The 144,179-nt window shown below is 46.3% G+C and overlaps 2 protein-coding genes and 2 non-coding genes across 4 annotated transcripts; 1 reads left to right on the top strand and 3 right to left on the bottom strand.

Annotated features, from left to right (window-relative positions):
- Positions 1-26,731: 26,731 nt before the first annotated feature.
- Positions 26,732-73,755, top strand: LOC146197683 (scoloptoxin SSD14-like). Its single transcript, XM_084597225.1, has 13 exons — positions 26,732-26,904; positions 27,704-27,826; positions 34,102-34,199; positions 34,629-34,826; positions 36,068-36,205; positions 37,167-37,335; positions 42,010-42,173; positions 44,796-45,000; positions 45,670-45,745; positions 48,574-48,767; positions 59,695-59,932; positions 72,166-72,279; positions 73,609-73,755. Exons 1-13 carry the CDS (start codon positions 26,732-26,734, stop codon positions 73,753-73,755), a joined length of 2,037 nt encoding a protein of 678 aa, XP_084453351.1.
- Positions 73,756-75,809: 2,054 nt separating this feature from the next.
- Positions 75,810-102,726, bottom strand: LOC146197682 (scoloptoxin SSD14-like). Its single transcript, XM_084597224.1, has 12 exons — positions 102,692-102,726; positions 100,829-101,056; positions 100,013-100,135; positions 96,967-97,064; positions 96,196-96,394; positions 92,913-93,076; positions 90,704-90,908; positions 84,115-84,190; positions 83,755-83,948; positions 81,475-81,712; positions 80,957-81,070; positions 75,810-78,727 (listed from the first exon to the last, which is right to left on the bottom strand). Exons 1-12 carry the CDS (start codon positions 102,724-102,726, stop codon positions 78,581-78,583), a joined length of 1,821 nt encoding a protein of 606 aa, XP_084453350.1. The 3' UTR covers positions 75,810-78,580.
- Positions 102,727-122,770: 20,044 nt separating this feature from the next.
- TRNAK-CUU (transfer RNA lysine (anticodon CUU)) lies at positions 122,771-122,843 on the bottom strand. The gene has a single exon. It is a non-coding gene; the product is annotated as a tRNA-Lys (tRNA).
- Positions 122,844-129,275: 6,432 nt separating this feature from the next.
- Positions 129,276-129,347, bottom strand: TRNAH-GUG (transfer RNA histidin (anticodon GUG)). Its single transcript has one exon. It is a non-coding gene; the product is annotated as a tRNA-His (tRNA).
- Between the last annotated feature and the right edge of the window lie 14,832 nt (positions 129,348-144,179).

Here is a 144,179-nt window from a genome sequence, read left to right as displayed (position 1 = left end):
ATGCCTGCAAAACTATCTGAGCAACGATAGGAATATGGCAAGCACTGGAGCGTTTTATGACGGCTGATATGGCTTAACGTTTGGTTAGTGTCTGATTACTTGGCCTAAATCTGTGTGGAGCAATAGAGCTTGGCATGCACGTGAGACGTCTGTTTTATTGAAAGGCCCCTCACTATGATACCTCAGTGGTTAGGGCTCTCGACTACTGAGCCGGGAAACTCGGATTCCACCTTGGCCACGGCTGCTTTTCGGTGGAAGCGAAAACAAGGCGCTTGTGCACTGTGCGATGTCAGGGCTCGTTAAACATTACATGTGGTGAAAGTTAACCGGAGCCCTCCACGGCGTCCTCACGACCTGAATCTAATTGGGGCGCTAAACCTCATAAGCCAAATTATTAATGAAAAGCGCGCTGAATCGTTCCACGCGATTCTATGGGAGAGACATAAATAAAGACAAGCAATGCGGATGTTGATAGTGTATGCGTAGTGTTTCATCTTCGATTTTCTTTTTTTTTTTTCTTGTGCTTACGCTACTGTAGCACATGCTATGACATACTGTCGCCATACGCCTTTATGAGATAGCACAAAGACCACTTTGAAATGAGAACTCATCTTTATCTGGTGGCGTACGTTTACCACAATTTTGACCTTTTGGAGAAGAGCATAACGTCAAATGCCGTGTTACGTGTCGACGACTACACATCTAGCCGCTTTAGGACATGCGGAGGTCCTTGGCAGGGCGGCGTCTGATGTGACGTCAGAAACGAAGTTATATGTGCGGACATACCAAAGTCTCTGCTAGTATATGAAGCAAAGAGCGGGCCGTAGTGTGCGTTGAGAACCGTTCAACCAGAAACGACCACACAGAGGAGATGTGCTGTTCTATCGTCACATATATTGATAATAAGGTGTCTTCCAATGCTTTGATACTCTGATTAGCGTGCGCAGTCCCTTATTCATATGTGCGTAGTGCAAGCGTTCGCCTTTTTGCATCTTGTCAAAGCGGCTGTACCTTCGCTGTGGCAAATACCTTACTCGATTCCAGCCACCCTGTTTTTTTACGATCAAATGGCCAAAGTGAGGGAGGTGGGTGCTTAGATTCGACAAAAATAAATATCCCCCTTTCCTCTCCCTCCCTCCCTCCCTCCCTCCCTCCCTCCCTCCCTCCCTCCCTCCCTCCCTCCCTCCCTCCCTCCCTCTTTTTTTTTGGGCCGATATCTTGACGAGATTGGAGCGAGAAATAACTTATTTAGCAAACAAACTTGGGCAAACATCTAACGCAAACATATATTTTGAAGTGGTGCGCTTGAGACAGCCATGCACCTTCAAAATAATTCCAACTTCCGTTACGGACGCCAAACAGCTTAGACCAAGCAAAGCAACGTGGGCCCGCGATGCCTGTGAAACATGTCGAGAACCGTCCATTAACTGCCGATTCTTGATCCATGTAACAAACCACTGATAAAGTAATCGGGGTCTATCTAGACCGGCTTTTGCCGTCCTGCACGGCCAACTGTCGTGTGATGCAGGAGGGCAGCAGTTTTGGTTTAGTTTGGTGGTTTAGCGGGTCAAAGCGGCTCAGGCTTAGAGAGACGCCGTAGTGGAGTTCTCCGGACATTTAGACCACCTTGGTTTGTTTAACGTGACTGACATCGCACAGCAAACGGCGCCTAGCTTTCGCCTCCACCGAAAAGCAGCCGCCGTGGCCGGGATTCGATCCCGCATCCTTGGGCACAGTAGCCGAGTGCCCTAACCACTGCCCCACCAGCAGAAAAGCAACAACGCAAGAACCTGACGACCGTGCCTCACCTAGAGTGTACAATGGCTTCGGATCGATCGAGTGAGCATTGCAAGCGCACCGGCGGCCTTGTCGACGACTTTTTCTTCGCAAAAATAGGGGTGCTTACATTTCGCATGCAAACGTTTTCCAAAAAGGTTTTGCAAAGTTGAGGGGGAGGGGGGGGGGGGGTGCTTAGAATCACGAATATACGGTAAACCGGCCGTTCCTGAAGCATCTCCATTCCCCTAATAACTTTTTTATTATGTGACTTGAGAATGTTGTGGTCATGAGTCTTTTTCCTATTTGCTAAATCTACATGTCCTACTCTGTTTTGTGGCTTAAATCGTATGTACAAGCTGTTCCACAACTTGCGAAGAAATATACTGAGCCGAGTAAAATAGCTTCAGTTTATAGCTTCAGTACTCAGTATTCTAGTTTGTCAATTTTGGACAGAAAAGAACACATTAGAAATATGGCTGGTGAAGCCAAATAGTACATTAGACTGCATGAGATGCCGAAACTCGCCTCACTTGCAGAAGACACGTTGTCTATTAGACGTCAGACCACATTTGGATTGCAAACGCAAGGTTTGGCATCGGCATTGGAAAGCAGAGTTGCTTTCGAGAGTTACCTAGTGTGAGTGCAAAGCACCCTAGAATATTCCAATACACAGCCCGAATTTCTTACTGACTTTTCATTCCCTAAAATAATATACGCTTGCTCTGCGGCAAAATGTGAAGGAGACGAGCAGCAATATCGATAGATGATTCAACCAAAAGTATTGGTACTTTTTCAGAGTAAACGCACAATAATAAGTGTGCCATGTCTCCTGAGATATAATAATGTATGGCGGATGAGAGAGAAGTTCAATCAGACAAAGCGGCAAGAATTGACCGACAGTATACCAGCGCCGCACTCTCGGTGACCTTGTCGAGCACCGAGTGCCGCAGTGGCGTCATCTTTTTCTGCAATACTGCTTTTACGTTTTGATCTGAAGTGAGTTTTTGTCTTCGTGACATAACAAAAGGGACCAGCAACGCCTAATAAAAAACTGTTTTTGAGCCGCCTTTCTTGTCCATGTGTCTACAAAGGATACATTTGTTGCGCGGTAAAGGTTATACGCTGTTGGAGAGGTTATACGCGTATAAGGTTGCGAATGTAACAACACCGGTTGATTCTGACACATGGACACAGCGGGTTGAGGGAGTGCACCCAAAGCTAAGGAGATATAAGAGCTAAATGAAAAGGCGGTTTGCAGTGAACTGGACGTCTGGGACTACAAAGCTTGCGAGACACATGTAGTTAAGTTTTCAGGTATGCGTTCCATGCCATTTGTCACTGCTTTCTCCGCCACCTCTGCTGTCTCTTGCGACAAGATGGAATCTGTAACAGTTGTCTGCCGTGCAGGCGCACTTGAATGTCGAGATAACATGTTTCACAGCAGCTGGCTCCTGACGTCTTCAGCAACGTCGCTCATCAATAATCTCCAGCACCTTTACTTTGTCAGCCCACAGTGGACAATTGACAGAATTGTAGTACGACCACCGCCACGCAAGCAACAACTCTCTAGCCCATCCGAACAATCTGTGGGTTGGTGGCTCTCTCCACACGCATAGCAACGAGATATAGTTTTGCAGGCAACAACACTAAGGCCAAACTTCCAACATTTACATCACTGGCGCGACCTGGATTCAAGTTGATCACCTCGACAAATGAACTGTCCACACTGATAGACTTCAAATGGGCTGGTCCCCTCTAAGGACACCACTATGACTGTCTCTGCAGGAACCATCCTCTTGCCAACTACGTGGCTACAGGTATATAGGAGTGTCGATCGCACCTACTCAAGAGAGTTTCCGAAGTGTCTCCGACGTGCTGGGTTTGATCCCTGGTGCCGCCGGGTACAATGGGTACAAGCTTTCCCCCGGTCTGATGCTCAGCTCTTCTGGGGTGAAATGCTTGGGAAAAGGTGTCACGGCCCAAATAGGTGCGCCGATGTGGAAGAAAAAAATGGCCACATAATGGGCTTTTGACGCACAAGGCGGACTTATTGTCCGATGGCGGAACTGATCACTGCCACACCGGGAGCAACTATTTGGAGAATCCGCACATCAGCCCAAATCGTTTGAACACTAGGTGAGGACGTATAAATGCGCACAGCTAGTGGTTAGCGAAGGGCGTTTCTTGATAGCGAAGGCATTTCTCGCAATCTACTGTTCCAGTAGATTGCGAGAAATGCCTGACCTGGCATTCTGTACGACACACGTTCTAAATACGTCGTCTTATAGACGAGATTTTTTTTTTTAATCTAAAGAAAACTTTTCACCAGACTTAAACTAAGCTGTCAGGAAGCCAACCAATTTGCCCTTAAAAACACCCACCAAGACACAAATAGGCCGACTATTTTATATGCTGCGAACTGCACCGTCCTTTTGTATTTATTCATCGTACATTGTAATAGCACAAGCATATAAGTGCAATGTTTACAATTAGGTGCACGTAAATTCTCTGATAAATGAGCGGACAGCTGGATAGCTTGCATTTAGTGGCTAATCACTAGCAGTGCGCGCAAGCGCAATGCGACGAAACGTGACTCGCTCTCAGATTTGTTTGAGGTCAAGAGAAGTGCCTCCACAATTCCGACAACAAATAATGATCAGGAATGCATGTAACTGGTGCATCATTAACCTGGACCACTCCAGTGAAGGGCACTTTGATCTTCGTTTAGTTTGAGCAATGGGCGACTTAGATGCTAGCTTCACACGAACAACCTTTTCAACGTTGCAAATCATTTCTAACGGGTTCTGTGCGGTCCGCATTTCCATCGCGAGAGCCGTTAGGAAGTAATAATAATAATAATAATAATAATAATAATAATAATAATAATAATAATAATAATAATAATAATAATAATAATAATAATAATAATAATAATAATAATAATAATAATAATAATAATAATAATAATAATAATAATAACAAACAGTAGGTGACATCATTACAGAACGTCTGTTTCCTTAATTGGCTAAGGCCTGACTAATGATTTCTTTCTCTCAGAACATCGTGGTTGCCACTTTTGCCGTATTTCGGTTATTTAACTTCGCGAGTATTCCGACCTTGACTATGTGCCGGCATATATTTAGCTTAAAAAAAGCACGTTTATGGTGGATAAATGTTACCGACGCAGGCAACATGCTTTTCTTTATAGTTTGCTTTCTTTTTAGGGAAACCACTTGTACCTCTAATAGCCCGAGCCGTACGAAACGTTTCCTAGGAGAAAATCGACTCTCTCACTGCCTTGTGTGCTGAAAGTATATGCAGAAGGAATATACGGCGTTAATTCTTTAACATAGTCACCTACATAGTGAATGTAGACGGTCGCTTCCAAACGACGTTCCTGTCACGCACTCTACGTTTCCTGTGCGGGGTAAAAAAGAAGGTTATGATACCATCTGTAAACAAGCCGCACAATAAGTGGTTTCATTGATGCTTTAGCATGCATGCTCCATCTGCAGCAAATGAACCTATTTGTTTTTCCAAGTTCTCTTCAGCTATGCTGCATGGGGCGCTCACCTGCTCAGTCTACACGTGTCGTTGGATAAAAAAAAGTCCGTAAAATAAATTGCAAAAGGTATGCGCACCTCCCAAAGGGAAAGGATAGGTAGTCACACGCTGCCTTGTGGGCCTCCAAACAGCTCGTACGTTCACCCGATGACCCCTACGAAAGAGCTGCATATGCATGATTCATCGCACGTCGGAGTCCCGTCAACGAGGAACTGTGCTGCGTTCCTGGCCGTAATTGCGTTTTTCTTGCAAGGCTACGCGGCGCAACAAGGTCGCGCTGAAGTCTGCGACCTTCAGTACAGTACCCCTACCGTCCCGGGTAACTTCACTCACTGGGACATGTCTTCAGCGGCCGGGCGATGTGCCGCAGTGCCCAGGTTGGTGACAATAAAGTCGAATCTACGAGTTTTTTCGGTATCTAATTTTTAGAGCTTCCGATTGCGAACTATACATGACCAGCGCGAAAGCTGTATCTATCACCAAAAACAATTTCTAGTGTTTCGACGTCTTATGTTAGGGTTACGCTTAAAGCGACCAGGAAATCGCTGCAAAATTTATTCGTAATTTTGTTCTGTCTGTAGAACGAATGCTTTTGAGCCTTCAGCCTAAATATTGCTCTTCATAATTATGCCTACGGTATATAATTATTTTTTTTTAAATAGTGTATTTTTTTCAGGCCCATAGATTTTGCTTGTAATGGTGGTTTTTGGAATAATTCTTCACCAGGGTTCACGGCACTACTTCGGTGATATCATGGAGAGTGATAGACTACTGGAGGCTGCCATTATCTCCGGCTATGGCGTTAAGGAGGCACTTCCGGTAGCTGCTGAACTCGTTTGCTATTGAGATACATGAATCTGTGTGAACTCTTCAAGCGTATGCAATCGAGGTAAATGCCTTCGGACACATAGTTCCGATCTGCCTCCGCATTTTTATGTAGGTGGCACCGGATTCGTTCGCTGTGTCTTTCGCGTCCACTCAGGATAAATACGTCTTGCTGTGTAGACGGCTGCAATGCAAGAGACCGACGAAGTATTGAACTCGGGGATGATTTTCCTAGTTACGGCTGACAGCGAACTTGTATAAAGCCTATCGACTGGAAGCGTCGGATACCTGCCGAAGGCTCCGAGCTTGCGGTCGATACTTTGCACCTGACTATTACTGCTACAACCTCCACTTGCGCAGCAGACGTGTCAACATGAGACACCACAGGCTTCTACCCAAGTTCCTGCCGATATTCCCACCAAGATCAGTTTTGAGCGGCAAGCAGTCGGTAAACGCGATGTGCCTCTATGATGAATCATAACTTTCTCCCCGTGCGTGAGTGAAATATGGTGCATTTAATATGGGCTCAGATAGAAATGCGTAACGCTTCCCACGGGGGGCCGTGTGGTGGTTTCGCGGCCACCTATGGCTGTGGTTTAAGATACAGGGGTTTGACGTTAACCTCGGTTAATATACACTTCAAAACAGGCGCCAAAGGACCCGTGTTCTGTGCTATGATTTAGTCAGTGCGGTCGTTATAACCGCTGCTCTGCATTATACTACAACATACCAAACCAAAGTTGGTTTACAAAACGGGAATTACATATTGTCACGGACTTCTTCTCAAGCAGAACACGGAAAAGGGAAGAAGAAAGAGGAATAAGTGTGCGCGCCCGTTCGACCTTTGTCTTGTGGCACCTGTGTTGCTCCCCGCTGGCCGTGTGTAGCTGGAGTTCTGAACCGGCTAGAACGTCTCGGTCGCGACTCGTGTAACATTGTGGTGGAGGTGCTGGATAACGATCCCTGGCGCTATACACAGCACCGATACAGCTGGAGCCTCGCCGGAATCGTCGCCTTGCGGGCCTCGAACCGCAAACCAGCGTCATGCAATCGGCCAGTGACCCGCAAGCAGCCCGTGGTGACGCGGTGATTCAGGCTGAAGACCGGCCTGCGGGCGCACGAACAGTTCCTCGCATCACTATCGTGAGCCTCGGACTTTCGCGGGAGCGGCAGGTGAGGACGTCGAGAGGGGTTGACCCAATACCAAAGGGTGAGCCGCTATAATCAATGGGACGCCACCGCTCAGCTTGCAAACGTGATTTTCTTCCTAACACATACCGCTCTTGTTTGGCTCGAAAACCACGAAGACTCACTTACCACCTGGGACCGTTTCGTTAGCCAATTGCGCCGGTGCTTTAGCGACTACCTTGCACGAAGGAAGCGGGCTGAACACACGCTTGCGCACAGAGCTCAGCTACATAAGGAAACATGCACAACTTACATATAGGAGGTCCTGAAGCTATGCAGAACAGCAAGCGCTAATATGACCGAGGAATATAAAGTAGGTCATCTTCTGAGGGCATCGCAGATGGTGTTTATGATTTTCTAATTGCCAAAGTGATCTGAAAGCAGTCTGTGATGTAATTCGGCACGTTCGCACATTCGAGTCATTGAAGATTCGTCGCATAACGCCAAAATTTGGGCGGCTCGCCAACGTTCCATCTGTGGCGAGCATTGAAGAGAGCTTCATGGACTTGTCGTCGATTATCCGGCAAATAGTTCGCGAGGAACTGCAGTGGTTCGAGCCCCCTGCACGGTGTCCATCATCCTTGAACTCTGACGTTGTCGGCTCTCGAGGGCCACCTTCCTTGCGCCCATCGATGCCCGTTCTGAATTCTATCAATACGGCACACGCGGAAGCTTGCTCCAACAGCCCGACGCCAAGGTTCGATATCCCTGGTCAATCGCCCCGCTACGACTCACGCCCGGCTAACTTCTTGTCGAACTACGATCCGTACTATGAGTACCATCCTCAACCATCACCTGCTTGCTATTTCCACCGTCTGGCCCAAATGCCTGAAGATGAATTTCGCTACCCAATGCGTCCTGTCTCCTCGGAACCCTCCAGCGAACAAGGTTTTCGTCGCACAACCCCCGTGTGCCACCGCTGCGGCATTGAGGAGCACATAGTTCGACACTGCCGCAGACTCGCCCACTCACCCGTTACGATCGGCCCGTTCAAAATGCTCCGCCACGTAACTGTTTCTACGACTCTCCTTAGCAATGACCCACATCTTCGTATGAATATCTCCAGACCGATGGACCGTGCAACCGCTCTCCTGCTTCCGACCGAAGTTTCTCACCACCACCTGCCTCATGTGCGCGCCGCTCTCCGTCACCACGGCAGCGGTCGCCATCGCCTTTGCCGGAAAACTAGTCAGCGTGACCGCTGGAGGTCAGGCCGCTGGAGACTGTGCGCTGTCAGTAGAAATTATTCCATATGTTGTTATGTTAAAGAACACGGTCTATGTGCTTGTGGATGGTGTGGCGACAATGGCTTTAGTGGATACCGGGCAACCATTTCAATAATGAGTTTATCGTTTAAGAAGGGCTTAGGACGCAAAGTTATGTTTGTTTGGGACATAAATGGGAATTTTCATGGCGCGGGTGGTGAAGTGTTGTGTCCCCTGGGAATGTGTAGTGTTTCGGTGTCCCTGGGTGGAACGGTATTCGCAGCGGAGTTTGCAGTGTTTCCACGATGCACGCATGACATAATTCTAGGTAATGACGTTTTGAGAATGTGTGGCGCTACGGTCGACTGCCGCTCTGAGGAACTCTGCGTTGATGGTTCTCTTCCTTCTGGACTTTTAGAGGAGCCACACGTGCGTTAGGATGTGTTCTGCGTAACAGAGGATACCAATGTGCCAGCACTGCCTATGGTGTGCGTCCCAGTTTTGTGCCCCAGCTGTGCCTCTGACACCTTCGTCGCTACGGTGGCACCGCTTCATTCTAACTGTGCAAAGAAATGCATTCTGGTTCCTCATTGCCTACTGTCGGTGGTCAAGGGCTGCTCACGGCTGTGGGCCATCAATTGTTCCTCGCAACCTGTAGTTTTGCCTGTGAATATGAAGATTGCGACGTGCAGCCAAGATGAGGCTCTGTCGGTGGCTTTGGTTACTGATGCACCTGACGAAAGTGCGGCCGCTCCAGCCCCTGACTCACAACTGCATCAGGTGATCAGCCGCTCTCTAACCAGTGAATAGCGTGACGCTTTGGAGACCTTACTGGTCAAGTATTCTACCATCTTTGATTTTTTGAAGCCGGGCGGTTCACGGCACATTCCCGTGACACGTACCCGGCATCGCATTGGCACAGGCTACTCACACCCAATTCGACAGAAGCCGTACTAAGTGTCGCCAACGGAACGCCAGGTCATCAGTGAGCAGGTTCGGTATATGCTGGGAAAGGGTGTTATTCAAGAGCAATGCAGTTCCTGGGCTGCCCCTGTAATTCTGGTGTAATATTATAATATTTTATAATATAATATAATATATTATAATAATATAATATAATAATAATATAACCGACCATATATAGGTTCCGATGATGCCCGGGGCTCGCTAAGCCTTGCCACGGATCTCGATTGTGTTACCATGGCAACGGCACCGCCGCCGCCACGTGCCGTCGATGAATTTCCTGGAGAAACACGTGCCCACGCTGCCGAAGCACGCGCCAATGCCTCAGACGCCAGAGAAGAACGCGCTCATACCTCTGAAGATTTCGATGCGTCTGACTGGATTACCCCAAAAAGGAAAGGCAAACAAAAGATTCCGGCGACACATTTCTCAACGCTGAAAACTGTCGTAATCAGGGCACCAAGTACACTCAATATCTCCCAGGTTAAACCCTACGAAATTCTTCAAGAAATTTCCTCAGCAACAGACTTGGCGCCACATGAGCGACAGGCTCTGACTCTACAAATCAAATACCACCAGAATGTCATCCTTCTGAAGACCACCAACGAATTGACCGCCCGAAAGGTAGCAGCACTTTCCTCGTTATCCATCCGAGCCAAAACTCATAACATCCAATCTTACATGACGGCCCCGGTGGCATCGTGCCGGGATGTAATTCATGGAATCGAGAAAAGTCTCTCAGAAGCCGAACTTTTAGAAAGCCTTGAATCGTGGCATGCGACTATCCTGTCCGCTCGTATGATGGGACAGACCGAGTCTGTATTAATCACTTTTGAAGGCACCCATGTACCTCGACAAATTCTGTTCCGCCGCGTCTTGTACAGATGCAAGCCTGAAAGACCAAATGCTTTGAAGTGCAGCAGGTGCCGTGAATATGGTCATCGGCTGCTGCGTCTTGTACAGATGCAAGCCTGAAAGACCAAATGCTTTGAAGTGCAGCAGGTGCCGTGAATATGGTCATCGGCTGCTGAACTGCCCTCACACTCCGACATATCAACGCTGCCCCACCTGTTCAGCCCAGCTCAGCCAACAAGATGAACCACATCGTTGCTCCGCCTATTGCTTCCACTGCGGTGGAACCCACCCAACTTTTGACCTCACCTGCCCTGTACAGAAACAACAAGACCAAAAGAACCACAAGGCTGCATATGACCGAAGAAAGAGTCTCAGGGAACAGCTGGAACCTTCTGTCCAAGAACAGAAAAAGCCATCTAATTCCCAGCGTCCCACTACAAAGCGACTATTGACTACGCGACAAAAAATGTCTGGTCACCCTGGCAAGAAGAATATGCCACCCCATCATCCTCCGACTCGCGAGGACTTCCCCCCTTTGTCACATGCAAATCAAGAGACGGCACCACTCCCTAGGACCAATGTCTGGCATCAAGAAGTTCAAGAACTGCCAGCTGCCCCACGTCCGCTTCTCAAGCCAGCTACGCTCCCACAACCGGGTAAGCCGAGCCCGCCACTTCCCATTTCCCCACCCAAACCTTTCTCTTATACATCTTCTGATTCCACACCAGTTAACACATCTGAGAATTATATGCGCCACATAAAAGATCGAAATGACCCTATTATCTGGTACCTTGCAGAAGAAATTTCCGCCATTCGCCAAGCATTCGAACTCATGCATACCCTCCTTAGCAATCTCCTGCAGGATGACGAACGCATGGATTTCCTAAATCATTCTCTTAAACGGCCCCGTCCAACTACATCCCCTGAGGCAACTGCTGCATCCTCTTCTGTCCCTCCCGAGAAGCGCGCTAACGTAGCTTAAGAATGGCAGGGAACAATCACATACACATTGTACAGTGGAATAGCAGAAACCTGCGTACCAATCGAACACTCTTTATCCAATGGCTCCTGACTTCACCCTCGCAGCCCCACGTCATTCTCATTCAAGAATCGCGTGCTCTTAAAGGTATTCCGGGCTACCGTGCCCTGCATGCAGCGCATGACAGCGACTGTGCACCATTAGTGAGCACTTATATTCGTCGAAACATCCGATTTGAGGCCATTGAAGTCCCGAGTCGTCTTGAACGTCACCTTATTGCATTTACACTGTATTCTGATCACTTATCTCGCCCTTTATCCATTCTAAGTTTTTATAACCCTGCTACAGAGTACACGCTTTTCAAACCGCTAATGCACTTTATTTCAAGATTGTTTCGAGACTCCGACTTCTTGATAGGTGGGGATTTTAATGCCCCGCACGTTATCTGGGGTTACCCACACACCTTCCGACCTGGCCGTATACTCAACGACGCATTAAACGGAGCTCAATTAACTGTTTATAACACCCCAAACTCCATTACCCGGGAAGGTTACAGGAACCAACAATCCACCATGCCAGACCTCACAGTGGGCCGCGGACTGCGAGAGGTCACCTGGCAAGTTACAGATGAAAAATTGCTCAGCGACCATTACATTATTAACATCACTGTCCCTAGCCATACCCGTCCGCGTAAACGTAAAATTTCCCACACAAACTGGAATACCTTTCGCACTATACGCGACACCTCTCATACTACTGGCCACTTCAGCCCCGTCAGATAATCCGGACCCTTACCTTGTACGCATCTGGAAGAGGCGGAAACGACTCTTGCGCACTCTTCGCACTCAGCCCAACAATGCTCGCCTCTCCGACCGAGTCACCGAATTGACGCGACAGGTTAAAGAACACTGCATTACACTTGACACCAATCAATGGAACAAAACTTGTAACACCATTAACGGCACACTAAATCAAAAAAGAACCTGGCATTTACTCAGAGAACTACTCGGGCCTCAACCGGCACCTGTTCCCACTCTCGAGAAGCACTATTCTCAACTAGGCGCGGATGCCTTAACAGCCCAACTCCGCGATCTCTACATTCCTCCTCCCCTACCCAGCCTTTATACTCCGTACACTGGTGCTTCCAATGTAGAACTCGATCAGCCGTTTACCCTCTGGGATCTCGACTGGGCGCTAGAACAGCTAAAGCGGAAGTCAGTCCCAGGTGAAGACCAGATTACATACTCACTCATTCGAAATCTCTCTGACAAGGACAAAGAACATTTTCTGAGCATTATAAACTTACATTGGGAAGAAAGCACACTCCCAGCATCTTGGAAACAATCACTTATAACCCTACTTCCAAAGCCAGGCAAAAAACCTGCGCTTCAAAACCTCCGCCCAGTTTCTTTAACATCATGCCTGGGAAAAACCATGGAGCGGATGGTGCTCAATCGGCTCGAGACTCATCTTGAATCCATAGATTTCTTTCCCCCTCAACAAATTGGCTTCCGAAAAGGTGTGTCTACTCAGGACCTATTTTTTCTCCTCATGCACGAATTTGACCCTCCGCCCACTTCCCAGATCCAAGCCATAGTGGCCCTTGATGTGCGAAAAGCTTTTGATAACCTTGCCCACGATCCTCTATTAAACATCCTTGCCTCTACTGGCTGTGGTCCAAAGATGTATGGCTACCTCACAGCATTTCTCCGCGACCGTACGGCCAAGTTCCGTCTCCCCGATTCGATATCTGATCCTTTCCCCCTCACAAGTGGTACTCCTCAGGGCGCTGTTCTGTCACCCAACCTTTTTAACCTTGCAATGGCTCCTCTATCTCGTACTTTAGCGTCTATCCCAAACCTAAAACACACATTCTATGCAGACGACCTTACTCTTTGGTGCACTTCTGGGTCTCCTGGAGCAGTAGAGGAGACCTTACAGCAAGGTATCGATGCAGTCGTTAGTTACCTTGATAAAGTAGGGCTATCTCCCGCACCTGAAAAATCCGAATTGCTGCTGATTGCAAAAACTCGCTATCAGCGCCAACATAACCAGCTGATCAATCTCACAATGGCAGGTCACCCCATCCCTCGTGTATCATCCTGCCGGATCCTCGGACTTCATATCCATGAGTCAACCAATCAGGCCAATGTATCTACAACCGTTAAAGTTTGCAATCAGCTTACGCATCTAGTTCGCCGCATAGTCAATAAGCACGCCGGGCTGCGAGAGGGTCAAGTCAGGCAGCTTGTCCACGCATTAGCACTTAGCAAAATTTTATATACGATTCCTTACCTTACACTAACTTGTCGCCAAAGACATCAGATTGAGGTTGCGCTTCACATATTGTACAAGGCCGCCCTTAACGTCCCGGTACATACGTCCACGGAGCGCCTATACTCTACGGGGCTGTTCTTGCCCCTGGGAGACCTCATACAACAACATCGCGATAGGCAAATGGCACGTCTTTCTAGCACCAAACAAGGACATTGGATACTACAGCAGGTTGCACTCAAACCTATAGACCTCCCTATAATTACCCTTCCTTCTTCGCTCCCGGATAACCTCAGAATAATCCCCATTCCAAAAAACGTTGCACCCGACACTAACACAGGCAGATGTTCCGCTCGCGTTTCCAACCATGTTCACCCGACAGATTCCACGATCATCTACACAGATGCATCACGAACTAACGTCGGAGCGGCTGCTTACTCAATTCACAGCTGTAGCGATGTAGTGACGCATACCCTCAGTCCTTACATAGATCCTCCTCATACAGCGACTCTCGAGACCCTACCAATAGTTGCCAGTATTCAAGACCTCGCACAAGCACCCCATAACCCTTCAGGATATACCATATACACTGATTCAATACAAGCTATACGCGCCATTCACACGGGTCGCATTCCTTAAGAACTACACGATGATCTACACAGAGCCCTTACCAAACTACGTCCTCACACTGTAACACTGAGGTGGATTCCTGGTCACGCTGGAATCCCAGGCAATGAGGTAGTGCATCGCCTCGCCCGCGAACTTCAACACCGGGCGCCTGGGTTTCCCTGGCCTTATCCACCAACGTGGGACACTACTCTTCACTACAAAAAAGAAATCAACGTTCACTACGACAACATTAGAGAAACACTCCGTACACTTCCTCTTCCTGATAAATCTCTCACTACCACGCAAATCCGCATTCTTAGACGCATACGACTAAATACACTGCTTACTCCTGCCCGATCTTTTCTATACAGAATCATACATTCCCCTGCATGCCCAAATTGCCCAGAACACTATGCAAACTTGGAGCATTGCATCTTTTCATGCCCTGTCGCCCTCCAATCTCCTCACTTTCCCCACCCTCCTCCCCCAACGTGGCGGACTTGGTTAGCCTCTGACCAGCTGCAAGATCAGTTGGCCTTGGTGACCCTGGCCCAGGACATTCTTAACGCTTAATGCAATGCGTTTAATAAAGTTGTTTCCTCCTCCTCCTCCCCTCCTTATATATCTGTAATATTATATATATTTGGTACACCATATAACTGGTTTCTTTATGACGAAATCGGCATCTTAATAATTCTACGCCTGTATATAAACTGCGCATTAGAACTGAGAGCTCTATATATGCCACATCACTTTTAATTAAGCGAAGGTATGTCTGAAATGTAGCACGCCAAGACTTCTTTTGTTTTGGTAAGGCATCTCTCCAACAATGCATCTAATGCATCGTTCTGGGTATGATTCAACGTTCATTTATCAATGATTAGTTTTGTAGTGGTTTGTTCACTGATTCGTGCATTTCATTTAGCATATATTTTGTTAGCATATATGCTAAAAGGCGTGTGGTCGTAAATAATAAGACAGTGTTAGCATGCGCAGAAGCAGACCAGCTATTTCGCGAGTACGTCCGAGTTTTCATGGTTATTTGAAATTCTTCTTCGCAGTATCACCAATTCCAACTTCTCCGCTTCTGACTTATTGTACGACATCATACAATCCCTTGCGTTCATACATCCACTGCTTTGAACAGCTCTGTTTAATATTGGGTATGTCTGCGTACGTCAGCGGCGCATTGTTTGTGCTGAGTAGATAACGTCCACACTTGGAAGGTGGTCCAGAAAAATTAATATTGTCATAGGTTTGTTGCAGAATCAGGTGCTATACTTGAGCGAGGTGTCGGAAGAAGTTGGCAAAACAAGCGTCAACGTACGACATATTCACGTGCAGGGACCACTACTCGAGCAGTTCTCAAATTTTTGTGGTGTCTCGAAGTATTGAGTTGAGAGGGAGCGGAGTGTCATTTTTAATTGTAAATATATTGGGCAGTAACAAAACCAACTAGAAATTAATTGAGCAAGAGTGACGAATGATGGAATACCTATTGCTCGTTCGCCTGACACAACCTCAGTTTTGGGAATTTCCTACACCTTTTCATGCAACGTTGTCCGTACAAACAACCCGCCTCCCAGCAGTTCTGCGGCAGCTAGTGCGGCGTTCACATCAGCATATTTATACCTTAAAGCCAAGAACCACACACAAGTGCGCGTTCAATGGGCACGGGTATACAAAGGGAAATACCTCGGATGATTCTTCACGAATGTATGTAGAAGAGCCTGTGAGAATAAGAAGAATTTCAAGATACGGTAGATAATAAAGAATACTTTGTCGCTGAAGAATGCAGGGCCTTTAGTAAGTAATCGCTGAGAATGCCACCAAATAAACCATAAATTGAGATCTTTTTTGATAGATTTCAATCAATCAATTAATTATTCAATCAGTCAATCAATCAATGTTACGAAACGAACAAGAGTGCTCTTAAACACTTCTCGGTGGTTCGCAGACGCATTGTATTAGCGCAACGTCTCAGAGCATAAAAAGCGGAATCCGAATATCCACTTCATCCGCGGCCCTAGTTGCCCCTTGCCATTGACAATATTGCCGCGAAACCTTCAAAACAGTATTTGTTGTTTTTTAACAGCCGCCGGCATACAGGTTTATCACTCTGATTCTGGACCGCGTATCAGTTCCGTAATCATTGTTTGTTAATGCGCGATGTCGCGAGTCACACCTTTATCATTTTTGTTGTAGCGCAAGATGCACCGAGATCTGTCTCGAAGGTTCCGGCCACTCAAGTGTTTTTCCACAATGTTCCAGCCCGTGCTGGTAGCTGTTTGCGACGTTATCTAGATTGTTCTGTGCAGCCTTTAAATTGAGCGTTGCCGAGTGTGACGGGCATTCTTTGTTCGACGATCGACGAGCACGTTTGTTTCTATCGCCACCGCCGAGTTGCTTAGTTCTTTTGCGGGCACAAGTCAGCCCAAATAAAGTTTCTTTAGTGCAATCATCGACCCTTCATTTGTGTCGTCGACCTCGTCACCACTACGTGACATCTGGTGGAGGTGCTGCCTTTGATCCTTCAAGCGAAGACCCAAGCCGTGTTCCTGTCGCCCTGGAAGACCAGCCTACAGGTCACCGAGCCAACGGCCGACTTCAAGGCCTACAACCCGAACACGGTCTGCTGCCTGACCCCATTCGATCTCGGAAGGTATCGACGCTGACAATGGCCCAGCCTACAGCACCGGTTGTTTTCGTCCAACCCCGTGACCATGGACGACCGGATGAAGATGCTGGAGACTGGATGGACCTTTTCGACCGTGTGGCAGAATTCAACGGCTGGAACGACGCTGCGAAACTTAGGCAGGTCTACTTCGTTCTTCAAGGACATGCCCGAGTTTGGTTCGAAAATCATGAGGCAGCTATGAAGGATTGGGAGACTTTCAAGAAAGCGTTTTTGACTGCATTTTCAAGCGTCGTCCGAAAGGAAAGAGCCCAGGCCCTCCTTCAGTCAAGACTTCAACTTCCTGACGAGCCTGTCCAGGCGTACGTTGAAGAGATGAAATGCCCCTTTCGCCGCGCCGACCCTACCATGACCGAAGGTGAGAGAGTCAAATTTTTAATGCGAGGCGTTAAAGAATCGCTTTTTGCAAGTCTTGTCCGAAATCCGCCAAAAACCGTGGCGGAATTTGAAACGGAGGCGGCTACTATCGAGAAGACGTTGGCCACCCGGATGCGCCACTACGAGCGACCATTTCAGCCGGACTGCTCAACCCACAACCTCAGCACATCTTCAAACGGAGAGAACGTTCGGGACCTCTTCCGGGAGATCGTGCGAGAGGAGCTCCGCCGATTGATGCCATCATCGCAACAACTCCGGGTGGCGACGCTCGCGGACGTCGTCCGTGAAGAAGTCCAGCAGGCGCTGGGCGTTCCTCAAGCGACGGCTGCGACTGTTCTAGCACAAGAGGCAACAGCAATGAACTACGCTGGTGCATTACGTCGCCCTGCGCCCCGACGTGATGACTTTCCGAGCCCTCGCCGCTACCGTCATGTTCCTGAAAACCGCCCCTTGGCCCCGCCCGCCAAGCCTACCAACGACCCCCAAACCCCAGAAAGTGCTACGCCTGGAGGACAGCAAACAACCGACCGCTCTGCTTCCATTGTGGTGAGGCAGGACACATCCTCCCTCACTGCCCGTACAGGCGGATCGGCCTCCGTGGTTTCGCTGTCGACGCCCCACGACCCCGTCCTGGCGAGCGACCACAGGAAATCAATGACTTCCTGCGCAGCGGAGAGCACTCATCGCCAAGGCGTCTTTCACGCTCCCCATCACCGTACAATGCCCGATTTGCGTCGCCGGGCCGCGGTTACGTGCAAGGACGGTCTCCTAGCCCCCGTAGGGGAAACTAAAGGCAGCAACCTTTGGAGGTGAGGTTGCTCAACGGCGAAAAGACGAAGATCCTTCGCCGCCGACGACCACTAACGACGACGCAACCATTTCATCGCCGCTCCACACGACGACATCGACGACAACACGACCAGAGTGCAAGCCAAGCAAACACCGCCGCCCAGCGAAGTAACAACGGTATGCCCCGGCCATGACCTGAAGAAACGACGGAGCCGAGATCGGACACTAAGGCCCACGTGCAATGCGAGGACGCGAACAAGTGACCTTGAAGTTGATATCGACGGTCGCAGAGTCACTGCCCTTGTAGACACCGGAGCTGACTATTCAGTCATCAGTGGACCGTTAGCCTCCCATCTCAGGAAAGTTACAACCGCTGGGGATGGCCCGCTGATTCGCACCTGATTACTTCATCGGGACGGTGTACTGCAAGAATAACCGTAAATGTTGTACTTACCCCACCAGCTTTGTGGTCTTGCAGCCGTGTTCCCGCGACGTGATTTTAGACATGGACTTCCTAAATAAAAATAGGGCTATCATCGACCTCCGATCCAAGCTCATCAAGCTCTATGCAGACAAAGCCATACCTGCTACGACGACTTCGACGCAACACGTCGCTCTAAACGTCCTCGACGGAGAATTGACCATGCTACCCCGATCAAGCGTCGCCGTCAGCGTAGGTAGCACAGACATCGAAACCGCTGAAGGCATCGTCGAAGGAAATATCCAATTGCTCTTGGAACGAGGTATCGGCATCGCAAGAGGCATCGCGAAATTCCGGAGAGGACAAGCTCAGGTGCTGGTAACACACTTCACTGAAGAATACCGGCATCTCAACAAGGGCACGACCATCGCTTTTCTCGACGAATTAGCGGACCTCAAAGACGTATTCGCCCTCCACGACCAACCACTGGAAGACGCACCGGACCCATTCCGTCAGCCCATATTTGACATCAACCCAGTTTTGACCCACAGCAGGAAAAAGCAGATTCGCAGTCTTCTTCGAAACTACAGGGAGTGCTTCTCGTCATCATTGAAGGTACGACAAACACCACTGGCCAAGCATCGCATTATAACGGACAAACACGACCGACCTCAGCGCGAAAGCCCTTATCGTGTATCGCCGCGAGAACGGCAGGCCATTCGCGATCAAGTTGAGGAAATGCTGCGTGATGACGTAATCCAGCCATCGAACAGCCCCTGGGCGGCACCAGTCGTTTTGGTCAAGAAGAAAGACAGCACACTTCGCTTCTGCGTTGATTACCGCCGCTTGAATAGCATAACGAAGAAGGATGTCTACCCGCTTCCCCGCATCGACGACACTCTCGACCGGCTCTGCAATGCAAGGTACTTCTCATCGATGGACCTGAAGAGCGGATATTGGCAAATAGAACTCGACGAAAGAGATCGCGAGAAGACCGCATTCATCACACCGGACGGCCTTTATGAGTTCAAGGTGATGCCAATTGGCCTCTGCTCCGCACCAGCCACATTTCAACGAGTAATGGACACAGTCCTGGCAGGCTTGAAGTGGCAAATTTGTTTGGTATATTTGGATGACGTTGTTGTCTTCTCGTCAAACTTTGAAGACCACCTAAAACGACTACAGACAGTGCTGGAAGCCATCAAGTCATCGGGACTAACGCTAAAAGCAGAGAAGTGTCATTTCGCCTACGAAGAACTCCGATTCCTAGGTCATATCGTTAGCAAGGACGATATTCGCCCAGACCCGGAGAAAACAGCTGCAATCGCACAATTCCCACCGCCTACCGACAAGAAAGCTGTGCGCCGATTCCTTGGGCTGTGCGCTTATTATCGACGATTTGTCAAAAACTTTTCGCGGATCGCCGAACCGTTGACGCAGCTTACAAAGGCTGACGTACCTTTTAAATGGGAAGCGCCGCAAGGAGAAGCCTTCGACGAACTGAAGCGCCGCCTGCAGTTCCCGCCTATACTTGGCCACTTTGATGAAAACGCCGAGACCGAAATTCACACCGACACGAGCAGTGTGGGCCTAGGAGCCGTTCTCGTCCAGAAGAGTGCCGGACAGGAGAAAGTAATCGCCTACGCTAGCAGGTCCCTTACAAAAGCCGAAGTCAATTACTCGACGACCGACAAGGAGTGCCTTGCGATCATCTGGGTTACTTCTAAGTTTCGTCCATACCTATACGGCCGACCATTCAAGGTTGTAAGCGACCATCACGCGCTCTGCTGGCTGGCTAATTTGAAAGATCCCTCCGGCCGCCTTGCCAGATGGAGCCTAAGACTTCAAGAATTTGACTTGACTGTAGTCTATAAGTCGGGCCGCAAGCATTCCGACGCAGACTGCTTATCACGCGCTCCCGTCGACGCTCCCCCGAAGGACGATGACGACGACGCCTTTTTGGGACCGGTAAGCGCCAGCAGTTTCGCAGAACAACAGCGATCAGACCCTGAGCTGAAAGCGCTAGCCGATTACTTGGAAGCAAAGACCGCTTCCCCTCCTGGTGTGTTCAGGCGACATTTATCATCCTTCACGTTAAGCAACGGCCTCCTCGTGAAGAAGAACTTCGCACCCAACAAGACCGCGCAGCTTCTCGTAGTGCCTAAAACCCTTCGGCAAGAAATTCTGCAGGCGTTGCACGATGAGCCCACAGCAGGTCACCTCGGATTTGCGCGCACGTTGCGTCGAATCCAGGAGAAGTATTACTGGCCGCGACTGCCTGCCGAAGTTGCCCACTACGTGAAGATGTGTCGTGAGTGCCAACGACGCAGGACGCCGCCGATCAGACCAGCAGGACTACTAAACCCAATTCCTCCCCCAATCCTGCCCTTTCAACAAATTGGGATGGATCTCCTCGGCCCTTTCCATCTTCGTCTATGGGTAACAAGTGGATCATCGTGGCCACTGACTACCTTACCCGTTACGCCGAAGCAAGAGCACTACCAAATGGTACCGCGGCAGATGTGAAATTTTTTGTCGAACAAATTCTGTTGCGACACGGCGCCCCAGAAGTGCTCATCACGGACAGGGGAACGGCGTTTACAGCAGAGTTGACGCAAGCCATCCTGGAATACAGTCACACAAGCCATCGACGAACAACTGCGTACCATCCCCAGACCAATGGCCTTACGGAGCGCCTGAACAAAACGATCGCGGACATGATCGCTATGTACGTCGACGCTGAACACAAGATCTGGGACGCCATCTTGCCGTACGTGATCTTCGCGTATAACACGGCAGTCCAGGAGACGACCAGAGCGACCCCGTTTAAGCTTGTGTACGGCAGGGAGCCCACGACGACGCTCAACGCAATGCTGCCGCACGTAACCAGCGAAGACAACCTTGACGTCGCCGCCTACCTGCAGCGTGCAGAGGAAGCCCGACGACCCGCACGTCTGCGTATTAAAGACCAACAGCGCACCGACAGCCGACAATACAATTTACGACGACGCCACGCAGAGTACAATCCAGGAGACCAAGTGTGGGTTTGGACACCAATTCGCCGTCGCGGATTAAGTGAAAAGTTGTTCCGTCGATACTTTGGGCCATACAAAATCCTTCGCCGCGTCGGACCACTGGACTATGAAGTCATTCCTGACGGAACGTCAGCATCACACGGCGACGCGCACGCCCAGAAATTGTACATGTTGTACGACTGAAGCCATATTACGCGCGTTAAAGAATCTGTGGTGTTTAAACTTTGCAGTGTTTATGTTTAAGTTTCTTTGTTTTGGAACATCGAGGCGATGTTTTTTTAAGGGGGGAGTAATGCTGCGAAACCTTCAAAACAGTATTTGTTGTTTTTTTAACAGCCGTCGGCATACAGGCTTATCACTCTGATTCTGGACCGCGTATCAGTTCCGTAATCTTTGTTTGTTAATGCTCGATGTCGCGAGTCACACCTTTATCATTTTTGTTGTAGCGCAAGATGCACCGAGATCTGTATCGAAGGTTCTGGCCACTCGGGTGTCTTTCCACAATGTTCCAGCCCGTGCTGGTAGCTGTTTGCGACGTTATCTAGATTGTTCTGTGCAGCCTTTAAATTGAGCGTTGCCGAGTGTGACGGGCATTCTTTGTTCGACGATCGACGAGCACGTTTGTTTCTATCGCCGCCGCCGGGTTGCTTAGTTCTTTTGCGGACACAAGTCAGCCCAAATAAAGAGTTTCTTTAGTGCAATCATCGACCCTTCATTTGTGTCGTCGACCTCGTCACCACTACGTGACAATATCGTGGCTATGCGAGACACCCTATTCTGGGGTAGCGTTAAGGCGCCCTCAGTATCCCATCACTGCTATATTCTGAAGAATTTGTTTCTGAGGACCTAGTTGGTGGAACATGATTGTAAGAACACATATCCAACGAAAAACACCACCCAGAAAGGAACGCACGTACACATGGTTGACTAATAACTGAGTTTTACTGATGGAAAAACAGGCATATATATAGTGAAATGAGGGCGTGGAGGGAAACAAACAAAGGGGGGGGGGGGGAGGGGAGGCTTGTGTGCTGTGTAATGCAGGCCGATACAAATATTCCCCTCACAGGGTAAAAAGTACAACAGAGAGAGAAAACCACTACAATACGGGGGAGTTGAAGAGCCACTCTGAAAAGCTAAACAATTAATTAAATAAAGCAAGTGAAAAGCAAGCAACAGGCGATGGAACCGAAAAGAGGCTGATAGTAAGCGTGAAGGCGGCCACAAGCCGGGTAAAGCAAGGCCTAGGCCAAAAATTATAAAGCTAACCGAGATATTTAAACTCTCTATCTGTCAGTACTACGGACGGGGTTCTGATGCACGTCTCCTTGTGATTAGCCATCGCCAAAGCCTCCAAAACTTGACGTGTTAGCGCATCATTACCTCTAGCTATGAAAACAGAATCCTGCAAAAGGGGACTGCATCTGCTTGGCAGACAATGCTTGCAGTGCAGACTCAGTTTGCTTCCGAAACCTACCTAACCGACCTCATGTGTTCCATCGCGCGCTCATTGAGACACCTACCAGTCTAGCCAATATACACCATACCACGGGACACAGAAAACCTGTAGACAACGCCTACCTCACATTACGTGTGTGGCTTTTGATGTCGCGTATCACATTTGGGCTCCGTTACCCCGTTGTTCACCTTCGCGCACATAGAAATGGCCTTCTTAGGTGCGGAAAAGAGAACAAACATATCACACTTCGAGGCGACCTTCTTGAGATTGTGCGCGAGCCCATGCGTCTATGAAATAACGACTTTTGGTTTTCGGACACTTCCTTCCATGGAACACGTCCTTCCCTGGACAGCCAGACGTTCGGTTGACGTTAATGCATTTTACCACCGCAGCAACGTTTCGTACATAGCCGATAAAATATCTGCAGGATAACCAGCTTGTATCAATATGACTGTCTGTGTGGTGGAGCTAGAGCCAATCTAATGCTCACAAGACTGCTCCAGCGCAGATGAAAGTGCCGAAGACGCCACTGCTCGCTTGACGATCCTTGAGGGACTGGATTCGTAATATATATATAATTGGTTCACAGGAAGGGGAAGGCGCGGTAACTGTCGCACTTGTTTTATGTGGACACCTCAAACGCGCCGTAAGGGAAGGGAGGAAGGTGAGAGTGAAAGTGGAAAGAAAGAAATAGGAGCCGTAGTGAGGGGCCACCTGGGGATCTTTAACGTGAGCTGAAATCGCACAGCACACGGACGCCTCTACGTTTAGGAACTGTTTTTTGGCGCAGGGCTCGTACTTCCAACAAACGTGGCTAGGGCAGAAACTCAGGACTAGGTTCAAGAGCCGGATGCTGTGTTCGTGAAGAAGTTCAGATGTGAAGGCCAGATCAGGACAACAGGCATGGAAGGTCTGCAGAACGTTGTCCTTGCAGATATAGGCTTCTACAGCACACAGAACGAGAAAATCATCGACGTAGCATGAAACCGCCAGCACCCTACTGTCGCAATCTGCATCTTGCGCCCTCCTCCCAAAGGTAGCTAAAAACACTTATCTTCTGTTTTGTTTTTTAGCTTCGCTGCGAGTGATATTTCTGTCCCACAGCAGCAATACCCCTGACATGCGAAAAAGTTAATCACATTCCCACCCGATAGCGTTTGTTCAATCTAACGTGTTTTTTTTTCTACGCGCTGCTACACGACACAATGACAATTGCGATGGATAATAATTGCAGCAAACACAAATTTGCACCTTCAATATTTTGCGAAAATGACTGCTCGTAAAATGAAAGCAGATTTCAGATCTAGATCCATATCTTGCATGCCTTGTAAGCAACCTGATGACCACGACTATCAATTACGAAGCTCAGCGGTGGTGGCATTAATTGTTTACGGAAGGTGCGCCTCCGAGCTCGGGTGCAAAATTTTAAATTACACTTTCTGGGCAGCTTCCACTATGTACACATTACACACTAAAGCAAGTTTCAAGAGCAACACGTAATATGCATTGTCTAATGTGGCATCCAACGGACACAACCTTCGAGTACGCGCCCGACGGCATAGCATCCTGTCCCGTGCTCTTAGGATCGTTTGCTCGGCGAAATATCTGTTAAGCGGACATCGCCTACCCCAGCCGCATCAAGAAAGTAGACGACAAATTAGCAACGCCTGCCGCACCGGATGTTGCGAGCTTATCACAACGATGCTGTCAGTGAGAGTAGAGGCCCTCTAGGCCTCTACTTTCACGTCGAAGCCGCAGCGGACGGAGCTTTGGAATTCATCAGCATGTGCTATAGTAAATGGTCCATTTGTGGAACAGCCTTACTCTCATCCCAATCATAATAAAATGAAGGAGTAATTTCGGTGACGCCAGAAGCGGAGCTAGAGTACAAGTTCGGATGAGCTGCTCGAGCCACACCGGCAACTGCGAGCAGAAATTTGGTTGAATTGAAGTTGTCACCAGAATCTCATTGCAGATCAGCGATATTTAGTAACGGTTATTCTTGACATTTCTTTATCCAAGCAAATATTATTTAAGAGATCAACAAATTTTAGCATGCTTTTTTTCTGACGGAGGCTCGCGATTGCATCAAACCCACGTGCCGGCACAGGCGGGTGCGGTAGCTTGTGTCGTGTGTGGAAACATCGTCGACAAGCATCCGATTTCAACCATTGACAGAAAATCGCGAGCCCAAACTTCATCACATGTATGCTGTGTTGGTAGCTGTGCCGCGTGAAATGTTCTGAGCACACATATGCGTTATCAGATTAGAAGGGGCACCTGATTACAGGATTCAATTTTTCGTGAAGCTTTTTGTCCTTGGGAAATCGGTGGTAAATCACTGTGTTATTTTTCGTTGAATAATTCGTGCATCCAATAACACAACGCTACCTACAACCTATTGCTGCTAGAAATGTATTAAGTGTGAGCCGAAAGTACTAGACGATGATCCCATTGCCGATGCTGTTTGCAAGCACCCTGTCGGCCAGGCTGTTTCCGACTAGCGCTGCCGATTCCCTGCCCCGTACCAAGCGGCTAACAAAAGGCTATAAAGGCGACTACACGCCAGTAGGGAAAGGCTGTGAGTAGGGCCGCTGCATTGTCACCGTCCCCTGCTCGACGCCCCTTCTCGACTATGACGCCATATAGCACAATATTGGCCGCAAAAAAAAAAAAAAATGCTGTTTCGCAGCGCGTGTTGTGATTCCTTTGGCGCTATCTTGAGAATTACTTTGCGGGAAATCTAAAGCGTCCTTATGTGCTTTTTGGTAGACTAAATCTTATCTTAACGTTGAGAACAATATGTGGTTAAAATTTCATTGATGTCTGTGAGAATCGAATAACAGCCGGTGTCGCCCTTTAATAACATGTTTACGGTGAAGTGGTGTAACAGTGGTAAATAAATACTCGCAGTCCAAAATTTTAATTCTGGTAGCATCATTTCCTTTACATTTTTGATAAACAAACCAGTAACTTTACCATTAGGCCAAGATATACGAAAAGTTCGTTTGATTTGGTTCGCAGGGTTTAACGTCCCAAAGCAACTCAGGCTATAGCTCTGCTAACAGTACACGACCATCGTGCTTTTCGGCTCAATAGAAAAGCTGCCGCTACAGCCGGGGTTCGATCCCACGTCCTTGGCTACAGGAGTCGAGAGCTCTAACGATTGCACCACCGCGGTGGGGCCATGAGAAACGCTTGCTCATGCAATGTTTTGTGTGCGCAGCGGGCGATTCATCCAGCTTTCGCTGCCGAAGCCTTCCGGCGGGGTTCATTGCTTTTAGTATAGCTGCGCAATGTACGAAGGTTTTAAACACGGTGCTTGACATATCGTCGCTTCTAATTAAACAATGCACCTGTCATGCACGCTGCGTTTCCCGTGTGGCGTAAAAAAAAAATTTAGAATCCCACCTAAAAAAAAAAAAAAAAGCCGGAAACTAAGTGCACTCTGTGAAGTTGTAGTCAAATTTTCCGTCTGCAGCAGCTGCGCTCATCTACTTTTTAATTCCTCTGAGCTAGGCCGCATGGTGCGCTCACCTGCTCAATCTACACGTGGTGGCGGATGAAAACAAATTCCTTAAAAGCTGCGAGAGATGGGCCCGCCTCAACACTGGAAAGGGGAGGACGTCACAACCTTTCTTGCGCGCCTCCAACTTTCACCCATTGAGCTCTGCGACAGACACATGATACTTTCGGTTCCGGACTTCCCTACAATGAGAAACCATGCTGCACTTCTGGCCGTAACTGCCTTTGTCATACAAGGCTCCGCGGCGCAACAAGATCGCGCTGAAGCCTGTGACCTTCATTACAGTACTACCACCGTCCCGGGTAACTTCTCCCACTGGGCCGTATCTTCAGAGGCATCGCAATGCGACGCAGTGCCCAGGTTGGTAGGTTGGTAATAATAGCTAGCTTTAAAACATAGGGGGATCTGTTGGTGAGGAGATAGGGTAATAGCAAGGCGCGAGTGCGCACAATGTTGACCTGAAAGGGCGAGGGGTGCGGTTTTTATTCATAGCATGCGCACTCATGTCCCGCAATTACCCTACTTGCCTAACAGACGGTCCACCTATATGTTTAAGCTCGCGAATAAAGGCGTGCCTATCGGTTGTTCAGTATATTGGTGCTGCCTTTTTCTTCAGCCTACAATCTAGCGCTGTTATAATAGCAAACTAAAAAACCCTGTCAAACTTTTAAACGCATAAATGAATTTTAGGGCTTGGTCGCCACCTTTTAGTGAAGACACTTAAGCCAATTTTACTGAAACAATGTTAACGTTTACAAGAGTAATTCAGCGCATCCATATCTTAAAAGCGAGCAACACAAGCATGTTCACATATGCTTGAGCAAGGCGTAAGAAATAGGCATCAGAATACATAGCTAAATTCCTACAGGTATTGCTCGGTCAGGTTGTATAGGGCAACCAGTTAGAATAAGAGGAGGAAGAGCAAAATATGGAATAAAATCAAGAATGCATAGCAATAGAGGATTTTGTGAGTAATCACAGGAGGAATGTATACCACATAAACCATGAAATAGAAGGCCGATTTGATGTTAAATGAATCAGTCAATCAATCATCATTTTAGTGGCAGTACACATCATATGACCAGAAACCTACGTTCAGGAAATTCCTTGTCTCCTTGAAAGTAAATCCTTTTCTTGTTTGCTTCTGTGGTTTTTCAAGGAACATACAGCAGAAGGGAGGCAACATTGCCGATGCAGCCGTGGCCACTCTGCTCTGCATGGGTGTGGTGCTGCCGCATTTCATGGGCATCGGCGGTGGATTCATGGCCACCTACTACTCGAGGTGGGATTCGAATGCGGGAATACCGTACGGACTTCCTTGTTGTCTTGAACGTTATGGGGCTTGATGTGCAATTAGCACCGAAGAAAGTCATCTTTGTTAACCTTTTTCTTGTTGAGTGTGGTAGAAAAGAATGTGAGGTTAATAACCGAAAACAGTCAAGCATTAACAACTCAAAAATTCAATATCAGGGAATGATATTTTAACTGCGACCACTCAATTCTATATGTGTGTGTGCCTGCAATAGGCGATAAGGAAGAGCCCAGAAATGCGGATGAACAGAACAAAAATACAGTGCGAAACTGATGAAACGGCCAACATATCGCCTGCCCACTTACATCGCGAAAGTAAGTAAAATAAAGCATCTCTAGAAAAAAAGCTGATATGGCTAGCCAATTGAGGTAGCGAATGGCTAGACAGAGAGGGAGAGAGAGAGAGAATCTGTGTGTGTGTGTGTGTGTGTGTGTGCGCGTGTGCGTGTGTGTGTGTGTGCGTGTGTGTGTGTGTGTGTGTGTGTGTGTGTGTGTGTGTGTGTGTGTGTGTGTGTGTGTGTGTGTGTGTGCGCGTGCGTGCGTGCGTGTGTGTGTGTTAGCAGCACTTCTGCGCTTTCTAGACCTAACGATGATATACCAGCCATGAGCCATACCCCCAGATGTTAGTCTTTTGACAAGACGGCCGCGCCACTAAAAGGCGGACTGATATTCCTGCCTTCGATTTTCGATGAAAGCGAATTGTATTCGCGTTTCTGTACTGTGCAATGTCAGCGCACGTAAAAGACACACAGATAATTGAAATTCACCTGGAGCCGTCAACTACAACGAATATCCTTCTTTTCGGCAGATTCCTCCTTTATCTTTTGTTTTAGAGTAAAATTAAAGATACACAGTGTAAAAAAACAAAAAACCTCACTTGCGCCTTTTTCACCCACAGCCATCCTGAGCTGCCGCTAATAATAGGATGTATGCGCCGAAATTGTGAAGCGTAGACTGTGGTAGCTGCAATCTGGTAATTTGCTGAACTTCATTTCTTTTTCATTGTGTTAATTTAACGTTTAATATGTATTACAAAGAATGCTTCTAAAGCGCTTTGTGGAGTCTCATGTTCATATGTGCCGTCAAACGAAAAGAAAAAGAAAAGTGTTGGCCGTATGTCAAGATAAGCATTATTTTTTTTATGGCTCTTAGCTGAATGATGTATGCCAGCGCAGTATGGTAATAGACACGACCGAAAAAGATGGAATCCTAGCTTAAGCAATAGATTCAATAATTCTCAATCGTAGGTTACCAGTTAACGACAGAAAATGCGCTCCTAGTTCTGAAATTCATAAAATATTCTTGGAAATGCCCTAATTTGCGACCAGTCTTAGGGTTTTTCTTATTGACTGCATCGTGTTGCTAACTAGAGGTTGTAGGCGTATTTCATCTTGTTTCGAACCGCCCTCAATCCGCTAAGTTATGACTGCAGGGGTTGGAGTTTTCGATTTTTATTTTCTGTGAAATGGGCTGAATTTTTTTGGCGTTTATTTGCAAGCACAACTTGCAGTGCTTTTCGGTTAATATTATTTTCTTTTGAAGAATCATCGTTTTTTTTTTTTTTTTTTTCGTTGAGAAAAGTGGCATTCGTGTACAGTTTAAAAGGACGTAGAGTTCATTTGGCATTTTTTTCATGCATGTCTGCTTTACGCATTTTTATTTAATGCATAGTTGGTCATATATACAGCTAAATTTATGGAAGAAAAAGTTATCGCCATGATGAAAATTATCGTTATGAGAAAACGCATATATAAAGCATAAATTCACACGCTAGGCAAAGGGGTAACTGAAATATTATTTATTTCCATCAATTCTTTGCATAAACCAAATCACGTAAAGAACAAACGCGTGGACGGAACAGATGCGAGAGGCATATATGCTAGACAAGCTTATTGGAAATTGAACTATAACTTATCGCCTTCATGCCCGAATCCCTTCATCTTGTTGTGTAAATGCACATGTACTTTTCTAGGTTGCCTTCATTAGGTCGCGACCGTTGGTGTCTGTCTGTTCACGAGTCGGAGTTTCGAAGAAGCTCTTTCAATATTCCCACCAGACACCTGCAGGCTCAGCAGATGAGATGCTGCAGGAGCTAAGGCAGGCCACTTACCCGAGTGTGAGCGTCAAGTGGCGCCAATTCTCGGGAAATACATAGTTTTTGTATTCACAGAAATGAGAACTCAGCCACCTCCTTGATATGCTTTTGGTAAAAAGGGGGAAGATTGGCTCATTGTTTGAGAAGTCATTTGACATTTCTGGCTTTACATTTGGATCCACTATACGAACATTAAACCAGAATGTTGTAGTGGGATTGCTTTGTCCCAATGTTTTCGCAATGGCTTCGAAATGAGACTGAAATGCTTTCTCTCTCTCTCTCTTCGGTTGCGCAGCTGACGTAATTTGAAAACTGATTCTTTTCTCAGTGTATAGCCACAATGTAGTGGGTTGTTTATCTAATATTTTTCTCCGAACGACTACAGGACAGGTCCACGTGCTTTCTCGAAATGTACGCAAGTGCAGATAAGATATATCTATGGTTCTGTAGTTTGTGCAGTGAATGAGCTCAGCTCATACTTCCTCCATACAAGGTCTAGCAGGCTGTCAACATCAATGTTGTTGATTTCATTATCGCCAACACACCTAGAAAGACACATTCGATATGTAAAATGAGCAACGAATACACATCGCACACAAGCATGTCCTCTGACTCTAGCTTACGCTATATGGCCAACATTGTATTTGCGTTCGGTTACTCGAATTTTATTTTAATTCAAATGCTGTGGGTTGCCTCACTACTGGCAATTAAACTTTTAGGGTTCTTGTACCTTTCACTCTTTGCATCTGAGCTTCTCAAGAAGGCGAGAATAGGCCTCCAGCAATCCAGAACGTCGCATTTGAACTCACAATACGAATACCACCTAGTAAGGCAAATAGCTGTTAGAAATTATTGCTTTAATGTTGATTGATTTCCACAAAACACGGAACTTTCGCGCATTTTCCTTGAGCTTTTCACCATGGCCGTGGAGGCAATGCAAAGCCACGAACGCATGTAAAATGTTCTATGCGCAGGTCTTTATCGAGGTAGTTGTTTAGAAGGTGGCAGGCATCGCTGAATTGAAGGCCTGTAAACTCGAGATAAGATTCACAGAGATATGGATAGAGATTTCTCCTATACGACGCCGAGTCTGAAACAAGCATACTCTCCTGGCTAAAGCTCTTTCCAAATTTAGACAGAATTCCTTAGAGAAGCATGGCCGTAGTTAGAGCCTTACATTGAGACGGGACTTTCAAATCGTGCATGCTCGTGGCTCTGGTGTGTGAACTGCGGCCATAAAACGTGGCGAGCACAGCAACAGCAGGGCGTCCTCGTAGATCAGGAGATTCGTCAACAGTTACTGTAATTGGGCAGTCACGGATGACCTTTCATATTGCTTCCATGTCACTGTCGTATACCTCTGGGAGGTATTGTACATCTGGGCTGGTTCTGACAGTGCTGATGAAATAGTTTCCCAAGAGACCCGTCTGCTTGACAGAGGGCCATCGCAGCCTAGCATAGCACTCTGCTGAATCTCTGAGCGACATCCTGAGCGCTCTTCCGTTTTTACGCGGCATGAATCGACGACGACTAAAGGGACAGCTGAACTGAAGAGGGCCCCGTAGAAACAACGTAATGTTAAAGTCCCGATCAACGCTTTTATTAATAGAATGAAGAACTTCACAACTTTCTTCCCGCTCCATAACAACGCCAATGGCCGGGCAAGCCCGTCCCCTGTACTCACACATTCACACGGGCGATGAGGTGTCGACGAAAGCGAGATCGCAGTTTCCAGCCGCACGCAGCTTGAATGGCGAAATACACATGACAGGCGTTTACAACCGTCAATTTTTTTATCACCCAGGGAAATAATGAAAAGAGCATTTTAAACTAAAAAGTAAGCGCACAAAACAAAACGACAGCGCCCTTCGTCGGACGCTTGACATCTTTATAAGGTTCGGGAAGCGCGGCTGCCATTCTTTCCCCATTCGTAAGGCCATGAACAATACTTCAAAACACTTAACCGCTGTACTTAAGCCTCCCATTGCCACATCATGCCCCTGACTTGAAAAATTTATTGTAATTTTCTCCCGTCGCAGAGAGTTCGCGGTGTACAAGTCAAGATACTGGCCTTTTTTGGTTTAAACCGAACTTGTAAAAACGCATTCGGTGTACTTTTATTCGTGTTTTTCGGTTAGAACCGAGACGTCCAACCCCTAGAACTTATGAGCCTATGTTTGTAACAGTTGTTGTCCCGAAGCATAGCCCACGGGGATGTATGCTTCTCGTAAATTGAGCTATAGGGGACCATACTGCTCGGTCTCAGTGTCCACATCATGTACCTGTTGCGAGTAAAGACGACAACGCGCTCTACAAAGATTGTTATTGCTTTCTGATCTCCTTTCTCGACTCTTTCTGAAATTGTTTTAGCCAGCACATCATACTGTTATCCATTTGCTTCCAATACTCAAGTTCCCTAAATAGTATATGTGACGTTTTTTACCGCGGCTACTGTGTCTGTCAGCATGATACAGACCAAATCAGTAACTATTGGATCAAATACCCATTAGGGAAGACAGGACGCTTGCTGCCCTTCTTGCAGCACGCCTGGTTTGGTTCATGGTATGAGATTAAACGCCCTCAGCTATTCACGCTATGAGGGGCGCTGCAGTGGAAGATACCTGATATTTTCCAATGCCTGTGGTTCTTAAACACGCGCCGAAATCACGCAGCCCATGGACGCCGCGCGACTTCCGCGGTCGGTATCGAACCCTGGTACCTGGCGTAGTCGTTCAGCTTTTTAAGCACTGAGCCTCAAAAGCGGAGCAAAATGTATTCTTCAGTTTTGCTGTATTAAGGGGGCAACCTTTTGCCAGATATATTGTCACATGTTTTGTGTCTCCTCTAAAGGGCCGAAGGAGAAGCGGAAGAGCAAGGGAACAAGCGCCATTTTATTAAGAGCAGCCACAACAACAAGCAGAAGTTGGTGGGCCTTGGGGGAGCGTTTCACAAGCCCATTTGTCTACGGATGGTACGCGTTGAATGCTGAAAATTGCAGGCACAGAGACGAGCAAGTTCTTTAATGGCGTCAGCTGTAAATTGGCGTCCAGAATACCTGGGGAAGGGGCCAACAAATACGGCTATCCACCGGTTACAGTTTGAACACTATGAAGAAGGGTCCAAGATGTCAATGCTCACTTGCAGAAATGATGCTGTCGAAGGTGCTAGAGTGCAGTGGTCCTGGTGGACGACATTTAGGTAGCTTGCAGCGCTGGCACTGTACACAATTGGCTTCATAACGAATCGTTGAAACGTGGCAGGGGCATTGCATAAGCTCGCAAAGGCCGTCAGGGGCTGCAAAATGCCGTCATTTCTTCGCCAGTTAGGGGCATCGGTATCTGCCAGCGACCGGATAACAATTCAACTGAGAAGAAATATGACGTTGAGTGAATGGAGTTAATGGCTTTACCCAGCACTTCCACCACAACTGTTACGTGCTGAGTACTTAACGGGGTGTTCATTTGCAAGGTAGGGACACGAACGCTTCCCCAAAGCCCACCAACTTTCGCTTCTTCCCCTGATCTCCGGCTTCTTCTTCGGCCCCTTCGAGAATACAGAAAGCCTTTGATTTGGTTTTATGGAGTTTAACGTCCAAAAATGGCTCAGGGTATGAGAGTCAGCGTAGTGGAGGGCTCTGAAACTTTCGACCACTTGGGGTCTGCAACGCGCGCTGACATCGTATATCACACGAGCGCCTAGCTTTTCGCCTCCATCGAAATGCGACCGCCGCGGCCAAGATTAGATCCCGTATCCTTTGCCACAGTAGTCGAGCGCCCTAACCACTGCACCACCATGGCGGGCTGACCCAAAGCACGTGACACTATTATTATCCAGTCGTACAATTTCTCAGTGTATATGCCCTTCCTTCTTAAGGGCGGGTATTATAACGTAGGCAGCGAACACAAAGCCAAATTGAAAGAATCTGATTCGTGTGGTACAGCAGCGTAGCGCTGATTATATGTTCTGTTCTTTAGCCCCGGTTGCCGAGAAAAAAACGTGGTACTGTTGGTCGGCCTGCAGCCCTGAGTATAGTTAATGTGAAGAACATGCTATTTTGTAGTCAGTACCGTACATCAAATATTTGTCTCAGACGTAGCTCAATGCGCAGATCAGTGCAACAACTTGTTGCATGCCACCTCGCTTGTCTGCAGGAAAGAAAAGCGTGCCTTTTCACTCATCGCCCGTGAGGTGGCGCCTGCTGCTGCAACCAGAGATATGTTCGTGGAAAACAGCACGCTCAGCACTATGGGTAATGCAATTCAAATAAATATTTTTGTAGTGAAACAAAAACGCCAAAAAAGAGGGCTAAAGTGCACTGCGAAATATATGTCCAATTTTCATCCATGGACCGAAAATTTTGATTTCATGTATTTTCCGTGGTTACTAATATCAAGAGTGTTTGCTTGACGGGAACTTTGAGAGCATATACTAAGTAGCATAATTCAGTCTGGAGGTAAAAAAAAAAATGCTCACAAATTTCAGTTAATAATGGGCTTTGGTATTTGGTTAAAGCGATGGAAAAAAAAAACGTACGTAGCTTCGAAGATTCGCCTTCGACGTACGTATCGCACTCCCAATTGCAGAGTCCTTCTGAAGCCTTTTGGGCGAATACAACTTGCATATACTCCTGGTACAAGTCTATAACATTGTTTATGATTATTTTGGAATGTATCCTTAGGCGGCCTCTCCATCGCCGTGCCTGGGGAGCTGCGTGGATATGCAGAACTGCACAAGCGCCTAGAGGGAAAGCTTCCTTGGAAGGAACTTTTCGAGGATGCCGTCCACTTGGCACGTCAAGGATTTCCAGTGGGGCATTTTATTCCGTACTCGCTCTGCTACGAAGCTCCCTACCTGTTCAGCTGCCCGGATGGACCATGTGACCCCCGATGGTAAAAGAAGTTCTGCTGCATCAGGAATACCCTGCCCCTAAAGGAAGTCTGAAAAAATTTGATGCCAATATTTTAATGCAACAGATCTGTAAATGGGGGTCTTTGGGTTACACGTATTAAGTTGAAAATTTTTTTCGTGTAGCCTATAATTTACAAATAGTTCCTAAATGGTGCCCTTTGCAGCTTCTTACGGCTGAGTATATTAGATAGAAATATGTGCCCACCACTAGATCCAGACTTTTAGTAAAGAACTGGTAGCCGACATTATAAACTGGAAGGCGATGAAGCAGAGATCCTCCGGCGAAACTAGTCGATGATGGCGGCAGCTTCACCTCACTTTATTTGCCTTAGAATTTCAAATGTTTCGTTTTCCCTTCGAGTCGTCTCATTGTCGTTAACATCCGCAGCAAGAGGAAAGGTTCGATTAGTCCCCAGCGTCAATTTAAATATTTTCCATCAAATTAAGAAGACCGAATAAGCCTTCTTCAGAAAGACTAGGAAACATATTTTCGGATACAAGGTCATTTGTATGAAGAGAATATTATAGTAAATGCATCCCCCTTCTAACATTCTGCGGCTCTCCATCAAACTACGTTTGCTAATTACATCTGCACACTTCTGTTCAGTTGCCTATTATAGACTTCTCGCAGGTTCCAAAGGACACTAATCCCCCCCCCCCCCCCCCACACACACACAGACATATATATATATATATATATATATATATATATATATATATATATATATATATATATATATATATATATATATATATATATTCTGACAAACAGAGAGCTCACACCGATCCATCACATAGCTCACACCGGTCCATCAGCGCCGAAGCCGCTGCCTCCGCGGCCAGTCACCACAATTCGGACCTCTTGCCACCCTGACGAGGACTACGCAGCCTCGACCGATGGTCCCACCGCAAATGGCCACAGATATACAGAAAGTAGGTCCCCGGCGCCCATTCTCTACCACACACCGTAAACACCGCCATCTTTCCACGACGACGTAAACGAAGATGCGGAGGACGGGCTGGACACCTTTGAGCAAATCGCCCGCTACAACGGCTGCACCGACGGCCATAAGCTCCATAACGCGTTTTATTTATTTTTTTTTTTTGAGCTCGAAGGCTCCGTTAGAACATGGTTCGAGAACCACGAAACCAATTTGTCCACCTGGGAGACATTTCGCCGAAATATCCTATATACATTCCCCAACGCAGACCGCCGGGAAGCTGCGCTTCCCTCCCGCAACCAGCGGACTAACGAAACCGTCCGCATGTATGTGGAGGACATGACGCGCCTCTTCAAGCATGCCGACACTTCCATGGCAGAGGAGAAGAAGCTTCGCCACCTTATGCGTAGGGGCAAGCAGGAGCTTTTTGACGGTCTTATGCGCAGTCCACCGCGTACTACTGCCGAATTCCTCATTAAGGCGACCACCATGGAAACAACGCTCCTGCAACGATCCCGGCAATACAATCTTGAGAGCACGCTTGGTCCCGCTGTTTCTTCGATGTCGCTAGGGAGCGATGTGGCCGTTTTACGTGACCTAATGAGGTCGATCGTCAGGGAGGAACTACAAGCCCTCCAGCTGCCTTCCAACGCGCCTTCTATTACATCGCTTTCGGAAGTCGTCCGTGATGAGGGGCGCCTAGCAGTGCAGCAACGACTCCCTGAGGGTCCTAGCTAGACTGATGTAAGACCTACCTATGCATCTGTTCTCAGCCGAGCGCCAGCACCTGGCTACAACGTCAATACCACGACTCAAGCAGTGTAGCTGTCTAGGTTTGCCCGTGTGGCTGCTCGACCAGCATATCAGCAGCCACGGAAATGTGAAGTGTGGCGTGCACCAGACCGGCTTCCCCTCTGCTACCACTGTGGTGAGGCGGGTGACCTTTACAGGGCCTGCCCATACCGCCGAGTGGGCCTACGTGGTTTCGCACCCGACGACACTTGCCCACGAAACGGCGAACTACCATTCGAAATCGAAGCTCACCTAATGGCCCGTCAGAGGCCTGGGACATACGGCCGATATGACTCTAGATCGTCGTCTCCTCGGCGTTACCGTTCCCCCAGCCCTCGCCGAGACGCCGGCTATCCTGAGCAGCGTTCTCCCAGTCCATGTTGGGAACTAATTCCAGCGGTCTCCGGAGGCAAGGCCGCTGCTGTCAGGAAAACTGAGTATCCTCCGCCGCCGATACTCCGAAACACTGATTTCTCCCAGGCGGCAAGGTAGCGACCGCATCCGGCGCGCTACCTCTGATTTGTGTGTGACAATTGATGGTACCGACGCTATCGCTTTACTTGACACATGTGCAGATTATTCGGTGATGAGCCACGCCCTCGCCCAGGACTTGAGAAAAGTTTTCCCGCTATGGTTGGGCCCCAGCATTCGCATGGCTGGAGGTCACCTCTTTAACCCGGCCGGAAGGAGCACAGCCCGAATCGACATCCGCGGTTTCGTGTACGTCGGTGAATTCGTCGTCTTGTACGACTTTTCGATAGATTTGATTCTGGGCGTCGACTTTCTGCAGGCAAACGGTGCTGTGATTGACCTACACGAGGCACGAGTCACATTCTCGACAAAGCGAGCCATGGCGCACAGTAACACAGAAGACCCAGGAGTCAACGCTCTGCGTATTGTTGAAGCCGAGGTAATGCTGCCACCATGGTCCAGTGTGCTGGTGTTAGTGAGGAACGACTGGTTTCACGACTACGAAGATATTGCAGACAGTAACCCTTCGCTGTTGCTCGAGAAGGGAGTGGCTATCGCGCGCGGTCTTGTCGAACTGAATAACGGCTGTGTGACAGTTTTCCCACCTCGCTAAGAGAACGGCTGTCGCCTTCCTCTACGATGTGGATGGGTTGCCGAATCTAGGCCCGTGAAGATGAACCTTCGCGACGATGCTGCACCACGTAGCGCCCTTCATAAGGTCAAAATCATCCCGATGTTGTCACCTCATCAGAAAAATCTTCGGTCGTCCCTTCTACTTATTTTTTAAAAATACTTTGCGACGAGCTCCAAGGTCGGACGGATGCCGGCAGCCAAGCATCGCATCGTCACCGATTCGGCCACGCCACCAGTTTGTCAGCGTCCATACCATTTTTCTCCTAAATAGCGGGAGGCTCTTAGAACGCAAGTCGATGAAATGCTTGCAGACGAAGTTGTACAGCCGTCAAGTCCGTGGGCGTCGCTGGCGGTTCCGGTGGAAAAGAAAGACAACACGTTACGATTTTGCGTTGATCACAAGAAACTGAATAATGTTACTAAAAAAGACGTGTACCCACTCCCCAGGATCGATGATGCACTTGACCGACACCGAAACAGCTGAACCAGGGAACGAGGGCACCAGGAACGGGCCTACACTTCAACGTAGTCTACTTCTTCCGATAGTGCTCCTTGTTCTTTTACCTCTAATGCACGTGTCAGTATTATGCATCGTTTTTTCCCGAAGAAAAACAGCCTTCTTGTCTGTCATAAGTTTTAAAGAAAAGCAATTCTTTTACCTTCACGCAAACGAAATCTCCGGCTAGAAATGGATAATATTTATTGCATCGACATCCAATGTAACATTTTTCTTATTCTATATTCAAGTTCCAGTACAGGTAGATTCATATATCTATGGCACTAAAGATTAAAGAAAAAAAACTGCAATACAATTAAGCATTGTCACTACTAGCAATCGTTAGAAATAGAATCCAAGCTATAGTGCTGGGAGGAGACCTCACCACCAATCAGTTTCCAAAGAACAGATGTACAGTTTTATTCTGTAACCACTGTCTGCGTTCAGGTTGTGTTGGTAATGAGTTATTACTATTTAATAGTTATGAATCCAACTGAGCATTAAATGGGTAAATCATGGTGTAAAATATGAGTACAACTGCCCATCACCGGCTACCTCGACACCTAATGGTTCAGTACCCCGCCGGGGTTGCGCAGTGGTTACGGCGCTCGACTACCGTTCCCAAGGATACGGGATTGAAACCCGGCCTCGGCGGCCGCTTTTCGAAGGAGGCGAAAAGCAAGGCGCCCATGTGCTGTGCGATGTCAGCGCACGTTAAACAATCCCAGGTGGTCGAAATTTCTGGAGTCCTTCACTACGGCGTCTCTGATAGCCTCAGTCGCTTGGGACGTTAAACCCCACAAACCAACGAACCTAATGGTTCAGCAGCTGCACTAAAATTTTGCATATGCCTCTGCACAACTGTCAGTAGCAAGACAAAATTGAGAAGAAAACTTCGGTGTGTCAAGGTCGCTTGTTTTCCTGTGCATATGCTGTTGACGAGAAACTGGCGAAACGACTTCAGCTGGGAGTGTAACAGTGACCCTGACCTGCTCTCCCGATGTTGCTACGCAGCTGTTCAAGATCCGCGATACAAAACAGGGTGCACTTAGCGCGGCAGGTGAATGTACTACACGTTTGTCGAAGCAAAAAAATTAATGCAGCCTGTCTGATGTCCTGATAGCCGTAGTTATATATGACTTTGGTGACTCAGGCTATACCATTATATCAAGGGTGGGTCTCGGTTTATAATTTTTTTTCTCGGCGTCGCGTGTTGAAAGTCATTTAGCAGCGTAATAGACATGAAACACAAAATAGCCCTCGCAAGAAGATGCTCTACGTAGCAGTAAAATGTTTATATTTTTGTTACTGACCCGCCTAACCCAGGTCCACCATCCACATTACACGCCTTACGGTCTGTCGACTTGGTGCTCCCTCGTAGCCATGGAGGAACAGCAATCACCTGTTTTAGTTTTTCAGCATGAAGCTGCATCGAATATAGTTTAAGCAGACCCCCTAGGACAATCAGTGAAGTACGGAATAAAGCCATAGCAAAAATAGGAAAACAAACCACTTGACGACCGAAACAACGCTGCAGGTGGGAAGTTTATTGCTTCTGCTCCGCCGCGCGCCCCCCTCCTGGGAAGGCAGCCGAGAAAAGCCAGGGGCCTTCTCCCACTCGACGAGAATGCCCCTTCTCCCGAAGCCACAGCCACTATGCGGAGATTGGAGGGAGGAGGGAGATGTTCCTTCCTTCCTTCCTTCCTTCCTTCCTTCCTTCCTTCCTTCCTTCCTTCCTTCCTTCCTTCCTTCCTTCCTTCCTTCCTTCCTTCCTTCCTTCCTTCCTTCCTTCCTTCCTTCCTTCCTTCCTTCCTTCCTTCCTTCCTTCCTTCCTTCCTTCCTTCCTTCCTTCCTTCCTTCCTTCCTTCCTTCCTTCCTTCCTTCCTTCCTTCCTTCCTTCCTTCCTTCCGCCGCCCTCCCCCTCTTCTTACCGACAATCTGATGCCGCTTGCTGGTGTGGTGGTGGTGACAAACATTTATTTACTCTTTGTACAAGGAGGTGTTTGGGCCGAGGCCCTATTGGCCCAGGCCCTCACAAATCTTGGTGAAGCTCCTATTCCGGAGCTCCAATGGCGTCGAACGCCACTCGCGCCATGGCGACCAAGGTCCGCTGGGACTGTGGGTCATGGCAGCTTAGCAGCGCCGCCTCCCAGGCCTCCCTAGAAAGGTGGGTAATGAAGGATTGGGAATGGTGGGGATTGAATGAACAGGCCCAGACCATGTGGAAAACGTCCGAGAAGATCGCTCCACACAGGCTGCAGTCCCCATCAAAGTCTGTATTGAAGTGCTTCAAGACTGCCGGGCACAGCATTGTGTTTGTAAAAATTTTGAGAAGGTGCCTTACGTCCGCTCTCCGGAGACCTTTACAAGGTTCCGGAAAGCGGCGGTGGCTATCCTTATATTATGGCATAATTTCTTTGAATGTAATAGGACATTGAGTGGGCTCGGAGTGGACTTCCCGAGCAAGTTTGAGTGCCCGGGGAGAGAGCGCGCGGGTCGCCTGATTGGCTAACTCATTGCCCAGGAGTCCCTGATGGCCCGGAGCCCAGATGAGATTACAGTTTGGAGGCTCGCTGGACCGACAGCAATTTTGTAGGATGTGCTTGGCTAGAGGAGGTATCCAACCCAGCGCATAATTCCGACAGGCCCCCTTGGAGTCGGTAATGATGTGTTTTCATCGTTTTCCTGTCCTCCGATCAAAACGGGTTATACGAACAATTCTCTCAGCAACCGTGTAGCCACGTTTCAGAGTAAGTCTTCTCGCGCGCCACTTCGACCTGTAGCCGCCGTGGCGCGCAGCAATCGGTCGCGCCGACGGCTGTGAATCCGTCGACTGAATTCGTAACCCGAGCCCTTTGAGGAGCCATGCGCGGCTGCGGGCTTTCACTGCTTTGCGGCGGACGCTACGTCACTGCTATGGGAAAGAGAGGGGGATAGAGACCGCAAAGCAGCCGTGTTCATCCTTCCTGCCTGGATGGTGACAACCACAGGAGTAACGGGCGCAGCCTTCTGTTGATCCAATATTTCGGCGGCAAATACTAATCAGCTTTCTGATGCTCAGAACCGCAAAGTTTACCTTTCTAAATTTTTCTCCTTGCTTCCTTATTTTTAATTAGGCGCCGCCTCCAAACTATTCAGCATAGCATTGGCTCTTTTTCCTCCTAAAAACGATGTTAATTACGACATGCTTTAGAAAATACATCCCAAAAACTTTGCCGGGTGACAACGTGCATCTGGTAGTCATATGAAACCGTCGCGGTGATATACGAAGGTCTCCAGGCAGAACATAATGTACCGGTGGTGGATCGAAGAATGTCTTTCAATGGCCTTCCGCTCATGTATCCGGCGCTCTGAATCTCGTTGGCATTCGTTAGCCAATTCTTTCATGCTCAGCGGAACTCCTGTACACGTTATTCCATCTACGAAACAGGGAATTTGCTTTTGTTAAGCAGTTAATGCTGTCCCTAAAAAGACACATTTTTTCATATGTGATGTCTGGTAATTCGGTAACATGAAACAAGCATGAAATTGGTCAAACCCACAAGTGGTACCCGCCATAAAAGTGGTGCTTCGTTAGGTAGCGAGATATGCTAGATTGCCCGAGTCCTTTTATGAATAAAGGTCGACCCATAAAAGGAAGAATGATGGTAGAGTATAGCCCGTGGCTTGCGCAAGGGAGCAGCTCGGAGCGACAGCAGTGCATTAGGAATATTCAAAAGTTCTTTACACTACTTGGATACTTCAAAATCTATCGAAGTAAGCGGTTACGTAGAAAGTCTCAGTCAGGAGCGCCATGTCATGCCCACTTTGTATCTCAGGAAGCCGTTCTGGAACTACCAGGAGATGAGGCCGCTCAAGGAAGGGGAGTTGCTCGTTCAGAGTGACCTGGCGTCCACGCTGGAGGCAATAGCTGAGAACGGACCGGATTATTTCTACGAAGGCGTGCTGGCCGAAGAAACGGTGCGAGAAATCAGCAAGCAAGGTAGGGATAACAAAGCAAAACGTGTCACAGGCATTTGATCAGGACGTGCAGAAAAACAGCGCAGAGGGCGACATGTAGAAGGGAACAGCACCGTAATAAATTCAGCGCTGTTGTTGTCCTCTTCTCCTCTCAGGCACGTTTTTGTTGCGTGCTTATATTACTGTTCGTCATGGTTCACCAACTCGCCCAATCAGCCGTTCTTCTACAGTGGTAATTTACTCTTCATGCTCGGTATTAGCCGTGTTTTAGGGTCTGTTCATTTCGAACTAGCAACTCTGCAAACGTCCATATTACAGCGAAACCTTATAACTATAATGCAATATGATATAAAGGTGTGCTGCTGAGTTTTGCCTAGGCGCAGTTTACGGCTTTCTCTATAGGACCTTGCATGAAACGAATGCCGTTTATCCAGGGCAAGTACCTTTCGTCTAATATCTTAAACCACAGTCTTTGGCGGGACGCTCTATATGCCTTTTTTCATAATTATGGATTACTTTTAGTGCTTTATGGAGGAAGCATAGAAAACAAAAAGCCAGTGGGGTTTATAAATACAGATCATACAACACCTGTAGATCTGTCCGTGTCAAATTATCGCGCTTCCGCTATGGTGTTTTATCTCGCGTGAATGTACAGCGCATCCTCTCTGCAGAGACACGCGTGTCGACCATGGAAGTTTCGCGAGAAATGGCGTGCTTTTCCAGGCGTCAATGTGAAGTGTGCTCCGTAACGAAGGCGTGTCGCTGCTCCTCTCACTACTACCAAGATGAAACACGCAGCCTATAAGTGGCCCTATAGGACGCCCTGTATTTCCTCTTATTGCAAAGTAAAGCGGGCATGATGCCATCCTCCACCTGTTAACCCCACCATATATAATCAAGGGCTTCATACATGAATGACGTCAGAAAGAGCGAGATTGAAAGGAAAACGAGCAATATGCGAGCAAGATTAATTACAGTCCGCCACAGTCTGGAAATGTTCAACTCATAAATTCAACTGCTTTTTAGTCATATAGCGCATGCTTGGGATCTAATCATAGGGAACTGGGAAGCATTTGCGACTGAATAATTAGAGAGGATGCAGAAAATTTGGCTCGCAATATGGGCCCCTAAAGAACTGTTACCGACATAACACAACGCCTTATCACAGGCACGTCCACGAAAACGCATATTGTCGGTGAGCTTAAAATGGTAAAAAAACAAAAAAACATGACCTGTTACCGAAAAAGCGTTAACTCCAATCGATGAAGGAAGGTGGAATGGGCCAGACATCAGGAAGTCAATCTGTGCAACTCGATGCCACTGTGAGATAAATGCAACAGTAATGGGGCGCACCGAAACCAATGGCTGTAAAATTGAGAAGAGCGGAGCAGAAAATGCAATCGAGAAGACTGCGATGTCCGGCAGTTCATTATCAGAAACCTGGAGACCCAGCAGATCAAAGAAAGGAATCATTTACTGTCACGTAATTTGTAGAAATGGGTTTTTAATTTTCGCAGTGGTCAGGATGAATACCTGCATGTGGAAGTGGAAACTGTCACGAACAAGCAGTCAGTTACATGGAGTTTTATGGCGCATAAGCAACGGCTACTATCATGCGCCAAACATAAACAGTCACAGCACTGTAAAACAGGAAGGGACGTACGAGAATGCAAGACGTGATGGAGTGTTTCTCGAAAGGAAAAGCTGTTCCAAACTTATATTCCCGGTGATCGAATTGCCATTTCGTGCATATAGTGTGCATATCAACATTTTTTTTTCTTACCCCGTTGCCGTATTCGCAACTGCTGCTTGTTGTGTCAGGCTTGGGAATGTCATAAACGATATAGCTAGGTACGACGATTAAGTTGCTAAGAGGAGTTTGGCCAGCAGCAAATTGTTCCGTTATGTATTTACATGGGCCCCACTGCGGTGGCGCAGTAGCGATGACGCTCGGCTCTTCAGCAAGAGGTCACGAGGCCGAATTCTGGCCGCGGCGATTGCGTTTGAAGGCAAGGAGTAATGCAAAAACATCTGCGGGCTCTGCAGTGCGAATTAAAAGGCTCCATGCGGTAAAAATTGGTTTCCCCCCTTCCCCCTCCCGGCCACATCGCCTGTACGTACAATTTTGGAAACTTATACCCTGCGTACCGTACCATACACCTTTGCCGTACCCTGCCATGCTATGCCGTACCGTACCATACCATACCATACCATACCATACCATACCATACCATACCATACCATACCATACCATACCATACCATACCATACCATACCATACCAAACCATACCATACCATACCATACCATACCATACCATACCATACCATACCATACCATACCATACCATGCCATACCACACCATACCATACCATACCATACCATACCATACCATACCATACCATACCATACCATACCATACCATACCATACCATGCCATACCACACCATACCAAACCATACCATACTACACCTATCATTCTGTTTCTAACATACAGTTAGAATGACGGCGTAGTACAAATTTTGATTACGTTTACTCTATTTTCGTCACAATCGATGCTATCCTAATCGAGATATCAACCTTTTCCCGATGAAGAAATAAGCTTTTCGAGTACGCAGCCCGCAGTTATTTTATCTTTACTACAGGAGCCATCCTGACCGTGGACGACCTGCGCTCGTATTGGCCTACCTGGGTTCCGGCCATCAACGTTACTCTTCAAGATGGCCGAGTGCTGCACACGGTGCCACCCCCGGGAGGCGGCGCAGTGTACGCGAATATTATGGCCATCATGGACGCCTTCCGCAACAACGCCAGCGCTTTGCTTGAAGACAACGTGCTCACGCTTCATCGGTACGAAGTAGATTGATTTTCGTGCACCTGAGAAAAAAGCAAGGCTGGAGTTTTGCGATTTTAGGAGCCTGTGCTGGAATGCATAGGGAGGTTAGCTCTGCACTGCAGCGTCATCCATATACATTCCTTTTCTGATTATCGAACATTATTTAGGGTTTAGCACACAAGAAACACTAGATATCAGCACCACGAGGTAATTAAATTAAACGATTATGAAAGCAGGCGAAAAGATGCGCGTAAGGAGTAAATTTTGTAAGCGAAATGCCATGGCTACTTGTGCATGAAAATGTTTCCCGATATGTGGGCGCATGAAAAATGCAGAAAGAAAAACATTGTCACGTATGTATAGCGATCCGAATTTGCCTCCAAAAATAGCCCGTTATGTCGATCTCTCGTTTTCTTCCTACCATCCAATGACTACGATGGAAAGATAAAGATTATACGCATTCCCGGAAGTTGCCATTTTCATTTCCTGATACGTGAAGGCGCGCATACTTTTTTCACTTGTGCTAAATACTTTTATTCCTCTGGACCAGAGAAATCGACAAGGAATACGACATGGTTTGTAACTAGATACTCGATTTCTGCCGTCCTCACTAGAGACAAACACGTTTCCGAAATACAAGGAACGTGTAAAATGGTTTGCATTCTTGTTCTTTCTCACGGCAGCTTCATCGAGGCATGCAAGTTCGCTTACGCCAGTAGGTCTCAGCTTGGTGACCCTCTCTACGTGAACGTTGAAGATGTGAGTATAATTGGCGATTTTTATTACCTTTTAAATGGAGCGAAACTTTTTACTTCTTCCCTCAAACAGCATCCCATTGATTTCTCAAGGGCACTGGATACAATCCCGAACGCGGTGGCCACTTTTCGATAGAGGCGTAAAACAAGCCCGTGTGCTGTGTAATGTCAGCATACGTTAAAGAACCCCGGGTGGTCGACATTTCCGGAGCTTCCACTGCTTCATTCCTTATAACGCGAGTTGCTTTGGAATGTTAAACCTTGCAAAACAAACGAAACTAAACCATTTATTTCTATTCAAAAAGATATCGTTGGTTTCATTAGCTGCGATGAGGAAAATATTGCGGCTTTTGTTTGACTTCAGAAAACATATTCCTGCTGCGAAATGTACCACGGAATGTACCGTGGAAGCGAAAATTTATTTATTTATTTATTTATTTATTTATTTATTTATTTATTTATTTATTTATTTATTTATTTATTTATTTATTTATTTATTTATTTATTTATTAGTGCCTCAAATCCCTCTGGTGAGGGATAATACTTGAGAGATGGGCATAATGTTCATAATGCTCAAGTGAAAAGTCGTTCAATAGCAGTCTTGAAGAGATCTGGGTCGGAGTGGTGCACACCTTTGGCAGGCAGATTCTCCCTGTCCCGAGCGGTCCCTACAAAGAAGAAATGAAGATAGGCAGCAGTCTGTGCTGGGGGTGGATAGATGGCGTTTGGGTGACTGGTGTGGCTTGACTGTCGATGAGCTGGTAAAATTGCTGAAAAATTTAGTGTGTGATAAAGTTTGTGAAAAAAAAAAACAATCTGACCATGCAACGTCTCTTATAGTCTTTCATTAAGATTATAGAGATTCGCTCATGACTAAAGTGCAGTGACACTGGTGTTATAGGAGTAGGCCGAAACAATAAACCTGGCAGCGCTATTAAGAATAGCTTGCAGGGTGTTCCCAAGATTAGATTGATGGGGGTTCCAGAATGAGCATTCGTATGCTATTTTAGGACGGCCGAATGTGAGAAAAGGTAATGTTTTCACGGATGCGGAAGCTAGGCCCAGGTTTCGATGCAGGCAACCAAGAGTGCGATTGGCTTCATTAGTGATGTTCATTATGTGTTCAGATCAAGTTAATGTAGCAGAAAGGGGGACGCAAGACTGAACACATAATATTTACGAGCCGCAAATGTGTAAGCAGATGTTTGATAGTTTCTCCGGTGCAAAAAAGAGAGCAGTGGCGTTTTGTTAGGGCTTAGGCATATTAACCATTTTGCGCTCCAAATTTCAATTCGTTTAATATCATCTTGTAAAATGGTAGAGTCAGTAACGTTATGAATGGGACGATAAATTACGCAGTCGTCTGCAAATAAGCGAATGTTAGAAGATATGTTACTAGGCAGGTGATTAATGTATATTGCAAAGAGGAACGGTCCGATCACTGTACTTTGGGGGATTCCAGAGGTCTAGAATGGAAGACGAGGAGCGTTCGTTAGTATACACAAATTTTTTTCAGTTGGTAATGAAGCTAGACACTCACTCTAATACAAGGGGGATAATCTGTAATCTTGAAAGTTTAAGGATTAATCTTTGATGCCGAACTTTATCCAATGCCTTTTCAAAATCAAGGAAGAGAGCATCTACAGGTGCGTTCAAATCTAGGTTAGAGCTTATGTCACCTATAAATGAAGCTTGCTGAGTATCGAATGAAAGGCCTTTGATAAAACCATGTTGGTTATGATTGAAGAAAGTACCACGTATTAAATATAATACTATGTGAGAGTACAGTACGTGTTCCATTATCTTTGAGCAAGCATTTGTTAGTGAAATAGGATGATAACTAGAACACAAAGATGAAGAGCCCTTTTTCGTGATTGGAATTACCTTGGCCACCTTCCAATATTCCGGACCACTCCTGATGACGACTGCTGGAAAATATGGCGTAGTATCGCACTCGCAGTAGTTTTTGTGTGTTTTAGTACTTTCGTCTTCATGCCATCAACACCACATGAGGACGTCAGTTTTAGTGATTCAGTAATGTTCTTGATATCAGAAGGACTAAAGATGATGTCTTGCATGACCGCCTGTGTGAAATGAGGAAACTCTCATAAATTGTGAACACTTTCTTCGGTGAATACAGAGCAAAATGCACGGTTAAGTTTTTCGGCTGTTTAGCCGTCTGGTCGTACAGGTGTAATGGCTGTGAGCCTTTTGGGTCAATTACACTGCAAAAACTGTACCTACGTTGTTACTATGCGCCCTTTGTTTCATTTTTTTGTGTTGTAGTCTTTTCCCCCCTCAAAGAAGAAAGACACGCACAAGGCGAAAAATGGTCCCAGGTTTAAAGTGCTAAGTTTAGTACCACTTATGTGTTCTGACATGCGTTGCCTTTATTTAGGTTTGATCAGCTTGATTTAGCTTTTCGTAACTTGGTCTCATTTTTATTAATCTCTAAATATTTGTCTCTAATATCTCACACATACAATCATTAGCTTCAATATTACCTGAAAGACAACCGTACATAGGTACATGAATAATAAGTGCGTCTTTAACGAAGCCGTACGAAGTTGCCGGCGTAGCGTATGAAAGAGCGCTGAACGAGGCTACCAGATTTTGACTCCAATCTTATCTGGCATTTTGAAATAGCCGCCTTAGTAAGCAGCTCCGTCTAATTCGGTCACGTCACGTGCTCTTTTGACGTCACAGAATCCGCTGACCAGTCATTGCCCTGTCATGTTACCTGCCAACTATACCCCTGCCCTGTGATTCATCTATAGTGCTGACACACTAAAAAATACATGAGGGCAATCAGTTGTTTTTTATGACTTGCAGGTAGTACGGTATCTCACCTCGTGGGACTGCGCAAACGTGACCCGCTGGCAGATCGACGACGACCGCACATACCACGACCCAGCCCACTATGGCATGGTCACCCAGTCTCCGCCACCCGACCACGGCACAGCGCACCTCTCGCTCTGGGGTGCCAGCGGAGACGTACTAAGCGTAACCACCACCATCAATGGATAGTGAGGAAACAGTCTCAAAATGTTCCATCTTCTATCCTTTTAAATGTTTGCTACTTGGAAGACCAGCTCTTTAATATAAAATTATGGAGTTTCGCTCTCCGATGTCGGACTATCGGTGTAGGTTCGATAGAAGAAACGGCGAGATTGTCCAGTGAGGGGAAAGCTGTGAAGTCAGTAGAGAGGAGAGGGGAGGTTGTCATGAAAACAAACCTGCTGCTCGAAAAGCTAAGGCAAGAGAGGGAAAGCACTGAGCAGCCGGAAATCATAGAACGTTGATCTCAGGGAAGGGGAAGCCAGCCGCGAGTTAGCAGGAGACAATGCTCCTTGGTTGCGCCTTTCAGAGGATGCCTCTTTGTGCAGCGAAAGTTCATCCTCTAAGTGAAACTTGTGCAATTCACTTCTGCCATTTCCTTAAAGTCCGCCCTGAAGCTAGAAACAAGCGTAATTAAAATTAGTAAAATACATATTTTCATTACTTCTTTATCTATTTATCCAAAACTGATTTTAGTCCACTTCGTTTTCTTCTTTTGTTGTTGGGTTGGTTGAGATGCTATAGCCGTATTGAAAAGTAAGTAAATTGACGCTGGAACTATGTTACCCGTTAGAGTAGCCAGGACTTAGTCTTGAGACCGATCTCAGCAACATCTGTTACATGCCAGGTGATTATATTCATGAAATGCTTTTAGCCCTCGTTATAGGCTTTCTGTGCTCAGAAAGAAAGCTGACATCGCTTAGGCTGGTGAACAATGCGAAGAAGACACGGGTGAAAGAGAACTCACCACGTGCCCCTTTTATTTCGCGCTGTTAACCACCCTTGGCAATTTTGAATAATAGCCTAGCTTGTAATTCTTTACGCAGAAGCCGAACACAGACCCGAACCAAAGCGAATTGTAAAGAAACTGAGTTCGTCCCTGCTGCCTACGTGCTGCACTGCTGTCGAAGCAGAGCTATGCGCCACCAATGCCTCGAGAATGTGCTTCGGCGGTTACTGCGCATCTGCGTGCCACCTAGTACTGAACATTTAGACCTATCGCTGCAGCCATGTAGCCCATGCGATTGCTGCAGCAACAGATGCTTCCGATTTCCCAATTACCATGTAACTTGTTTTTAAAACTCTTTAGTCGACAATGTGGTGCGATATATCGAACGTCAAAAATATGCATCTCAAAGTTCGCTGACTTTGCTTTCCCTCATTGATTATGTATAAAACTGCATCGCTAGCTCTTATTATGCATAGCATGCAGATGTTTGAGTATTTTATGACTTAGCAATTGCAGGGATTGTGCTCCCTCGATCACCTTGAGCACGCTGCCGCTTGCTGTTTTGCTCGTAGAGACCGCCTGTGGGGTCACTGCCCATACAAAAATTGTCTATGTACTTCAATGGAAAAGCTGACGGTTAGCTATGTCTATCTATGAACTTTTACAGTCAGCAATAAAGTGCCATTTGAATATCTAAAGGCAGCTCTAAAGCATACAAAATCTCTTTAGCTAACCATAGAGAAACTGATGGTCGCGAAGCTATAGAGTATTAGCCATACAGTTACCTTTAGCTGCCTATAGAGATGGCATTGGTTCTAAAGACTTGAAATCATAGAATCAGTTTTAGCAAGCTATTGAATAGTAGACACACAGTTATCTTTAGTTGTCTATAGATATGTAGCTGCCTTGAAAGCTACTGACTGCAAGTTGCTTTAGCTGGCTTTAGAAAAGTGTATGCTCATTTAGCTATAGACAATAGTTATACTATCATATTTAGCTGTCTATAGAAATGCAAATGGCGCAAAAGCTGCAGACTGCAAGCTATATAAGCTGTTTTAGCTGGCTATAGAACAATGTATGCTCCTGAAGCTATAGACTAATGTCATACAGTTATTTTAGCTTTCTATAGAAATGTCAATGCCTCTAGAGCTACTGAGTGTAAGCCATATAAGCTGTTTTATTTGGCTATAGAATCGTGTATGCTCCTGAAGCTATAGACTAGTAGTCATATAGATATCTTCTGGTGTCTATGGAAATGTGAATGCACCCAAAGCTGCAAACCTCAAGTCATATAAGCAGTTTTAGCTAGCTATAGAAAAATTCCTAGAATGATAGACTAGTATTAAAACAGTTACCTTTAGGTGTCTATAGAGGTGTAAATGCCTCTAAAGCAACAGACTGCAAGCGATATAAACGGGTTTACCTAGATATAGAATAATATATATTCCAAAAGCTATAGACTACCAGTCATACACCTTTATTTAGCACTTTATATAAAGTCGGGATTGCATAGGATATGAAGGTGCATATATCGCCGGTTCGAATCGCTCGTACTTAGCATCCGACTTGACTAAGATTTGCGTGCTATATGCAACGAGAAATCGTATGACACCACACGGAGCGATGCGTGATGAGCGGTTGCTTCACAATTTTGATATGCATTTCAAGAAGACATAACCGAATACATACAAGGAAACACACATTTGAAGGCCCGTATATGATCGGATCGAATCCCTCTCGTTAGCTGCCTTGAGGTTGAGGCAGCTGGCCATATATTATATGGTATGGAAAATCATGTCCTTAGCGCAGTGCAGTGCGACAAACGGATTTTGTGACAGTCTTGGTACAATTGGTATGACCACTGTCGCCCAATGGAAGTCCGCCTGTGGCGAGTACCTCCGTGGTGACCACTGGCCGGTTTTCGGTTATTTAGGCAGTAGTTGAATTAATATTTCGGTAGTGAATATTTCGGTTCGGTGAATAATTTGTCTGTGTCTCTCGTTTCGATGCGAGCGCTTCTCAGGCGCTGAAGGTTCAAGCTTAGCGGGCGTTCCTGCGTGTTTCACGTCAAGGGTGTCTCGTGATTTCGTCACCATGGCGCCCTCAACGCCATGGAGTCCTTCGAAGACTTTGGTCGTCGACATAGTCGCCCCTGCGGGGACCAGTCCCGAGACCACCGTCCACGCGGCGACTTCAATAGTGGGTTTACCTGAAGCTTACTTCGTCCAGCATATGGGCGCCCAGTCCTTTCAAGTGACAGTGAAGAGCATGGCATCCATGTCTCTAATCGTTGACGCCGGCCGCCTCGTAACGGCAGCGAGCGTATACCCATTGCCTCTGTTGGGCCTCAAGTGACTACCGTGCCCTGTCTCCTGGTACACTGGCGGAACGAACGACCAGTAGTGGTGACGTGGCGTTTGACAAGCATATGGCTGGTCCATCGCAGCCTGAGATTGCTTGCGCGACCACGGCGTCAGCCGTGGTGCCCCCCGGATTCTCGTGTGAGCTTTCTGGTATCAAGGCAGCTCCTACCACATCGTCATCGGAACCTCCGGGCATGTCTAAATTTCGCGGCGTCCAGGCCAAGCATGGAGTTTGGCATGGAGTTTTTGGCTCCACCGCAAGCCCGCTGTGCCTTGAGAACGCAGGCTGGTCGTGTCACGAAGCTGGCGGCGACGCCGGCCACTGCTTGAGTTTCTAAGATTCGTGGAGCCTTGGAGAAGCCAACGGGATGCATGAAGAAGCTACCGGAATTGCGAAAGGACTTAAAGGATTCATCTGTAGTTGTGAGCCAAGAAAGGGATGTGGACGATTCCAGCAGCTCTTTCAGCCTTGGTGTCGGACACTCCTCGATTCCTACTACACTCAGTGAATGTGATATGGACATCGAGCTCCAGCGAGAACGGAATAAGCGCTGTGTTTCGTCGCTGACCTCAGGATCGGACATGGCACAAGAACGTCGCCCGGAGGAACACCCTCCTAAGAAGTCCCGTACTTTTTCAGGAAAGCCGGGAAGCTGCGCTTAATGCGAGTGCAAAGCACCTTCGTGGTGCCACCTCAGGGAGCGCATCGGCCTTGATTGCGTTTCGAACGCAATACCCGATATAACATTAGGACTCTAAATTCTTTCTTTAAACGCCCAGGGGTTTAGGAGACGCGAAAACCGACAGAAATAGTAGATTTGGCTTTAAGAACAAACTGTGATATCTATAGTTTTCAAGAAACAAATTTTACTACTCTTTCTGATGTGTTGCCCTTAAAGCGCAAGTTTCATTTGGAGTGCTTCGTTTCGTTCGCCACTTCACGGTCGAGTGGTGCCGGAATTGCGGTGCTCAACAGATCCCTTTTGCGCGATCGCCACATCTCATATGACGTTTCTGGGCGTGTGCTAGCGTTCGATTGCCTATATTTGGCTGTGAGGGTGCGCATCTTGTGCATTTATGCTCCGGGGAACGCGAGCCTTACTAAACCCTTCTTTAATGGGTTGGATGTTTACTTTTTAGACAGCCGCCATGTAAAACAGTGGGTGATTTTAATTGTGTCATAGGCTCATACTTAGGCGTTCAAGACCCTGGTTGAGGGCGACCGACTTGGAACGCACGTGCACTGCAGCGCCTGAATCAGCATTTTGCGCTCCTTGATGCTCCCCAACTCATGCATGGGTGGCGTTTCTGCTGGGCATGACGTCGTGGTTCATTTGCGAGCAGGCTAGACTGCACATATGTGCCGCAGTTCCTTTATACGTATGTTTCGGCTATGGATGTTGTGATCTTACCTGAGACGCCCATCCATATTTCTGACCAGCGTCCAGTTATGTTCAGTCTTTCCTTTCCTAGCGCTGGCTCATTTCGTCCGTCACGTTTACATGCGCGTACTGCCCGATTCGCGTTCGCGTGAGAGCTTGTCGCGAGCTTTACGCGCCTCGCTTACTGACAGTGGCCGAAATGAATGGGACACGCTCAAATCAATGTGACACATTCACAGTTTGGTAGAGGGTCGTGCACTATGTCGTCGCGTGTCTCAGAAGCTGGTGCGAAGATCCGCATAGCGTACATTCCTCTCTGATGCGATCCTGGTGCGACGAGTTACGTAGCCTTATTAGAGCCTCATCCCTTCCGATAGCGGCCTGGCGTGGGAGATGTAGTCCATCTGCACACCTTGAGGTGCTTCGATTTGCGCGGAGGCGGTGGTGAAGACTTTTATTGCCCTGAAGAGATGACACCAGAGTTCCGGTACCACTCGCAGGCGTCCAGGGAGACCGATGTCACCCTGACGGGCACGGGTTAGTAGACGAAGCGGTTTGCCGCTTCAGTTGCCAGACAGACAATGTTGGCCTGTGTCGCCGGGTCTTCACTATGAAACATGGTCTCCCATGCGTCTGCCTCCTGGAATAAATTGTATCCCGGGAAGTGAATGCACTCCCAGAGGATATGTTTGTACCCGTCACACGGACAGTTTCGATCCTCACTGAACTCGATCTGCATTCGACTCAATGCAGATCGAGGTTGTCACACGGAAACTTTCACGGGAGGTTGTTACACGGCAATCGAGCTCGATCCTGCTTGACTTCAAGCTGCTTCCTCAAGCACCCTTGAGATTTCAAGCGCACTCGAAAGCGGTCGTCGACACCCTCGTCATCAGTACGCTCTAAAACGCACACGAGGAATATTTCTCAATGCTCATTGAAAACGTCCGTGTAGCACGGGATATGCTTCAATCCTTCTTGAAAACCTCAATGCAGGTCGAGTTCAATGAGGATTGAAAGTGACCATGTGACAGAGGTATTAGAGTGTCTATATCGTTACAGAATTTGCAGAATTGGTCCTCCGGATTTCCCGTTTGCGTGAGCTATCTCCATCTGGGAGACATGTGGTTCTTACATCCATAGCTTAGCGTTGAGCGGAGCGCCCCCCTCTGCGTCCCATAAAACCCGAGATTGTATGTGTTTCTTGACGCCCTTTAAAGGCACGGCGTCTTCAGATATTACGATTGATGTGGTGGGGGTGAACTCTATATTACTTCCAAAAATGAGCACCCCCCTCTGCGTCCCATAAAACATTGGATTGTATGCGTTTCTTGACGCACTTTAAAGTCACGGCGTCTTCAGGTATTACGATTAATGTAGGAATGGTGGTGGTGGTGAACTTTTTAATACTCCCAAAAACAGGAGACCAGTCCAAGGACGGGTTGCGCTGGCTTAGACGCATCAAATGTTAGCTGGGTTGCCGCTGCTCGGACTGGAGATGCATGTGCTTTGTGCATTTCCCACTTTAGAAGAGGTAAAGATAGCTTTAGAGTCAATGAAGCACGGGTCAGTGCCTGAGCCTGATGGGCTTCCTATGAAATTTCATTTGGGTTTCGAGGACGCTGTTGGTCCAGCACTGACAAATGTTCTTCGACAGTGCTTTGAGCATTTAGATTTTCCGGCCAGTTTTCGCAGAGGGCAAATAATTGTGATCCCAAAACGTGACATTGGGTCATCTCGTCCAGAAGAGAGGAGGCTGATTACGCTTCTAAACGTAGACCACAGAGCTCTCGCAGCCATCGTGGTTCGGCGCTTGAGAAATGTAATGGCCTCCCTTATTGGTTGTCATTAGGTGCGCTCTGTTCCTGGCAAGGAAATACATAGGTTGTCGTATACCACTCGTGACATTATTGATTACACACAGAGACGCTTAGCTAGTAGTATGCTTGTTTCTTTGGATCAAAGAAACCTTTTGACCGGCTGGAACATGGCTACATATTCGGCGTTCTGGATGGTTTTCAGTTTCCGCTAAATTTCATACGTTTAATTAAAAGCATGTATGATGGCATTCAAAGCACACTGATGATGGATAGGTGGGAAAGCGCCCCTTTCCCTGTGACCCGTGATGTCCGGCAAGGTTTTCCCCTCTCGCCTCGTTTGTTTACTCTCAGCTTAGAGCAAGCTTATTTGAGGACGATCATTACCAAAGTATCCGTGGTCCCCCTCTCCCTGTGCGTCAGACGCTGCGTGTGGCTGCTTACGCGGATGACATTACGTTGTATCTGTGTAATGAAACGAGCCTGCTGCATTGCCTTCATATTTTTGACAGGTAAGGCAAGGTGTCTGGGGCGGACCTTAATTATGAAAAAAAAAGTATATATTTTCTGATTGGCAAGCCAGAAGCGCTCCTCAATGGTGCCCTACAAATTACGCACAGATCCGCCATCCGAATTCTTGGCATTGATTATGAGGCACGTGGGATAGCAGCTTCAGTGTGGACTTCCGTCTTAAACGAGGTGGTGGTGAAAAACTTTATGCCATATCGGGAGCCTTAAGTGGGTACATCTTAACGACGGGTCGCCTCTTGGCTGCGTGTTGTGACCGGCCGGAAGCTGGTGCTCTTCAGCGACTCCCGAAGACCACTCCGCCAGCTGCTTTTGAAAGGCTGGGTCAGAGCTGGACACTACAGCCTCCCATCGCTCTAGGTCGGAGAGTTACCAAGTGGCTGGAGGATGGAACTCTGAGCATTTAATCATAGTATTGCCGCGAAACCTTCCAAACTGCATTTGTTGTTTTTTAGCAGCCGCCGGCATGCGGCCTTATCACTGTGATTATCACTGCTCGGGTGGTAAATATGGCGAGGGCGACCACCACCTCCTCCGCCTCTATGGAAGTGGAATCAAGAGTAGTGCCAGCCGCGACCAGTTGCAGTGAGTTGGAGACAGCGGCATATGTAGGGCGGGAGAAGAGGAGGAGTATGAGGCAGCGTCGACGTTAAGTCTCTGGATGGAAGCCATAGTGTTTGTGAAGCGCTGCGCGTGCCTTGCGGTGAACTACATGATGCTCTGGGTGCATCCTCGTAGGTAGGGGATGCTCCGTGACAACGCAGTGTATCGGCGGGGGAAGTGTACGTTGTGGAGAGCTGTGACCGGGAGGTGAGAGATATATGCGAGCAAGGACGTTTTGGCCACTGAGGGTAGATGATAGCCGCTGCAACTAGGCTGAGCGGGGGGCTTCCGTGAGCTTATCCAGGGAGTTATGAATGTTCATGTGAAGAAAGCATTCATTAGAGGTGTAACGCGGTAAATTGAGGGTGGCCATGTACGCCTGTCGGATGAGGGCGTTAACCTTGTCTTTGTCCGCCCGCGTGAGGAAGAGGTAGTGGAGGGAGTATACAACATGGCTCAGAACAAAGGCCTGTACCAGGCGTCTCAGGTCATACTCGAGCATGCCACGATGGCGGTTGGCTATGCGGCGAATGAGGCTGATTGTTGATGAGCTATCACCGTCAGCTTAGTGATGGTGGCAGTATTCTTGCCATTGTTTTGTATCAGGATGTCTTCAATTGTCACGAAGATGGGGGAAGGAGGGCAGCTGTCTTAGACACATCTTCGAGGTCGGATTATGAGAAGCTCCGATTGGGTAGGGGAACAAGCCAAGCCGACATTTGCGGCAAATGATACTACAATGTCTGCTACGGCCTATAATGTATCTTCTATGGTGCCAATGTTACCTGTGATGGCCCACAGTGTAATATAATCGGCGTAGAAGAAGTGGGACAGGGCAGTTATTCGGTTAAGGGCGTGTGCCATGGGGATAAGAGTAATATTAAAGAGAAGTGGAGAGAGGAGAGAGCCCTCAGGGGTGCGAATGCTACCGAGCTTGAAAGAGGGAGATGAGAGGGAGCGGAAGGTGATTTCAGCAGTGCGGTGACGAAGAAAGGCGGATATGTACTGGTCGACGTGCGAGCCGACTTGAAGCGACGAAAGAGCATGTAATATGGCAGCGTACGTGGCGTGCGTTATCAAATGCTTTTGTGAGGTCTAGGTTAAGAATTTCTCGGGAGCGCTTTGCGTGGCGGGGGTGAAGGACATCATCTAAGGTACGAAGCAAGATGGCTACAGCCAGTGCCTTTGAAATACCCATGCTGGAGAAACGCTACCTTGCCCACACTGTTTTCTGCAGGCGAATATGGTACCTCGCACATGTAACGCATCCAAACTTCAGAATTTTGCGTTCCCTTCCGTCTCTTGTAAGTTAATGTTTTTGGGCAGGTCGCACGGAACTAGTGTGCCGTGCAGCACTCGTCCAGCCACGTTAGAAGGCTAAGTTCACCTTCCCTTCTTTGCCTGCTGTCGGCTGCTGGCTCTGCGCTAATAATAATAAATGGTTCACAGGAAAGGAAAGGCGCAGTATATGTCACACTTGCTATGTGGACACCTGAACCGCGCCGTAAGCGAAGGGAGGAAGGTTTGTGTGAAAGTGGAAAGAGAGAAAGAGGAGCCGTAGTGGAGGGCTACGGAGCAATTTCGACCACCTGGGGATCTTTAACGTGCGCTGACATCGCACAGCACACGGACGCCGCTTCATTTCGCCTCCATCGAAACGCAGCCGCCGTGGTCGGGTTCGAACCCGGGTACTCCGGACAGTAGTCGGGCGTCTTACCACTGCAACACCCCGGCGCTACCTTCTTCGTTTTCTGCAAGGGAATGAGTGCCTAGCGCGGGCGCTCGCTTTCTATTTTTTAAGCACGAGCAATTTCGACCACCTGGGGATCTTTAACGTGCGCTGACATCGCACAGCACACGGACGCCGCTTCATTTCGCCTCCATCGAAACGCAGCCGCCGTGGTCGGGTTCGAACCCGGGTACTCCGGACAGTAGTCGGGCGTCTTACCACTGCAACACCCCGGCGCTACCTTCTTCGTTTTCTGCAAGGGAATGAGTGCCTAGCGCGGGCGCTCGCTTTCTATTTTTTAGGCACAAGTGTGAGGGAGTTTGTCCCTGATATATCACTCCACAGGACACCTCAGGCTTTCCGGATGCCAGTTTTGTATGGTGGCATTTCGTTGCCACGCCCACCATGTCAGCCCGGACTTAAACATCTCGGCGAACAAGTAAATGGAAATTTTACTCAGTTTTTAAATAAGTAAGCCTCGTTATTGGACTACAGAGTGGGCACAATGTCCGCCCTAAAGTACATTCTACCTGTGCTATCTGCCTGACATATTTAATGCAGGTATAAAAACAAGAATGCGTAAACTACACAAATGAATTCGCCTGTTAGATACTTCTGATGCAGGTTAAAAAAGCGTTGCATGCTCCACAACAGAGCAGTTAGTCAATGGAACAGTTTTCGTATGCACACATCGATGCGGCTGTGTGCAGTTCATGGAGACCTCTGGTTGCTTACCAGTATTTTTATGAACAGCAAGTGGAACTGAAGCGACCATCTTGATTCACCAATTGTTTCCCTGCCATCACCTTCAACACCGGCGGCTCAAATGTAAAGAGTCTCCACTGAGAGATACAAGAAACAATTGTAAGGAACTTTAACGACTAAAGTAGTGAAAGGCCGAGTGCTGCATTCTGCTACGCAACCGGTACTAATTAATGAAGTAATAATTAGGTATTAGTTAATAATTTAATTAATTAGGCATTAAGTAGGTAAATATATAATATTTAGTTAATTATTTAAATGACAAGGCAATAAGTAGATGATTATTATGATAGTTAACTAGTCATCAATCAGTAATTAATTATTAATTAATCATTGATTGACATATGGCCATATAAGGCATGCTTTCGCGCATACTGTGATAGTGCTCTGTGTTTGGTCGAGACCTCTATGACGTCATTCCGCCTCGGCCAATCAGAGCTGCCGCAAAAGCAGGACGCGTTTTGTCCACGACAGCATGAGCCATTAAAGGCTTTCGCCTTAAAATGCTCGACATACGTATATCAAGATGCGTAAAATTATCATGCCCAGACGCCTGTTAGACTTTTCTGTCTGTTATTTATTTTTTAGATTAAAAGTTGGCCTTAAAAGACGCAACAAGCTGGACAATGCCCGGCTGCTTGATTAATGCTTGTAACCTAATATACGCAATGTAATATAAAATATAAACCTCTCAGCAAAACCAGGATATCCAATTCTGAATTACTGCCATCCTTAAAGTAAAACGATAAGCATTGTGTGCTTGCGGCCCTGCCGAATTCTGGTGTGGTGCATTATCGTCTTCTCAGCTTGTTTTATTGTCGCCTTTATTTCTTTCCCCGGTAATTCTGAAAGTAGATAAGTTATGTCTACGCAAAGCATAGTGAGCAGTCTGCCCCTGTTGACGCTCATAATAGGCCAAATCACCTTCTTCATGCAACCCGCGATTATCCTACTCATATGTGGCTCTTTATTTACCATGCAGCTATGGAAGCCTAATACGCACGGCTTCAGGCGTCATCTTTAACAACGAAATGGATGACTTCTCGACGCCCGGCGATGCGAATTTCTGGGGCCTGCCGCCGTCACCGGCCAACTATATCGAGCCAGGAAAGAGGCCTCAGTCTTCCATGTCTCCTACGGTGGTGGTTGACCAGAACGGAGAAGTAGAGATGGTTTTGGGCGGAACGGGAGGAAGCAAGATCATAACATCAGTGGCCCTGGTCAGTGCTCAGTTGCTCAGTGAGCATTCTGGATGGTGCTTTCTGAGAAGCTTGCACTATAAAAAATACATACGGTTTAACTCAGTTCATGACGGAATACCATGCAGCAGCGGGGCGTTTTGACAGGATTGTGTTAGCTATGTCTCAATTATTAAACGTTATTTTGCTGTATTAATCAGGCGGCCATGCTTCCAGACCACACATTGCATCAATGATACAGCACTAAAAGTTCCGAAAGCTCAGCGGAGTCCGCAGTAGAGAAATGCGGAAGCCTGAGCGTTGCTGCAAGGTACATACGTCGCGAGCCGCTTGTCGAACACAATCAGCGTTCCGATGAACGCATCAAAGTTCACCGGAATTCTAGAATTGGTTAATAGGAAAGGAAAGGCGCAGTATCCGTAATACGTGTTTCCGTGGACACCTGCAGTCTCCCGGAAATGTCAAATGTCAAATAGGCTTCAGAGATCGGGGTTTTGCGAGAATTGCGGGTGGTAGTGCTGTAGCACTAATATTTGTTCGGAGTTGTTTCTTGCTGGCTCTATAAAACGTGCGCTCAGAATTCTAGAGGACAATTTGGACCACTAAAGTGCGATGAGGCCTTTGGAGGGGGATTGCTGGTGCATTCTTCTCCCCTGATGGGGCTGGGACAGGTAGGTCACCGCCGCTTGCGGCGGCGGCTAGCATGTCTGAATTTTTATCTGTTGTAGGCCGTCATTGCACGCGCCACCGCTTCGGTGGTGGACGACGGCTGTTGTTGCGGCGCGCGTCTTTCTCTCCCTCTTGCTTTTCTTTCTTCTCTATTTTGTCTTCTGTCTGCACGAGGCAGCGGCCCGGGGTGGTGCAGTGGTAAGACGCCCGACTACTGTGCCGGAGTTCCCGGGTTCGAACCCGACCTCGGCGGCTGCGCTCGAAGACCTCAATAGAGAGCAGTCGGTTGCCTAGAGACAGCTACAGACTAACACATACCCCAATCTGAGTCTACTCAGTAAAATCCACCCCACTACATATGAAAATAAATGGCCACTATGCGGAGAACCCCCTACACTCTACCATGTTACATGGGCCTGTCAAGAAACACAGGTAGCACCAATAAACACCACACCAACACCTGAGCAGTGGGAGGCTGCGCTGTCCTGCTCGACGCCTGACGACCAGCTCAAGCTGATTGACAGAGCGCGCAAGACAGCAAAGGCCACTGGGGCCCTGGACTGAGGGCCCCACCAACGCCGGGAGAATTCCCTTTGTGTAAATAAAGTTTTTCATTCATTCATTCGATGGAGGCGAAACGAAGAGGCGTCGTGTGCTGTGCGATGTCAGCGCAATTTAAAGATCCCCAGGTGGTCGAAATTACTCCGTAGCCCTCCACTACGGCTCCACTTTCTCTCTTTCTACTTTCACTCCCATCTTCCTCCCTTCCCTTACGGCGCGGTTGCAGTGTTCACAGAAAAACAAGTGAGACAGTTACTGCGCCTTTCACTTCCTAAAAATAAATCATCAGGCAGCAGAGGTGAGGTTCGAACCCGACCTCGGCGGTTGCGTTTCCATGGAGGCGAAACGAAGAGGCGTCGTGTGCTGTGCGATGTCAGCGCAATTTAAAGATCCCCAGGTGGTCGAAATTACCCGTAGCCTTCCACTACGGCTCCTCTTTCTCTCTTTCCACTTTCACTCCCATCTTCCTCCCTTCCCTTACGGCGCGGTTGCAGTGTTCACAGAAAAACAAGTGAGACAGTTACCGCGCCTTTCCCTTCCTTTAAATAAATCAGTTAAAATAAATCAGGCAGCGGAGGTGGCTCAGCTACAGAGCCAGTAGCAGGCCCGTGCATTTTCTTTTCCTTCTTCCTAAAGTCACAACAACATAGTATATGGTGGAGGGGGCAGTGAAGGGTGGCTGTTTCTGGCCCTGATGGGGCTGGGACAGGTAGGTCACCGCCGCTTGCGGCGGCGCCTAGCCTGCCACCGAGTGTTTATCTGTTGTAGGCCGTCATTGCATCCGCTACCGCTTCGGTGGTGGACGGCGGCTGTTATGGCGCACGTCTTTCTCTCCCGCTTCGCTTTCTTTCTTCTCTATTTTTTCTTCTGTCCGCACGAGGCAGCGGAGGCGGCCCCGCCGGCGTATTTGGGTTTGCTCAGTACGGTGGCCCCGCAAGGGACAAAGCAACAGAAGAGACGAAGAAAACGGGCTGTTCCGACTAGCATCTACCGCCCCCAGGAGCCGAGCAGCCTAGCGATTAGCGGCGCATGCTTTTTCAATGGGCGTCACGTTGGCGTCGCCCTGCCTATTTAACCTATATGCAGAGTGCATCATGAGGAAGGCCGGTCTGGACAAGCCCTCAGCTGGAGTGAAGATTGCTGGAAAACGTATCAACAACCTTAGATATGCGGATGATACCACCTCAATGGCAGAAAGTGAAGTGGAACTCGAGACTTCTGATGCGCGTACAAGAAGAGAGTGAGAAGTTTGGGCTTAAACTGAACATTAAAAAGACAAATAATAATATAATATAATAATAATAATACAGTAATATTTCTCTGCTAATTATTATTATTATTATTGTTATTATTATTATTATTATTATTATTATTATTATTATTATTATTATTATTATTATTATTATTATTATTATTATTATTATTAGTAGTAGTAGTAGTAGTAGTAGTAGTAGTAGTAGTAGTAGTAATAGTATAGAGGAAGACTCGTTTCACGAAGTTGGCACTGAATTGTCTAGTTAACGGCCGAATTAACTGGCTAAATATTATCTTCACAGTTTTAATAAATAATAATATTAAGAATTGGTTCACAGGAAGGGAAAGGCGTAGTATCTGTCACACTTGTGTCTATGGACACCTGAACAACTCCGTAGCCCCCCGCTACGGCTCCTCTTTCTCTCTTCCTCCCTTGTGTCTGTGCCCACCTTCATCCCTTGGTGTCCACAGACACAAGTGTGGCAGATACTGCGCCTTTCCCTTCCTGTGAAACAATTAATATTATTATCATTAAAAATTAAAACTGCGAAGATATTTAGCAGTTAGTTTGGCCGTTACCTAGAGACAATTCAGTGCCAACTTCGTGAAACGAGTCTTCCTCTATACTACTACTACTGCTACTACTAATAATAATATTAATAGTAGTAGTAATAGTAGTAGTAGTAGTATAAGCTTTCCCAAGCTAGTGCTGCGTGCAACATGACGCCCATTGAAAAAGCATACGCCGCTAATCGCTAGGCTGCTCGGCTCCTGGGGGCGGTGGGTGTTAGTCGGGACAGCCCGGTTTCTTCGTCTCTTCTGTCGCTTTGTCCCTTGCGGAGCCACCGTACCGAGCAAACCCAAATACGCGCCCCGCCGGTGTGGTGCAGTGGTAAGACACCCGACTACTGTGCCGGATGGATGGACTAAACTTTAATGTCCAACAGATAGGGTGATCTACCCACCCCCCGACACGCAGGTCAAGGGGCGGGTGCCGCCGCCTCAGAGGCAGGCCGGGAGGTCTTGGGTCCCAGCAGCCTCTTCAGCCAGTTGGACGAGTAGGAGCTGGAGCTCAGGGTCCGAGCTGCGCAGCAGGGTCTCCCAGGTGTCTCTACAGCCTATATTGTTCGTCCTCCTGGGAGAATACGGGCATTCCCATATTATGTGGTCGAGGGTCCCTCTCGCCCCACAAAGATTGCACTTGTCACTCCTAGCCTCAGGGAACATGTGGTTCGCCATAACCGGGTGCGGATATGTATAAGTTTGCAGTCGCCTCCACGCCACTGCTTGTCTGCTGTTTAATTTCGGGTCTGGTGGGGGTACCAGTCTACGATCCAATCTGTAGTGCTGCGTGATCTCCCCATATTTTAGCAAGCGCTCTCCGCTTCCTCGGTCATCAAGTGGCCCTGTAGCGGCTCGGCGGTAGAGATCTTGAGCCAGCTTGTGGGCCGCCTCGTTGCCGGGGACGGCTTCGTGCGCAGGAGTCCAAATTATTTGAATTTTCCTATCCAACTTTTTCTGGCCTCGGATTCTGGCTGCTAAGGGCGAGATCCTGTCCTTGCTAAAATTTTGTATGGCAGTTTTACTATCACGTATGACAAACTTCGCTTCCGTTCCGACGCAAGCTAACACGATCTCAGTTTCCTCGGCTATTTATATGCTCCGCTCGCGCAAAGTGGCAGCTGTCACGGGATTACCCCGGCCGCTGACGACCGTTGCTACCGTGGAACTGCCACCACCTCCCACCGCGTCTACATAGGCCAACTCGTGTTCCGCAATTTCGCCGAATCTAATTTCTAATGCTTCAGCTCGTTTTTTCCCCTCTTGTCTTTGTTATATTCCGGGTGCATGTTTTTTGGCAGCGGGGGAATCACCAAATTTTGTCTGACTTCTCTAGCTACCTCCACCTTGACCGTGGGGCCCCTATCTGGATTTATTCCAACTTTCGTCAAAATGACTCTTCCTGTCTTCGTGGTGCTGTCTGTCAATTTGAGAGGTTCGCACCGCTCCGCCAGTTCTGCCCATGTGTTGTGTACCCCTAGAGCCATCACTCTCTCTGTGGATGTGCATAGGGGCAGTCCCAGCGCTATTTTTAAGCATTTTTTCATTAGAGACTCAATTTTTTCTTTTTCCACCGCTTTCAAATCTAGATACGGCGTTGCGCAGCTCACTCGGCTGAAGATGTAGGCCTGTATCAGTTTCATCAAACTTTTTTTCCTTTAACCCTCGGCCTCTGCTGGCCACCCGCCTAATTAGGCTCAGGGTCTGCATTGCGTGATTCTCCAGCCTCTTGATGGTCTCGCCATTTTGTCCGTGTGACTGGAGAATCAAGCCCAAGATTCTGATTTGCTCGACTATTGGTACCTCGTTACCCACCACTTTAATTTTGATCTCCGACGGTGCCTTGCACCTTAAGTGCTTCGGATTGTATATAGACAATTCTGATTTCTGCGGCGAGCACGCTAGGCCTCTCTCTGCCGCGTAATCGACTATAATGTCGGTGGCGGCTTGGAGCAGGTTTTCGACGCACGAATCCCTCCCCCGGTTGACCCAAAGGGTGATATCATCCGCATATATACTAAATTTTAATCATTCGAGCTTTGCCAATTGCTCGGAGAGTTCCCTCATAGCCACGTTAAAGAGTAGGGGGGACAGCACTGATCCCTGGGGCGTACCCTCACTCCCTAGCTCTATTGCGGGGGATTCCAGCGTCTGGAACTTCATGCAGGCCGCTCTACCCGTCAGAAAGTCCCTGATGTACCGATATGTCCTGGTATCTACATTAATCTTGTTCAGCCCTTCCAGGACCGCCTCATGTTTTACGTTGTCGAAAGCCTTCGTGAGGTCAAGCCCCAAAATTGCTTTCGCATCTTTCTATTATGTCATGTTTGATTTGGAGCATGACGTCCTGCGTACACAAGTGAGGACGGAACCCGACCATCTCACGTGGCCACAGATCACCCTGCTCCATGAAACTCATCAGTCTGGTCTGGACGACGTGCTCCGTCAATTTCCCCACGCATGAAGTTAAGGAAATTGGTCGTAAATTTGCCAGTTGAGGAGGCTTCCTTGGTTTCGGTATTAAAATAATGCTTGCCATCTTCCACTGTTGTGGGAGCTCGCCTTTTTCCCAACATTCCTGCATATACTCCGTTAGATATCTAATGGAGTCATCATCTAGGTTCCTGAGCATTTTGTTCGTTACTCCGTCAGGGCCTGGAGCCGACTTCGTTTTAAGTCTTACAATCTCCACCCTCACTTCCGCTTCTGTGATGGGGGCGTCCAGCGCCTCGTTAGGCGCTCCACCATAGTCAGGAAGTGGGGTTCGTGAAGTTTCCCCCACATACGTCTCAATTAATTTGCTCATGAAATCATCATCGTTCCCTTCGAAAGCGTGCCTCGCTTTTGCCAATCTTATACCAGATTGCGTCTTCGAGTTGTCTGGGTCCAACAAGCGCCGGAGGAAGCTCCACGTCTTGGAGAGGTTCATGCTCCCCTGCATTTCGTCACACTTGTTGTCCCAATTTTGTTCGCATAATTTGAAAGTATAGTCTTCGATTTCCTTATTATGTCGCGCAATCCTTCTTCTGAGGTTGCGGTTCCATTTCTGCTTTTTGAGACGACGCTCCATGCTCTGCTTAGCTTCCCACATATGCAGAAGACGACTGTCCGCAATCTCCGGGGCGTTATCACCTTCGAGCAATTTTGTTGCCTCTCTAACGTCCGATTTGAGCGCCGTCGCCCATTCCTCGATGCTTCTGATGGGCTCTAGTTCCTGAGCCCTCCTGATATCTCTAAATTTATCCCACTCAACGACGACCGGCGCGCGAGCCCGGCGTGTTTTAACGCCATTCCTCAGTGTGGAGACAATTATGTAGTGGTCGCTGCCAAAACTTTGATCCGAATTATGCCATTTTAGACCTTTTACGTTTTTCGAGAATGTCAGGTCTGGGGATGTATCCTTACTGACGCTATTGCCCACCCTCGTTCGGCTCTCGGGGTCCGTGTGCAGAGTGAGCCATAGGACCTGCGTATCCTCCCACAGCTGTCTACCTAATACCCGGGTTTGAACCCGACCTCGGCGGCTGCGTTTCGATGGAGGCGAAACGAAGTGGCGTCCATGTACTGTGCGATGTCAGTGCAAGTTAGATCCCCAGGTGGTCGAAATTACTCCGTAGCCCTCCACTACGGCTCCTCTTTCTCTCTTTCCACTTTCACTCTCACCTTTCTTCCTTCCCTTACGGCGCGGTTGAGGTGTCCACAGAAAGCAAGTGAGACAGTTACCTTCCTATAAATCAATCAAGGCAGCGGAGGCGGCTCAGCTACAGAGCCAGTAGCAGGCCCTTCTATTTTCGTTTCCTTCTTCCTACAGCCACAAAAACAATCCATATTATACGGTCGTGGGTGGCCTGCGTCCCGTCACCGCAGTGCCGGCATGCAGGGTTGTATTCTCCGTTCTTAAAGATAATCGGTAGGGGCTAAGAAGGGCCTTTGTAGGCGTATGAGTGTCGTGGCTTGCGCCCGGTCCAGTTCGGGGTGAGGGGCGAGGTACGGGCATCTTAGCTCGCGATAAAAGTATCTTCGCGTATGGGCGCGGCACCTGCGCGTCCGTTCCCGAGACATCTCCCGTTTCCCGGTTGGTTAAGCCTCGGGCTAGACGGTCGACCTCTTCGTTTCCGGAGTTACCCACGTGAGCCGGACCCCATGCGAGATTGGTCTGCTTCTATTGGCTGGGTGGTGTGGCGTTCGAGGAAGCGCACATGAGAGATCGCACGGACCCCTGGATTGGAGGCCCGGCGGTGTCAGCTTCGTAAATGCACGTGATAACTTCATTTTTCCGCCAGATAAGGAGGCCCCCAATCCCCGCCCCCTGTACGCAGGCCGTAGGGACGGGAGCCGATACCTCCGCTATCAGAAGCAGGCAAAGAGGTCTTAGCTCTTCGTGGCTTCTTCCGCTAGGCAGATGGCTTGTTGCTGTGGAGCAGGGACCTCGCTCCGCAACACGGCTTCCCAGGCTTCTCTACAATTTATGTTTGTTTTCGCCCCTGGGGAGCTAGCACATTCCCAGATTATATGGTCGAGGCTGCCTCTCTCCCCACAGTGCTTGCATTGTGCATTTTCATGGCTTGCAATCATAAGTACCTTGTACATTTTCAAATATTCGCTTCATTCTCCCTTCCGTACCTAACAGCTGGAGACGAAAATCTGTTTTCAGTATGATAACAGATCCTTTTAAGCATACTCAGTGACCGCTTGTTCACCCTTGTGTGGCACACATCAAAAAGGATGGAAGCTGTGATGCGGCCTGCCCTGTACACGTACCATCTGGTACTCATATTCTGCTTCCTTTGTTTGGCTTCTATGCTGCTCACAGCTTTCTCATTCATGTCTAGTGAGATGTAGATTTTGTTGCATTTGTCCAAAGGTTGATCATGGGTAAATGCAGTGCAGTTTGGCCGTACAGCTGACGCAAATCAGCTTCCTTGCAGCTACTTACCGCTAGCACGTAAAGGCCACTGTAACGTTGGTCTGGGCTCGCAACCGCAGGCCTGTGTCCACTTTGAACGACGGAACTGAAAATTCGGTCCCATTCTTCAGCTGTCGGTGCCGGTTTCTTTGGTCGCCTGCAGGGTCAACTGCCCACTCTCTAGCTGAGCCACCACCGTTAGCTCGTACGGACAGAAGAGAATTGAGAAAGAAAGAAAGAAAGAAAGAAAGAAAGAAAGAAAGAAAGAAAGAAAGAAAGAAAGAAAGAAAGAAAGAAAGAAAGAAAGAAAGAAAGAAAGAAAGAAAGAAAGAAAGAAAGAAAGAAAGAAAGAAAGAAAGAAAGAAAGAAAGAAAGAAAGGCGCGTAGCAACAGCCTTCGTAGTCCGCCTCCGAAGCGGCAGCGAGGGCACTGACGGCTTGGAAAACATAAAGTACGCTGGTACTAAAAGAGCCTCCGAAGCAAAGGACGTAGGTCCCTGGTTCCTAGTCCTTTATAACCGGGAGCAGCCACCCCCTCCCTCCCACTGTCCGTCCCGGTTTAATTTCAGCCTTAATCTCTTGACTGCAGGCCATTGGTAGACCACGCACTATGAACCTGGCTGACGACGCTTCTCGATATTCCGTTTCTTTGTCATTTCCAGTAAATTGCCCAACTCCACGACAAGCCGCCAGGTGCACACGTCATCTGCTACGAAACACTTGTTACTGTAGAAATATTTTCTTACGGAGTATGAAACTTCGTCTGTATTATATTTAGAACACACTAGTATCATTGCAGCCATAATGAATGAATGAATGAATGAATGAATGAATGAATGAATGAATGAATGAATGAATGAATGAATGAATGAATGAAGCGATGGCTCTAGGCTACTGATTGGGTAATTAAGGAGTTAGGAGAGAAGGGAGTGTAGCGTGTTTTTCACGGTTCTTCAAGCTGTTTCTCGCTGCTTGCCATGCCGGCGAAATGCGCGTTTTAGTTCTACCTCTTCCATACTGCTCGAAGCAGGGCTCTCTCACTGCTATAGGTGGCAGTTTGGAACGTTGTATTGCGGTGCTTGATAAAAGCTGATCTGCTAGGGTGGGCATGTAGTCGTGTGGAATATGCGTAATTTTGTTTCTTCCTCGTGAAAACGATGTACATCGCCATATAAGATGTTTAAGTCTGCTGTACACTGTTCCTGACAGAAGGTGCATATAATGAAATTTCGTTCCACATGACCTTTAGAACGGTGATTCAGTGTCCCCTGGATTCGAACCGCCAAACCGTGCGCTATCCTGATAAAAAATGCAAAACCATGCCTAACAGAACTTTCACTCGTATCATGCAGACCTCTTTAATATTGTTATGTGGCGGCAAGCAAGTAGACGGCACAGAAGTTGGCATGATTTATTGGCTGGCCTAGCACGAGGGCTCCTCCTGCGCTACTGCCGATCTTCTTCTTCGCAGCAATACTATCAGTTGTGAAGCTTTCCATAAGGCCCATGTATAAAAAATAGTAATTTTGATAGGTCAAAGTTCAGGTGGCTTTAAATGGTAGCGGCGCCCACGGCCATTAAATAAATCTGTGTCTAAATTGCAGACTTTCGGAATTTTCCTAAATGCGCAGTCGCCATGAAAATAAAATGTTGAAGAGTTGCAGGAGCTAAAATTCTTGGAAATAAAAGTTGTAAATGTAATTAAGGTGAAAAATAAGAATAAAAAGTCCCTTTCCAAAAGGGAATGATGGCAATAACAGAAAGCTTCTATTAACCGCTTCCAGACGGCGCGACAACTCATAGGCACCCAAAAAGTTAGTACTAAAACCAGTCACTTTCTCAAGCGGAGTTTCTCAACTGGCATAATATTAAACTCTGATGTTCAGGGCATGTTTAAACGCCCACCATTTTTTTTTAAATAGTTGCCACAAATATGTCTTTGTTGCCTTATTAGATCATTTCTTATTCTTACTTTCTTGGGAACCAATTTTTTATGTATTCAGCTGTTCCTGCCAAATTTTGAGCGAAATCTCTTTCTGCCATTGTCTTGAAGGGGTCTTCAATTAACGTCTGTATGCAATGCCTATTTATTCGTCCTCAGCTCAGGGCACTAATGCGAAATTATTTTTTGTTCAGTGAGAGGCGTCACCATAGTGTGTGTGTGGATAGCCGGTCATCAGAGCTTGCCCACACGAATAATTACTTAGTTTTAAGAAATTTGGTATCCAATCAAATTTTAGTATGACCACCTACAAATTTGAATAGGCTATTTCCAGAAATTGGCCCGATAGAACCCGTCCTCCTTCTCGACCCAAAAAAATTGACCTCGTCAGATTTAAACAAAGTGATCTCTAACTTAAAGCTATTATGGACAATTCACGGGTTACCTCTGAATTGGGATTGGCCACCCCCGAAGTTCGGCACCCTGGATCACTAAACGTTTGACCTCGTCAGGGCCTTTAGTAAAATCGATGTATGGCCTAATTTGCGTATGGCCAATTCTGTACCTCCAACATTTGACCCCCTAGACCTTGTCGGAACCTGACCCAAAGGAATGTCTAACCAAAATTGAGTATGATCAATTGAGTGGTGACCTCCAATGGACACCCCTCCCCCAATATTTACCTAAACCCCTCAAAATTTGACCACTTAATAATCTGGGCACAATAAATATACCTAATTTAAGTCTGGCTCATTCAGGGGTTGCCTCCAAACTTAGATGGGTCAGCGCCGAAATTTGGCCTCCCTAGAAAGCCAATAGTGTACTTTGTCCGAATGTCAAAAATTGCTCCCTAACCTAATTTTAGTATGGACAAATCCATGGTGACTTACAAATTTGTGTGTGGCACCAGTAAAATTTAGTCGCCTTAACGCCCACAATTTGGCTTAGTCCAAATTTGATCAATAGAAAAAGCAACTAAGGAACGCAACGCAGAACTCAGCGGAGCGCGATAGGGAACTAGCAATGGATTCGAACCTATGCACGTCAGGAGGCCTAAGTGCACCCCTGTAACTTTCGGTCGTTATGGAAAAAATATTGCCTCTCGTAATCATAAAATGACTCCGTCTTGTAAACACCAATTTCACTATCCTATTATCTTACGCGCCTATATAGCTCCTTACATCATTGCTAGACCCAACATAAATTTTCCTATATGTTTTTATTTTAAGGAATTCTAGAAGGGTCATTGTACATGCTCATTATCGGCTGCCATCTATCAGTTATAGTTTCCAGCGCATCGCATGAACTTAACCTCAGTCCTTATTTTGCTTGAACCAACAAACGTTTTCTTATGGTCGAGGCAAGGAACAGGCTGCCTGGCTCATATCACTCCCTTCCATTGCATGAGATTGTGAACGCAATCAGCCACTTTTGATCATTGTCTTCATGGACACCATTCTATCATTAGTTTTTTTTTTTCAGCTTTTGTTTGCTTGCCCGCTTAGTTTATTTTCACTGCATGATGGCTCTGCATTCTTAGCTTTCGAAATGAGCCCTCCATTCCTGCTTTACCTCCAGATTCAGCTGCAGTATGTAAAAATAAATAAATAAATGCTTCTGCAAAGAAAACTGCCTAAATGCGTCATAAGGTATTGACTGCATTGGTACACAGGGCATCACTGTATTACTCTGCTCATGATCTGTCTAAAACTAGGTGTGTTCTGGACATCTTTCCAGGTTAATTTCTTTGTCTCAATTACATATCTGCTCCACACGAATGAATATCTACAAATTTTCACGTCGGGTAATTACCATAAGACTGCTTTTCTTTCTTTCACTTTAAGCACGCATTCTATCTCGGATGTATTTAACGAAATGTTTACCTTAAATAAAGCTCTGATGCTGAGTGATGCATCTTTCTGTAGGCGGTGGAAACGCGTAGTGGAGAGCACGGAGAAATTCTATTGCGGAGCAACTCTTGGACCCACGGCTACAAATTAATGTGTGTGTATGTAGGATGCGCCATTCTAGACGTAGAGCTCTTGTGTAGCACTGTGCTGTTTAAAGAGCACCCCGCCATAGCACCTTGTTCCTGAATTTTCATGGTCATTCTGTGGAAGTAGAACAACATAGGGCGAGCGATGCGGAGGCTAGGATTGGCTCTTTAAAGCCATGAACATGCTGTGAAATAGCAGTCTGTCATATTACTAGCTCTGCTGAAACACTGGAAGCAAATATGACGTATATTGCACATTCATGGGAATGCGCAGTTACGAGATATCTGTTTTTAAATGCGCCGAGAAGCTTACGACGAGAATATGCTAACGTACGTATGGCTTGAGATACCCTTTGTTCTCTGCAGGTGAGTATGTGGAATATGATGCAGGGCATCGACATAAAAAATGCCATGGATTCGCCAAGGCTGCATGAGCAGCTGATTCCGGATGCCGTCCAGGTGGAACCGCAGTTTCCGGAGGTAATTATGCAAGCCAGCTCACCTTGGTTGTCGCATTAGGCACGGAAACGAGAGTCAAATGGGCTGGTGCGAACGTTTTCTTTGTAAGGGCGAATTTAAGAAATAATTCAGAATGTAAATCAACGGCGCCTAAAGCAGGAGTGCGCTCAGTTGTCGTCAGGTTTAAAGTTGTTCTTGATGAAACTTAGGTAAATTGTGGCTGAGAACATTTCAGGCAGATGCTTACTGAAGAATAGTTGCTCACGGGCATCATGGTGATCTGAGTGAGTGGTACGTGGCAGCAAAAAATGATACAGAAAGAACGCCGAAAAACAAACACTGCACAAGCCTCGCGGTAAAATTACCATATTCATGCGTAGCCGATATTAGATGACTGGTTTTTGTTGGGAACATTTTCATCTATGTTTATTTATTTTCTTGTATATACTAGACTGCTGTACAGCCCAAAAGCGCTAAATTTATATGCATGCAACAGCATTAATATTAACGTAAAGCAGAGTCATGTATGTTCGTTCATGCTAAAAGCCGCCGGCATGCAGCATTCTGGCTTGCTCCTGATGGCAACAGGTTTACCTGCAATATTCATAACGGCATACAATTGCATTTAAGCTGTTGATTATGCTGTGACAATATGATTATCACAAAGGCGCATGTCCGAACACGTACAAATTCATCAAATTTTCAGTCATCGCTTTACAAAAAACAGTTACGTAGAAAAAAGTACGTTATGGTAAAGGCAGTGTTCAAATTCATCAAATTTTCAGTCATCGCTTTACAAAAACCAGTTACGTAGAAAAAAGTACGTTATGGTAAAGGCAGTGTTGCACGTGCCTCAAGCTCGTCATTTTAGTACACAAATTGTACTTATGTGTTTTCTGCCACATCTGTGCACGCTAACAATCCCCAGATGGCTCTAGAACCAATATGAAGCCAATATCAGTAGCGTTTCTTTCCCGCGGCTTTTTTGTTCTTATCATCGTACTCATTTTAGTTCAGGAGCGTTTGGCTCGCCTCGCACCCGCTGTCCATTGTGCGGCAATTCGGGCACCAACTTAACCATTGACACAGAGAAGCTGCATAACAAGGTTTATTCGTTTATTCTCTCTACCCCTGACGGTGCGATTGCGGTCAGCACATCTACAGCGCCTTCCCTTTTTTGGAGACTATTATCACTGCCAAGTGTACAAGGTAGAAAATGTTCCCACAAGTGAGCGTATACGTTTGGGTCTGAACACCGAGAATCTTGTGCATGCCTTGGTCTGATGAGTTTTTATAAAAAGGAAAAAAACGAATCAATAAATATTGCTGACCATATTTCCTCGTCTCCAGAGCTACGCTCGTCAGCTTGAAGGGAAAGGCCACACGATCGAGGTCGTACACGGAGAGTTCAGCACCGTCATGGCCGTGAGACGTGCAAGAGATTCATTGCACGCTTACGCTGACTACCGCAGTGACGGAGGGGTCGCCGGCGGCTGATTTCACTAACAAGCGCCGCACAAACTTGACGCACCGGCTTCATTGTTTACAATGGCAAAGTTGGCAGCGTCCTGCTCTGTGGCCTCCTCCCCAGTTCTGAGCGGCTGTTAAGCCTTCCTTCCACGTCTGGCTGAGCTTCATCAAGCATGTGAGCACGTCACGCATGCAGCAATTGAAGCGTTCAATAAATAATAAAAACAGCATCAGTGGACAATATTTTCATTACACGTCCCATAGTAGAATCTGTCGCTTTTCGTTTGGGTGAATAATGCCGTTTCAGTGTCAAAACTTTTACCGTTTGGTTTACAGGCGGGCGAGAACACTGCATAAGAAAGAAGGGTTCAGCACTGATTTAACAACTACCCTCGGCTGCACCGCCGTGGCCTAAGCAGGTCTCGTTTGAGCAACAAAATATAGTCACGACTGTGAAGTAAAACGTAGTCCTTGTTCAGCGCCGTGCTGTTTATTTCGAAGAAACTCCAAATGGAGACTAAATTTCAGTTAAAGAGTGGTTATGCATTAACGTCCGCTTCAGCGTAGCTATACTGGCGCAGAGTAACGCGATACAATGTTTCCACAACTTTCATAGTTGAAAATTTCATCATGGCATGAGGATTAAACTAGGAAGCTCTACTGATTGAGAGCAGTCGTTCTGCTGTATAATCTAACCGGAACGGCTAGCAGATGGCAGGGAAAAGCTGAAATGATTAACAACTTCAAGCGAAAATGGCCTTAGATAAATGTACTTTATTGGTGCAAAATAACGCAACACATTATTCATGCTCTGCAAAAATTCCCCTAGCCGGACCAGCAGCGCCGGAAGTGAAGTAAAATTTGGAAGAACTGGTTCTAGGTATATCACTTTTTATGTTGAACTGCTTAGAGACGAATAGGTGCTTACTAACTGTAGATCTAGACATTCGTCGACTGAAAGCTGTAAAATCTACGTTATCTTTTTTTTTATTTTCAGTTGGCACGTAATAGTATATCAATTATAAGATGGTATCTGCACAGATGCCACGAAATTCATGCCTTTATACGGATGATAATTATGTCCATGAGTCAGGCTCAGGATAATAAAGCCCAACTCTGACATTGTAAGACTGCAAGTTAGCAAATAGGTCAACACATCTCAGTCTTGAGTAGTTAGTAAAGATATATGAGGACCACTTTTATCAAAAGATCATCCTTTGATCAGCATGAACTTTCATGCATTCGCGCAACATTTCTTTCGCTCGATTACGTTTACTTACATAGCAGAGCGTCCTACATAAATCATTCTGCCCCACTCAAATCGCTGCATGCAATAATGTCAAAGTCAGTTAACACTCGAAAAAGCACCGTTTTACTATGTCGTGTTTCAGTGCACAAAGCACTAAAGGTTCACATCGGGAAGACGAAATGCAGTCAGTTTTTATTCAGTGCTCGTTTAAATAACACAGACCAGCCCAACTGACGAGGGCAAGAGATAAAGAGCGCTGCTTGTGCCTCTTGACAAGAGCATTGCAGAACATGCGAGCACACATCTGATCGCTGCGCGATTCAGCAAGTGCACAACATGAACTGTTTTTGTCATTTCTCATGCATGATGCATTTAAGTGCACCCAAAACAAAATCCGCGTGAACTGCCACGATAGGCACCAAGAGATTTTCAATGTGTGTTAAAATCCGCGTATCCATTCAAAAGTACACAAGCAAAAGAACACAAGCTTGCAGCATGCAGAAGTCGAGAAACGGCCAGCAGAAGTAAACAGACCATGACGTGATGCCTGAATACTGGGAATAATACTTCCGGGTATAGTTTCTTTACTATTATAGTAGTAGAAAAGACGGCCCCTCATTTTTTTGCCGAGAGGTTTTCAAAGAGGCCGAATGGTTTGAAAAAACCACTCACTTCCACCCGAATCGTCTGCTGCATGATTACAAAGCTGTTTTATGCATGATTTAGATTCTGCGTGTCTTGACCACAAACCCAAGCATGTGACAAATGGGGCCACTCGATATGGCAACGTGCACACCCCCCCCCCCCCCCTCCCCCTCCGCCAGCTGGATGGGCTGGAGCGGTTAAGGCTGCTGGGCTTTGTCCAGTTGCAACGGCCAGCGGTCAGTATGGGTGCGCGCCGGTACCCATACCGTGGGGTTGCGAATCCACGGGGAGGTTGTCAGCTTACTCTCCGTGGCATTGTGAGCGTGCCGCGCCCACGTAGCCCGTTGCCTGACACTCGAGCAGGTCTAGGGGGGTCCAGACTGGGCACGTGGAATCCGGCTAAAAGCAGAACAAATCGGCTACCCCTCGGTGCGAGAGAGCGCATCTCCCAGCCGCAGACGCGTTGGTTTCCGTTGCCGAGGAGAGTGGATCCTCTCGGGGCCGCGGCTGGTGCGAACCAACTCCAGGTTCTGGGGAACTTGCCTTTAGGCTCGAAAAGGCGAAAAAGACGGTGGCAGAGTAACCTTTGTGATCTTGAGTAAGCCAGAAACGTGGGAAAAGAACAGTGGTAGCACTTTGTGCTAAAGCATTTTGTGCCCGTACTAAAGCACTCGTGCCCTTCACAGTCAGCATCTTCAACGAAAACGCACAGTTACTCAGGGGGAGCTGGACCCCGCGATGATATCAGTCAGTTGGCTGGCCGAGGGAAAGCCCAGCCGGCTGTCAATGAAACAATGGCTCAGCCGCGTAGTACGCAAGGAACCGCGGCTTGCTGATTCATATACTCGCACGCAAGGGGATGTGAAGACCCCTTACGAGGAACCGAGTCGGTACGGCAGACCGAGGGAAAGTTCAGCCGGCTATCAAGGGAACGATGGCGCTGCTCGCGTAGTACGAAAGGAACCGCGGCTCGTTGACTCGGGGTCGAAAAGGGTAGTGGTGACCCCTTAGTGCCGTACCTCTGTAGGTGCGAGCACGAGTATTGGGCGTAAGTAAGCAGATTGGTCGAAAACAGATGTGGCAGGTATCCCCGCCTGGCGAAGTAGCCGTCTAACATACTATGTTGGAGAGAAAACGGTGAATGGAAACCATTGAGGGTCTACTACAGGGATGGGACCTTAGTCACCGCTTCTAAGTACCTTAGAGTAGGGCTGAAAGAATCATAGTACGGCGAAATGCGCCCCTCCAGTAGCCCTAGTACAATCGGGGCGGAAGAATCTGACTTGGGAGACGGGGAACCCCAAAGTGGCCCAGCAACCTGTCTCTGGTAGCGGAGACCCGGTGAGCGTGATGAGGTGGTGAATGCGCTTGAAGGCCGAGGGCGGTGCATTTCCGCTAAGGCGAGTGCTCGCCCTCAACTGAGGCCCAGGAATGGGAGCTCGACTCGAATCAGGATCACTTGAGAAAATTCTCAAGCTGCCCCAATTCCTTCTCAACTCCCATAACCCCTACCCTACATCCAATTTTTCTTTCCCTAGTCCCGTCCCCTCCCAACTTCCGAGGAGAGATCACGAGGGATCTCCTAGGGCCCGCTCTCCGGCTGTGGGCCGCTAAGTAAAACTCCTCTCGTTTTTTTTTTTTTTTTTTTTTTTTTTTTTTTTTTTTTTTTTTTTTTTTTTTACTCCGGGTTCTTTCGCCTACGGGTGCAAAACACACACGAAGCTTGTCCTTCGGAACCAAATCTTTTATGTTCGATTGGATTGAGCCTGTTATACCTAGTGGCACGGGCACAGGCTTGTTATTATTTTATGTCCACATATGTTACTTCACGCACCCAGTGTTAGCTAAGTGGGTAAAATAACAGGGCCACTTCATAAATGTACTACTTACGCCCATTTCCCGTAATGATGCTGCTGACGGACACTCTCTTCAGATCGAATTTTAGAGATGGCCTTAACATCGCACTCATTCATACCAAATTGTAAAAAACTTGCTATTAAAAGCTAGGTTTGCGGGGTTTATTTTGTTGCTGCATGGTGAGGTACGGGCAGGCGTATGCTTGTATTCAGGAAGTACCCTAATGCCTCGTCGTGTGCGCATAAAAATCAAGCTCAATTAAAGCAGAAATAACAAGTGAGTAAAAATATGTGAAAATTATAAAATCATTCAGTAAAATGTCATAGTCCTAGAAGACCGGAGTGTGTATGTCTCGTGCGCTGCTTTGCGCCTGCTTCCATGACGCAAGCGCAATTCATGTAGAAGTAGAAAAGAAAGCGAGACTTGAGGCAGAGCTAAGGACAAAGGCGTGGATGATACATGTTGTCACGTGCTGGCCCCATCCCTGTCTCAAGTTGCGGAACGTTTCTTTTTTACAAATTGTAGAATGAACTGGCCCGAATCTTCACGTCGTTGATCACTCGTGTAATGTGCTAAGAGGAAAGTCTCGAGACATATTGCGACATGATCAGCCATATTAAAGGAAATGATAAGCCCATATTTACTAAATTGACTCCCAATTTCTTGCTCTCGACATGACGTCGATTATGGGACGAAACAAACCATACATGGCGACCGCTAGCCACGAGGCGTAACTTGCAGGCATCCTGCACGACATCACGGAAGCTCACCGGTCTCAACGCAAGGTAAAAGACAGGCAGATGGTCTCACTGAGCCAAAACACTGAGGGTGCTCGTGTGGTGTAAATGGGGATGGTAGATAACACCAGTGCATGTCCACACTCGTTCCTGTGTTCAGGAAAGACTTAGTACAAGCGCAACTATTTTTTTCTAGACCTAATTTGTCCGGAGGCACTTTTCGCATCCTGTAAATAGTATTCAGATCTTCCAGTAATAGCCTCGTTGTAAGGATGCTACAACGCAGGTTAAATGTGAGAAAGATGATGCTATTCACAACAAAATGTAAATTGATGAAAATAGGATGGTGAAGCACTCGATTATCTCAGTATCCATCCACCGTGCCACCTTTCCTAAAGTCTGAGTTGGCATAGAGGCGTCCGCCTCTCCTGTGTATACCCATCATGATGGAGAATCTTCCTTTCGGGTAGATGACCTTGTGGCCCAGCTTCTCCAGCTCCTTGACGTATGCCTGCAGTTCAGTGCACGCGTGTTATAAGCAAAGACCAAATAGAACGCGTTGTCGTCAAACAGACACTGAGGATGAATCGGAGTCGGTTCATATCGGTAGGTTAGACCCAGTTAATGATCGAGGCTTTGGTTGTGACAGAACTTTCGCAAGCTATAGAAGGGAATTAAATAATAAACAGCTGTCACTATCAGCGATCATTCTGGTTAGCCAGACGACGTCGAAACTGATTTTCGTGCACGGTGACTGCGAAGTAATTTGAGAGATCACAAGTTTGAACTGAATGGCAAAAACCACACACTTTCCTAATTATTCAAATCTTAGGCACTTACTCTCCAGCTTTAAGTACTACAGCGTTGGTGGCTTTCTTCTGTGGCTCCCCCTTGCGGATTTTCTTTCATGCAAAGTCACTTTATGACTCAATTAATATTTATTTTTCAGTCTGTGCCAACATATTATCACACATACTCATATCCACACATTCGTAAGCCACAAAGTTAGTAAGACACCACCCGTTATATATATATATATATATATATATATATATATATATATATATATATATATATATATATACCCACTTTAGCCAACCCGTACGAAAGGGCCTGCGTGGAATAGGATTAGCGTGTCTGACCCGATATGCACTGGCTCCGGCCACTTAGATTCCCATCTCGTACTCCCATCTTAAATGAGCCGCTCGAGCAGGCAGCGCAAAAAAATACCTTTCACAATTTTTTTTTTTGCGTTCTTTGCGTAACTTTCATACAACACTTTCTTCTTTCCTCTGAAAGAACAGTTTCACTTTACGGTACTCGGAGCGCTATTTTCCTCGAGTGTGACGGTACATCTGGAAGACTAAAAGACAAGGCTTGAGTGCATTAAGGTTGATGTTAATTGCCAAACCGACGTTGTGTTTCTTAATTTTCGACTGCATTTGAGAGGAGAAAGTGATATTATAAGTGAAAATTATCTGCAATCTACATGTGGTAACAGAAAAAGAAGTTCGGCGCAATGCTTCGTTTTTTGAACTGGAACGCAGCTGAAATAACGACTTCAGACATGTCATTAGCGATATTAGCACCGTGCCGTACGAGCGTTCCGCCGGAGTTGCGAGTGTACCTCCCAAGCCTTTATCAATTAACGTAGTCAGCACATCTGTCTAACACACTGGGCTCGCATACCTACATGCAGCATTGGCCTAGTTCTCATTCGCAGCGCCAACTGGATATATACAAAAATTGGCCTTTTTACACGAAATGGTGCCCACCAGAGAGGGGGCCAGAACTCGTCTGCTGCCTGCTTCAAAATTAGTTGAAAAGAGGCACGCGAGCACCGGAGTGGAATTAGCTTCTGCGTGGCGAACATTTTCGTGAGAAGTTCTAGCTCTTTCACGCCTATGTGTCGCGCTTCAGTAGCTGGCATTAATCACTAACACAAACTGCACATGTTCATGCCAGCTTATGCCGAGCATGCGCAGTACAAGCTGGTGATTTGTTTCAACACGGAGGAGCTCGAGGTAGGGCATAGCAGGATGAGTGCACATGTACAGAGCGGACATCAGACACATTGACGCATAATGTGAGAAGAAATTAAACAGCATAAAATGTGCACTTTTTATAATACTGTTCGAAGTTCTAAATGATGTTGAAGTTGTGGCGTCATAAAATTAACATTTTTGCAAAAGCAAAGAAGAAGTCTGATGCCTCTTTAATTCATAAATCGAAGGTGCGACCGAAATCTCATCCTGCACCATTACCTGCAATCTGTTACCTGCACTGTGTTGCAAAACAGCAAATGCTAGCCTAAATACATTTTAATACACGAGAGAAGTATCGGCAGGTGTTCCCAAAAGTGCTTCTTGTGTCGTGCTCCATAATGCTAGAACTATCAGTTTTCCGTAGCATCGGCTATGTTGTTAGTAAAAGCTTAGGTTAATGAAACAATGATTTCTCAAAAGGTTACTCGTTTCTTCCTGGGTCGCCCAGTATATTTCCAATAAAGCTCTTTCGTCCATCATAAACCATCATATTTTGCAAAGTTAATGCCTTCATATATGGTTGACGACGTCGTAAGGTGTCTAAGTCCACAATTAAGCGAAGTATATTCAATCTATGTGATTAGATTCTATTAACTGTAAGACGTAAAGGGAACGTTCCTTTCCGTTTGGTTTTGCCCTGTGAGAGAAGTGAAAGAAAATACCTGAACCAAAATTTACTAAGAAAACTACTGTACCTTCGGAAAGTATGATTCCACCATGAGATTATTCGGAATCAGCTGATGGTGCAGACGTGGAAAGTCTATCGCCTCCTTAATGGTGTTATTCTGCCACAACGTCCTCATAATTACCTGCAAGTAAAAAACAATAAAATGGCGATCATACACTGAGTATGTGCGAGTGCTTGCAAAAGCTGTGCCAAACTTAAAAAGTGGGTTATAGTAACCAATGCAACATAAATGAGATTACAGCTTCTTCCAGGGCTCTTGTTAGTTAGACAGGAGCTTTGGCATATACGGTCTTTCATCTTTATTGTTTGCATTCTAGCTGTCAAACAGTTTTCTAACGGACACTGTTGAAGATTGCTCCCAGACTTCACTGAAACCGAGCAACACATTCGCCAGTAATACCACTTTGAGTTATTCGACGGTCTGAAATCTGATATGTTATATCACGAAGGCCGTGAAGATGAACGTCATGGAGTATTCGCATGTGTTCGAGGATATATCGTGAGTGCGAAATACAGGTCCCTTACCAGCGCTACGCCGGAGGTGATCTTTGCTCCACCCGTGCCGCCAAGAGCAAGCTGGACGTCACCCCGATCGTCGACAATCACAACGGGTGCCATGGAGGACATAGGCCGCTTGCCTGGTTCGATGAAGTTTGCTTTGGACGGAGCCACACCGTAAAAGTTGCGAGCGCCAGGGGTGGAGAAGTCGTCCATCTGGTTGTTCAGCACCACTCCTTCCGTCGTCCTCACCATGCTTCCAAAACTGCGCCCAGAAAAAAGGAGACGGAGCAGCTGTCATAGTACGGCGCTCAGTCCTCACTGAGTTATTGTTGGTGTAATGAAAGGCCTTCTTTTTAATTTTGAGTTAAAAATTGCTGTGTGGCATTGCGCCGTACTAAAGTGGCCGCGGTAGTTGCGCTGTGTCTCAAGCTCAGCTGGATCCCGTGTACGCCGTCGAACCGATTCCTGCGCTATGGCCCCTTGGGTTTTGACGGCCGAAAGGTGACTGCGTTTATTAATTACCACATGCAACAGTGACGCGACTGCATTTTTCTGAAATAACGTGTTTCTGATATATCGAACGCTTTATTACGACACAGGGAGCTCAGGTTCATTAGATTTGTGGCAGTGGTCAGCTAGACCATAGTGAAGCACATCTAGGTCCATCAAGTCGCCTCAAGTCTATGTCCCTTATATACTATATCAACAGACGCACACGCACTGTGTATTTCTGTGCGTACTTATTCGCTCATATACATACTGGCCAAGTCACGCTAAACCAGAATGAAAAAGGCTTCAATGCTGAAATGACCCTGAAGAGCTGCCTTGGGGAATCGGAAAGGCATTTGAGCCATATCGTTGCTTACACTCTTAACTAGAGGGAAAGCTGAGGGCGCTGCACTTCAGCCACCATGGGCGCGCTAACAATCATGGACCGGTCACCTACTTGGTGCGGGACAGTCGGTTTTTCTCGAGTGCATGGAGTGGCGTTACTATAATATTTTTTTTATCATCATCATCATCATAATCATAATCAACTCCAGGTGCGTACATACACCGCAAAAGCCTTAACAGCGAAGACGCAAAAGCAGACGTCGCCAATAAAACGTTTCTGTTTCTTGAAATGCCACTAAAAACTTCCTTAAGTGATTGCGCAACCATAAATATTTCTAAAACGCTTTTTTTTTTCCTTTCAAAGTGTGCCTATTAAGTGTAAAATATTGGTATCTGTGCTGCTCAAAATTAAGCGAATAGGAGAAAAAGCCATCGCTTATATTGGATTATACATTTCACACTGCAATGCTGTTCCTCTCTCTTTTTGCAATTTATAGTCGCAAAATTGAATGTTAAGACATTGTTTACAGTAGAACAACGTTTATATTTGAATTAGGTTTGGCCAAAAGTTGTAGTTCTGCACTCGGTAGTTATCCGACCCATAATGCTTTGGGCGCCCATGGGGGCTGAACTGGTCATTAGGAAACTGTATGAAAACTCCCATAGATATATCGACACAGCTTTCCCTCTAGGTAAGAGTAAGAAACTCTATGATTTGAGCAGATCAGTGAAGCTAGCCCGGACCGATATATTGTTCAATTGGTTATTTAGTATTCCGAGAGCTAGATCAATCAATATCAGAGGTGGGCAATTTTGCTCGTGCACATTTCGCTCTTATGGTGCTGCGGTTGATACGCTGACAAATTTTAACGCACTTTTGCTTGTGTCCGAATATTCTCATTACGAAACAACGTTGCAGTTTGCTTCTTCATTGCGAGCTTCATTGAGAGCTTCTCAAGGAGCAGTGACAAAGACAAGCAAAAGACAAAAACATGTCACATTTTAAAACAAGCGCGAAAGACAATATCAAGGCTACTCCAACCCTTTCAATGTGATGAGGAAATGATGCGCTCTCATTGGCCGACCTCTCCCTTGGAGAACATGAGAGGCGTCCAACTGAAACATATGACGTGCGCTCAGCTCATTTCCGGCCACTTTTGGGCCCCCTGGGTAGCTTTTCTCTTTACGAGCAGTTAATCATGGTAATTTTCGATCGCGGCCTATTATGCAAATGCTGCCAGCGCAAAATGATAATGCGTATGCAGTCACTGTCCCAACATTGAATTCTAGTATCAAAACAGCATCACTAGAACTTAGCTCACTGAAATGCATTATCATGGATAATTGCGAAAATTCATTTTATGGAAGTATTAAAGTAGCAAATTTTGGTAGAAGAATATGTCAAGAAATTTGCAATGAAAACAATGCGCTTTACCAGGTGTAAGCAGGCACATAAACAGTAACGCCTACTAATAGTTGACGGTGCTGGAGACGGCGATGACGTCGCCGTCTTCGCCCCAGAAAGTAGCGTGAGCAGTGCCGGTGTCCGGTGGCTGCGTCTCGTTGACAAACCCGTAGCGCTGGTATTCCGCAAATGTGCGCGTGTCGTCGATCTTGTATCTGGCAGCGGAGGCGAACTCTTGCGACGTCATGTTCCGGATTAGCTGCATTTGGGTAAAGCGACGAAATTGTACTGTGTAAGCGTGTTTTCAGCTTATGCTCGAATAAACTTTCATTTTCATTAACAACTACAATGTTGTCTAATTTAGTGAACCAATCAGTGACACTGTGCAATATTTTCTAGAATTACGAGCAAGAGCCAGTGCGTACCTGCCTGCATTCCACAAAATTAGGATCTCCCAAAAGAGCTCTTCTGGCGTAAGCGAACTTGCACGCTTCGGCAAACCTGCGGAGAATACAAGCACCATGTCGACTGATTCAGAAGGAATCTCTACACAATGAATCAAACTGAATGCGCTGGTCCACTTTGAATAGGAGCGTACTCATCGCATTTGCAAGCAAATGCGGCACGCAGCCAGACCAACAATATTAGCTATAGCAAAACATGATGACACTGCTGTGGCTGTGAAGTTGGGGAACTGGTCATACCCGACGTACTCTAGGAGGTGCACTCAGCAGGCATGTTCCCGATTTTTCATCATACCCGCAACACAATGCATCACGTCCACACTACAGCAAAAATAGGCCAAATATTGGCGTGTTGTTCATGGGAAACATACTGACTTTCTGTGAGCACGATTCTTTTAATTGGCGGTGAACACTTGTTGGACAGATGTATATAGGTTGCAGTTCGCCTAACCCTCGTCAAGTAAGTTGTTACACATACATACTTTCTACGAGCATAAATATTTTTAATATCAATGGCCCGTAATTGGAAGGGTGTTAATATCTTGTTACCAAGTAGTAGAAAGACAACTTGTAGATATTTTATAGTCTGTAAGAGGTTCTATGACCAGTTATTATTAACATTCGCTTGCCACAAAAAATGACATCAGAATGGAGTGACGTTCAGCGCCGACGATATGGTTTCGCCCATGACACGGCTTTCTCGACAAATCGGGAGTCTACTGTTGTTTCTTTTTGTTTTTTGGAAAAGTAGTGCATCCCTTACCTGCCATTTTCCGTCTACTTTTCGTTTGTTTAGTCCCATCGTGATGCACATTAATGGGTGCTTGGTGTGATAATTGGCTTCAGAAGGGGGTGAAGAAAATAAAATAAATAAAATAGGTTAACAATGATAAACATAGCTCTTGTGCGCGGCTAGCAACTTTGAAGGGAAACCGTTTTTCTTCCTAAGCTATATAATGCCAACCAAACACATATAAAATAGCAGGAAAATATGTGCGCGAGTAGTTACTGTACGCAGCTCTGTGCTCGAATATCTGCTAACCGTGGCATCAGCATAGAGGCGACTTCCAACAATTCGGCAGAAAGTTAAGACAAATTTTCTCGGAACCGTTGCTGCCCTTCAGACATGATAGTAATTGAATTACCGTAATAAAATTACCGTAATTTAATTATATTTTCCGGGTATTTGTAATCTAATAAATTACTTTTATCGCTTTAGTACTTAAGTAGTGTAATGATTACTTTTTGGCAGTAATGTTTTACGAAATTAATTAATTCCTTGCGAAATTACTTTTAATAAAGCACAGCACTACTACTTCAATAGACAACACAGCAGAGTGTCGCGAAAGCCGGAACAACGTGCGGCAAGCCGAAGCCAGCGTAAATAATCGCCAAAAAGAGACAGAATTAGGCAGAACAGTGCATCTGAGATCTCCTGTGTAGTAGGGTCACTTGGTGCAGCGATCCCATGGGTAGTTGCCGCCTTTCCCGCTGCAGGATGCAAAACATAAAAAAAAAAACCACCGAAAGAATAGATGGCGCAAGTAGGCCGGAGTAGAAAATTAGTTGGGAGCGTGGTACATGCGGAGCTGAAACTTTCCGTTGGAGAGTATCTCAGCAGGCTTCAAGAAACAGAAACAACCTCTCAGAAACATCATTAAACTACGCGGCGCTGCCAGCGGGCACTGGATGGGCGGCGAACTGTCCACGCTCCTCCAAACCATTGAGTATAGAGCAGAAGTAATGAAGCAGAAGTGTAGAGAAGAAAAGTGGATGCACGAAGTGCAGACGCGAAGGAGCAGGTTCGGGAATCTCCTAAATATGTTCAAGGTTGAGCACGAGGGACGCAGGGAAAGCCGTGGCTAAGATGTTGCTTCATCTGCGGACCAAGAGAATACCAAAAAGCGGACTGCACGTACGCTAAAAAAATGGATGCACGAGACACACCGAATAAAAGGAGCAGGCTGGGTTCGCCGCTCTGGGTTCTGGGTTCGCCGGGTTCGCCGCTCATTTCTCGAGCATAAGACCATGCTTCTGCTTTTGTTCTTTTGTTGCAGTTGTCTTATTTTTGTAATGGAAAGTGCTGAAAGACAAAAGGAATAGATCTGGGGCGCAATTTGGCGGCAACACTAAAGAATGTGTGTGCTTTGCGTCTGCAAACAAGTTATTGGTGTGTTTACTAGATTTACTTAGTTATTGCATGAATGAAAACTAGAAGTATTATAAAAGTGGTTGAATTACTCAGTAGAAGTAACTGTAATGTAATTTCATTATTTTAGGGCGGTAAATAGTGGTGTAATTTATTACTTTTCTGCAGTTTTGAGCAAAGCCATTATTATTTTAAGTTAATTGCTCTTCAAAAGTAATTTTGTCCTGTATGCTGTCCTTCCTGAGCTACTTCAATCAGTGTCCATACTGATTAATGCGAGAACCATTGCTACCTGATCTGAGACACCATACAAGCAACCAGTGATATAAACAAAGGCGCATAGAATATTGTAATTTGTTTTTAATGCTTTGGAAGCCACAACATCACACCCTCTCGGTACCGTTGACATATGGCGGATCAAGCTGCTCCGAAACAAAACAAAAGTCACGAGGGACACTAATGCTCCGCCTTTAAGGGTATGGCATGACAGTCTAGCCCCTTCATGGATCACTGCCTTGTTGTGGCGGAGGGGCTTGCGAAACTCGATGAAGTCGTGAGCTCTGCTGTGTAGGGCCACCCAAGATAGACAGGTCACGGCAGAGAGTTCTGACAAAATGTGATTCACTGGAGAAGGTAATGGCAACCCACTCCAGTATTTCCTGCCAAGAAAACCCTATGGCCAGTCACAATACCATTAATGATATGGCGCCGGAAGATGAGCCCCCCAGGTTGGAAGGCGTCCCATATGTTACTGGGGATGAACAAAGGGCGATTCCTAGTAGCTCCAGGACGAATGAAGCGGCTGGGCTAAAGCCAAAAGGACGCTCAGTTGTGGATGTGTCGGGAAGCGACCGGAAAGTCCGATGTTGCAATGAGATGTATCACATAGCAACATGGAATGTAAGATCTATGACGCAAGGTAAACTGGATATCGTCAAGCGAGAAATGGACAGATTGAACATTGATATCTTGGGTATCAGCGAGCTCAAGTGGATCGGAATGGGAGAATTTAACTCCGGTGACCATTATGTCTTTTATTGTGGGCACGAATCCAAGAGAAGGAATGGGGTCGCTCTCATAGTAAACAGAAGAATGGGCAAAGCAGTGCTAGGGTACAACCCCAAAAACGACCGAATGATTTCACTTCGGATCCAAGGTCACCCTTTCAACATAACAGTTATCCAAGTCTATGCACCGACCACTACTGCTGAAGAAGCTGACGTTGAGAGATTTTATGCGGACCTACAATGCCTTTTAGACCGCACTCCATCATCAGACGTCGTTTTTCTCATAGGAGACTGGAATGCTAAGGTAGGGAGTGAAGAAATATCCGGAATTACAGGCAAGTTCGGTCTTGGTGAGCCAAATGAAGCTGGGCAGAGGCTAGTAGAGTTTTGTCAAGAAAACAACCTGACCATAGCGAATAGTCATTTTCAGCAGCACAAGAGGCGCCTGTACACATGGACTTCGCCGGACGGTCTGTACAGGAATCAGATCAATTACATTATTTGCCGACAGAGATGGAGAAGCGCTATACAAGCAGTAAAAACAAGGCCTGGGGCCGATTGTGGCACCGATCATCAGCTTCTTGTTGCCAAGATTAAGCTTCGATTGAGAAAAACGCAGAAAACTAGAAGGCCTTTCAGGTATAATCTGGATCAAGTTCCATTAGAATATGCTGTGGAAGTGAGGAATCGATTTCAAGAATTAGATCTAGAAGACAAAGAGCCCGAAGAGATGTGGACTGATGTTTGTGATATAATACAAGAAGTTGCTACTAAGGTAGTTCCAAAGCAAAAGAAATGCAAGAAAGCAAAATGGTTATCTGAAGAGGCTTTGCAAATAGCTGACGAAAGGAGGATGGCAAAAGTTATGGGGAAAAGAGAAAGATACAAGGTTCTCAATGCGGATTTTCAGAAAATAGCAAGGAGAGATAAGAATGCCTTCCTGAACATACAGTGCCAAGCAGTTGAGGACAACAGCCAATTAAGGAACACAAGAGCTCTGTATAAGACAATCAAAGATATCAAAGGAAGCTTCTGTGCTAAGATGGGCGTGATAAAGGACAAACGAGGCAAGGACCTCACTGAAGCCGCAGAGATAAAGAAGAGGTGGCAGGAATACACAGAAGAACTGTACAAGAAGGACCCGAATGTGCAAACCCAACATAAGACGGTTGTGGTCACTGATCTCAAGCCGGGCATCCTGAAGAGTGAAGTTGAATGGGCCTTAGCCAGCCTTGCTAAGAACAAAGCTAGCGGAATTGATACAATTCCAGCTGAGTTGCTTCAAAACCTCAACCATGATGCTGTTAACATTCTGCATACATTATGTCAGAAGATTTGGACAACCCTGCAGTGGCCACAGGATTGGAGGAGGTCAGTTTACATCCCCATTCCAAAGAGAGGCAGTGCCAAAGATTGTTCCAACTACCGCACGATCGCGCTTATTTCGCATGCTAGCAAGGTGATGTTGAAAATCCTCCAAGGTAGGCTGCAGCAGTATGTGGATCGGGAGCTTCCGGACGTGCAAGCTGGGTTTCGCAAGGGCAGAGGAACTAGAGACCAAGTTGCCAACCTTCGCTGGATCATGGAAAAAGCAAGAGAGTTCCAGAAACCCATCTACTTCTGCTTTATTGACTATGCGAAAGCGTTTGACTGCGTAGATCACAGCAGATTGTGGCAAGCTCTCCAAGAGATGGGAGTTCCAATTCACCTCATCTGTCTCCTCAGGAACCTGTATGAAGGGCAAGAGGCCACAGTCAGAACTGGGCATGGCCTTACTGATTGGTTTCCGATTGAGAAAGGAGTGAGGCAAGGCTGCATACTGTCGCCCTGCCTATTTAACCTATATGCAGAGTGCATCATGAGGAAGGCTGGTCTGGACGAGTCTTCAGCTGGAGTGAAGATTGCTGGAAAACGTATCAACAACCTTAGATATGCGGATGATACCACTTTAATGGCAGAAAGTGAAGCGGAACTCAAGAGACTTCTGATGCGCGTACAAGAAGAGAGTGAGAAGTTTGGGCTTAAACTGAACATTAAAAAGACAAAGATCATGGCGTCTTGCCCTATCAAGTCCTGGAGCATCAAGGGACAAGAAGTGGAAGCTGTGACAGATTTTCTCTTCCTGGACTCCAAGATTACCTCGGAAGGAGACTGCAGCCATGAAATTAGGAGACGCCTGCTTCTGGGAAAGAGAGCAATGGTTAGCCTTGACCGCCTAGTAAAGAGCAGAGACATTAGTCTGCCAACCAAGATCCGTATAACTCGTGCTATGGTCTTTCCAGTTGTGATGTATGGATGCGAGAGTTGGACTGTGAAAAAAGGCTGACCGCCGAAGAATTGACGCGTTTGAATTGTGGTGCTGGCGAAGACTCTTGAGAGTTCCTTGGACTGCCAGAAGATCAAATCAGTCAATATTGTCGACCATAAACCCTGACTGCTCATTGGAGGGTCAAATTCTAAAGTTAAAGCTCAGCTACTTTGGTCATCTGATGAGAAGAGAGGAGTCGCTGGAGAAAGATTTGATGTTGGGAAAGGTTGAGGGTCGCCGGAGAAGGGGTAGGCAGCGAACGCGATGGTTAGATGGCATCCTCGAGGCACTGCAGATGAAATTATTTGATGTTAGGAAGATAGTGAGAGACCGGAAAGCGTGGCGTGACATGGTCAATAGGGTCACGAAGAGTCGGACACGACTGAACGACTGAACTGAACTGAACTGATGACAGTCTAGACTAGCACCCGACATATAAAGCCCAGCTTTTACCAAGCTCTAAAAACGTACGTACCTGCGTGGGTTGAGTTTAACGTGTTTGACCTAGAATGCGATTGTCCCAGGCAGGTTGATTCTTATATCACCCTCCAATATGAAAGCAAAGGCCTGGTTTGGCAGCTCCTGCTTAAAGTAACATCAGTGAACTCGACGTCCAGTCAGTGCGCCACCATGTCAGCTACCGTGACTATTCGCTCACAACGCCGAAGCCGACAACGACGCCGGATTTTCTGATGAACGAGACCATTGATATTATCGCTTTGGAACAAAGTATTCCGACCTAGATAGAACAACTCAGCATACATTTCACAGCCATAAACATCAAATCCTGATCGGGACTAGCCTGATATTGTAGTTGCCTGCGGAGACCGTCGTGTATAGTTGCATCATTCACGTTCTAACGAGTAGAGTGTTCACGCAACAAAACTGCCCTATCTTGTTTTGTATATTTTGAAATAAGATTTGTTTTCAATGATTGCGGGACAATGTTTGCCATAGTTTTTGGCATGACAGCGTTTTTGAAACAGAGATAAACGGTTAATGCAAACGCGCCTTTCAGTGCTACCAATCAAGCTCTAGCCACCACGAGTGGTTCACTCAACGAAACATGCAAGAGCTGGAGTTCACCTGTGCAATGTGACCACGTCGTCTTTCAAGCGGGATTCGTCCGACGGGCGAAACGCGTCCATGATCCCCAGGATGTAGGCGAGAACTGCCCCGCTCCCCGGCGGTGGCACCGAGAACATCGTAAGGCCTCCCTGGAAGCTGGCTTTCACAGGCTCTTCCCATCTCACCGCGTAAGCATTTAAGTCCTCCAGAGTCAGCGCACCACCTGGGAGAATGCAATTGGAAAGATATGACGGCGCAAACAAGAATGAAAATCACGCGACTCAGAAGAGGGGATATATTGTGAGGTTTTCACGGCCCCCTAGTTGGCAGTAAAATCAAGTCGAGTTTAGTGCCGCTAGCTGTATATTCCACCAATTGTTTTTACGACGAGATATGGAATTTCTTCGTCCCGCCGATTAAGCCGTTTACGTTTCAAGGACAAGCGCTTTAACACCGATGCGAGCCGCAGCGGCAGAAACAGAAGAGGAGAAAATTTAATGATGATATTGTGGATAGAGAAATGTGAAGAATAGGGAAAAAGTGATGTGGCATGTCATGGTATGGTATGGTATGGTATGGTATGGTATGGTATGGTATGGTATGGTATGGTATGGTATGGTATGGTATGGTACGGTATGGCACGGTATGGTATGGTATGGTATGGTATGGCATGGTATGGTATGGTATAGTATGGTATGGTATGGTATGGTATGGTATGGTATGGTATGGTATGGTATGGTATGGTATGGTATGGTATGGTATGGTATGGTATGGGTATGGTATGGTACGGCATACATGGTATATATGGTGTTGTATATTGCGATACGGTGTGGTATAGTAGGCTTTGGTATCGCGTGCTATGTGGGGATTGACGTCCTAGAGCAGCATCGGTTATAAAGGACACCGCAGAGGAGGGCTTTGGTAATTTCGACCACCTGAGCTCATTTAGCGTGCAATGACGCCGCGCAGTAGACAAGCACCTTGCATTTGGTCGCCGACAAGGTCGACTTCGCTTCCTCGGTATTTAGTTGGGAGCCCTTACTAGTAAACCACCGTGATGGGGCTCTTGAATTTCTGCTGAACACAGCAGCGCATGCCGCATGAGCTACATAAGGTGTAACGATGATGAAGAAGGTATTTTTATGTTTAGACTTGGGGACGCAGCAAAATTTGGGAAAGGTTTTGTGAACTGCGTGAATACATCGTATTCAGCGTTAAATATAGTGTATTTTGTTCCTGAGAGGTGAGGGTAGGCGTAAAATATTCACAGGATTTATGAGGCAGCCTGGTTTATTTCTAATAACGTTGTTCTTAACGCCCTTGGGCCAGCACCACCTATAGTCATTTGCTGTTTGCAACGATTGCGACTGATGTATGAAATAAAGAACAGATGCATCACTGGTTGCTGCGCATGGCGGATGGAGTGGTCAAGGGGATTGCCGAGCTCGCTCTCGCTCCGCACTGGCGTATAGATCAATAAGCTCTAAACGCTATTTTCCATCTCAGTTTTGACTTTGCATTGGTTTCCAGATTTAGTTTGACTCAGAATACCACAAGGAAAAGCTAAAGCATTTCATGCTTATGGTGATCGTACACATTTCTTCTGTGCCGTAATCATGCATAAGTCAAGAGCCAATTCTTTTTCTTATTTCATGATAACCTTTTTTATTGCATTATTCCAGTTCCATTAAAGACGCTGCAGAAAAGTAAAAAAAAAAATTTGTCTCCTATCCACTTTCATTTTTACCAGAATCAGAAAGCAAGCTAGGACTTTGTAAACCAGCCGACTGCATGTTCCTAAGTAGATGCACGGAAGAGTAAAATATATATTATGGGAGTAATTAAGCTTACATGTATAATTCAAGGCTATAGTTATATTTCATGAGCTAGAGGCCAATGTCTCAGAGATAATTTTCGGGCATGCTGAACGAAGGTATTCCTCTGACAGAACTATGCTCACTTCGTTTTCACACTGTCATTGGCTCTATTAGGAGAGAAGGCATCTCAATGCACAATACATGACTTGTAAGTAGTGTTCCTAATTCAATTTATATATGTAGGTTCCTCGGTGGCTTTTTCTTCTCTACTATAGTACAACTACTTGAGTAAATGACAGCAATAAAAAAAAATCAACGCGAGAAGACCTACAACTGCCTTCCCTAATGCCACTCTTTAAAAACCCGGACGTACAAATAAGGAGCCCCTACTGTGGGTGATGGGTACTTGCCATTATCCTGGACTTGCTGCACAAGCCTCTCGGCGAACTCTCCTTTGTAGAAGTAGTCAGGTCCATTCTCAGCGATCGCCTCCAGCGTGTCTGCCAGGTCTTTTTGGGTCACCAGTTCCCCTTCGGCCAGCATCTCGCCTGTATCAGGGTCCGAGAAGACTCTCCTGCGTACGATATCCAAGAGCGCCCGCTCACGACTGTGGGCCGCCTTTATATGCACGCGCGCAAATGACAGATTACAATGAATATAAAAAGTAGACAGCAAGCCAACTTAGCGGATTGAAGAAAATAAGCAGGCTCTCACTGGAACCCAAGATAGGCGCCGTTGCGAGGAGGTCACCACTCCTCGTTCAGAACAGCGATAACATTTTTAGTGGCGCAAACTTCTCACATTGTTGCCTGCGTGCAGAGAAATGGCTCTTGAAAAAACAGAGGGAAGCTAAACCTGGCTTTCAAAAGAGGGAGGAAAGGAACGCGAGAAACGGACTTCTATTACAGCGACCATGAAACGCGATTTACCGAGTTTAGGGAAAGCAAATGGCCGGTATGTATTTCATCAGTATTCGTCTATCGGAAACCTTTTTGAGCTTGCCTCACTTAAAAGCACGAGCAGACGACATTCACAGCTTTTAGGAATTAATAAAAATTCCCTGACTCCATTTCAACTAGCTATATTCTGGGCGTACATGCTCAAAAGAGGGAATTCTGCGCACTGAACAAATTTACCAGCAACCTAATAATCATTTCCTGACCTCTTTTAGTGGTTATACCCTAAAATGTCGCAACTAGAAACCAAATAATTAAGGGCTTGGTCAAGAGGAAACTGTCTCAGCTGTGGCGAACACATGATCACGTACGCGTTCGATCCAGTTAATTCCTTTACATACAATTGTAAATAATTTTTTTATGCAAAGGGACACGATCTCTTCAGTCCTATTAGCAGCTTCCAAAGAGGAAGTATTCAGAGGCTTGGAATGGGAACAGTTTGGAATAAGAATTGATGGCGAATACCTCTGTAATCTGCGATTTGCTGTTGAAATCGCCTTGCTGAGTAATTGAGGTGACGAATTGCAAAGAATGATTGATGGCATAGACAGAAAACCATAAAGGTATGCCTTAAAATTAATATGCAGGAGACTATAGGTATGATGTTCAGCAGTCTTATAAAGGTACAGCAGTTTACAATAGGCAGCGAAGCATTGGAAGTCGTGAATAGGTCTACTTAGGACAGGTAGTAACCGCAGGTCCGGACCATGAACGGGATATACCAAGGAGAATAAGATTGGGATGGAGCGCATTTGACGAGTACTCGCAGATTATGACTAGCAGCTTACCGGTATCGCTCAATATGAAAGTATACAACAGGTGCATCCTCCCGGTACTCACTAATGGGACTGAGATGTAGGCTAAAGAAAATAGTTCTACATAAGTTGATGCCAACGCAGAAAGCTATGTCACGGAAAATGGTAAGTGCAAAGTTAGAGATAGGAAGCATGCGGAGTGGGTCAGCAAAATAACTCCGAGTAATTGTCTTCTACTTGAAAGTAAGAAAAAATGGGCATGGACGGAACATTCAGAGCGAGAAAAAAATAACCTATGGTCGCTAAAGATAAGTTTGATTCCAAGGGAAGGGAAGAGTAGCAAGGGGTTAAAGAAAACAAGTGGGGGATGAGATTAGGAAGTTTGCAGGGATTAAGTGATTACAGCTAGCATATGACCGGGTTATTTGGAGAAGAATGGGGGGATGGGGGAAAGGTGGCCTTCGCCCTGCTGTGGGAATAGTCCGGCTGATGATTACACTTTTGGCCAAGTGAAGCTCGTTGACATAGACGACAGCATATGACTCAGATTACTGCGAGACGTCGTAATAAAAAAAAAATAACTAGTAGGCTTTCAACTAAGATTAAACCGAGTTAGATGTGTGAAACCACGGTTTAATTTGGTTTAGCTATTGTTCGGTATATGTTTCTTTTTTTTTTTTTTGCTGCTCAAAGTTTCCATTTGGTTGCGCTCTAGAATTACCCGCGTTACTCAACGCGTTAACGTACACGGCGTCTTCTCTTCCGTTCCAACTCAGCCCGCCGAACACAGCGCGCTTCTTAGATCGAAGCAGTAGAAGGGCCCGGCTCATTCGCCATCCTGACATGGTCTGACGTGCCGTAGCAATTGCGCGGTGTGCCTATGCAGGTACCCATGGCGCGCAGCAAGATGCCAGTCGCATCGCGTCAGGGCTGAGTCACTGTCGGTGCCACACAAGCGAGACAATCCTGTTTCCGGCTAATCCGATAATGATCCCTGTCCCGAAACGTCACAGAGGAGACTTTTGTCAGCGTCCGTCGACACACCTATTAAGGACACCGGGTGTGCGGCGCTCCCCTCTGCACCACCCTTTGAGCAACCTCTTTTGTGCCTTAAGTGAACCTCTCAATTGGTGCTTGACTACGGGTGAGCTGTTGCTGCTTGGTTTGGAAAGGTCACACTAAAGATCAAGCCACGCACATCCTGAAGGCCCGATTAGACCTCGTGAAATAGGGCATTGGAACTAAAATTTACAGATCACTTCAGAAATTGCACTGTGAGAAGGTGGACACAATTTTAAAATTTTTGCTGTTTACTTTTTAGTGTTTCATGTTATTTTTCTTTTTAGTTCTTTATTTTTAAATTTATTTTTTTAATTTTGATTATTTTCTTGTTATTTTTAGTTTTAATTTTATTCTTTTATCCCACTAATTATCTTGGAATATTACTTTATTAGCATTCGTTATAAATAACCATCACCGCTATTTATCGTTTTTACGTATCCAACTTATGCTTTCATTACTAATTGGTTTACAGGAAACGAAAGGCACAGTATCTGTCACGCACATCCTGAAAGCCAGGTTAGGCCTCGTGAAATAATGCATTCGCACAAACATACAAGAAAGTGTCCATCTCTGACGCTTATGACTCTATTATATCCTCTCCAGCAGTATTCACATTTTACCAGTTTACATCTTAACTCCTTTACATACACTCTTGGCCAACTGCAGAGCCCCATGAAAAAGAAAGCATCGCCACTTTCGGATTATTGTGAGATAAGTTAGTCAAAATAAAAAAAAAAGTACCATCTTCTGTCAACCATGCCTGCACTGAACCCTCTCCAGCAGTGTTCATATCTTCCCGGTTTATATCTTCAATGCACAGTTCATCAATGCCGGCGTACGTCTTACCCATCGATGAAAGAGCACGAGACAGGCATGAGAGGAGAGAGAGAACTGCGTAGCGAAAGAGAGCACGGCCGCACCTGATATTTGCCTCCATTCTGGGGTCGGCGTTCCGTGGCTCCCGCAGGGCATTGGCCAGATGCGCACCCATCGGAAAGCCATACCTGGCGAGCCGAATGGCATCGGTGAATAGCTCCCTCCAGGGTAACGAGCCTTTCAGGCGACGGTGCAGCGCTTCATATCCTCGAAGCTCACCCGGCACGCCCACCGCCAGGCCACCTGCAGCATTTCAGCAGGTAACTCATAGATCTTGCGCATCTTTGATTTCAATGCAATTTTCAATTACATTACATAGGGCTATATTTTGTAGTTTGGAATTCTCCGCAATATTCATCGATAGCAAAAAGTTTCAGAAATCTAGTTTAGATTTTATTTCCTCCCGCTTTGTCGAGATTACACTCACTAAACATGCGGATTAGAATACATTTGAATAGTTGCCTCTACTGTCGAGGGGAGTTGCCTAAACTGTGAGTAAAAGCTCTATTAAATAATTGGCGGAAACTTTGAGTCAGTCTGTCAACCATTGAGTAAAACAAAATTGACATTCAATCTTTATTCGATAATATATTTTTAAGGGAGAAATGTTTATTTAGGAAAACAAAGAGCTCGACTAAACTGATAATATTTGAGCTCCCTAATCTGCACCGCGGAAAAACGAAGAGGATAAATAGTCAAGATGGATCACTCTGGGCGGCAAAAAAAATGAATATATACGAGAATATCCGGACATTAAAATAATGTAATGTAAACAACCGAATCCACCAATCCTCCTTGACGAAGTGAGACCTCACCAAAAAGGCTTTTTTTCTTTTCCGTGATGAACATGTCCCTCGAGGCAGCGCCTGGGGCAGTTTCCCGGGCGATTAGTGCTTGAGCCTCTCGGCTCGACCTGATCAAAGCAAAAAGAAAGAAAAAAAAAAGCAGCACCGACAATATTTCTTAATATGTTAAGTTGGACACAATCCCACAGTAAAAGAGCGATATTGTGCATAACAGATAGCCCGAGATAATAGTTCCGTTCAGAGAACATCAAAATAGAAGCATAAAGCGATTCAGACTGATACTATACTGTTTCGATAGGTTGTTGTTTGACCAGGAACTGACGGACATGTAGAAGCGGTGGGCGCGTCGAGTATGGTTTACATGTCGCAGTATTACGACTAATGGCGCAGGCGTGGTGACAGTAAACGTTTAATCTGCCTTTTAAATAAATAGTCCGCCGGTTGATCGATGGGTTATTTTCTAGATACAATCTGCTGGGAAGTGTAAATCCTTTAGTCTTTCACTTGAAAAGGCGCCTACAAATCGCTACCGCTTTAGGCATCTGTTTCACGCGTTGGTTTTAAGAAACAACTTTGTAGTCGATTTACACTCCATTCTTACCAGGGGCAAATCCAGCTCGGGCCTACCCCGACGTCCCCAACATGGGGAACACTAGCCAAGCGCCAGAATCTTGTCAACCATTATAAGTTCCGACACCTTGACACTGATGCCCCATTCCCTTCAATGGTGGCTAAAATATCACATTAGGGCTTCCTAATATGCTATACATGATCGCAGGACAGAATAAGTCACGTATATTTATTCAATTATTAGCAAATACTGCAGGAAACAGCGCTGCCCAAGCAGGAAAGGGACATAATTACGTATTTTGCAATAAAACCTTACCATAGATAACCCTGGCAAGGCCGTCAGCGACTCAATGACAGTGTCCTATGGAAGTTTTGTGCCTCGAGTTTTTTGCGGATTAGTTTTCTCCCTGTCTACTCTGACTTAGTTGAAATCTTGTCCTGGAGGTGGTCTAGTAATTTACAACAAAATGGGTTCAACGAAAAAGATTGCCTACAATTGAACAAGGTTCAAACTATGCATGCAGCTAAAATGATGTCAGTAAGGATCCTGCCAATCATAGAAGCCTGTGTTTTACAAGTCTTGACGGACTGCAACAATTGACCTCCTTGCTTAAAAGCAGTTGCACCCGGACCAGCCAGCTTATAGAGCTTATTCACGTGACGTCATTGCAGCTTTACTAGCAACCATGGCATGCGGAACGCAACATCAGAGAAGGAGAAAAAAAGAGAGAGAGGTGGCCTTCGGCGAATCATGATTTGCTAAGCATCTCAAGTGTCCGACTAATGAGCGGTGCCGCGCCGTAGGGAGGTGACCGGTAGATCGGCGCCGACATGTCGGAAACATTTTTTTGGGCGTGTGCTTTTAGCTTCGAGCCGCCCTACGTTATGGCGTCTCCGCAATACAGGGTTGCCACAACTGCCGCCTGCTAAACCTGATAGTGAATAGTGTCTATACGCGCCTTCCAGACATGAGAGTGGGCTGGGCCGTTCAGCGCCGACTAGGTTGCCCGAAGCTGACGACCAATCAGTTGCAGCAGACGCGTCAGATCATACCGCCCAAGCTGGCAGCTATATTGCAGTTGCGCCAGTCCTAAAAAACATGCACTTCGAACCCACGCTGGCCGTAAGACAGTAAAAGTCAAGGCACACCTGCATAAATACAGCCGTGACCTAAACTTCCTAAACGTCGGCGGTGCGAAATCTCCATCTGGCAGAGGCGCTATAAGACTAGCTAGTAGTCACAGACACCAACGACATAGTTAGAATTACGGCCTTTGTTCGGGTAACTAGCTCGAACACGATGGCTGAGGAGACCGCCATAGCGGTAGCACTCGATTTTATGCACACTATGAACACACGTGACGAACGCCGCAGCAGTCTGACATACACTATAATTAGATTGTCATGCTGCGTGCCACGCCTTTGCGAATAATGCATTATCTTTGCAGACTGCGTGCGTGCTGTTGCCAATAAGTCCGGACGCATTCCCAAAAGCCCGCGTTGTATGAACACCTGGCCACGCCTCCCTTTCCGGCAACGAGAGGTCGCATGTGCTCTCCCAAGCAGCAACCTTTCGCACGCTGTCGAAGGAAGCAGAGGAGGAAGCGAAGGTGGAGGGTGCCTGCGCGGCTATGTACTTTTGCACCCATATCACGCAATATTACAGTACACAAAGAACAGTGCCCCCACCTCATTCAAAACTCACTAAGGCCAAAGCTGTAGCATGGCGTCAGATACGAACTCATTGTATCCTAACCTTTACCGCAAACACTTGTTACAGGCTATGTGCCATAAACCTAACCCAACTCAAACAGTTGTTCTTCCCCACCCGCTACCAAGACAAATGCTCCAGCTGCCAGCAATGCAGAGCTACACTATATCATTCAGTTTGGGCCTGTACAACACCCACCGGTGGCGTTCCACCTATATATCTCCCCATTCCGTCCTCTTGGGAACAGGTTTTGGCCAGCACGCAGCCGACCAATCAGCGTCGACTAATCGAGCGGGCCGAGGAAATAGCGGTGGCGAACGGGACTAAGACTGAGAACACATTTCGTTTCCTTAGACTGTTCTCACCAGCATTAACCTGCAAGACCAGCGACAGCTTCTCTAGCGGGTCTGCAGGATAGCGGCGGCACATGGAGCCTGGACAGAGGGCTCCATTCGAGAAAAAGGTTAAACGAAATAAACCTTTTTCCTCCTCCTCCCAGCCACTTCAGTCATCTCTGAAGAAGAGACCGAAGCAGGGCCTTAATATATATATTTTTTGTTTTTGCGAGGATAGTCATAGTTGTTTCCACTTATAACGGGTTTCGCCAAGCGAGGCAAGTATCTGTGAAATATGCTTACCATTTTAATGACCACTGCTGGGTCGACATAGCTCGCATCTGTTTTCATCCACGCTTTTATTTGGGTGCTATACTGTCACCTTCGAAGGAGATCTAAAGATAAAGGAGTAGTGGACGTAGTTTAGTTGTAAACGCACCGCGAGTAGACGGTTGCTATAAAGCCTCCACCGATGCCCATGGAGTGCGGGATGACGACACCCATGCACAGCAGGGTGGCAATGGCGGCGTCCACTGTCTTGCCGCCCTTGCGGAAGATTCGTCTGGGTGGAAGAAATCATTACATGCATTAACGTATAAACATAACACTCCATTTTACCCGCGCATTCTACACGCAAGTCACAATGCTAGGAATCCAGCTGTTATTATCACAACGCTAACTTTGACAACGAATCTGGCTCATGCGCTCTCAGTTATTGATCATGAGTAATCATGTTAGATGACGAACTCACCAGTGACAGCCGCACGTTTACGTGATTGCATTGTGCAATCACGTAAATGAAGAGGGCATCATTTTCTTATGCCAAACCTCTGCTGTCTTCAATAAAAATAAGAATTCAGTAGAAAACACGTAGCCATAAGGAGAGATCAAGCAGCAATTAGGAAACTCCTAAGTGTATTATTACAGAGGGAACAGATATAACAAGCCGGAAACTGTTCTTGACTTCCGTCAGTTCCCATGCACGCTTGAACATTATCCACTCATAAGAGTAAAATGTTGCCTCGTCATTCGGGACACTTGCGTTTATCACACTTCACTCCTTCCAGTGAACCATTAGCTGTAATCACATCTCATAAAACTACAGTACACATGCGGTAAGGCGAATCCTGCCCCCAGCGTTAATAAAAACCACCTGTTATATATTACCCTGAATCATCTCACCCATCAGTGCTAGCTTACGCAGACGTATGTACAAATTGCGGTGTAGGTAGAAGCGGCATTTTTTTTTGCGCACCTGGCCACGGTTGTGCATGGCGCGGCGTCAGTGGAGACGGCCCAGGTGCTGAAGTTGCCGAGGGCCGACGCTGACGGAGTGACTTCGACCTCAGCAGGGCTGGGAAGGCAGCGTATCCGTAGCCAATCCTTGGCGTAGAGTGTCACCAGCACGCTTGCAGTGCTCACAACGACCACGCCTACCAGCAGCACGCAGCAAAGCACGAGCGGCTTCGAGATCAAAGCACTCCTGCAGAGCAACACAAACACAAAAAAGGGGGGGGGGGAATAAGCGCGGGGAGGGGGCGAGAGATTTTGAATAATATGTGTGCTCGTCCCTGCGCACCTATATATTGGACATCGTACGTTTCGCAGTTACAGAATTTCAATAGACACGAAGGCCTACTCAGTTTTGCGCCTGTTTATTGTTCAGTTCAGTTCAGTTCAGTCGTTCAGTCGTGTCCGACTCTTCGTGACCCTACGGACCATCTCATGCCACGCTTTCCGGTCTCTCACTATCTTCCTAACATCACATAACTTGATCTGCAGCGCCTCGAGGATGCCATCTAACCACCACGTTCGCTGCCTACCCCTTCTCCGGTGACCCTCAACCTTTCCCAACATCAAATATTTCTCCAGCGACTCCTCTCTTCTCATCAAATGACCAAAGTAGCTGAGGGTTAACTTTAGAATTTGACCCTCCAATGAGCAGTCAGGGTTTACGTCGACAATATCGACTGATTTGATCTTCTGGCAGTCCAAGGAACTCTCAAGAATCTCTGCCAGCATGTTGATATTTATTTGGGAGGAGCTGTGCTTAAAATTTTTTCCCGAAAGATTTTTATCGTGTGGGGTCTATTTCTTAAAAGCTCCGTGGTCTTCATTTGCGAATGAACGTATGTTTATCCCAGCCTTTTGGATGTCTGCTGAAATCTGTGCCGATGCACAAAAATACCTTTCCGATTTTTACAGGTAGTGCTGACACCTGAATTTTGCTAACAGACCTTTTCTGAGTCGCGAAAGATCGGCTTCTCGTGAATCTCTTTGTCGGCTTCTCTTTGTCGTAAAATTGTGGTTTAATCCATGCACAGATGCATAGGTACTTAAATTTATTTTCCGAGTCTATTTAATAGCGCGATCTTTGTCTTCGGTATGGTCGATCAATATATTTAAGCCCGGTAGTGTATTTAAACATGCGGTGTTATACAGTCTTTGTCAAAAATTTACCGGCCAGGACACTTTGGATGCAGAGAACGCACAGCAGAAAAACCCTGAAATCACCGGCGCTCATCGGTTGCGCGGTTTTAGAGGGAGACGAGCCCCATGTGCTCTTGCATTTCTTTGCGATTATACCGAAGAGCTATCTATGACAGCAAATACAGCATGCCCTCACCACATCCACCAGTAGTGTACAGATGACCGAGGTATATGTTTCTGCTTCGTTGAGAATAAAATCCTTTAGGAGTAAGCGTGTTTGCTGATTGCTCGAGTTTTTATTTGTGGGTATACAGCCTGCAGCTCAGCTAGTCACGGATGACGCCACAGAGTTGGAACGTCAATACGGGGAATTATAATGACCGCGGCTAGTGGGGGATGGCAGTAAATGACATTAATGATAAGCTGATAATGATGACGACTCACATCTCAGTAAAATAACTGTCCAGTAGCCTGGTGAGTCCAGCCGCTCACTGAGCTTGTTGCCAGAAGAGCGATCAGTCTAGCCAAACACGACTCCTCAACAGTGGTTAGGTACAACAGCCTGTGGATCAATAGGTTGAGCCCGGCCATGGACGGAGATGGGGGCGCGAACGCCGAGGAGCTAAGGGATATAGAACACTGCCAATTGAGCCTAAGGTTTCACTTGTTGCACTGAGCATGCGCTCACCTCGCCTCACCCTCTTCGTGCGTGCCGAAGAGCATGGCGCTAAAATTCTACCACTCTCTTTTGTACAAGCCGCGCTTCGTACAATTCCTCATTTTAAAATTTATTTACCCAGATGAATCTCTAGAATTTGAATGTGCATATATTTCAAACTGTCCGTTCATGAGAACTGATGTCCTGGTTTTATGGACGTTATATCGATTAAGGTAAGCGCTATCAACTGAATTTTTATTAAAACAGCACGTAGTCACTAAAACAAACATTCGGATCATTACGATTTTACATTAACAAATAAATTTTGAACCGAATTTCGGTAACTAAAACAAACCTTTGGATCATTATGAGTTCACATTAACAAATAAATTTTGAATCGAATTTCGGCGGTAGTTGTTCTACCTATGATATGGAATCCAGTCGAAATACTTCTTTGTTTTGTGCTAGATAGATGAGTGTAGGAAATGTAGCAACTGCAGATTCTTGCTACTATAATTAAAGTGCAACCTCTAGGGCTCCCACTCTGCCTAAAAGCCTTGTCTGTGCCTCTGCCTACCCCCCCCCCCCCCATTTGACCTTGTAAAAAATAAAATAAATATGGTTGTGACTGCGCCGCGACTGGTTATCGATCCCGCGGCGGCGCGAACACATCCGCTTGGCTGGCCAATGCACGAGAGCCCTGTGCGGCCGCTGTAGACGATGCCTCTCGAGATCAACTTTATAAACTGCCACTGTCGTGTGCTGTGCAATGCGCATTGTCGTTTTTATAAACTTCCATTCATGGCAGCCATGGCAGTAAATGAGTTACTGTAATTAATATACTTTAGCCAGTAATTTGCCGCTCAACTAATTATATTACTTTGTGACCATCCTAGTAATTTAGAAATGTAACGAATTACCTTAATGAAGCAATTTCTCAACAAAAGTAATAATTTATTAATTACTTTCTCAAACATGACAAGTGTTCTTTGCGTCAGCAAAACATTGCTCTATTTTACGTCTGGTACGAAGCCTCAAACGCAAGAACTAGGGACATACGCCTAAGCGAGTGCGAGGACAGCAGTGTACATCTTGCTCAAAACTACTAAGTTGCCAGGCGCAAGGATATGCTTGGGTTGCCTTACGTGGGGATGACGCATTTCGGACTACAATACTTTTCTGGAGCGCACGTGCGTAGAGGAGCTTCCGTGAAGGGAGAACATCTGTGGATTCAGTGACGGTGAAGACATCGTTAAGGGCCGCGAGGAATGGAAGATCGCAACCAAGGACAGTAAGGTGTACGGTTAAGTTCGTCGTTACGAAGAGGTGCGGAGAGGAATGTTGTTTTTATGCGCGCGATAGATCGAGGGGCACCGGTATTGCATCGTCCTCTCTAGGGACGTTAAGTGGACCCAAAGTATTACAGTACGATACCGCTACAAAGCCCCAAGTCACCGATTTCACCAGTGTTTGTCTGAAGCTTGAACACAAAGCCCTAGCTTCGAACTCAAGTGAAATGATACGCGACGCGCAGCGTGACACACCGCGCATTTGGCTAACTTGGCAAACTCGCCTGCAGTTTGTTCCATCTTTCTTGATGATAAGAAATGTAATTCGTCAGAGTAGGTAGAGTCCTTGTAGAATTACACGAATGGCGCCTCCCTCATCATTATCATCATCATCATCATCATCATCATCATCATCATCATCATCATCATCATCATCATCATCATCATCATCATCAGCAGCAGCAGCAGCAGCAGCAGCAGCAGCAGCAGCAGCAGCAGCAGCAGCAGCAGCAGCAGCAGCAGCAGCAGCAGCAGCAGCAGCAGCAGCAGCAGCAGCAGCAGCAGCAGCAGCAGCAGCAGCAGCAGCAGCAGCAGCAGCAGCAGCAGCAGCAGCAGCAGCAGCAGCAGCAGCAGCAGCAGCAGCAGCAGCAGCAGCAGCAGCAGCAGCAGCAGCAGCAGCAGCAGCAGCAGCAGCAGCAGCAGCAGCAGCAGCAGCAGCAGCAGCAGCAGCAGCAGCAGCAGCAGCAGCAGCAGCAGCAGCAGCAGCAGCAGCAGCAGCAGCAGCAGCAGCAGCAGCAGCAGCAGCAGCAGCAGCAGCAGCAGCAGCAGCAGCAGCAGCAGCAGCAGCAGCAGCAGCAGCAGCAGCAGCAGCAGCAGCAGCAGCAGCAGCAGCAGCAGCAGCAGCAGCAGCAGCAGCAGCAGCAGCAGCAGCAGCAGCAGCAGCAGCAGCAGCAGCAGCAGCAGCAGCAGCAGCAGCAGCAGCAGCAGCAGCAGCAGCAGCAGCAGCAGCAGCAGCAGCAGCAGCAGCAGCAGCAGCAGCAGCAGCAGCAGCAGCAGCAGCAGCAGCAGCAGCAGCAGCAGCAGCAGCAGCAGCAGCAGCAGCAGCAGCAGCAGCAGCAGCAGCAGCAGCAGCAGCAGCAGCAGCAGCAGCAGCAGCAGCAGCAGCAGCAGCAGCAGCAGCAGCAGCAGCAGCAGCAGCAGCAGCAGCAGCAGCAGCAGCAGCAGCAGCAGCAGCAGCAGCAGCAGCAGCAGCAGCAGCAGCAGCAGCAGCAGCAGCAGCAGCAGCAGCAGCAGCAGCAGCAGCAGCAGCAGCAGCAGCAGCAGCAGCAGCAGCAGCAGCAGCAGCAGCAGCAGCAGCAGCAGCAGCAGCAGCAGCAGCAGCAGCAGCAGCAGCAGCAGCAGCAGCAGCAGCAGCAGCAGCAGCAGCAGCAGCAGCAGCAGCAGCAGCAGCAGCAGCAGCAGCAGCAGCAGCAGCAGCAGCAGCAGCAGCAGCAGCAGCAGCAGCAGCAGCAGCAGCAGCAGCAGCAGCAGCAGCAGCAGCAGCAGCAGCAGCAGCAGCAGCAGCAGCAGCAGCAGCAGCAGCAGCAGCAGCAGCAGCAGCAGCAGCAGCAGCAGCAGCAGCAGCAGCAGCAGCAGCAGCAGCAGCAGCAGCAGCAGCAGCAGCAGCAGCAGCAGCAGCAGCAGCAGCAGCAGCAGCAGCAGCAGCAGCAGCAGCAGCAGCAGCAGCAGCAGCAGCAGCAGCAGCAGCAGCAGCAGCAGCAGCAGCAGCAGCAGCAGCAGCAGCAGCAGCAGCAGCAGCAGCAGCAGCAGCAGCAGCAGCAGCAGCAGCAGCAGCAGCAGCAGCAGCAGCAGCAGCAGCAGCAGCAGCAGCAGCAGCAGCAGCAGCAGCAGCAGCAGCAGCAGCAGCAGCAGCAGCAGCAGCAGCAGCAGCAGCAGCAGCAGCAGCAGCAGCAGCAGCAGCAGCAGCAGCAGCAGCAGCAGCAGCAGCAGCAGCAGCAGCAGCAGCAGCAGCAGCAGCAGCAGCAGCAGCAGCAGCAGCAGCAGCAGCAGCAGCAGCAGCAGCAGCAGCAGCAGCAGCAGCAGCAGCAGCAGCAGCAGCAGCAGCAGCAGCAGCAGCAGCAGCAGCAGCAGCAGCAGCAGCAGCAGCAGCAGCAGCAGCAGCAGCAGCAGCAGCCTGACTATACCCACTGCAGGGCGAAGGCCTCTCCCATATTTCTCCACTTAACCCGGTTCTGTGCTAGCTGCATCCACTTGACCCCTGCGAACTTCTTAACCTCATCTGCCCACCTAACTTTCTACAGCCCCCTGCTACGCTTTCCTTCCCTTGGAATCCAGTTTGTTACCCTAAGCGACCATCGGTTATCCTCTCTTCGCACTACATGTCCTGCCCATGCCCATTTCTTCTTCTTGATTTCCACTATAGAATGTCAGTAACTTGAGTTATTTCTCTGACCCACTCTGCACGCATCCTATCTCTTAATGTTACCCCTACCATTTTTCGGTCCATAAGCCTCTGCGTTGTCCTCAACTTAAGTAGAACCCTATTGGTTCCTCCACGTTTCAGCCCCATAGGTGAGTACAGGTAAGATGCAACTGTTGTATACATTCCTCTTGAGCGATACCGGTAAGCTGCTAGTCATAATCTGCGAGTGCTTGCCAAATGCGCTCCATCGCAATCTTATTCTTCTTGTTATTTCCTTTTCATGGTCCGGGTCTGCGGTTACTACCTGTCCTAAATAGACATATTCGCCTACTACTTCCAGTGCTTCGCTACCTAACGTAAACTGCTGTTCCTTCCCGAGGCTGTTGAACATTACCTTAGTCTTCTGCATATTGATTTTCAAGCCTACCTTTCTACTTTTCCTGTCTAGGTCACCAATAATTATTTGCCAGTCATCTCCTGTGTTGCTTAGCAAGGCAATGTCACCAGCAAATCGCAGATTACTGAGGTATTCTCTTTCTACCCTTATCCCTAACTGCTCCCATTCCAAGTCTCTGAATACTTCTAAGCAAGCTGTGAATTGTACTGGGGAGATCGTGTCTCCTTGCCTAACACCTTTCTTTATGGGAATTTTGTTACTTTATTTATGCAGAACTATGGTTGCTGTGCAGCCACTATATATATCTTCCAGCATTTTCACGTATGGCTCGTCTACCCCTCATTTCGCAATGCCTGCATTATAACGCTGAGGTTTCTACTGAGTCAAATGCTTTTTCGTAATCAATAAATGCTATGAAGAATTGTCGTATTTTGTTTCCTTCTGACTTGAAGTAATACAGGCATGTCATGCGGCTCCGCATTAAAGGGCGACTCCGACGATTTTTCGACCGTACTGCGTTAGTGATTGATACACATTGCTGAGGGCTTGGTCATCAAAGAAGGTGATTCCATTTTTTTACAATACGCAGGCAATAATTTTAAATAAACAAAGAACTTCAATGCTGACCAAAACTATAATATATTTTGCAAATGATGGAAGTTACGATGGATAAAAAATGGAGCATACACTAATTTTGATGCGCCTTCTGTGTCGCGAAGATGATTGTGCTGTGAACGAAAGCAGTTTTCAATCATGTCTTTCATGCCTTGTAGCCAACCTGTTGATCACGACATTCCATTAAAAAATTCAGCAGCCGTTTCAGCGTTTGTTTACGGAAGGTACCGGTATGGGGGCTGCTAGTCCTAGCGCGCGCGGGTGGAAAATTGTAGAGTGCATGTGCTGGTTAATTTCTACTGCGCACACTTTGCACACTAAAGCAAGTTCAGACAGCAACACGTCATATAGGCATTGTCTAGTGTGCCGTCCGATGGGTACAACTTTCGAGTACGTGCTCGACGGCACAGCACAGCCAGGATCGTTTGCTGGGCGTAGCATATTAAGCGGTACATCAAAAAATGACCAACCCCAGCCGCATCAAGAAAATAGACGACAAATTCTCCTATTCTCAACGCTTGAATGCAGCGAGCTTATCGAAATTGTGCTGCCCGCGAGAGCGGCAGACAACGCGCTCTGGCCGTGCGCTGGGCCTTACTTCGCTAGACCTAAACTGTTTCGCACCGAAGCTGCAGCGGATGACGCTTCAGAATTGATCTGCCCGATAGTAAATCTATTCGTTGAACAGCCTTACTGTCAACCCAACTGTCTGACAGTAAAAGAAAGATGTAACTTCGGTGACGCCTATCAGCGGCGCCAGAATACGAGGTCGGATGAGCTGAGCCACATTATATCGGCAGCTGGGGACTGCGAGTAGAAATTTTCTTGTATCGCAGTTACCAAAAGAATCTCATTGCAGTAATTCTCATTTATCCAGTCCCGTATTATTGAAGAGATCAACAGATGCATGCTTTTTTTCTGATGGTGGCTCACAAAGAATCAACCGTGCAAGCCCGACGGACTGCGACAGGCGGTTTTGCTTGTGTCGTGAGCGGAAAGAACGGCGACACAGCATCCGATTTTAAGTATCGCCTCGTGTTCGCAAAGCCAAACTCATCTGCGTTCTCAGCATACGTTCTCAGATGCAGAGGGGGCGCCGGATTGCACAATTAAACTTGTCGCGAAGTTCGTTTTCCTGAGGAAATCGGTGGTAAATCACTGTGTTGCTGTTCGTAGAACAACTCATGAAGTCAACAATCACTCATATCGCTGCAATGAATGAATTCTGTCGTGTCTGTTGTGCCAGGCTGTTTGTGAGTATCGCCTCCGTCCCCCTGCCCCGTATAGGAGTAGCACAGCATAAGATCACACACACCAAACAAGCGGCATTGTCGCAGTCGTCTGCTCGACGCTCCTGCACGACTGTAACGTCATCAAGCACAGTGTTGCCCGTAAAACGTTTTTGTCTGGCAGCGCGAGTCGCGAGTACCGGAGCACTATTTTTCAAATTTCTTTGCGAGAAAACTAAAGCGTCCTCGACTGGACTTTTTGGCACATATAATCTTGGTGTTCAGAAAAACGTATGATGCAAATTTCGTTGATATCTGTCAACATCAAAAAATCGCCGGAGTAGCCTTTTAAGAAACAGGGTGTCAAATGCACAGAACTGAACATAAAAACATACTTTAATATGATTGAGTGAAATGGCGTTATAGGCTACACCTTTAAACACGACCTTATGTTTTTACAGCAGGTTGAAACTTCCAGGTTAATCCATGGCACAGTGATTCCTTCTAACTACTATTTCTTATTTCCAGTAGGCAATCAGCTCGGCCATCTTCAATAATTAGTCTTCACGTACCCCTACCCGCAATCTGAAATCTTCAGGGCTGTCACTGTGACGTTGTGGCGGCGATCACTGGTCTCTTGGAGAGACAGGAGGTGGTCATCTTCGGTAAGAACATCGGGAAGCCTTTTCATGTTTGGTAGCTGAGAGCTCTGTTAAGAAGCTCTATGTTGAAAAACAAATAAATCAAAATTAAACAGTGAATGTAATCTTAACTTCTGTGTTTGTGTTAATTTTTTTTATTTACTCGTAAACCTGGATTATATCGGCATTCAGTCAGAGTTGAAGCAAAGGCGTTTCTTCTGAAGAGAAAGACTGGCAGTCCGCTGGGACGTATTTCATAGCGGCCCTGAAGTGTATTTTTGAAAGAATATTAAGATAAATTCGCCCTAGGATTAAAGAAATTCGTGACTGAAAAACACACTAGCAGGTTTAGCGGCTAGCAGATAAACAATGTTCTTATTCTGTAGAAAGCTAAATAATCGCTTCCTCTGGTCATGTTATCCTTGCCGTCCTTTTATTTTCTAAAGCACAGAACAATAAATGAAAATAGCGCTAGTGAAACTAAAATAAAAAGAAATGTATAATCTAGAAGATGCAGGTAGATCATAATACCGCTCAACACAAAATATGTTTTTACGTAAAGAATGTCCTCTGTTTCGCACCATAAGGAATGAGGATGTTTACTCCGCAAGCGTGCAGACCCTATTGGCTAGCGACCCTATTGGCCGTCATGCCAGCAGTTGTGACCTTGACAGAACCAGTCGAAGCCATCTAGCCTTCAGCTGTGCACACGCGCTTGTTGAAGTTTCAATGTGGTGCTCAAGTAATTTTCATAACGCGAAAAAACGCTGCACCAACAATGTGGCGGTTTTAGTGCACACATTTCAGCTGAAATTCTGTTTTGTTTGTTTGTTTGCACATATTACATTTTTATAAGTGCGCCGTGTAGCTGCCATTTAATACTATGCACTGATCTTTCAGTAGTGGCGGAATATTAGTTGTTACATTACGTGCGACGTAAACATCTCCGGTGGTCACTGTACCACGCTTCGGGCTTTATGCCAAACTGATGCGCTCTGGTAAGCTGCACAAGTTATGTGAAACAGTGGAGAACACTTGCTCCATCGGTTCATGGCTAAACACATATCAAACCAGTACCGTCAGAATTGCAGAAATTACCGCAGCGTGCTACGACCACATTGAACGTTTCCAGGTCATACAAAATTCAGCATTGCTACCAGAAATATTTGTTCCAGCTTTGCACCTATAATGCACATGTTGTGCACTCTGGCTCACATTCATTCATATGAGATTCTCTTCCAAAAACAAGATGAAAAGATCTTCCCAGTCAGCAGTTATAATTGCGTCGAGTTAGCTATTTCTCAGGATCAAAAAAACACCCAACCAACAATTTTTCCCCAAATTAATTACTCATCAGGCAAAAATTAGAATTTAGAAACGTAACAAGTGACACTGACTGATACAAAAGTAATCTATACAGCGGGCATCTCTTATCTACTAAGCCATGATTTTGGCGATTGTATGACCAATAAAAATACCTTCATTCAGCTTGTACCGTTTTCTTCTCAAGCTACAGTCGTCGTTCTGGCTATTGAGAACAGCGTGTATCGTATATAGGATTAATTGATATCAACCAACACGGAAACATCACAATGTCGGGTCCATCAATGAGAGAATGCACGAAAAAGGCTTTTCTTTTTCTTTCTGTTGATATTTTTCTGAATCTAAGCTTTTCAGGGCACAATTTATTAAGAAGACGCTATTTAACAACGATACCTTCAACAGTACATTTTTAAATATTTACATATTTATTTACAGGTCTCGGCAGCTGGAAGAAGTATTCCAAATTCGAGTTATTAATGCGAACAATTTACGACTAGTAGCACATCAACGAATAATTACAGCGCATCTACGAACCTGGTATGTGGAAAAGCCTTCAATATGTGGGGCGTTCACAATGTTTAAAAGCTAATCTAACACTCTTCTTAAATGGAAATAAGCTCTCCACAATGAAACCTTACTTGTTGCAGAAATTCTAATATTTTATTCCATCAAACCAGGCAGGTACGGCAGCACGTCATTCGCCACTATATGCAAATGTCTGCCAGCAGCAGGTATGTGATGGTATTCGGCGTTCTGGATTGCAAAAATTTAAAAACATATCTTAGCTCTGATGAGCTTACGCTACATCCGTCTTAAAAAAGAAAAAACAAAACCTGAAGGCACTGGTTCCTCCTATAAAAAACGTCTTAGAAACATCCTCGTTCTTATTCTTGTACAAAAGGCAACTATTATGCGCTGCATGTTCAGCGCCTTTGAACAAGACTCGTTTTTTATGGCTCTGCCAGCGAGGAGCCCACCAAAAACAACGAAACGCGGCAACTGTACACAACAGCGCTGCCACCTTTGGGCTTATTTGATAGAGGTGTACTTGTGTAGAGGAGGCAGTTGCTTGTCTTCGTCTTGCGTCAGTAGCTCGTAAGTTGCTGACGGGCCGCCGCGATACCTCGGTGGACGCATGGTAGGCCGCAGTCTCTCCCAAAAGAAGGAAAAAGAAGACGACAGGCAGCCTCAGATACCTTGACGAACACACGACACTAAGCGCAACCAAGTACGTTAGCATGCCTTTCCCAAGCGCTGTGACAAAGTACAAAAAATAAGTGGATGCCCCGCCGGGGTGGTGCAGTGGTAAGACGCCCGACTACTGTGCCGGAGTTCCCGGGTTCGAACCCGACCGCGGCGGCTGCGTTTCGATGGAGGCGAAACGGAGAGGCGTCGTGTGCTGTGCGATGTCAGCGCACGTTAAAGATCCCCAGGTGGTCGAAATTACTCCGTAGCCCTCCACTACGGCTCCTCTTTCTCTCTTTCCACTTTCATTCCCACCTTCCTCCCTTCCCTTACGGCGCGGTTCGGGTGTCCACAGAGCAAGTGTGACAGTTACTGCGCCTTTCCCTTCCTGTGAACCAATTTAACTTATTTAACTTAGTGATTCGGGAACGCTGAGTAGGAAGCACGCTATTGAGATATGCAGGCTTCTTCAAGGTTGTCGGTTCAAAGAGCGGCACACAACAGGCTGCCGAAGAGATGTTCAGGCTATGGGATCTTTGCTCGAGAAACTGCTTTATACTGCCCTGAGGCAAAAATTATCGATAAAAAACTGCTTTATACGACGAAATAAACTGTTTGGCGATCAGTAGCCGTGTGAATACGACGTTTGGATAGCGTCCTTCATTCAATCACTAGTAGACTTTATACAATAACGGAATGACGCAATGGCTATTCATACAGCGCATTGACAAGATCGTCGCGTATCGAGCGTGTGCTTCAAGTGTTCGAGACAATATTTTGCAGCAACCACTCTATAATATCGCGTAATCAAGCGCGCTGCACGGCTCGAGCGTTATTCAACACTACTACTATGCTCATAGCTATAGCTGCGCATTATTAGCGCCAAATACGAGAGCTGTTGCATTTTCCACATGTCTTCAAAAAAAAAAAAAACAAAAAAAAGAACTGATGCATGGTTAGAGTAAGCGTTGTAACGGCATAGGTTGGAAAGAGTAGTATCTGCAATGCTGTCACAGTTTTACTGCTTTAGCAGAATAACCGTCGTTCGCCAAAAAGGCGAGGTCGGCGTCTATGTCCGGATCCGGAAATGGAACCTACAATATCTAGCGCCCCAACGGGATCGCAGCGGACTGCGTGACACATTTTGCGCAGGCCCCGGACCGTATACCAAGGTGCCTTCTCCATCTAAGAGATCTAAGAGAAGCGAAAACTCTTACGGCATGATACAGCTTCCTTCTCGAGTGCGCTCATCGAGTGAAATGAAGGCTTCGAGCCCTCCGTATACACATTATTTCGCAGATTCGCGGTGAATGAAAATATCCAGCACGGCATAGAATAGCATGACCCAAAATGCAATGGTTAAAGTGTGTAGTGAAATATAATAAATGTTTGTTGAGTATACTTCTACATGCTACTTGTGCGCATTCGCATTAAGGTACCAATGATATATTTTTCAGTAATGCAAGACGGGGCAAATTTGGAAGGCTGAAATGCAGTCCAAGGAGTTCTGTCTCGGATTCTGCTTCAAGCGCACTCATTTGAGAATAAAAAGCAACAAAGGCGGGTGTCGTGTCTAGACGGCAAGGCCAAAATAGTTTATATGTTTCAGTATACACATTGTGAGCGAGCGATGACAAATTGTTACGTCTTCATGAGAATGTGACAAAAATATACACAGGCACAATAGTGCAAAGTATGCAGGGTTTACGAAACCGCTCATGTGATGCACTTGAAAAGTTTCCTTCATTTCGAGCGCTTGGTATCTTCAACGTGTTATTCGAACGTGTTTGGAGAAAATGGCGAAAGTGGAGTAGATCTTAGAGAGAGTTGACTAATTAGCACAAACCTGATCACTGCGGTGCGGCTGCAATGTAAGAGCTTCTCAGAACAAACCGAAGAAAAATTAACCGTGGACCACACTGTTCCGCACTTGATTTTTCCATATAACTGCGAAATCTGTATAGGTTGTTTTTTTTTTTTTTTTAGCTGCTTGTGGCTGCTGTAGGTGGGGGCTCATTAGTAAACACTCTTGATCGTCTTTATTGCACACTGACATCAGACAGCACATTAAAAATTTTGCATCTCACCTCCGATAGTGTCACCTCCTCACGGCGGAATTATACCAGGGTGTATTTGTGTATTTGGCCTCAGCACTCAAATCTAATTTTCATTAAGTCACGGTGGCGGGTCTACAAAGGCACATAAATGTCAGCGTCTTACCGTTTTCGTTAAACGGGATTCGAGCTTAGAAACTTCACTCGGAAAGTTGCCCTCCAATGGTGGCTTGGTGGTTACCGCGATCAACCTCTGAGCTCCAGTGTCACGGGTTTGATTGAGGAAGCGGAGGCTGCGCGTATACGAAGGTGAAAGTGAAATATGATTGAGAATTTTGGCCCAGCTTAATTTTAAACAGGTCGAAACTCACCCGGACGTCCCTACTGCGGCGCCTCTCTTAGTATTTCACCAGGAAAAAGTGAGGTGCGGAGTACGTTAAGATATACATGAAATCATTCAGGCAAAGTTTTAAAATGAACATATAGAAGGGGAATAATTTCTAACAAACTTTACTTTAGTTTTCACTTATCTTATCCCACAGTTCTCCTCCGCGTACAAATATCCAGCAACCAACACGTGTCTCTGGAGAAGTTTTATGATAGGAAGGTGCCAAATATCTAGCGTTGAAAATCTTTTTTTCTCTTCGACTGTTCACTAACCGCAAATAAAAAACGAAGACCGAACACGAAAGAAACTTTTCATCGCAATGACCTTTTTGAGGTCTTTCGCCCCACTGCAATGATCCAGAAAATTCCCAACGCGCCACCACGCAAACAGTACAAATGCACCGCATTCCCGCCTGGATATTTTGAGCGTACAATCTCCGAGAGCAAATATTTTATGAAACTCCCTACACCATGTGCCACTTTAAGAAACGCTCCTACGCAGTTTAGAAGATTGACTTTGGCTCCAGGCGAGTACCATGAAATTGCTGGGCTGGACAAGACGAACATGTTCTCAAGGTCGGATGGAAAAAATACGCTGGTATCTACCTAACTTACATAGCGAGCACGAACTTGTGATACAACTGCGAGCATCCACGTTCCAGCGTAAACAAGGAGTCGGCTGCCAAGGCGAAATTTATTTTTACCGGCACTTTGTTATAGCGATGCGTTTAAGCTTACGCTCCAAAGCCCCACTCGAATACGGCGTTACTTCCCTGAAAGTAACCAGGGCTTACCGAGAAGGAAAAAAAAAAATAACCTAACACCTCATTATCATCTACTCGCCCTCAACCTTTGCGGCCCTATAATACGGACGCATGTTTCTTGTCACACGCTTACTCGGAGCGTATTAAGAAGTACCAAGATTGTCATCACTATGCTAAGAATACAGACATGTTTTCTTGTGTCTTTGTTTCACTAATTCACATAATTTCACAATGATCTACATCTTCTTTCTACTATGTTACGGCCGAGACCTATTATAGCCATAGCATGATTTATGTCGTATAAAATAGCCCAAGGAACACAAGGACGCATGAGAGAGGCACACACCACCTTGATGATATGAAATGTATATTTTATTCGAATATATATCGAGAAAACATAGAGACACCTATAATCGTTTACACTCCTTTACCTGCTTGTATATACTCTTTCTCGCATGTAGATTTGAACAATTTAGGACGGTTTGCTGGTGTTTTTCAATGGTCATTTGTATGGTTGTTTTCTTAGACTTATAGATCGAAGTTTCAACTAGCAGTCACTTTCTGTCAATATGAGCATATCAAGCGTCCATTTCATGATCAGATGTCTGGTTCCATGGCTGGGGTAGATGTGAGGCTTACGGCTGCTGATCTCACTTGATCCGGTCTCTACCACGACAGATATGTTGAAGTGTTGTAGTTTCTTGTAGCGCATGCGGGCATTCATGGCTTTGAATACCACTTACATCCATGCAATATTACTTATTTTGTCAGCCAATGAATCAGTTAGCAGTAACAAACTTGGATATTGCAGGAGCACATGAGAGCATTAAACAATCTTCAAAGAAGCCCATAGATCTGTTCAATGCTAGAAGCTATAAATCGAATAGAATTAATTGTACGAGCACGGTAGTTAGCACAGAGTATTGTGGAGCATTATAACGGACATTATGACTGGTAAGATATAAAACTTTTAAAATTGAATTAGACTCGGCTAGATGCCTACAGATGGCTCAACTCTTCATTGTGTGTCTATGTCTGCGAGTGCGCTTAGCTGCGTTTAAAATTTCCCTAGCCATGCCAGTATACACAGCATACATATCTCAAAGGAAAATTCCCGTGTACCTTCCGCACAGCGGCGACTGCGAAACCATCATGGTTCCTTAATTTTTTTTTAAAGTGCCTTTACTCACTGCTGTTTGTTTGTTTCCGTAACTGAAGCTAATTTTTTTCGTGCACAAATAGTTGGCCTGATGTTAGAAAGAAAAACAAAAGCTAAAAAAAAAATGATTGGAATATTACCGAAGGCAGATAGTATACTGACCAGAGCACAGGATAACACGCGTATACAGTATATTTTCCCAGCTGGCAAGTTTCTATTTCTGAGATACGCAGGTGGCCTTACCAAAATCATGCTGATAATATCTGTAGTACGTATCTCGCTCTACGAACTTGTCTTCCTTGATAAAGGTCAGGCAAATAGTTACGCCTTTGCAGCAGAAAGTTGGTCGTGCTGCCCGGTAAGTTAAAGGCTGCAGATCGGCACCCAGCGTCCTTCCGTTTACTTTCCTCCATAAACTACTCGACCGCGTCCAGCGTCAGTCTACGCCCTCCGGTAGCAACTGGTTCCATGAAGCGTGATGAGAATGAGAGAGAGGGGCAAAATACGAGCAGAAACTGCTTATCAGTGGCCTATTTTTATTATTCATGCATATAACACCCACAGAGCGCAGAATTATTTGCTAACGCCCAGTAATCGTACTAAGCGTGAAAACGCGAGCTGTACGGGGTTGATTGATTGAATGTCCTTTATTGAATGGGAAGGCTCATGGCCATGGATGGTGATAAAGGGGAGTAGACATAATCTTCATTGTTAAGGTCGTCACTCGAATCACATTAAAATTTAGTGATTGTGGGAACTTCGAATTGTGGCTTTTTATGAGCATCGGGAAATCACGACACAGCATGGGGCGAAATCAAGCTGCCTTTCCGAAATGGAGAGGCTGAACAGTACTGCGGCAGCAACACAATTTTTCAATCTTATTCAGACTACTTCAAGTACAAAACGGTGCATCCAAAAAGAACCTAGGACTGTTTTGTTCTGTGACCCGTTACAGATTAGGTACTCCTACAACAAGAATCACCCGACTATTCAATATTATTTCAATTTCTTGCCTTCTTCGCAACCTTTTGTTCCTGTTTTATTGTCGAACCTGTTTTTCTGTCGTGCATTGTCTGTCGAATGCACATCCGACATGAATTAATTCGCTGTAAGTGAACTCTTGCTTTTCAACGATATATTTTCAAGTCAGACAGGGCAAAACTTATTGCAATGTAGTAGTCGTGTAATGTACCATCGATCCTTTATCACAGCAAATATTGGTGGGGTTCACATTCTGAACAGAAAGCCTGCATTTCTTTCCCCTCATATTCCCTCCTTTTGTTTTTGAAAAACCTAAAACAAGATGTAATTCGAGGCAACTCGCGCGCATAAACTCTATTACAAAGGTATAAAAAGTTATAATATTAAAAGAAGCAGTGCACGTGAGGCCACAAGGACAAAGAGAAAGTACAATAACGAGAAAGTGGTAAATATATATCATCATCATCAGCCTGACTATACCAACTACAGGGCGAAGGCCTCTCCCATATTTCTCCAATTAACCCGGTTCTGTGCTAGTTGCATCCACTTGACCCCTGCGAACTTCTTAATCTCATCCGCCCATCTAACTTTCTGCCGCCTCCTGCTAATTGCTTTCCTTCCCTTGGAATCCAGTTTGTTACCCTCAGCGACAATCGGTTATCCTCTCTTCGCCCTACATGTCCTGCCCATGTCCATTTCTTCTTCTTAATTTCCACTAGAATGTCGGTAACTTGAGTTATTTCTCTGACCCACTCTGCACGCTTCCTATCTCCTAATGTTACCCCTACCATTTTTTGTTCCATAGCCCTCTGGGTTGCCCTCAACTTAATAGAACCCGCTTGGTTAGCCTCCACGTTTCAGCCTCATAGGTGAGTACAGTTATATGGCAGATATCAGATGTATCCAAAAACGTAATCTATAAAATAATGTCGCAGAAGTAGGTGCAGATCAGTTCGCGAACTGGAACGCAGACTGTGGTTTGTGTTGAGGTTATTACAAATATAAGGCGTGTGGACAGTGGAACCATAGCCGTTATATTACGTTTTGTAACAGCGGCGCAGGCCCTCTCTCAAGCCTTTCAATAAGTTTTTTGGCTGCTTTCTTGATATCCATACGTTGTCAAATAAATGTGCCTTGACTGGATTAGTGCAGGTGCAGAAAAGCGTACATCCATCAGTTGGTCGAAGCAAAACAAGTCTTTCTACTGGCCTTAGTTCAGTAAGGCATAAAAGAAATTCAATTAGTATCGGCTAACGAAACATAGTGTATTATAGTAAACAAAAATGGCAGGAGGCTCTTTGGATCACTAAACTGCGATGAGGCGAAAGCCTCTATCGCTTGGTGGCCGAAGCTCTTCACTATGGCACCTCTTTCTCCGTGTTTTCCCTCCAACCTTCGCGATGACGCGAGAATGTAAGGTACCAACCAACATATAAAGCCCCGATTAAACCAAGCCTTATGAGCGTGACTGCATGGCCTAGGGATAACGAGAATGTTAAGTTCTTGGCAGGATGGTTCTGATATCACCCTCTTATATGAAAGGAGAGGCCCCAGTTGGCAGCTCCTGCCAAACGTCAGGAAGCTCTACGTCCTGTTAGTGCTCGGCCATCTCAGCTGCCAGCTACCGCCTCCCACGTAACGAAACCATTACGGTTGGACGGACACGGTCTCCGAGCATAAGCCATTGAAGGCCTTAATAAAGCCTTTAAAGCCTTAATAATCAGAGACGACAATTGCCCGAAAGAAAAATAATTTATGTATGAACAACGTAGCTGACTCCTGTGATGAGCCTGATCGTTTTATTCCTATACTTAACAGCTCGTCGAGATAATTTTTTAATGCTGTTCACCAAGCCCAGACAGATGACAGTAGGCAGGCCCAGTGATAGAACTGAATCTGCATAGATAACTTTCCTTTTCGACCTTTCCCAACCGCTCGGGTAGTGAAGCCTTGAGTTTATATGAATAATACGAAAACATATGCCGCGAACGAGTAACAAAAAAAAAAATACAAGCTTGTGTTGCTGCGCTGGAAATGATTCCGGGGCTTATTCTTACTCATGTCACTAGATGCCGAACAATGACCTGGAATTAACTTCACGTAACTTGTTGCAAATACATCCAATACCTGGCCAAAGCTACTAAACACTGCGCTTGGTGAGTGTTTCGATCTACATCAGCTGTCGTTGGAGCTTGCATCACCACAAGCGTAAACATCAGGTGCTGCCTTTATTTAATTTTTTTATACTGTGCAAGCAATGCTACCGTAACTGCTAAATTTATCAGATATGATGATTATAGTTCTACCTCTGCTATATATATAGACCTTCGATGGTGTCGCAAATTACCTCACACACCACTAAAAAGAACACAATGCGAGCAATCCACAAAGCGACACAATGCCTAATTTCACGTCAGATTTCAACCTTTGTAATAGCTACCAGAATTATTTTATCTCTAGAGGGAGCACTCGCTTTGCGACATGTTCCCTAGTTAGATATCCTGTCAAATGATCTTCCTGTTCTATACTCATTGCCGGTACTGAAAGCTTTATGCAAGACCTGACGCAGGAAGACTATAGGATCATTGGAGTGTTCATCCCCACGATAATCTTTAGTAAAAGACGAGACACTAATATGAGGAGGAAGAAACACGTTTAGAGATAAGGTTGAAATTTCCAAATCCCACAGTTTACAGAGAGAAGGAAAGAAAATTATTCTAACCAGCCGTAATATTAACGTGCTTTAATTTAGAGAGATATATGCATCTCTCGCTACAACAACGTATTTCATTTGATGTCGACGCGAATCGCGAGTTTTCTTTTTCATGTTGCAGACCAAGTCGATATGCATGCCAATCTGCTATAAGGCCTATATCTTGTTCCATTTAAATATATTTAAATATTTCGGCACCCCCACCCCCCCCCCCCCCCCACACACACACACGCGCGCGCGCCCTTCCTTTCCCCCTCACATACAGAGCGCAAATATCCCCAAAAAACAATACATAGCTACGCCAGAGACGAAATTACAAGATGCTGCAATGCAGCAATGCAGCAATGGTGCAAAATTCGGTACAACACAAAAGTAACGCTTGAAAGCAAAATACAAGTGTAATGATATTATTCAAGCTAGTCTTCGACCCTCAGCGTACAAACTTTTCATTGTTTACGACGAAACGAAGCTGTGACACCTCCTGCGATACGATACTAGATATGTCGCAAATTTGTTAGCTTGTAGATAATTGCATGCACAGTGTGAAACTTGTTAAATTGCCTAAGCAGAGCAAAGCCACTAAAATGAACAAAATGAAATACGGGAGAGTGGACTTACTAGAAGATTCGTGTCTATATTGCGTTGGCAGCGGTTTGCTGGGCTTCTTTCGCAGCAGCCGGCGAGCAAGGGAAACGCTCGTAACTCCGCTACACGTGGATGTACTCGGCGGATGCGAAAGGACGACTGGCTTTTCAGACACAGGTGGGACTTGAACTATGCGGAATAAACTCGCCAGATAAAAAACAGTTTTCCTCGTCATTCAGTAGTAGCGAAAAGGCAGGTGGCTTGCAGTGTGTACACTTAATGTTCTGTTGGTTATGCATTCCGCGTATCTTTTGAAACGACCTACTTTTCAAATTACAATTTTCTGCGACACAGCGATAACATTTGCTCTGTCGAACAACTCGTATTTAAACGGACCCGAGGACTACAGCAATACCTGACTTTTTCTTTCATTGTTGTTTTGCACCCCATCAAAATGTTTACACACCTCATATTCTCAAAAGGCTTCTCGGTATTGCTGATCTGTGGTTACAACAGGTTAGACAGAAAGCTACTTGCGCAATTTTTACGAGCCGAATGTAGTTCTGCGCGAGTGGTGACAAATTATGGGCAAAATTAATTAAAGGTCACGAAGAAAAGCAATCTCAACATCTTTCTAACAGCCCGAAACAAAGTCGGGACAATATATGCGAACTCAATTTCGCTGCAAATGCTGTGGGAGCCATATGCCCGCATCAACAACGAGATGGGGTCAACATCATCAATGGAACAGAATGTTATGCAGAGCGACGGCACTGAGTCGGAACACCATGGAACGAGGTGTTCTTCAACCGCGAAGTGTCTGTGGAAGGAGTATAACTTTCCTTTCTAGCCGTAAGGCTGGGCATCAGTCACTGTGTAAAAATTTTACGCCCCCATATTACATGCGGTATAATTTACACGGAGATGCTGCCTTAAACCGTGGCTCGCATGGACAGACCTGAGTATTTAATACCTTAATACCAATTTACTCTGCCTTAGGTAATTCTCGTAAAACGCATTGTGCATGCCTACCAAAATGCTGCATTGAACAGTAAACATTAAAGTAATATACCTCAACTTGATCATCGGACAATAAGCATTAAAGTGACCACAGCAGTACATCAATATTACTTTTCGCAAGGACGATGGCATGGAGCTGCGATCGTACACAGCATAGCGAGTGAAAGAAGAGTAAACAGCAGCTACAGTACCGCCTGAACCGGTTGCTGAAATCAATGCTGCCGAACGCCCTCCCTCCACCATTTCGCTCTCCCTCTCCATCATTCAACCGTCTGATGATGCTGTACAAACTGTGGCGCAACGCCAACAAGAAGAGAAGCGACTTGACGCCAGAAACGGAGCGCTCCTTCGGCGTGCCAATAGCCGACGGCAGTGTCGGCAAGGACGCAAGCACTGATATAGACAATTAAAACTGATTATTGAGCTAGTTGGTGCATAGTCACATAAAAGAAAGGTTAATAGCGCTGGTCCTGTGTGTCTATTTGTGCCTATTTGTGAGTCTTTTTGCGCTTATTAACCTTTCCTTTATGTGACTGAGATAGACCTTAGCCGAATGCGAACAATGCGATGCGAGCATTGAGACATAAATTAGACAAGTCAAAAAGATTGAGTCACATTTAGAAGTGGATTATTGCATTATTCACAGCTGTATAGAAGGCTTATGTTGGTTGTCAAAACTTAACTGAACTCCGTTCAGACTCAGTGATTTCAAGACAGCACCTAGCGTTGTATCAGTTGGCATTGTTTGCAGCACGTATTTAAATATCGCGGTTGACCTTCAAATCTCTGCATTATGTTTTCAGTTATGCTGATAAATTTTCAGGTTTTCCTTACTGGTTCTACTTCTTATCAAGTAACACCACTTAAATATACGTAGTTTTTGCCATGAGCTATAATCTAAAAGGTGCCATTTCAAGAAAATGCACCGGGGACATCGTGTTCCCGTGCCCAGAATGTTACAACTGAACTAGAGCTCAAGCACTCTATTATAAGGTTTAATATATTTTAGCAAACAGGTCACCTTCATTGTGTGAAACAAATAGAAAGCTTGATATGGCGATGAGAAAAAGGAGAAAATGTAAAAAAAAAAGCTTACCCGCAATAATGGAAGGGGCTGTTTTGAAAAAGATAAAAATAAACTGACAGACAGCCGGAGGGGAAACATTAAATTCCTGCAAATGCTTTTGGTAAAGCGGCACGTACACAAACCTTAAGTACATGCTCCAAAACTGGAAAGTGGACATCTTGGTGAAAACCAGCACTTGTGGTTCGGAGCTAGCAGGGATTTAACACTTGAGAAAAAAAAAATGAACGCGGTAAAAAAAAAAAAGGAGAGAAAAATAAACGCCCAACGTGGGGCTCGAACCCACGACCCTGAGATTAAGAGTCTCATGCTCTACCGACTGAGCTAGCCGGGCGACGCTGCAGTAGAGCATAAATAACTGATAGGTACGTTCTTTGAGTAAAACTTATCTGAGTGATCCAAATGTTTTGTACCGATGAATTTCGGTTGCTTTTATGCTGCTTACAACTAAGTCGACAAAAAAAGGCGCCATCTGAAAAAAATAAAAAGATGTACCTTAGCGCGTTCCTCTACATCCCCGCCAGATATGAGATTTGAAGCTCGCACTGTCTACAAAGATGAAGTTAATGACCAAAAACAGCATATTCCTTCGCACTCACCCAGCCCCGGCTCTTAAACGAGAAGCGATCCGGTCGTATCGGTGTGTAAAAACACTCGAAAAGTATATGCAGATATACAGGTTATTACGAATGTAGAGTAGGAATTCAATAAGCACAAATAAAGTGGTAACTCGGATGAAACGCCACTGACACACAAGTATGTGCAATGCATGGCATCCCCTGCGCTTGGACGATTTTCCCGAACACTACGTCTAAGCAGGCAGCTGGGATCTTGAATGGCGTTGGGCCTGCGTAGTATATGGAGAAGTAGGATGGCGGTACGTCACGTAGATCTTGATGCAAGGCCAGTGAGAGAATACTCTAAGGAAGCCGTTGTCAGGAATTATAAAGTTATAAAATTTCAGGATCCAGCATCTGCCTGACCCTCGCACATTGAAACATAATGCAATTGAAAGAATTGTAGCCATGCCCCCACAGTCAAATACAGCTGAGGGTTCTTGTGTAAATATTGTATATTTTGAAAGCACTGAAGACAAATTGTGGCTTTAATCTATACTGTGAAAGAGCACGTGCTTGGACAGCAAAACTGCAAAACAACACCTAATTGCCCATTGCGACGTCACTTGAATATTCATACACGTGGCGCTACAAAAAGTGAAACCAGAGACAAGTGTAATGCACCTATATCACCCTTTATTACTTCACAACGACATTCACGACTACTTTATGATGAGTATGACATACATTGAGCTTTTCAGCTCTAATTACTGTAGAGGTGTTCTTTGCTAAGATTAAACCAATGCATGAACCATGAATGATGGCTGGTTGAGTTGCATTGCTGAAACACATTTCTATGCTGTTGGATACTTTCCACTTGGAATAGCTTATGTAAACGTAATCTCTACAGTGAAACACGCGGTTGAGAAAGAACGTGCTTCGCTTTGTTTGCAGGGACCCTTAACATACATTATGCGGTTTGCACTTCACATGAAGGCTTCGAGTGACGTCAACGCCTTTCGAAGAAGCTGCAAACCTAATTTTTACCGAAACGTTGTCGGACGATGTTGCCATTGTTCACTTTGACTCCCGCCTCTCTCCCTTCCCTTACAGTGTGGTTAAGGTGTCCACCGAGAATTGTGACAGATACATGCGCCTCTCCTTTCCACTAAATCAGTTTAACAATTTATCACCACGATCCCCGGAAGTTACACCCCAGCTACGGTTTCAGTGACCATGCAGAGCTCGTCTGTTCGGCTCCATCACATATTTTAAATTCGACTCGACTAGCAATCTTGTTGAACCGTTTAACAACGAACCGTTTAACACCTGTCCGAATCTCGGGTGACCAGCGATTAGACCACAATTTTGTGTTTTCGTTTCGTGGTTTTGCGGTTTTTGGTGACAACGGCACGAAATTTTTCTCGGACGGTAGAGGTATACAGCTTCGCTGTCAGAAGAGCAGGTAGCGATGATCGTATGGTAGTTAGTACTTTGCGTTGTGGCCGCAGTAAACTAGGTTGTAATCCTGGTCACGGCAAATTTCTTTCATTTATTACTGTTTTGAGGTACCATTATAAATCAGCTTAGTTTCCTGGCCACTGTAGGATAAAGGCATCTTGTATATCCCTTCATGTGAAAAAACTACCATATGTGTGCACCTTATCCTCGAAAACTTTCAATCAGGTACCCCCCCCCCCCCCCTTTCCCCCCGTCTTTATGCTAAGATTGGCATCTCTATAAACCGAGTTTGTTACTTTAACGACGATCGATTATCTTGTCCCCCTCCCCCCTCCGACCAACCCCCGACCATAAGGGAATTGACACCCCAGACGCAGACTCCTGGAGTTATATACAGACAAATACCTCTGCAAATTTCTATAGACCTAAATCTTATACAACTAACATTATAGAGAGTGCCCAAGCTAACTTTAGCCAAGGGTTAAAAAATAGAACAATTGAAGTAGGCAACCAATTGCATAGAGCAGCAAGCCGTCTACAGCACCACAAACAATTTTCGTTTTGCAATTATTTGATTAGTAATTCATCATCAGTAGGATCATCCTCATCAGCCTGACCATACCAACTGCAGGGCGAAGGCCTCTCCCATATTCCTGCAAATAACCCAGTCCTGTGCTAGCTGCATCCACTTGACCCCTGCGAACTTCTTAACCTCATCCCCCCAACTAACTTTCTGCCGCCCACTGCTACGCTTTTCTTCCCTTGGAATCTAGTTTGTTACCCTAAGCGACCATAGGGGCCATGGCACCATGGCCCCGTTGCAACGGCAGGCTGAAGACTGCGGTGGTTTCTTCGTTCACGTAGAGGACGTAGCTAATGCATTAGGTGTAGCGTAATTTAGGATAATTTTCCTAAATTTCTAAATATTGACTATAGCCAATAAATTTGATTCGCAATGCTGTAGAGCACCTTTAGAAACCCCTATTCCATTTATTTGCAATAAAGAAATCCTCACGCGTATCTTTTTCCCCTATTTCCAAGTAAAGCCCGCAAATTACAAAAAAATATCACGTGACTGACGCATTCGCGCGCCACGACTGTTCTGCTCCCAGTCTTGGTTTGAGTGAACGAAATCACTGCGTCCGTGGCTTCACGGCCCCGTTGCAGCGGCAGGCCGAAGACTGTGGTGGTTTCTTCGTTCACGTACAGGAGGTAGCTATTGCATTAGCTGTAGCGTGTAACCCCAATGCCGGTGTGCTCACAGATTCCTAGAACGCCTGCCGCAACTTCAACAACGGGTTGATTCACAGAACCGGGAGGTCATTGCTGACTAAGCATCCACCCAGCCAAGCCTCAGTCATCTGGTTTCCCGATCACTTGGAAAAAGCAGGAAGCAACGAAGCTGCTCACAGGCATGCCCGAGCTCTTCTATACCGGGCGTCTCCCCCTGATGATCATGGAGGGTGCTGGGACCTAATAGCTTCAGCACTCTATGCTGACAATCTCGCGTTATGCAGAACAGCCAGCAATGTGTACCCAAACCCACATAAATTCCTTAATCAGTTAGAAGAGGACGCCCTCAGGAGACTGCAAACAAACACATACCCAAAGCCAGCTAGGTTACACCAGTGTCAACCTACACTATACTCTCCGCAGTGCCCACGTTGAACAGATGTAGCTAACCTCTCTCACATGATGCGGGCATTTCAATTCAATAATATAGTTAAGCCCATTCCAAACACATTAGAAAAGCAGTGGGAGGTTATTCTGCTCAACGATGATTCTGACCATCAGCATTCGCTGGTGGGGAGGGCCAGCGCGGCAGCAATACCCAGTGGACTACCAGACTAGGAAACTTACCCACATGTTCTACAAGACTCTGTACATAAAGACGTTTTTAATAATCAGTCAATCGCTTGCGTCAGCCAGTCGGTGCGCGTGACGTTGCAAGTTGCGGAGAGCGCGTCGAGCTCACAGCAACCATCGCCAGTATGAACTGGGCCGTCGAGTCACGGTCGCAGGCCTCAAATCAAGATTGGGAGCACCACAATCGAGGTGCATGAGTGCGCTAGTCCCATGATAATTTTTGTATTTCGCGAGCTTTCTTTGAAGATGGAAAGGAAGATGATGCCTTCATCAAAATCATCATCCTCATCAGCCTGACTACACCCACTGCAGGGTGAAGGCCTCTCCCATATTTCTCCAATTAACCCGGTTCTGTGCTAGCTGCATCCACTTGACCCCTGCGAACTTCTTAACCTCATCCGCCCTCCTAATTTTCTGCCGCCCCCTACTACGCTGTCGTTCCCTTGGAATCCAGTTTGTTACCCTAAGCGACCACCGGTTATCCTTTCTTCGCGCTACATGTCCTGCCCATGCCCATTTCTTCTTGATTTCCACTAGAATGTCAGTGACTTGAGTTATTTCTCTGGCCCACTCTGCACGTTTCCTATCTCTTAATGTTACCCCTACCATTTTTCTTTCCATAGCCCTCTGCGTTGTCCTCAACTTACGTAGAACTTTCTTTGTTAGCCTCCACGTTTCAGCCCCATAGGTGAGTACAGGTAAGATGCAACTGTTGTATACTTTCCTCTTCATCGATACCGGTAAGCTGCTAGCCATAATGTGGGAGGGCTTGCCAAATGCGCTCCATTCCAGTCTTATCGGCCTCGGCGGCCGCTTTTCGATGGAGGCGAAAAGCAAGGAGCCCGTGTGTTGTGCGATGTCAGTGCACGTTAAAGAGCACCAAGTGGTGAGAAATTTCCGGAGTCCTCCACTACGGCGTCTCTCATAGCCTGAGTTACTTTGGGACGTTAAACCCCACAAACCAAACCAAACCAAACCAACTCCTTGTTATTTCCTTTTCATGGTCCGGATCTGCGGTTACTACTTGTCCTAAAAAGACATATTCACCTACTACTTCCAGTACTTCGCTACCTAATGCAAACTGCTGTTCCTTCCCGAGACTTTTGAACATTGTCCTAGTCTTCTGCATAATGATTTTCAAACCGACATTTCTACTTTTCCTGTCTAGATCACCAATCATTATTTGCAGTTCATCTCCTCAGTTACTTAGCAAGGCAATGTCAGCAAATCGCAGATTACTGAGGTATTCTCCTTCAATCCTTATTCCTAACATCTCCCATTCCAAGTCTCTGAATACTTAATGAAAGCAAGCTGTGAATAGTACTGGGGAGATCGTGTCTCCTTGCCTATACGCCTTTCATTATGGGAATTTTGTTACTTTCTTTATGCAGAACTATGGTTGCTGTGTAGCCAGTATATATATATTCCGGGACTTTCACGTACAGCTCATCTACCCCCTGATTTCGCAATGCCTGCATCACCGCCGAGGTTTCTACTGAGTCAAATGCTTTTTCGTAATCAATGAATGCTATGTATAAGGGCTGGTTATATTCCGAGCATTTTTCTATCACCTGGTTGATGGTATAGGATATGATCAATAGTAGAGTACCGTTTCCGAAAACTTGCTTGATCTTTTGCTTGATTGCAGTCTAAGGTTGTCCTGATTCTATTAGCGACCACCTTAGTAAATGCCTTATACGTAAAAGACAGTAAGCTGATTGGTCTGTAATTTTTAAGGACCTTAGCGTCCCCTTTCTTATGAATGAGGATAATGTTTGCGTTCTTCTATGATTCCGGTACCGACGATGACACCAGGCACTGCGTATACAGGGTGGCCAGCTTTTCTAGCATGATATCCCCCCCGTCCTTCAACAAATCTATAGTTATCTGATAATCTCCAGCTGCTTTCCCCCTTTTCATAGTTTCTATTGCTTTCTTAACCTCGTCCTTCGTCACTGGTGGAACGTCTGACTGTTTTTTCCTAGCGCCAATCTCATTACGGTCCTGACTACTTTGGCTACTGTAGAGACCAGTATATAACTCCTCAGCTACTTTGACTATCTTGTTCATATTCGGGAAGACGTTGCCCGCCTTGTTCTTTAGCGCATACACCTGATTTTTGCCTATACACAATTTCTTCTTCACCGCTGTAAGGCTTCCCCCGTTCTTTACAGCATGCTCAATTTTTGTCCATGTTATACTTCCTTATATCGGCCACTTTGCACTTATTGATTAGTTTTGATATATCTGCCAATTCTATCTGGTCTATTGCATTGGAAGCTTTTATACTCTGGCGTTTCTTAATCACATCTTTCGTCTCCTTAGACAGCTTACCGGTATCCTCTCTAGCTATCCGACCGCCTACTTCTACAGCGCACTCAGTATGAGAGGCCTTATTGATCGCAAATGAATGGAATGGGGGTTTCTGAATGTGCTCTCCAACTTTGTGAATCGCATGTATTGGCTAAAGTCTATATTTAGTAATTTAAATAAAATATCTAAATTACCAGTGAATTAATTGCAAAAAAAAAATCCTGATGAGCACCAGATGGCTGGGAGCTGTATGCAAAGGGTTGCACTGGCCTACTTCAAATGTTTCATTTTTAACTATTGGCTAAAGTTAGCCTGGACACCGTGTATGCCGACACGTGTTCCAGAGGTGATGTGACTCATGAGCGATAACCTGTAGGACTAATGGGCCTTCTTCGAACAGGTCAAACTCCTCCAGTAAGCATACATTTAGCAATAAATCCGCATACAGCTCACTCTTCTTCGATGAATAAAAATAGTCCAAAAACGTGTGCACAGCATTTCTGTAAAAACGTCCACTTAGCGAGGATAGCCGAGCGCATGCAGAAAAAAAAGCAAACAAAAAAAAAACATGCCGTGACCAGGATTCGAACCTGGGTTATTGCGGCCACAACGCAAGGTACTAACCACTATACGATCACGGCTGCCCGTTTGGACGGCTTCCACCTCGTGCTGGGTTCGGCCGGTTTGGAAAGTAGGGCTGCTTTGCAAAAGTGGATCACGGAAAGGAGGCAGAAAACAGCAGTGGAGAAAACAAAACTACCTAGTGCCTTCCATGGAGGCGTAGTGCTGCCGACGTGTGCTGCCATTTGCACCTCTCACTCTTGTCATTTTTTTTTTTTTTGTGTGTGTGCCCGCGCACACAGTTCTCTCGGAAGCTTTTTGTCTTCCCTTAGAACGTCATAATATTTGGAGCAAAGAGCAGGGAGCCGCCTAGATGGGACATCGGAGCGTACCGGGCTTTCACGGAGCATCCGTAAGCTTGGTTTCGGCACACATGGTGGCTACCATGACGCCTATTTTTACCACCTGTTTCTTTTTTCTGTTTTTTTTTCTTATACCTGCAGTGACAGTGGCCCTTTATGATGCCAGAAAACAAGTCATGCAACTTTAAGGTAGTACTAGCTGCTATTGTTATTATCTACTACAACTAATACATAATGGTAGCTCTTGCTGCTGCTGTTAATTATTATACCAACTGCACGTGCACTGAACGATGTAATTGCACGTTAGAAAAACTCAAGGAAGAAAATAATCCGCAACCCTCCACCACGACTTCCCTCATAATCGATGTCGCTTTGTGAAGGTAAACGCTAAAAACTAAACCATACTTTGGCAATTCCTACTGCCAACGACTAACTTATATTGGAACTTGATACTACTACTTATCATTCTAACTCCTACAATCAGTGCTAAGCACTATGTACACCCTTTGTCAAAAGTTTAGAGCCCAGAGGGTTTGCTTTTGAGCCGTATATCATGACTTCTTTAACAATCGTGGAAGTCTCAGCCATTGGAGAGGGTAGGACGAAAAATCTTCCTACTTTCAGAAAATTTGAAAACTTAGAATTGCATTACGAGTCACATAGTATGCCTCGGAAGTAGACCACCTGGGCTCTAATCTTTTGACAAAGGGTGTACCTATAGCAACCATTTTCTAATAACAACTACGAATTACCAACAGCAATTTTGACCAATACCAACTACTACTACAATGAACTGCCGCTGCTAACTGTTCGGCGCCCACCGCGGGGTCTCAGGGTGCTCGGCTACTGAACCGGTCATCCCGGGTTCATTCAATGCCTGTCCTGATGCCAGCGTTTCGATGTACGCGAAACCCAAAAGGCGCCTCGGTGAGGTGTGGTGTCACCCCAGGTTAAATAATGCAAATTTGCTAGAAATCAATCCAGACCCCTCAACTACGGCTTCTCAAAATAGCTCATGCGTCGCTTCGGGAAGTTTCAATCGGCAATTCTTTCAATAAAAAAGGCTCACATTCTTGGTGATGACGATTGCTAACGAGAGCTGCACTGCGATAGCGCCGAAAAACGGTGAGCGGCGAAATAAGAGCACGTTACGGATACCGAGGCAGTCGAACCCATGATAGATCTGGGCGGCGTAGATATGTTTAATTAAATTCAGTGAAACTTGTATTCGTGCTTCACGCTGTTTTACTTTGATTATTATGGACCAGCGAACCAAAATAACACTTCCCGTCAAAAATTGATTGCGTAGCGCCAAAAATTTTGCAAGCGATACAGTTGATTTGATGTGAATTATATATGATAGTAATTTTATTCAACCCGCCAAGTGATTTAAATTTAGATTTATTCTATTTCTGCTATACCCTTTAATTGGTCTTCACTCGATAGCCTATTCAAATACTGATTCCATTTTTTTTATTAATCTATGTCATTTATTTTTTGCAGCCATAGTCCACAGTCCGACGCTGCCCTCATTTTCCCTACAAATGGAGAAGGGGACTTCTCTCTCCACATGCTTCCTGCTAACTGCAGCCGGTGGAGGCTTGAACGTTGGCTACACACGACAGTTTCCGTCTATCGTAGCACTTATAAAGACGCGTAGCACTTATAAAGACGCTGAATTAAAAGTATCCAACGAGAATAAAAGCAGCACAGGATGGCTCCTAGTTTTGCTTCTAAAATGAGTTTCTTCTTGACCTAGCGCAACAAGAATTAGTTTTCGCTCCATCTTTGCTGGCGTCGTATTTCACGCTATCTGCATGCTCCACACAGCGAATGGAGCCCGATGCTTCGAGACATTGGAAACCGTGCCTCTCACGCTGGTTCCGCAGCCCGATTACTTCTTCTTTGATAGAGGCATGCTATGCTCGTCGCGTATTACCGCGCGCAGCACGAAAGATTAGTTGGACTGGGATAATGGACTATCTCACCCTATAGTCTGGCATGCCCATCAATTGCCCGCTTCTTTCACTTGGGATAGCAGAATATCTACCTCCATAGAAGCAAGGTTTTCGAAATCAGGCCACATTTTCTATCAATGTTGTATAATAGTGCCGCGAACGGTTCAGATGTCTATTTGTTCTTTTTCGGCAGCCGCCGGCATGTGGCCTTATCACTCCGATTCGAACGCATGGATCATTTCTGTATTCTTTGATTGTTCTTGTTCTTTGTCACAGAATGCGGCTTTATCAGTTCCTTTGTTGCGGCAGATGATTGGAGATGTATCTCGAACGATTCCAGCCACGCACGTGTGCTTCTACAATGTTCCAGGGTATGCTAGTCACTGTTCGCGGTCTTACCTAGATCTTTCTTTGACGCCTTCAAATTGAGCGCTGACAAGTGAAGCTACATTCTTTGATCGACGACTACTGAGCACGATTGCTGCTATCGCCGCCGCCGATCGTTTAGTTCTTTTGCGGGGGCAAATCAGCCCAATGGGGAGTTAATTTCAGTGCTTCTACACCTGTGTGTTCATTTTTTTGTGTGATCACAGCATTTTCACTGCCAAGTGACATTTGGTGGAAGTGCTGAATCCCGACACCATGACGCACCCCGAAGATGGCACCCGTCGAGCAGAAAGCACCATTGGTTTTCGTCTAACCGCGAGAACCCCCCTGCTTCCAAGGACGGCCGGACGAGGATGCAGAAGACCGACGTGGCAGCATTCAACGCCCGGAGCGACCAAGCGAAGCTCAGGCAAGTCTACTTTGCGCTTGAAGGATCTGCCCGTATATGGTTCGAAAATCATGAGGCAGCTTTGAAAGATTGGAATATTTTTAAGGCGGCCTTAAGTGTAAGTATCAAGTACACCTAAGTATTTTTAAGTGTAATCCGCAGGGAACGAGCCCATGCCCCACTTTTTTTTTTGGAAGTTTATTGCCTCAGGGCATAAAAGGAATGTTATGATGGATGAAGGGTGTGCTCAAATAAATGAAATCGAGGAGTGCACTTTGATGCAGTACCAGCGTCTAAACGGCATATGACTGCGGATTACGGGGGGAAAGGCCAGCTGCTACCAGGTACCGGATCCGCGTCGGCTTCAACGCTGGACATTCCCACAGCAGGTGATGGATGTCCGCTTCTATATTTCTAGACTTGCAGACGGAACAACCAGGGTGTGGATTTAAATACCGAAATTGTGGAAACTTTCGGATCACTGCTGGTGTTAAGGCCACCCCAACTCTAATCCTCCGAAGCACCACCTCCTCTGCACGGGTTAGACCACGGGGGAGGCTTACCGTACACGGAGGTATAAGAGCACGTGTACGGCACCGGAGGTGCTCCTTTCTTGTTAAAAGCAGGGTAGCATTGTCCAATTTTATGAGGTTTGGCGATGTCGAGGTTGAGTTTGAAAGGCAGATCGCAGAATCCGCGTGTCCTTGAGCACTTAAAAGGTCACGCGGAGTCCATTCAATACGAATTTGATGTGGTATGCGAGCCGCTAGACTATGTATAGTTTGGCAGATTTCCGGGCTACTACTAACGCGGTTAAGTAGCTTTGTCACCTGGAGGGCATCTGTACGTATAATACGGGCCATGGGAAGCATGGGAATGACGGTCGCAAAGCGAAGCGCCTCTTGCACTGCAAGCAGTTCCGCACAAAAAGAAGATGGAGGTTCCGATAATTGAAATGTTGATGCCTTGTTCAGTGAAGGCTTGCTAGGACAGTAAACTGCTGTTATCACTTCGCAGGCTTGGATGCTTGCGTCGACGTAAATTATAATGGAACCATGTGGCAAGCGGGCGTTGTGTTCCATAATTCGGTCGCGAATTGACGACGCTGTTTCCTGTGTCTTCGGTCGTCGTAAATCAGTTGGCTTGTTATCGCTCAGCTGTTCAAAACGCCAAGGAGGAAGAACTGGCAGTGGTGGTGGTAGTAGTGAATGTGTCGAAGCATAAGCCCTCAGAGCGCACGTTGCGTGAGAGAGTGTGGCCTTAAGCCTGCGTGCATCACGTCGTTGCTGCACCAGTTCATATATTGTGCTTAGCTGTGCGTTTTCTTGGAGCGCCACGATTGATGTAATGCAAGGGAGGTAGGTGATGACCCTCATTGCCTCTCGATTTATAGTCTCAAGTCGATCCCCTTGTACCCTTGTCAAATGCTGAAATTGGGCTTGATAAACAAGAGGCGGTTGTACAACTGCCCGCACCAGCTGTCGTGCAACCTCTGAGCGAGCGCCGCGCGTTTTTGGAGGAATGCGTCTAATCAGACCCAGAGTCTGTAACGCCTAATTTTTAGCGCCAGACAACCATGAAGTTCCAGTTCCTCACTCATGAATTGTTCAGCCCAATATTTTTGCTGTTGAACTTTCCCGAAGTGGGGTTCCGGATAGATGTAGACGAATAGGTGTTGCCGATAGTTTACGGCGACCAAGCTCAAGCCCGATGGAAGATGCATATGCACACGTAATGTCTAAAGCTGATTGCAGGGCAGAGGATTGAATCAGTAGGTCGTTGTGCGTGCTCCACACTTCATTCAAGGCCCTACTTCATTCAAGACTTCAGCTACCAAATGAGCTTGTCCTGGTTTACGTTGAGGTGATGAACTGCCTCTTTCGCCTCGCCGATCCTAACATGACCGAAGGTGAGAGAATGAAATTTTTAATGCGAGGTGTTGAAGAATCTTTTTTTTTTTTGGCACGTGACAATAGTATTCATTGAAGTGAAATCAGTGAAAAACAGGGTACCACGCGGGTGCTTGTTTTGTATTCTGCTATGGTCACATGCTAGGACTAAACTTGCTTCAACTTGTTTCATTTTAACGAATGCTATTCTCACTACATCGAACTTCTACTGACGTTTTTTCACTTAAATAAAATAGCTACTTGAAGCGGCTTATTGAACTTTCAGGTAGCCGTCTTGGCACAAAATTCTTTAGATTTTTCTTTCATTTCCTCAGTGTCATACTTTCGCATTTTCCCTGGACTTCTACCAAGAAGGCACAAGGTTTGCAGGTTCATTTTTACAGGAGTTGTTGTGAGTGCCCCATTTCAGGATAACCAAATGCGCCCATTTCTGACTATTGTTCAAAAATGTTGGCACGGACTCGTCGTGCAGTGCCGAACTCTAAAAAAAGGCTGCGTGATATGAAAAGGGTGAAGAAAAAAAAAGAAGATAGAACCCAATGACGCTAACGATGCTGCGCGAATAGCTTATAAACTTATAAGCTATTGGCTTATAAATCTTATAACTAAAAAACTTATAAACGCAACTTATAAACAATTACCGAACTGTTCAACCACAGCACAGACGACGACCAGTGCAGTCCTCAAGTTTTCAAGCACGAAACGCATTCGCAAGTTCAACTATAAAAGCAGAATGCGACGCCACCGCAAGCCTTTTCCTTTTTGTTTGTGGCCTTTTATATTATCCATGCCCGTACATATGCACCGAAATCAAAGGATGCCGACCGTGGCGTTCAAGGACACTGCGAAAGAACGATTGACGCTGCGTCTACGCGCCAACGCTGCAGCGAGATAGCGGCCACTTGTGCACTTGTGTGATAGTGTGCACTTGTAGTGGCTGCATATTGTTTAGGGAACTACACTTTCCGCCGCTTCTGCAGGCGCTCCTACAGAGGAACTGCATGCGCGCTAAGATTCCCGACCTGTATAAGCAATAAAGCACTGCAACATCTCTCACATTGAAATATGCCTGTTTTTCATTAGTTAAACTCCTAAATCACAGCAGGAGGACAGTGTTGTTCAGGTTCTTGCTGATTATATTTTATTATTTTGGGGTGGCTACTATATGTACAAATTGCGTGATTTCCTAAACAGGTAGTCACCAATTTTTTGTGTTGTACTTTTGCGTTGTAAACAATGCGTAGCGGTTCTTTAAGCATAGAATGGTGTTAGGAACATGAAATCACATTACATAATTTATTAACGTATTATTAGTACGCAGCAAGTTTGGTTTCGGTTCCTAGTTGCCAAGTTTTTACTTGCCGTCAAAAAACAGAAATCATACACTCCTATGCTATACGAGGGGTTGGGAAAGATTGAATAGCGGAAGAGGCTATCGTTTAGTCTAAACTTGCTGTGACAATAAAGGGGGGCGCGTAAATGATCATGGGTTTATAGTTTGTATCGCACTGAAGCCTTTCTTGTGCACCGTTTTCAGAGCCACTTTCATGCGTGCGAATCTCGTGAGTAGGGGAAGAAAATTTTGGAATTTTAGCGAATGAAAATTGCCACCGAGTATAGTTTTGGCTACAGTGAACTAAAATTGACAATTACTTACATGGCAGGACGCGCGTCCCACGAAGCGCCGGTGTGACGTACGCGCTCAGCCGAGCAATGCTGCAAGCGGCTGGCAACAGCTGCGGCGCTGCTTGTGGAGAGCAAATTAGGCCGATTGAGTGGGGTCGCCAAACACACGTCCTATCAAGCCTATTTTATTTTCGACGGGCTTCCTTCGTAAACCATTGACGGAAGCCGTTACCGAATGCCGACGTACGGCGAAACCGACTGGGCCTAGGGCACGCAGGAAGCAGCGCTGTTCGTCGGCTGGCGCACACGCGGAAGGCCTAGTTGCCGAGAGCTCCGCATTTAATTGTGCAGACATGCTACATTAGTCTTTTCTGGTATGAATATGAGGAGCTACATCAAGCCAAGCAGCGTTACGTACACTGCTGCGCCGCTCGACCACTCCAGCGTCCGGCGGGAATCGGCACGCCGTCGGCGGTAGCCTTCGCAAGTTCTAGAGATATACAGTGAGCTGCAATTGACGGTTGCTTACATCGCAGAATGCGCGTCCAGTCCCCGGCATGCTGCAACGCCCTCAGTGTCGTCCGTGTGTTAGAGTGCTGTCACGACAGCCACGCGTACGAGCGCAATCCGAGAGCGGAAAAAGCCGACCAGCACTCGGAACATCGATTTTTACGCAATACAACTGTGCAATGACGTCACAAATACCTGATTATGTTATTTTGTTTCTGTGAAACTACGTCACAGTCACTGCGCTATCGATGGGCCCAGAACGTGAGAGCGAGCATTTCTACACAAATTTTAAAATATGAATAAAATATTTTCTACACCTCTCTTGAGTCTAATACTAGACTGTAATGTAATGGTCTCCACACACAAAGGGAGCGCATGGAAAGTTTTGCCCGACCTTCTAGTTTGGTGTCTGCATACCCCTTTGGCGAAGACACGCGTCATCAGTTGGAGCAGCGATGCAGACGGCTCTGCAAGATACTCCAGTGGCAGCTTGTCTGTGTCGTTTGACAAAGAACCGTCGACAGGAAGAAATCCTGGTTGCATAATTAGCAACGCTGTTGACATGGGTATAGTAATGTGGAGGACTGCCTCGCGCATTCTCTTCAACTGCAGCTGCAAATTAGTTTGATCCGAGGTGTTAAATATTTTGTTCATTTGGCTACGACAAGAAAAGCGCATAATTATGCGCTTACTGTGAATAAGTGCTTCATATACGTCGCTGCAGTTGCGGCTGCGCGCCCTGCAAGGAGAAGGCATCGTTCTCCAGCGCTCTTGAAGCTAAATTTTGAGCGCAAGGCCAAGACGGACATCCCCCCAGCCCAAAAACGTCCTTCAAGGCACTCTAACATGATCACAACTAAATGCATGTGCCAAGCTCCACCATAAAAAAGAAACACAAAAGAAATCTCTCCAGTGCTGGTACTGTTCCCTGACACCGCGCTGCGCGTAGAAAGCTAAATTTGCTTTGCGGCGCTTTCGGACCACCTCTTACGCCGAACGTTAGGGAGCCCGAGTGGGTGGGCGGGTGTCCGGGTTGCAAGCGTCACTTTGCACGAGAGACTAAACTAGATTCTTGCTGGTATGAATGAATAAGTGAGGCGCTTCTCCGCAACGATGCGCGCGCATCGCGTGACTAGGATGGCAAGCGCAGACAGCCACGTAAGTAGAAATGCAGGGAACGAAACGGTTTGCCCCGCCGTGGTGGTGCAATGTCAACATCAAAACCTGATTTTACACACAGAAAATATTACGCGCAACCACAGAAAATAGATTAAAAAACCCTGCCACCTCAAGCTGCGTGCTCCATTAAAATTCGCGCATGTGTAGCAGCGCTCCCATTCCCGGAAGCCACTCAGGCACTACATGGGTCCTGTGTCTCGAAACCAGCAATAACACTACCAACGTATTATAGAAAATACTGCCTTATTTCGCTCGCAACCACGTCTCCATGCCTACAAGTCATTCTGGATCGCCAAATACTGTGCAGGTCTAATAACATGATCATGTCCACGGATAGCCCATCATCCTTTTCAATTAGCAAAAATCTAATTCCGAATGCACCATGGGTATAGTCTTTTTTAATTGTTCGTTGTAGAACATCCAAGAAGGAAAAGGCTTCCCAACAGTATAATAAAACGTGATCGATAATTTTGCGGCTTGCGGCATTTGAAGCAGTAATTTCCGCAAGCACAAAGAATCCCCTCATTGATAAATAAGTCTTCACTTCCAGTGTTTTGCTATGCAACTTGAAAAATAAAGTTTTTGCTCCCCCTGATAAAACAATATCATTCACTCGTTTAAGGAATCAGTTCCATGGACCTGCACAATACAACAATCTATTCAATGGGATTGGAAGAAAAACATCGCACAAGTTCCTGCAAAGCTCCTTTCGCGATACATCAGCTAAATGTTCAAAAGAAAACTGTGCTTGCAAGTCACGACATGGCATGTACTCTAATTCAAGGAATTAAAATATTCTCCCTTTCATGCTCCCCGGACGTACAACTAAATTTAGCAAAGCTTTGCTCCACCTAACCTGACACAGAGTTCTTAAAAATGGGTCTTTCGTATCACGAAAGAACATAAAACGGTTCACCACCTGGGGCAAATACAAATGAGCCAATCCATGCAACCCCTCCAGAGCGGGCGGGATGAAACAAGATGGTTCGGTGGGTGTGCTCCAAGTACTTCTCCACACAAAAAGGGCGAAGACACGGTGCAATCTCAGCACATTCATACGCGAACAATGAAGTACTCGTAACACGTACCATAATTTGGTACAAAGAAATAAATTGGCAATCGTACCACGTGCGAAAATAGAACAATCGAATCCTTTAGTCAATCGGCCTACTCGCAAACTTCCAAAACTTGCTGTTACCAATATGGTTAGCTGTCTCGGTAGTTTTCCAGCGGCACTCTTAATTATTTCACTGCAGTTGTTACCCAAGGCATGTTCACAAAATTTCTTGGGTTTATGGGCCACTTACCATGACAGAACCCCAGCCACTTATCCCAGTTCACAGCACTGCCGCTCACAGAAGAAAAGTCCTTCACCAATTGGACAACATTGCGAATGCTTTCGTAGTCGGCACAGAAGACAGCAATGTCATCGGGATACGCGAGTATGCGACCTCTGCTACATGCAAACAAAAACCTCTGACGCTACTGCTCTCAATAATGCTCAGCCAGAATGGTTCAATATACAAGCAGAAAACAATGGTGACAGGGGGCAGCCCTGACGCACAGAGCGTTGCACGTGGATGCGCTCACCCACCCTCTTATTTACTATCAGCCGCGTCGTGCACCCTCTGTACGCCATTGCGACTCCCTAAAAGTGAAAACAAGACATTGCGGCTCCTTGTCGGAGGCTTCCCTGCGTCCAGCTGGAGCACGGCAACGCTATAATGCAAGGCGTCGCAACACTCCAGCACAAATTCGGTCTTGTGCATATTAGTACATATAGTGCTGCTTTTATTGACGCAAGCTTGATCTGGTCCTACTAATCGTTGCATTATGGTTTGAAGCCATTTCGCCAGAATTTTCATAAAGATCTTATAATCTGTGTTCGTCAGGGATCATCATCATCATCATCAGCCTGACTATACCCACTGCAGGACGAAGGCCTCCCCCAAATTCCTTCTATTAACCCGGTCCTCTGCTAGCTGCATTCACTTGACCCCTGCGAACTTCTTAACCTCATCCGCCCAACTAACTTTCTGCCGCCCCCTGTTAGGCTTTCATTCCCTTGGAATCCAGTTTGTTACCCTAAGCGACCATCGGTTAGATAGGTTTTATGCGCACAAAAAGACGACACAAAAGACAAGGGAGACAGGACGGAGCGCAACTTTCAACTGTTTTATTCCGGAAATGTACACGACATTTATACCAAAAAAATTATCATTGCATAATCATCAGTGCCACGTGCGAGCCCAGGAAAAGCACAAAGGAGGGCACAGGTCACTCACCTCTTATCTAATTTATCTAAAAAGACAAATTCTTTATCATACATTGTCACAGATGGTGCGCTTATACATGAACTTCCGCTTTTTCTAATATGGTAGGCCTCAGCCAATTCTCGCGCAAGTGTGTCAGTGCCCCTGCACAAGATACCGGTGCCTTGTAGCGTTGCATCACACAGTTTTTCTGCTTTCAGTTTTTGGTCGTTATCTTTTCCACATTCACTGATGTGCGCCGGCAGGTGCAAACCGGTACCGTTCCTCAAAGACAAATTGTGCTCCCTTAACCGGTCATTAACACATCGGCCCGACTGCCCAATGTACACCTTCCCACACTTCAACGGAATCCTGTACACCACCCCTTTTTCACACTTCACAAACTTATTAACATGTTTGATTTTGCAGTCTGAGTTACGGCTATCATCTTGCGAAACCAGACGACACAAAGAAGAGAGTTTCCTTGGGGCCGAAAAAACCACGGGTACCTTAAACTTGTTAGCCACGCGTTTGAGGTTATGAGCCACTTTATGCTGATATGGAATGACTACCGGTTTCACTTTCCTCTGTGCAACTGCAATTTGTCTTTGAGGAACGGTACCGGTTTGCGCCTGCCGGCGCACATCAGTGAATGTGGAAAAGATAACGACCAAAAACTGAAAGCAGAAAAACTGTGTGATGCAACGCTACAAGGCACCGGTATCTTGTGCAGGAGCACTGACACGCTTGCGCGAGAATTGGCTGAGGCCTACCATATTAGAAAAAGCGGAAGTTCATGTATAAGCGCACCATCTGTGACAATGTATGATAAAGAATTTGTCTTTTTAGATAAATTAGATAAGAGGTGAGTGACCTGCGCCCTCCTTTGTGCTTTTCCTGGGCTCGCACGTGGCACTGATGATTATGCAATGATAATTTTTTTGGTATAAATGTCGTGTACATTTCCGGAATAAAACAGTTGAAAGTTGCGCTCCGTCCTGTCTCCCTTGTCTTTTGTGTCGTCTTTTTGTGCGCATAAAACCTATCTAAGTATGAACCAACTAGCCCCACAACGCATATTACTGGAATACCTTTCTTCGACAGTGGGCCCTTTTTTGAGTGTTTCGCCACATCTTCACCAAGATTCGAGCCTTGTTGCTCATATTTCCTTGACTACATGCCGTGCGAGGTTACTCGGATTCTGCATAAGGAAGGGACTGGTGCCTCCTGACATCTCAGGTTTGTTTGGCCTTGCCAAACCTTCCCTCGGCCATGTGAAGAGAGTGTGCCGGATCTTGAGGTCTGAGCTATGGAGACAAATTCGTCTGTTCAAGGATTGGCTTCGTTTACTTTGCTTTTCCCGAGACACCGAGCATATCGCCGCCAGTAAGCTTCAATCTCTGATGAAGCTAGCCGCCCAGTCGACGGAATTTTTGTGGAGACAAACTCTCGCAGTGATAACCAAGGGAAGTAAAGAAAACAAAGATGACAGTTCTGCTCTTCAGGTTCTTGACGACATCCACATTCCGGAGGACATCGCTAGCGTCCTCAGGAAAGGACCAAAGTACAGCTTTGAGCCGGAAGTTAAAGGCCATGAGCTCCTGGCACTGACGAGGAGAATTTCCCACAAGGCCGACCCGGAGGACAAGGAAAGGTGTCTTCTGGAGGGAGTCGACTCTCTCATCAGGACCGTGCCTTCTAGGGGGCCCCGCGTCAAGACGCCAACAAGAAAAATTGTGCGCTTCTTTAAGGACAACGACCTGCTACTCGTTCAGGCGGATAAGGAAGGGGGCTTTGTCGCCATGCCGTCGGGAACGTACAACAAGAAAGCCTGGGAGGCCATCCACAGGAATTTTGAGAAGACAGAACAAAAACCAGCAAAGGTAAAAAGCCGAGCCATTGTGTTATGCGAGAACCTCGGTCTACAGAAGTTAGCCAGTAGTATTCAGAATACAAAATGTAATAGCTTGCGAGTTTTTTTCACTGCCAAAACCCACAAAGAAAGTGTTCCGTTTAGGTGCATAGTTAGCGAAAGGGGTGCCTGGCAGAACCTACTTAGCCGGTTCCTGCTGAAGGGACTTAACAGACTGGTAGTAGACGATCCGTTTGCCATTAAGAATAGTCTTGAGGTTGTTGAATTTTTGCACGAAACAAACTCTGCAGGACACATCTTTTCTATAGATGTTGTTGACCTGTTCTATTCTATTGCGCAGAGAGAGCTGTTGGATGCCGTCAGGTTGTGCATAGAAATGAACGGAGTGGTGTCTTTTCAAAACAGCGCTGGTATGTCGGTTGACAACTTCCTTGTACTCCTGGAGTATTACCTTAGTTCCACCACTGTTTCTTTTAAAGGGTATGATTATGTACAAAAAAATGGGATCTGTATCGGGTCGTGCGTGGCACCTGTGCTTTGCAACATTTTTCTAGCAGGTGTGGACAGATCATTGGCCGAGGCGCTTGAAAACGGTAGCACTCTAAAGATTTTTAGGTATGTAGACGATTTTTTCGTTGTTTTGAAGAAACACTCACCTTTAACCTATCCACAAATCGTGGAGGACGTTCTTTCTAATTTTAGACGACTCTCCAAAGGATTGAATTTTACTTGTGAACTCGCCAATAAAAGTTAAAGTTAAATTGGTTCACAGGAAGGGAAAGGCGCAGTAACTGTCACACTTGCTCTGTGGACACCCGACCGCGCCGTAAGGGAAGGGAGGGAGGTGGGAATGAAAGTGGAAAGAGAGAAAGAGGAGCCGTAGTGGAGGGCTACGGAGTAATTTCGACCACCTGGGGATCTTTAACGTGCGCTGACATCGCACAGCACACGGACGCCACTTCGTTTCGCCTCCATCGAAACGCAGCCGCCGAGGCCGGGATTCGATCCCGGGAACTCCGGCACAGTAGTCGGGCGTCTTACCACTGCACCACCCCGGCGGGGCTCGCCAATGACAGCCGTTTGCAATTTTTAGACTTGAATATAACCCTTAAGGACGGATGCTTTTGCTGGAAGTACCAACCACGTGCACAAAAGAAACTGTTGCCTTTTGATTCTAAGCAATCAAAAACGATTAAACGTGCTATCGCTTTGATGTGCCTTGAGTCATCCCTAAGGAAGTCCTGTTGTCACATGGCGCAGGAAAGCTTCCACGATCAGATCGCGAAGCTGAAACAGGCAGGCTTTCCCCAGATAATAGTGAGTTCAGTGGCTGAAGCTCTTCTCAAGAAGATTAAACAAGAAAGAAATAAGAACCAGACAACGATTGCAGTTGCACAGAGGAAAGTGAAACCGGTAGTCATTCCATATCAGCATAAAGTGGCTCATAACCTCAAACGCGTGGCTAACAAGTTTAAGGTACCCGTGGTTTTTTTCGGCCCCAAGGAAACTCTCTTCTTTGTGTCGTCTGGTTTCGCAAGATGATAGCCGTAACTCAGACTGCAAAATCAAACATGTTAATGAGTTTGTGAAGTGTGAAAAAGGGGTGGTGTACAGGATTCCGTTGAAGTGTGGGAAGGTGTACATTGGGCAGTCGGGCCGATGTGTTAATGACCGGTTAAGGGAGCACAATTTGTCTTTGAGGAACGGTACCGGTTTGCACCTGCCGGCGCACATCAGTGAATGTGGAAAAGATAACGACCAAAAACTGAAAGCAGAAAAACTGTGTGATGCAACGCTACAAGGCACCGGTATCTTGTGCAGGAGCACTGACACGCTTGCGCGAGAATTGGCTGAGGCCTACCATATTAGAAAAAGCGGAAGTTCATGTATAAGCGCACCATCTATGACAATGTATGATAAAGAATTTGTCTGTTTAGATAAATTAGATAAGAGGTGAGTGACCTGTGCCCTCCTTTGTGCTTTTCCTGGGCTCGCACGTGGCACTGATGATTATGCAATGATAATTTTTTTGGTATAAATGTCGTGTACATTTCCGGAATAAAACAGTTGAAAGTTGCGCTCCGTTCTGTCTCCCTTGTCTTTTGTGTCGTCTTTTTGTGCGCATAAAACCTATCTAAGTATGAACCAACTAGCCCCACAACGCATATTACTGGAAGACCATCGGTTATCCTCTCTTCGCACTACATGTCCTGCCCATGCCTGTTTCTTCTTCTTGATTTCCACTAGAATGTCACTAACTTGAGTTATTTCTCTGACCCACTGTGCCCCCTTCCTATCTTTTAATGTTGCCCCTACCATTTTTCGTTCCATAACCCTGACAGTTGTCCTCGACTTAAGTAGAACCCTCTTGGTTAGCCTCCACGTTTCAGCCCCATAACATTACCTTAGTCTGCGGCAAATTGGTTTCCTGTCTAGGTCACCAGTCATTCTTTGCAGTTCATCTCCT

The sequence above is a fragment of the Amblyomma maculatum genome, chromosome 3, assembly GCF_055883805.1.
Source record: "Amblyomma maculatum isolate TAMU_Amacu chromosome 3, ASM5588380v1, whole genome shotgun sequence".
NCBI lineage: Eukaryota > Metazoa > Arthropoda > Arachnida > Ixodida > Ixodidae > Amblyomma > Amblyomma maculatum.
The sequence above is the reverse complement of the archived record's forward strand: the minus strand, read 5'-3'. Positions and strand labels throughout refer to the sequence as shown.

What these genes read in the sequence shown, in the direction of transcription:
- LOC146197683 (XM_084597225.1), top strand. Translation starts at nt 26,732, where the DNA reads ATGAGAAACCATGCTGCACTTCTGGCCGTAACTGCCTTTGTCATACAA. An exon ending in GAAGCTTCGCCACCTTATGC is followed by an intron (nt 36,206 to 37,166) that starts GTAGGGGCAAGC and finishes ACACATGTGCAG; the next exon opens with ATTATTCGGTGATGAGCCAC. An exon ending in GCGAGAAATCAGCAAGCAAG is followed by an intron (nt 42,174 to 44,795) that starts GTAGGGATAACA and finishes TCTTTACTACAG; the next exon opens with GAGCCATCCTGACCGTGGAC.
- LOC146197682 (XM_084597224.1), bottom strand. Translation starts at nt 102,726, where the DNA reads ATGCTCTTCGGCACGCACGAAGAGGGTGAGGCGAG. An exon ending in CACGAAGAGGGTGAGGCGAG is followed by an intron (nt 101,057 to 102,691) that starts GTGAGCGCATGC and finishes GTTGCTCTGCAG; the next exon opens with GAGTGCTTTGATCTCGAAGC. An exon ending in ATAGCAACCGTCTACTCGCG is followed by an intron (nt 97,065 to 100,012) that starts GTGCGTTTACAA and finishes TGCTTTGATCAG; the next exon opens with GTCGAGCCGAGAGGCTCAAG.